This window comes from Mercenaria mercenaria, chromosome 9 (genome assembly GCF_021730395.1).
Source record: "Mercenaria mercenaria strain notata chromosome 9, MADL_Memer_1, whole genome shotgun sequence".
Taxonomy (NCBI): Eukaryota; Metazoa; Mollusca; class Bivalvia; order Venerida; family Veneridae; genus Mercenaria; species Mercenaria mercenaria.
In genome coordinates this window covers 70,986,265-71,130,443 of record NC_069369.1, presented here as the reverse complement: position 1 = coordinate 71,130,443, position 144,179 = coordinate 70,986,265, and the positions used below count along the sequence as shown (strand labels likewise).

The window sequence follows — 144,179 nt, the reverse complement described above, 5'->3', positions numbered from 1 at the left end:
CATGAAAAGTGTTTCACATGTCATTACATCTCGTAAACAGATTCAGTCAAAGCGTGTCAGTTCTGCCGTTAGATGCGGTCTGTCTTGAAACGATTGTCTTATAGATTTGACAGAAAACTCTGTTGTAAGGTTCATGTATATTGATAAATCAGATTGCACTCTCACATTTTTGCCAGTTATTATGTAGATAAATATATATGAAAGGGGATATTATGACCTTGGACAATGAATCTGCACGATGATACCGGGCATTTTTGTACTAGCTTGCAAACACTGTATATATCATTGCGCTTCCACAGAGTTGAAAGCGTTGTTACTTTTTTGATGAGTCGTCTTGTATCATGAAATATTAAACCGCTCCTGAAAGTAGTTCCTTATTTTGCTAATGACGAGATGTTTAAAACCTCGTCGTCGTCTAGTATCGGTTTGTAAAAATACGTGCTATTCTTATCACGCTTGGTGAATTAGATACAGCATTTCCATATACTCTGTTAGAAATTATTATTCAAACTTATAATATTTGAAACTTAAGTTGCTGACAAAAATGTTTTCCACCACTATGACACGATATAATTAAGTCCTTAGTGTTTAATAAAATCTGTAAAATGCAACGAAGTAAAGCAATAGAACACTCGGTTTAAATTGAGTCTGTTCATGAGAGGTAATGGAAAGTGCAATACCACCCGTACCCTCTAGCATCGGCTTAACAATATACAGTGGTAAATAAATTTGATATATGTTCTATATAAAATTAATCTTCTGAGAGCTGTAACACATAGCCAGATCCAATTTAAAAAAGAATTAATAGCTTTTATGTCCTTAAATGAGCTAAAAACACCAAGAAAAGTTGGGGTTATGTGTCGTCTAAGAGAGATTTTTTTGTTTGACAGGTCAACATTATGGAATATCTTCCAACCTTACAGCTGAAATGTGGGTACAAACACATGTGTAATAAGGTATGTTTAAATTTATATAAATGCAAACAATCTCCTTGAAAATGCTACCAAAATGTTAAGTCAAGCTCCACAATGAAATTAAAACTGGAACTGGATAACATAAAAAATTAAAAATGCCACTTTAACTTGGAAAATAATTGAGGATTTTCTATTTTCGCCATTATCTGACAAGCTCGGAAGTGCGGATTTTAAAATATATCTAATATTGATGCCTAGTAAGCTCATAATTTTAGTATTATTTGAAAGTGTATTGTCTACTAAAAAAATCTGAAAATATGAATTACATGATAAAATATGTTATAGCAGTTTTATATTTTACTTTATAGTTTTAAATTCTCATTATTACTCTGAAATAGCGTTATTTTCCTTAGAAAGAAGATCACGAAACATTGTCAGATTGTAGAGCTCCCTAAATGGTACAGACACAGCATATATTTGGTCTATGTTGACACTTTATCCTTCGAAAAATAATCGCCGCAAAACGCCGTTTAGTATTTTGTATGGATGGCAAAATACGGCCAGTGTTTACATATTTAATCGGCGGGTCTTTCCGATGACAGTTCGTAATAACTCGGAAGGACGCATATTAATTGAATGACGTCAGTTCGCACAAAATTCATGATGGAAGCTCTGCACATACTCAAAACACACTAAAAAAAAAAACAAAAAAAAAAACAAAAAAAAAACAACGAAAAACAGCTTACTCCGAGCGTTTCAATCAAGGAATATGAGAATAGATCCGAGCTTGATGTTGCGCACAGAAATTTACCAACAGAACCGGGACACAGACGATATTATCAGTGGTTATAATAGAAATACTCTAATAGTCAACGGCCGCGGTGGCCGAGAGAGCTAAGGTGCTGATTCAGAAAAGTCTGTTTTTGTCAGGGCCGCGAGTACGCTTCCTGCTGAGGATAATCTTTTTTTCTTTTCTTTTTTTTTTTGAATGATTTTTTATTCTTCAGATTATATCGTTAGAAGAATATGAAAATAACTCAAAAAAAAAAAGATTGTCTACAGTTGAAAGCGAACCCGTAGCCCTGACAAAATCAAAGATCTCTGAACCTATTTGCGGATCGGATACGTTAAATATATAATGACTGGACTCCATGCATGATCCTATAGGGCCAGATAATATAACAACACTGAATTCAAGTACGGGGAGGCTTTTTACGGCCACCAAATGGCACTGAAAGATTGCTGTTGTGACACTTAAATCTTACGAACGATATCAAATAACGGTGGAAAAGCTCACGCTTCGTTCGCGTTTACAGGTTCCAAACTATTTTTCCGGACCAGCCACGTCTTTCAACTCCTTGAGTTTCTCGTACGTAGTGCAGTAACAGCTTCGAAACTATACTTAACATTGTGATTCTAGCTAGAGGATTTGACATAACAGTTCATCGTATAGAAAACATGAAACAAACTATATACCTTACTTTCAAATGGGTATGTATAATTTACATACGAAATGATCCTCACTTTTCAAAAATGCTAGATATTGGTAACAACATGTTATATAAGCGATGCTATTTCATTGACGTGTTATCTAATAAAACTATCACATAAAGCCAGTATTTTTGTTTTGAATAACAAGGATATTATTACTAATTATTAGGAACTGACAGTTTTCCCATTTTGTGTAAAAAGGAGCACACCATCACTTGGAATTTAATCCTTAAATAGGATTACTTTATAAGGCATGTCACAAAATATTTGGCATAGATGGCCAATAAATGTGCCTTTTTATTATTCATACATCATAATACTTTTTGTATGATGACACGTGTTAAATTGCAGCACAAGAATAAATATGATGTCACAATAGATTGAATTATTACGCTTCTCCGTCACAACAGACTGAAAATATTTCCCTAATACAAGTTGCATGTTTTTGCCATATCGAAGAAGAAACCACAACGGAAATGTACTCGAGAGTCAATAACTGTATTGAACTATAAAACGGTAACACATATCACTTAACACTTTTTACAGTCAACGTAAACTATACATAAACGTGAAAATGCTGGAAACTGTGAAATACATCAAATTAATAAAAACTCCTTAGATACATCAAATTAATCGAAATTATTTTGCAGAATTGACAGTCTTCCTTATCGGGTATTAGGCGACCTAAATATGAATTTCTCATTATGCTTCGTTGAATTAGCCTAGCAAATGTCTCGTAAGACAATTTTCACAATTTTGTGTATCGTTTTCTTCTTGAGCATAGAAATGTTAACGTGGTCACGGTTAATGATCAAAATACAAATAGAAGTTTATCATTAATGGCGTAGTTATAGTTCTTCCTGATTTGCTTTTTTAAACTCTTGCATGCCCTGAAGTTTACTTTTAAAAAAAAATTTTTTACATGTACACCGTAAGTGTTTATGTATGATTTTTACACACTTATTAGGCCTTTCATTATAAAGTGGGCAATTTAAAGATATAAGAATTGCTGGATAAGCTTTAATATTTTACTGCTCAATAATTTCAAATGATTATCCAGAATAAATTTTGTAAATAAGGAGCATACCTGCACTTATATCATTCACATCTCCTATGACTTGACAGTACTACGAAACACATGTCAACTATTTATGCTTGCAAATGGTATATGTTTGTATTCAAAAAAACATGTCAGTCTATACTGTATACAATTATTTGTTAGACATCAATTGCACTTAGCGGTTGCGCCTTGAATACATTCATATAATATGGCATGTACTGCAAATGAATTCTGACATTACCGGCTTCAATGTTGAAAACTCCAGACTATTTTTGATTATTACTTAGAGAAATTTTCAGTGTATACCTTTTCAGCACAACAAACGACAATGTTATTTGAATTTGTAAATAATAAATGTCATTAGATTTAAGTTTTGTATTGTAAAACAAAACTACTAAAATATATATATACGCGGGGTGATGTATAAATTGGTTGGGCATAAATTATTTAGTTTTATTCCAATAAATATGAAACTGCATTATCAAAATGATAAATTTAATTGCAGATAAAATTTGGAACGAAATAGTATTCGGCCAACTATAGCAACAATTAACGGTATCCTTGGCAACGCAACAGGCCCTAGTTGTCGCACGCTAAAATGTGCATATTTTTCATCATTCATTCACCTTAAATAATGCCATTTTTACATATTTTTAACGGCGAAAATATGCGCAAATCCTACGCATTAAACGTCAACGACATGACGTAATTTCCGTAATATTCAACGTTGTTTACTACATCCGGTTTGAAAATAGCAACTTGTTTATTTGAACAGTCAAGGAAACCGTACCAGCGTCCTGACGTCAACTGGAGACATTGAATTAAGGAGCATCATTAGATTTTGTGTCGGAATAGGAACGACACCTGCTGAAAAGATTGGAATGATGAAAACATGCAATGATTTGAAGTAGTTTGGCCCGGTAGTCGTCTTCAAATGGCACAAAAGATTCAAGAACGGCAGGAAATCAATTGAAGACGAGCTAGGTATGTCGAAAGTCAGTGCGCGCTGGGCTCTGAAGTTGCTATCAGAAGAAGAAAAGCAGACGCGTTCAAGGTGTTCAGCTGTATTCTTGGAACGGTACGCGGCAGAAGGTGACGAATTCCTTGATAGAATAGTGACTACAGACGAAACTTGCCTGCATCACTATGATCTGGAAATGAAGGCCCTATCGTCGGTATAGAAAACTCTAAGAACACCGCCACCAAAGAAAGCTCGGGTGCAAAGAAGCTGCGGAAAAGAGATGTTCATCTTCTTCATGGATCGCTACGGGAAGATCCTTCAGCACAGAGTCAAAGAAGAACGGTGAATGCTGACTATCACGCAACGGTAAATATCTATGCAACCCACGTATGTAACTAATAAATTTATATATAAAATATAATGATATAAAATTAAAATGTTCATATATAGAAATATAGCATTTACTTAATCTTGCTTTTATTTGAAAATCACCGCCAGCATTGCTGACTGAAACACGTTGATTTTCAGGTATTAAAAAGGGATTACGTCAATGTTCTGAAGAGAAAACGGCCGGCTTTGGACCTGGATAGGGTAATCCTGCACCAGGATAATGCTCCTGTACATAGGGCCAACTCTACACAGTTAGAGATTACTTTACTGGGATTTGAACTCTTGGAACACCCTCCCTACAGCCCTGACTTAGCGCCCATGGATTTCAGAACGTTTCCCGAGATTAAGACTTCCCTCCGTGGACAACGCTTCCATGACGTTGCCGATTTGACATTGGCAACCAGTCGAAAAGTTTCACAACTTGACACAGACTGGTACCGGGAGACATTTACCAAGTGGATTGCGAGACATCAGAAATATGTAGCCTTGTGCGGTGACTACGTAGAGAAAGTGCGCCGTTCATTGGACCTGGATAACGTGTGACGTTATTTGACGTCGTTTACGTTTTTAGTGTGCGGCGAGTGACGCATAGTGTTTGTTTTGGGATCGATGTAACTATCAAACTTTTCAATGGATTCGTATAATATTTATTAGGGAGTATCGTAATTCTTTAAACATAATTGTGGTATACTTTTCAATTCTTTATTAGCAACAGAACACAATAAATTTATACGAACTTCGCGATCACCCCTCGTATATATCTATATATAGTTGTCTAAATTCCCATGCACAGATATACGAGATGAATCCAGCAAACTCTGGGACTAACGAACTCCCGCAGAAACTCTTACAGGTACAAGCAAGGTTGTAATTGACTTCTAAAGGGATACAATAGCTGAAACTAAACACAATTGGTTTTGTGAACGTTAAAACACACCACGTTCGTATACACTTGTGTAATTTTATCCTAAGCATAGAGACTACAGGTAGATATGAAATTAGGTCCCACGTAAAGATGTGTTTCTCTGAACATACCAGCCAAGCAGATTCTGCAAGAATTTTAAACTGCTTGCGGTGAGTCTTCATCCAAATCCAATGTTTATAGTTATTAAGGATATTTAATAAGGGGGAATCTTGAGTCCAAGATAAACCTCGTGAAGGGCTCCCAAAAACGTCAGTATCCTCTCATATCATTGCTGCTGTGGCAGCCATTGTAGCAGAAGACTTGAGATATACAGTTTCCGAAATAGCCACATTAGTGAACAGTCTTCCACTTTTTCTATTTAAACTTTTCAGAATTCCCCACGTATAGTGTTTGTGAACAGCAGGATAAATGGCTTTGCCAGAAATGAACGATCATATGAGAAAAAACGAAACGCTTTTTGTACTTTTTTCCAGTTCAGAATTAGCACTGGCACGATTTGGTCGTAAAATTTAATCATCTGAAATGTGTTGCAAAATAAGGAACAAAGGAAATATCAACAAAGCTTAAGCGCAAAGTAATTATGCTACGTATTTCGTAAAAGTTGCGGTATGTTCATGCGAATAATGGCATTTAAATAAAATGAAGTAAGCAGCGGTACTATAATTATTAAGCCATTCCCTCTGTCACTACTAGATTTTGGCTGAATCATTTGTAACATTTCCCTTTGCCACTAGTAATTCTGGCTGAAATCATTTCATATATATTTCCTTTTGTCATTGCTATGTACTGGCTAAGAGCTCTTTTTACATTTCTCTGAGATTCCGGACTGGCTAAATCCAATTGTTAATTTCTTTATTTACCTTCGTAAGTGTTATGTACTTGACACTGGCTCAGATCATCTGTTACAATACTCATTGTCGCTATCCAAACATGGCTACGAGCTACAAATTAATTCTATAACTTTTTGATTTGTGTTTACTTGATACTGGCTAAAACATTTTTTACCTTTCCTTTAGTCACAAATTTTGAGCCTTGAAAGATCTGTTTCATATATCATGTCAGAAGGCATCCACTGTGTTTCAAGCTTATCGAAATACTGATTTAATAAAGAGCAAAAACTGGACAAAAATGACTAAGAAATAGTCAGCTTTGCGGTAATAACGATTATATCTCTTTTTATCTGGTGCTATGTTTCTATATAAACAAACACTGTTACATATGGCAGCAATTAAAATTAAACCAGAGATTAATATTAACAAAAATCTAAATATTTTGAAATGGCTGAGATATGGAGATCAATCTTTTTGGATCTAGTTTGTCATGCAACATTACCATGAATTTCTGCCTAGCGTTAATTACAATTTCCGATCTGTTGTAACTCCATCCATTTTCCGCTTAAAGATTGCAAAATTTCAGCTGCACTTTTGCACGTTTCTGTGATTATCATATAAGTATAGACATTTGACTTTTCTTTGTCTGAGATGGACGACTACATGGTAATTGCTGAGTTCTGCCTGAAGATATAAGAAGAAGATACATATATTTGTTGAATTGATGCAGTTAACGATTTGTTCCAGTACGTATTTTATGCTGAATGTTGGAGTTGGAATATAAATGCATCAAGTTTATATTATCACGATTATCATATTTTTAATCTGAACTTACTTTTGTGGTTTCTTTTGTAGATTCTGGAAATAATTCAAACCGTTGATATAAGTTTTACTTCTCCCAATAACTGATTCGACTCAGTCTTCGGGTCCATCCATGCATCAATTGCAAACAAAACAACATGGTCTCAAACAATTTCGATGAAAACGGCTATTTTTTAAGTAAACAGTACTAGAGTCTTGATAATTGTGGTGATTTTTAAGCTGGCATATATATGAAATATTTATCCTTACCTCTCCGACAAATCACATAGACCACAATCTAGCAAGTCCAGAGTCCAGGCGCTTTCACTTTATTGAAGTTGAGAAAGAAGTTTTAAGGACACGTCACGGCTGAGATAGTTTAGCATTATTACAATACACAGTCGGTATTGAAATTGTGTTTCCAATACATGTGCTCATTAGATGAATCCTCAATATCTATGTGTATAAGGGATGTGTTTTGTAGGATTGCAACACTGTGAGTTGCTCTAATTACTGACAAATGACTGAAACAATAGGAATTCGTACGAGAGATGGATATACAAAACGACAGTGAGGTACGATATATTCTTTTATTGTTTTAATGTATGAGTTGTAAGCTACAATATAGAATACCCATTTTATTAAAATCAAACTGGAAGTTAGAAATAACAAAAAAAATAATAAATTAATTAGGTCATGAGTCATCATATACTTGTCAAAATTTGTCATTAGTTTTCACGAGCTGTCAAAATTATTTTTATCTCTCTTTTCTGCAAATGCATTGTTTTTGAAAGTATCTTGGTCGGATATTGTAGTGTGTAACGTACTTTACATTCCACATTAATATTTGTGCTTGAAATTGCTTTGTTGAGCTCACCGACGTCACATGTGAATTTCTACTATTTTAGTTTATTGTCTGTTATAAAGGTACCAAATCTCAATATTAAGATATAAGAATTGTTCCTTTCTGGTAGACAAAGGAAACTATCTGGTTGAATCATAATATAACGGTTTTTGGAAAGAACTGAATATTCTTTGTTTTTTTTTGTTATTCACCGGAAATTCAAAAAGTGACATATTACCTTAAGAAAAAGTGCATATGCCGTAAATATAATGTCAGTGTAATTGTAACAATTTTAATACCATTACATGATTTTCTTTTAAATCTATACAATATTATTTTCATAATGATTAATTATGTTAGATTTTAGAATTAGAAGTTGCTATGTTACGAATAATTCAATGATAGTGGTCTTATTAACTGATTAGAAACACGAATTAAAAATACTTGAAAATAAATAAAATCACGGAAAAAGACGAATAACAATCAAATAGTTGATACCAGTTTTCGTTTAGTTTTAACACAGAACACAGTCAAACTTGATCACGTTTTATTACTGACATACGATTTAAATCTAGAATGACTTACCCGCACAACACCGAGATGGTGAAAATATGTGATTAAAGTTAGTGACTTCTGTCATTTAAAATCCATTTAACGAGACTTGTTGTGTTGCAATCGAAGATTATTATTCCCATCAAACAATACAGACAGATTGAATAGATGACATTAAAGTGTTTACAACACGTGATAGAAATAACGCATCAAGCACGACTCGTGAAATTGGCTTCTTACTTTAGTAGACATTAATTTTGTCAATGATATAAAATTACTTTTGCATTGTGAACTAGACAATTGTGTTTGAACTACTTAGCAATGTTGAAACGTCGTCTGAGTAATTGTATTATGTTGCAACACCTATCAAACCTACACGGCACGGAGGGAAGAAGATTCCGGTTTTACTATTCCGTTTTGACATCAATTCAATGTTTGCAGGGAAAATATTGTAATCTTAACCCTTACCGTCCTGGACACGATTAGTTCTGCCTTTGTGACCAGTGTAGATCATGATCAGCCTGCACATCTGTGCAGTCTGATCATGATCTGCACTGTTCGCTATACAATCAATATCTTTTGGTAAGCACCCATTTTAACAGTTAATAGTACTGTCCAAATTGGAAGATGGACACGTTCATTTTATAGATTTAGCATGGTAAGGATTAATAGCATCGTTCAAATAAAATAGAGATAATACAGTGGAGTCATCTGTGTGAAGTCTTCCATTTTGAACATTATAGTACACAGTATTCCATCCCTTTTTTTTAAACAATTCAGGGTTAATATTTTATAACAATTCGCATTGCACTTTTACAATTGATAATTCTCAAAAATGGTATCACCACCGTTTTTATAAAGGCATTTGGTGTTGTTTTGTTCACGGATATTAGATGTTGCTATATTTTCATGAATTACACGTTGTCTCTCGCTTTTGAAATTTCGAATGCTTGGACATAATCCTTCGCACATGTAATGTATAAACTCATAGCCCTTTCACGCTACCACTGAATCAAGAATATGACTGAAATGCCTAGGTCAGCAGCTCTCAAACACGGAAATATCTAACACACACGGAATACACTGACACATTTAAACGACACCAAGACATCCAAAGTGGATATTCGAACGATTTAACGAGTTTTCAAAAATTTCCATAAACCCTTGTTCCATTACTTCCGTGAAAAGCTAAAAGACGTCTGACATCATTTTTTCGTTGTCAAAACATACGTATGCCTTACGAGATTGTATAAAAATGTGCCCGGTGTCCTTAGGCTATGCAGTTAACACAGTTTTCTATCTCCTTTCTAGGCGTAAATGGAGGCGATGCAACCAATTACTAAACTCGGGTAATTTTCACACTGGCCTATTTACAGAAATGCATAAGAATTTACAACAAATATCCTAAGTGATTTATTTAATGTCTTTCATTATAAAAACATGGAAGTAATGACCAGCTGATATATTATGTTATCTTCACGCCTGAATTTGTATTATGAAATCCATGAATATTTACAGCTCTGTGATAAGGAAGATTTACAACAGATATGGCACCCAAGTGATGCTTACCGTCTAGCAAATTTGATGTCTACTGCATACGAAGTACTTTTTTTACCGACCTTATGATATATTTATGTATTTCGTTTGCATTTGTTCCAATACAACCAGTTTAGTATTCGATGAAAGTGACTGATTTTAAAGCAGTTTAGGCAAGTAAATAGTATGGTAACCGCGACGTTTGTGACGAATATATTATTTCTAGCATGACAGTTGACAAATATCATAAACCAAACACGGCGTTGAATCTATGAATACTTATATAAATCACCGGTCCAATGTTTGTGCTATATGACCGCTCTGTTTGTTCAAAGCAAGTTTGCTGGGCTATAGTCAAAACTTGACTCGAAATCTGTAATAAATAATCTTTTTTGTCATGTAATGAAACAATTACTGACATGCTGAGGTCAATATTCAAATCAATTGCATGACTCGATTTCCGGTCATTAGTCAAAACTAGTCGCCCGATATGTAAAGTTTTGACTGCTGACCGGCAAACTATTCAAAACGTGTATAAAACAACGTATGTTCGATTTTATTTCTGTTTTAGTTGAGCAGTGTAAAGTGTTTTTATATTTGTGGTTTTTACCAATTTAATCTGAACTAGAGAATACTTGAATAATCCATTTGAATTGACGCAGAATATTTACTTAGGTTTTGAATTTTGTAAATTATTACAATTAAACTGTTGTCAGTGAGAAAATACTCATGAAATAGACGTAAGGAAAATATTTTTCTGCACGTTAGGATAATTTTTTTACTACAATGTAGACTTCAGAATATACTTGGAAAATTTAGCAAACTAAAAAGATAGAGTTTAATGCTCGATTTTTTTTTGCTACTGAGATTTTCAAAACCCTTATTGTCGGGTTTAATATAGAAAAAAGGACGAAGAATACTTACCAGCGATAAACAATGAATTGCAGAAATTTCATTAAAACCCAATGGGTTTGTTTTTACTTTTACCCGCAATTCTTAAAGTGGGAGAAAACCTGCCATGGGACCTCCCGCGAGGTAGCAAAATCCACACGGGAGAAAAAAAACTCTCATAAGAAGACCGACTTTGAAATCGTCCAAGGAATTCAAGTTTTGAGATAATGTAAAAGGAAATGGACAATTAGTTTTCTATGAGACCCGAACTATTGTTAGATGTCAAAACATCAAAGAAAAGTCAAAGACAAAAGCTAGCTGAGTTTGCAAAAATTCCTGATTTGCAAACTGAATCCGGAGACTGTTCACACTGATTCGAAATATATGGACACAGACAAGTTATCATAAGGGGCGTCTATGGCAAAATCACATCTTTGATAACATTTTTGCAGATAGAACTTTGTTCTACAATGTAGCTTTTAATGAAACTTCTCACAGTGGTAAATAAACATGTGTTCTAATATATTAGAAAATAAAATACGTAGGTCCTTTTGCTACGTATTGTGGTATTTGCTCATGCTTATAGAGATCCGCACATTACACGCTGATTTTCAGACATTATTTGGAATTAATAAACGTGTCAAAACATTTTTTGTCATCTTTTGTCTTAAGAAAGATAGTTACGTTGTCGTTTTAATAAAAAAATTCAGCATTAATTCATAAAACTATTTACATTTCTGTATACCGAATCTGGGCTTTATTCCACGTTATCCGGATAAATGACATGACACCATTTCTTCCGGTTTAGCAAACTTGCAGACCTACATAACATAAAGATATTATTTTGTCGAGTACATGTACTCTTTTTTGTCTTTGTCATCATATTTTGTCCTCAGAAAGACAGTTACGTTGTTCTTTTAATACATTGTCTCACGGGTTACAAAATGACGTAATTCATAAAACTCATTTCACTACAGTATGGCAGGGCTTTATTTTATGTTATCCGGATAAGTGAAGTTGTACTATTATTTCCGGCTTACGAGTATCAAACGTGCAGAAGTATCTTTATATATCATATCACGTGTACTCTTATTTTGTCTTATTTAATGTAATCAGAGGTTAGACAGTCATTATGCAGAAGTATCTTTATATATCATATCACGTGTACTCTTATTTTGTCTTATTTAATGTAATCAGAGGTTAGACAGTCATTATGCAATTTCATTTTTATATTTTCAAAATTGAGATCACAACAAACCAATCGATATCGTGCGTTAAACTCATGCATAAATTATAGAACATCAAACAACATTATCATAAAATGAATTGAAAAAATAATACGAAAATGACTCGGCCGTATCGCTATTTCAACGTTATGTACTGAAAATGAAATAAAAAATCAAATACAGAGGTATTGCTCTAAAGTGTATGGGAACTGTGGTGTAAATCTATTTTTGTTCATCAAGAAGTCCGGAGGCTTATCAAAAACAGAAAAAACAACTATCTAATAAATACCATTAGCTTTCGATTAAAACAACTTACGATTGTTTTCCCTTTTCATTAATTTACCATATAATCTCAAACTCTCTGTCATAACTTCGATCATTAAGAGGAGAACATACTAATTATCTGGCATTAAATGAAACAACAGCTTTTCTAATAGTAAATTTAACAAAGTCACCTGAACTGTGATCAGCTGTGTGAAGCGCTGCGGTTTCTGGTGGATAACAGCAGTAAAAGCAATGAAATATATAAGTAAAGAAGATGTCTATTTCTCCCACTTGAGATGAGAGATGTCCGTTGAACAGCATAACGCGGTGTCCATTTATCAGAAATTGTCCGTTTTGCAAGAGCTTGTTCAAGGGAGTTTACCTGTAGAAATCTTTATATTTTTATAAACTGATTAACCGCTATCACAAACTTCAGAAGGCTTTGGCTAGTAACTTGTGTCAGAGATCGTCCGAGCTTTTGCAGTAACATAGCAAAAACCTAAGAACGTTTCTTAAACGTGGTCTTACACAACCCGTATATTAAGGGGATGTAGCTTACAAACTAAAGAAAATCAAGCTTATTCAAATTGTATACTTATCGACTATGCTAGAACAATTATTAAAAGGGAAACAATAGAAAAATCTTGAAGCACATCGCATGTTATTGACTGATGCCTCTGCAGTCGATAAGCGTATCATTACCTTGTTGCTTTTGTCCTAAATCCTATAAAAACGAACGGACGGGTTGAATTTTGGTCTTCTGATTTACCTAGTCGAGCCCATAAGATTTGCTACTGGTGCACTGACATAAGACAAGTTATTGAGTACATCGAATTGAGACCTTGGCTTGGCCTTAATAGTTTTACTTTAAATATCCTATATGTAATCATATTTATTATGAATTTGAAAAAAGTCGATTCCTTCAAAGACAGATGATGCACGGCACACGATGCAAACGGACATCTCTATAATTTATTTTCTGACTGAAATAATAATTATCAGAAAAACAAGGAAGAATATCCAACAGGGAAAGCCACGTTCCAAAAACGCAGCCTTCCCAAATGCACACACGAACAACACTCGCACACCACACACACACACAAGACAAACACACAAGGACAAAACAAACAAATACAAGAACACAGTGGGGCACCGCCTTGGAAGGTCAGTGACAAAACCACCACTGGGGAGCTTAAACCGGCTTATGGTGCACCCAACCTCACTCTTACGCCCACCATGTTCCAAAGTCACAAGACAGTGTAAATAAAACATTATCCCCGCCAGGCGAAATCCTAACACACACAAAGGCAACAGAAGGCATGTAATGTAAAACACATAGATGCTCTTGTATATATATATATATATATAAATGCAATCCTTAAGAACCTAAAACGTATGTACTCAATGACTTTGCAGAAGACAGAGCAACAAGGGAAACACCCTTAATGGCTCGACGAAATAGGCCAGAAGACGGAAATCAAAATAGCTCAGTCCTGGTGAGATTTAAGAACTACTAATCATAGAGTCCTCCACCTGTTCCGTCAGACACAATCAAAGAGGAAAGCGTAGCGTCTAACTGTAAAAGGGCTGAACACCAAACATGCGGTGTGTCTCAAAACAGCTGGGTCATAACCTCATTTCATAAAAAGTTTAATGAATTTACTAAATACAATTGGAAAATTGCCATGACCCAAAATCTTACGAAGTTTGTAAACCACATCCCCATAAAAAGCGGGTTTTGATATACCTTCTCGCAGAAGTGTCTTTATATTGCTATTGTATTTCAAAATCAAATCCAAATTACGAATTATGTATAAAATTGTCGTAAACACTTGAATTCATTTCTGACACGCAATGTCATTTTGCAATATCCTACTGCGATTTCAGACGTCTAAATATCTTGTAAGCTAATTTAATGCATAATTTATTGATTTACATGATCCAACTTAACCATATTCAAAGTTATCACAAGAGAGAAGATACATTTCACAAAACATAGCAATTTCAAATGTAATTACGCATGTTGTATCGTGAATGTTATGTATGCTTTTTTTTTTCATTATCCTAGACAAATGTATGTTAAAATAATTTCGTTAGGTTTGATGCGTTTAATTACAGTTGAAGTGTTTGTCTGAAGTTTTCATGCCAGTTGAGATACAAGAGTGCGCCATATTGTGAGTAAAAAACAGCGCTTTGGTAAGCATCTTCAAATGTGATAACCACTACAGGCTTTTGCCGTCCTGTAAATTCCTTCAAACTGAATGATTAATCAGTTTTTCCGTATTTTTTTATTTAGTTTTCGTTTCTCCAATTTTCAAATTTAACCCTATGATCATAAGCTATAGTTTTGCAGGTAATTTTGAAATAAACGCTAAAAGAAACAAAAAAGAACAAAGATAAATATCCAAAAACACGGCTTCCCTAAACCGTAATTCATAGCACGCGGACGTGCATACAACGAAGCCATGTCATATTGACTGACCGGAAATTTAACTGTATGGTAATATCTTAGGCACGTAGACTATTTAAGTGGTATTTCTGCACAGAAGGCATCACAGAATAAACTGTGAACTCGGTATATTCGTAGATGTACATAAACAAGACCTATATTCACGGAGAAATCGTATACATAAGCATAATAGATATCAATTAACCAAGCTTCCACTTTAAGGTACTTCCGTAAATTGAAATTAGAAATTTATGTGAAAAATCAGAACCCTCAAAACAGCTTTCGAAATGCAAGGACATAAAACATATATGATAAAAGTTGAAAAGATATACCTGTAGGTAAATTTGCGAGCATGAAAGCTACGCTGAACCCTATCTCCACAGTGCTTTGTAAGAAAATGAGTGAACATTTTTGGTGCAAAAGTTTGGTATCGTATGCAACCTAAATTGCTATAAAATATTTATTTTCAAATCAAAAAAATGCCAAAATAGTGCACACGAGCGTTACTTTTTCAAGAAAATGTCGTTAAACATTCTAATGCGCAAAACACGTGCACAGTTTTTCTAAAATATTTCGCCGCCATGTTTAAATAAAATATATGATTGTTATTTTACCTCAGATTTCCTTACTGAAATATGTATGTCTCCTTATTCATGGTTAGAGATATCCATTTAGTATAGTTTTTCACTATCCGATGTCCTTAATCTGTTACCGATCCTTCACATTTAAAGAATAAACGCAATGTGTAATGATAGTTTTTCGCTTTACACACCTCTCTTGGACAAGAAAGCCGTTTCACTTAAAATTTGTAACCATCCGCTGGCAAAATATTAATGAAAGATCGGAACTTTTTCTAAAATAAAGATGAATTTCAATCATTTTCAAAAACTGGAAAATTTGCACATTGTGTTGAATTTATAAATAAAACAAAAATCCCAAAAATAAACCATTTTAGAACTTTTCCGGGAACTATACGTTTCAGCCGAACAACGCATTTCAAGATGACACAAAACTGATTTCTCTTCGTAAACAATGTCAAAGTTCACCTGAGGAACATTGCTGAAAAAGTAAAAGTGCTTAATTGTTTCAGTTTTACGTCCTGTGGAAAACAATCAACTTTCAACTTTAAATGCATATATGTTCTATAATTATTCCAATATAAAAAACCGTCCGATCTTTTCCGTGAGAAATAAAACGAAGCAAATTTAACTATTTGTTTACACTTCAACCATGTGAAATTAAAGGCATGTATTATCACGAGACTCCCGTGCATTTTGAATCTCGTGGTGAATAAACTGAATTTACTTTAAACTATGGTGCCTCAGTTGAGCCAGTTATCTGTTAATTTCAGAGACAGTCTTAGTACTGGAACGCTGCTTCTGCTGTCAACACCGCAGTAACCACTAATGTAAAGTCAGTGTCCATTTCTATGCCGGAATTTCAATACACAACTATTATCAGTTTAAATCTATGAAAGTGTGAAAAAATATCACTTTTTAACGAAGAACCAAGATACAGAATTTAAGAAAAGTTACTTTTGAGATATTGCTGATTTAATCATCAGGTTTTTGCATGAGAAGTTCAACTGATTGCATTTTGTAAAATGTTGCGTAGTTATCTACAATTCTATACAAGTTGTATTACCTCCTAACATATTTGGCTGTACATTTTTTCTGCGATTTATTGTCACTGTGTTTTGAAAAACATGCTGCATAAATTCTCATATTGTATAAAAAGTCGATAGATCAAAATTGGTTAGTTTACAACTCATGAAACGTCTAATAAGGAATCACTATGCACATCGAACTTATCCCGGACCAGTATGTGGAAATACTGTGACCAAATGTTTCAAGATTGTCTAAAAATATTTGCATATATCGTGATAAAGCAAATATTTCGATTGTTTTCTATAATTTATAAATATACAATCATGTATGTGTGAGAAAGTTAGGTTAAGTAATTTCGGTAGTTACCGCAGGAAGTACCGAAAATTCCATTTCCACCAAATTTTCCGCGAGATAAGCAGCGCGTAAGTACATAAATTCCACTATAATAAATTAAACCTTTCTTATACTTGCACAATCCTTGAAAAGAATTTTGGATCGTTGCCAAATCTTGTTCACATTAAGTCTGAGACTTCTCTTACAATTTTAGGCAGTTTGGTACACCATACGTAGAAAAAATCATTGTTTGCACATTGCACTACTTTTATGTATGCTGAATATAGCAATATGTACAGATTTATTTTCGTTTTAATACATGAGGTGGTCAGATTTGAAAACATATTTTGTACTAAGTTTAGTTCTATTCAGTAAGACAATTCTCCTATGCACTAATTGAAACTTTTGAACTAACTTATGTTATTCATGAATTTTTAATAAAGTATTTTGAAAGGAATTATAAATCTAACCAAAAATTTGGAAAAATACAGGTAAAATATCTTCTTTGTTTATTTCCAAATTTTAGTTTTACTTTTTATACAGCTACTTTTAGTTCAGGTCTTGCAAACTGAGCAGTTTTTGTACTCTGGAACAGCTGCATTTGAAAGCTTTAGTTCACTGTATTTTCACACCTCAAATGAAGGTCACCCTAAATTCAAGATGGCGGAAGTACCTTAAGTGTTCAAAAGTTACGGAGAAATACTGAAAGGGTAAGTCAGCTATGCAAATTAGGAAAGACTTAAGCAGAAGTTAGAATGTCAACAAAGACATTATGTGTTCATATCATACATACCCGGATATTGGACATATCACGCTGATTCCGAGATCGATTTTCGTCCCCCAGACTGGGAAAGGATTTTCTTTCATTTTAGCAATCTATAATTTGTTGTTGAATTTAGAAATATTTAAAAATATTTTGGCCACACTTTTGCAGCTCCATCTAAAATCCCATGGAAAATGAACAAGGTGTTTAGAGCTCTTGTGAGTGGAAATTTGCAGAAATCATCAATTATCTTGTTTTGAAGGATTTGTATTTGTGGGATTTTAAATCGATGGCTATTCAACCCTGTATTCCGTCAGCAATCCTGTAAATGTTTAGGCCTTTTAATGGCACAATTACGGATGAGTACAATGCAAAGGGTAGGAAATTCAGCTACCTGGAAAACTTGCAAGGTTTCAATCCTACAACGATGAGGCGCAAGATGTTCGAATTCAGCGGCCTCAACCATCCGACCATGGATGTCCGTAAATAATTTTGTTTATACACTATATCTTATACATTCATCCTTCATAATTTGGTAGTCCGAGAACGAACGACCATAATTAAGTCTCTGGGGAGTTTTCATACTTGCTGTACATGCACATGATAAATATACAGTTGTTTTCTAGTTATTATAAGCACCAAGTTCAGGGCTACATCTACAAGTGCGTAGGCTGTCTTCGTACACTAATTGTCCTGCCAAGTGACATATACTAGAAACATCTCCAATTGCAGTTGTTTTGCTGCTGATGCCGGTATTGGTATATTTTTATTGGTGGAGTCCTTTAGAAAATAAAATGTTTACCATTCCTGTCACTTTTTAGTTTAATGTATACAAAATTAATTTTATCTCGATTGTGATGAAAGCCTAAAAAAAACAAAGAGAAATATCAAACAGGGAATGCCACGCACCAAAAGCGCAGCCTCCTTAAAATGAACCCCCCAGCACGCAAACGCGTGCACCACACACACACACACGCGCACACACACACACTCAAAGCTTACACATCAGGACAAAACGAACAACACACACACACACACACACTCAAAGCCAACACATAAGGACAAGACGAACAATAAGCATACACACACGCGCGAACACAAAGTCAACACACAAGGACAAAACAAACAAACAAAGGAACACAGTGGGGCACCGCCTTGGAACGGTCAGTGGCAAAAACACCACTGGAGAGCTTAAACCGGTTTATGGAGCGCACGCAATCTCACTCTTACCCCCACCATGTTCCAAAGACATGGGACAGTGTAAATAAAAGTAATCCCCTCCAGGTGAATCTCTAACACACGTAATGGAAACAAAAAGGCATGGCATGTAAAACACAAAAATGCTCGTGTATAGATATATAAAAAGCAAACCTTAAGAACCAAAAACGTATGTACTCAATGCCTTTTCAGAAGACAGAGCAACAAGAGAAACACCCTTAAGGGCCCGACGAAACAGGCCAGAAGACAAATATCAAAACAGTTCAGTCCTGGTAGGACTCTTCCATCTTCCATCAGACGCAATCAAAGAGGGAAGCGTAGTGTCCAACTGTAAACGGGTTGAACACTAAACATGCGGTATGTCTCAAAACAGTTGGGTCGTAACCTCTTTTAATAAAACGTTTGATAATCTTTCCAAATACATTTGGAAAATTACCATGACCCAAGATCTTACGAAGTTTGTAAACCACATCCCCATAAAAAACGGGTTTAGAAATACCTTCTCGCAGAAGTGTCTTTAAATTACTATTGAATTTTAAAACTAAATCAGAATTACGATAATAAAATTTAGTAAAATATTTACGCAATTTGTAATAACGGTAGCCTTGCTGAAGAAGTTTACTTGTAATATATTGATTACGTTCATTGAAATGCTTGACATGACTACACGCTCTGGCAAACCGAATTAATTGAGAAATGTATACCCCATAAGATGTAGCCTGAGGTACATCCGCATCCAAATGGGGAAAATTTACAATACTAAAATTAAAATCATCCCTCTTGTCATAAATTTTGGTATGTATAATATTGTCATAAATAGAGAGATGTAAATCTAAAAATGAAGCATCAGTATCAGAATTGTTAGTTTTAATTAACTGAAGCTCCCTAGGATAAATAGTATCCACCAAATGACCAAAAAACGGATTATCCATTTTAAGAATATCATCCAGATAGCGTGATGTATTATTAAATGCAGTTATAATCTGCTTGCGTATCTGGAAAAAGGCTCAACATAAAGTCTCTTTCATAACAATATAAAAACAAATCTGCGACAAGGGGTGCACAATTTGTTCCCATGGGAATACCAACAACTTGTCTAAAAACTGCATTCCCAAACCTGATGTAAATGTTGTTCAATGAAAAGGAAAGGGCCTTACAAACTTCGTCACAGGTCCACATAGTATAATGTTTAATAATATTACTAGTAAAAAAAGCTTTATCAAAATTGCAAGCGATAAATGTAGCATTCTCTCTGGCAAAAGTCTTTTGAATTAGGGCAGTTAATTTGTCATGTATTAAGTTATGTGGTAAAGTGGTATACAAAGTAGAAAAAACGTATGTACTGACTGTAGATACCTTGTAATTATTAATTTTCAACTTATCCAGGATTTCGCCAGAATTTTTAATCGACCAAAATCAGTGTTTACCAGAGTTTTCGTATACTTTATCGCAGTATCTTTCCACGTGGGCTTTCACAGCAGTTAGACATGATGTTAATAGTTTTGAAATATTTGTAGTTGTACAAAAGCTTGAATTAGCGATAAAGCGAGCTTTATATGGTTGTTTATGCAATTTAGGAATCCAGTACATGGTCGGTAGTTTAATATGTTGATCGTCTATACGAACTTTTAAATTAGAAACTTCAGTGATGTGATCAGTAACCAATTTGTTTTCAACAGAAGGACTCAATGTATAAGTTTTAGTGCTATTTAGTTCGTTTTGTAAAACATTAATATAATGCAGGCGTCAAATGATGATAATATTGTTGGCCGCCTTGTCTGCCGGAACTAAGACATACTTAGAATGAAATTCTTGGATTTCCTTTTTCAAATGTCTTAAAGTAAACTTGGGTTTAGGTGGAAGTAGGTGTACATTAGTTTGATAAAATTTTATTCGAGAATCAACAATGTTAAAAACATTTCGTTTCCAAGACGTTAATGCATTGGGATCAGCGTTCTCACAACGACACCATTTAACACAGAAGGTTTCAATGGATTCTGCAATGTGACCACGACAAGCATTAAAATCAATAGTTGAAGAAATTCTATATTTAGGTCATTTAAAAAATAAATTACGAATACGTTTGTCTTTAATAATATCAAAATTACCAGTGATGACATGACCTGCATCTGAATAGCAAAATTTTGAGTTTTTACATTCGCAGTAAGGAGTATTTGTTTGAACATCTAAGTCGGAAACAATTTTATTTTAATTGAAAATAACATTTCTTACAGGTGTTTTAATCAAGGTTATTTGAACCACTCAAGAGTCCGTTTCCTGGAGAAGACTTGATTGTAACCCTAGTGGGGCTCCCACGACCCCAAGATTGAGCGGCCGACACCTTAACCACAAGATCACCACTCCCCTTTCACTTTTTGGTGTATGAAGTTGAAAAGTAAAACAAATAACGCCGGTGTAGATTGATTAAATTTGAGACAGTAAACAATTAGAAAAAAGACCAAGTTATTCTTACCGAAAGAAGTAGAATATTTGTATGAGCTGATATTTTGTTGATATATGACTTTTCTTCTAAAACGTAAACATTTTAAATGATCGTTTTATTATCCATATAACTATTAGAAGGTAACAAATCAAGCAAAACTATAATCAATTTTTTAAGAGAACCGTTGGAAACACAGAACGTAACAAAGTAAATTAGTATTAGACTGGGTTTGACTGAGTTCGTTCATTAAATATCGTGAAATATGCAAATCCTAGAACGGCCTATGAAATGTAAAGTACCTCTTATATACGAATAGTTTGCGCATGCGGTTTACTAATTGCAGGACTATGTGAGCGTAAAGCAATTCTGTCATGATTATGTACACAAAGGTTGAATCGAAGACAAGTTAACTGCATTTTAGGTATATTGTTTTCCATTAGCATGAAAACGATGCTCTTCACAACTTTGAATGAGCTAAGGTAATTTCTTTGTACATTGACCGAATAATTTTATAAGAAAAAGGAAACTTGTCCATTAAAAGTCCCGCTCTTCAAGTATATGACGTCTTTGCCTGACGTCTACGCTAATTGTTTTCGTTTCGATTTATGTATATAAATGGTTCTACGGATATCATACTTTAAAACACTTGATAGTGACAACGAATTCCATAGTAAGTCACGGTTCATTGGCATAATCTTCTTTGAGCATTAACTTCAGCTCTATATTAGAAACGAACACAACCTATAACTGTCCCTTTCTACGACTTGTGTGTCTTAGTATGACGTCTTCACTTTATTTGCAATTATGTATCAGTTTGGTTGGTTTAAACATCGTCCATGTCAGTAATCATTAAGAGATCCAAGGACTTTTGAAATTTGTATTATGTTTTTAAATATGCCAAATTCTTATAGTTTTGTTTTCTTAATCGACCTTTTGAAAGTAGGCAGTTGATATATTTCTTCGCTTTTCATGTTGTCAGGTTGTAGAACATCTGAATATCTCATTTTAAATTCAACGATATTAAATTTGATTTCAAAGTGCTATCAAGGTCAAACGATCTTGAACCAAGCGTCAGATCAGGACGTCTTTACCAACTGATTAATGTTTTTATTTCAGTTACAAATGGTGTCTTGAAAAGAAAGTGTATAAGCAAATGCACATATGGCTATAATACCAAAGTGGACATCCTTTCAAGTATCGATATTGTTAGTCAAATAGACTTTGTCTGAATAAAGAATAAAATCTGTGTTTTCCTAGGAAAGAGCAAGCACGTGATAAAAAGAAACTTTAATTTGTGTCTTTCTACATAGAATTTATTACACTTGAATACAAATGACACTAGGTTTGCCACAGCCTCATATTTTATTTGATAGATAACAGTAGTGAATATTAGGATGGTTTTGAAACATCTGACCACACTTGACCTATAACCCCTTGGTTCGGACTGACCAATACCGGCCAATTTAAAATCCACAGGTTTTGACAACTCATTGTGAAAACCTTCGGTTTGATGAACGTAAGTCCCTGGGAGCTTTTAGCTTCCATAAAGTACTGAGAAAATACATATTTAACTTTCAAAATATCTTAAAAAAGCCTTAATAAAAACTTAAAAAACGTTATACCCGGACCGAAAAACAATTTATAAAATAGTTTTAGCCTCCGGTTTAAAGCCGATATTGACTTTACAGTGTAAACAGATATTGGGTTTCCATTATAGTATTTCGCAATATTGCATCAGCCGGTTACGACTAGTTTTATCAATACACTATAACATTGTTTACTGTTTTAAGTATTAAACGGAAAAAGTGGAATTTAAACAACTGAAATGTAAGTTTTATTTTATTATCTTTTTATTTTTTTAACACGCTTATGTGTGTGTTCGGGTTTAACGTCTTTTTCAATAATTTTCCAGTCATATAAACGACGGTGTCTGCTTGTAGCAGTGAGCACAATACCCAACTTTATTTTGCTGCCTCACTGGAATATCACGCCGTAGACACGTGGCATGATACCCCACCAGTCCCAGCACTATCCCCATAATGCTGAGCGCCAAGTGAGGAAGCTGCTTGTGCCATTTTTAACGTCTTTGGTATGACTCGGCCGGGGATTGAACCCACGACCTCCCGCACTTGAAGCGGACGCTCACCACTAGGCTACCGAGGCGGTTTTTTTAACAAGCTTAAGAAAATAATTATATGTTTAACTCTTTACCAGTTTTTTACTATTTACTATTTATACGTTGTAGAATAAGTATGTTGATATGGGTTTTTTAATGTTATTTTGTTTATTTTATAGGTATTCAAGAATTCTACAAAGATATTATTAGCCAGACGAATTACAACGTGAAAAATCCAAGACTTTATAAAGACAACGAACGTTTAACACAAAATATATCATCGGAAGACTTCAAGAAAAGAATGTTAACCGTAGCCTGGTTGAATATCATAATACTTTCACGTTGTGAGAATCACTCAACCGTAGGAGTATGCCATACTCATACGCATGATTGAATATCATAATACTTTCATGTTGTGAGAATTACTCAACCATAGAATTATACCATAATCATACGCATGGCTTAATGTTATGATATTTTGATGTTGTTGAAATCACTCAACCGTAGGAGTATGCCATACTCATACGCATGGTTGAATATACGCTTTTGGGAGTAGTATGGAATATAACGTTTATGGGTGCATTTTTGATAGTAGCAAAGAATATTGTGTTTTTGATACATTTTATCCCTTTTTATTTAAATAATTTATCATTGTTTGTTCATTATGTTTTACATTGTTTACTCTCAGTGTTTTATACAATAAATCATAAATGTTTATACCATTTTGTAACATTTTAATGAAAAATAAACAATAATAACCACAAAATGTGTTTGTTTTGTCTTGATATTGTATGTTATTATACTTAACCCCAGGTATATATATCAATCACTGTCCTTTGGTTCATCCGATATATAGAATTTGATGTAACTATCCGCCAAAAGCGAAAATGTTACTTCTGTAGATGCTGAATCGTCATAAGGATGAATGTCAATCACTGTCCCTCGTTTTAGATAAATTTTAATTTTTTTCTTATACATAGATATTAACTGATCAGTGTCAAAGTCCTCAGCTGTTATATTTACATTATCAAATACATCAAATAGACGAAGAATTGTATGATATTCAACATTCCACCACCTAAATATAAAATGTGATATTGGGCTTTTAATCGGTTTATTTGGTTCACCTAGGGGCCTGGTCCCCGTTAATAAAATCTTAATATCTATTATATACATTCCGGATTTTTTAACTTTAAACACACCACTCAAAAGCACATCTTGTGCAATTAATTTATATTCTTGGTTTGTGTTTATAAAATCTTTATAATCTACAATAATTCCAGGTTTTAATTTAAATGCATTTAAATAGTTCAGACCGGTCATATTTTCATATGTTGAATATATCCAAGCACCACGACGGTTAAAATACTTTTTCATTTTTACGTAATCATAAAGAGTGTTATTATAGTATTCAAAGAGAAACACTTCATGTCCCACTTCCTCTAGCCTTTCTTCTATTTTCCTGTCTTTTTTTTTAAGTTGAAGAATTATTTCAGCTAAATCATCAAGTCGTTTTGTTGTGGCAACTTCAGAAGCAGATAGATTGTCAACAGTATTCTTTGTTCTAGCTAATTGTGTTTCTTGTTTTAAGAAAACATTTTTTACTTTTGTAATTTCTTGAGTATTAGTGGTAATTTCTCCGACATTAGCGGTTATTGCTTTAGTATTAGCAGTAATTACTTGGGTATTAGCAGTGATTGATTCTCCTTGTTTAGCTGATATTTCAATTACAGAGTCCAAATCATTTATTATTATTTTAATTTTATCATTAAATTTATCATTAAATTTATCATTAAATTCATTAATATCTTTTTGTAATAAACCTTTAAGTTTACTTAACTCTTCGTACTTTATATTGTGACTTGCATCAACATTATTAATCATGTTTACAAGTTGTTTTCTCAAATTTTCTAGCTGATTATTAACTGTGTTAATTGCTTCAGTATTAGCAGTAATTAACTCTCCTTGTTTAACTGATTTTTCAACTACAAAGTCCAGTTCATTTTTATGTTCTTCAACTTTAGCATTCAATTCATTAATATCTTCTTGTAATTTTTTTGTAATATTACTTAAGTCTGCATACTTTAAATTATGACGGTTGTCAACAATACTAATCCAATTTCGAATTTGTTTTTTAAAGTCATCTATTTTAGAATTGAGCTCTTTTTTAAAATCCTCTAATGCTGTATCATGATAATCACCTCTTTGTGAAGCTGCCTTTTCCAGTTCAGATTTATATTCTGCAAGTTTATTTGAAAATAATTCTAATAAATCTTTATGCTTATTTTCAGTTTCAGTATTTAGTTTATTTATTTCTGTTCTGATTTCTAACTGATACATATTTTGTAACTTTTTCTCAATTTCAATAATCTTGTCTTTTAGTTCTTCATGTTTAATCATACTATCTTTTAATTCTTGAATTTGGGTGAATAAAATGTTTAAATTAACTCGAAATACTTCTTTTATGTTATCATCTGTTAAATCAGATTTCTCTTCAAGTTCTTTAATAGAATCAACCATAGCTTTCATTTCTTCTTCAATTTTACCTTGTAATTCAACTATTAATAATGAATTCTTTTTAAAATCTTTTGTTAATTCTTCAATATTCTTTACTTCTTCTTCTAATGTCTGTTTTATAGATTTGATGTCTTCAAGATTATAGTCATCTATTACACTTTGAACTTTTTTAAACATAAATCGTCTTGAAACTACATCGGTGGATTTATCTGGATTTCCTAGGTTGATTACTTTATTACCTCCCATATCTAATGCTCTGTTCATTGTGTTATCAAGTTCCTTATTTCTATGAAGATATGATTTCATGTCCTTTCTAAGCTTTTTGTATTGTTTTTTAGTAGCATAATCACTTAAATCAATATCAAATTTAACTTTACTTATACTGTCAAGTTCACTTATTTGTTTTACATCATTAAAAACTCCCATTATATATTACCAGTAAAGTTTTTTCTTAAAAACTTCCTTGGTTTGTCAATATATAAGAAATCATATTTTTGATTTATTGCATTAGCAAATGAATCACGATCTATATTTTGTTCATTACAAATCATATTATTTTCTTGTTTACCTGGACTTTCAAATAAAATATAATGTGAACAGTTAATTCGAATATCTTTTTGTGTTTTATAGTAAGACTGACTTAAATAAATAACACAACAGTTTTTGTGTCGTCCTTGAATAAAGTATTTTGTTATTTCATTTTGAACTTTTTTATCTTCACATACAAAATCATCAAATATTACTACTTTTTGTTTTTCTGATTCAAGATTCTCACAAGGTTCAATTTGGTTGGGATCAGCTGAATATTCAAGTATTTCATTTGGATCTACTTTAATTTTTTTTTGCAACTTGGTTTAAGTTGTTAATTAAATCTTGATATTTAGATTGTTCTAGGTTTTTAGCATACAAGTATAATTTATCATAATATATAAGAGGTTTTCGAAGTATATGCATTAATGTATTTGTTTTTCCAGATCCAGAAGATCCACATATTAACCTTCTAAAACATAAATCTGGCATAAAAGGATATTGCTTAAATTGTTTAAAGTTATTGGATTAATCACTTTTTGTATCATAATTTGGAATTTCCATTTATATAATATTACATTATTTTACATTATTTTACATTATCTTACATTATTATATAAATGCAATCAAAACTTAATGAAATAATAATAAGAAAAAAATTAGTCGGGCAAAAGATGAGAGATCTTAGAGAAGAAATAATGAGAGAAAAAAATAAGAAAAGCTACAAATCGGGATATGTACACTGAAATTTATAAGCCAATTACTGAAAAAATAGAAAGTCAGAAAGAACAATTATCAAGTCAGTTAAAAGCATTACCTGGAATAAAACAACAATTAGCATTACTAGGTGATGAAATGAAAGACATACAAACATATCAGGGTTTACCACAGCTATTCCAAGAACCAATACGATTATTACCGCCGAAAGATCATATGGGTTTGGATGATGAAGATGATGAGTTTGAAGACACTAGAGAATTTCCTGAAGAATCAGAAAAAGAATTTGAGGCAAATTTAGATGTAAATATTGATAAAGATGTATTATCAGATTGGAATTTACCTGTATTATCAGAGTTAGTAATAAACAAAGATAAAGATGATTGGATAAAAACAAGAAAAGAGGTTACCGAAAAATTAAAGAAATGTACTCGTAGAATAAATGAACACAGTAAAAAAAATCCAGATGAAAAAATTGAATTTTCAGATGCAGAACCTATGACTGTAGGTGAGTATGTTTCAGAGTTAAAATTAGACAAAAAAAATCTTAAAATATATGGTGAACGTTTATCAAAAATGATTAATGACTCAGAGATATTTGGAAAAGGAATAAGATATCATAAGCCATATAAAGTTTCACCAAATGGACAATATGGTAATTTAATTATTAACTTAAATAAACTTTATGGTCAAAACAAATTAATTGCTAAGGATAGAATAACTGGAAAAGAAGTCATTAACACTAAAGTAGATGATGATTTAATTGATTTGATTAATAAAAGATATAACAATAATAAAAAGCATTCAATTCATTCAGGAAAAATATTCAAAGAATTAACAGAAAAATCAGGATTACCTATCAATAAAAGATCTATGAAATTTAAAAAAGTAATTAGAGGACAAGGTTATGACGTTTGTCCATGTAATCCAAAAGAATTGGTTAATGACTTGGAGTTAATTTGTGGTTCAATTGATGCTGGAAATAATAATGAAAAACTAAAAAATTAAGGTATTAGAATGATTGATGAACTATTAAAAATGAATTCACTTTTACCAGAACAACATGAAAAGTTATATAAAAATTATTTTCTTGAATTTAGATTTTAATTAAAGTTTTAAAACTTAATTTTTTAATTATATATAAATGGAACAAAAAATAGTATTAAGTTCTGAAACAGTTAAAGATAATAAAAATAAACCGAGTGATTTTACAATCAGATTTAGTCGTTCTTTAATTTTAGATAAAAAATAAACTTATGTTGTTGGTTTGGATAGTATTAACACTATGACCTACTCTTGGCATAATATTAGTGATGAATATGACAATAAAAGAATTCGTTATCATAATGGTAAGGATTGTAAAGATATTATATTTACAAATGGTTCTTACAGTTACACAGATATTAATAATTATATTAGGGAAACATTAATAAGTAACGGTGATTATGAATTTGATAAATCAGAAATTGCTCCAATAAGTTTGGAATTTGATTTAAGTAGTTTTAAGATTTTGATTTCAATTACAGATAATTTTAAGTTGGATTTGGAAACATCAAATTTTCATACATTGCTTGGATTTGAGAAAAAAAAATTGGAAAATACTGAATGGGGAACTACAACACCAAATATAACTAACTCTGTGGATACAATTTACATTCATTGTGATCTTATTGATAATTCACTTGTTGATGGTAATTTCAGTGATATTATCTATGCTTTAAGTACTGCAGATTTAACAAGAGCTTATCCGTTTACAAAAGAACCACAAAGAGTTGGATATTCTGAAATTAATAAATATATTATAAATTCAATTAGAATATATATTACAGATGTATTCGGTAGAATAATTAATTTTAATGAGGTTGAAACAAGTTTTACACTAATTTTAAAAGAAATTAATTAAAACTAAAGTTTTAAAACTTTAATTAAAACTTTTATTAAATTTTAGTTTTATATAATGTACAAGAAAGTTTATGACAAAAATAAAGGAATATTTATTTATGTTGATGCTCACACGGGAAAAGAAATCATACATGGAATACCTGTGGTCTCCGAGGACGCGGTCCTTGGAACAGGTATCTTTGACACTTTAACGAAATTGTTTTCAAGCGGAGTTGCATCTTCAATTAGCACAGCTGGAAAAAAAGCTTTGGAAACAGCAGGAAAAGCAGCACTTGAAAGTGGAACAAAAAAGGTTGGAACAGAAGTTGGAAATTTAGCTGCAGCAAAGCTTATTGGAAGCTTCACTGGAGATACTAATAAAATTGTTGAAAAATTTAAAAAGAAACCTGCTCCGGCAGTTGGTAATTTAATTGCCAAGGAATTACAAGAAAAGAATAATAGTAAAAATAATAATAAAAATAATAATGATAATGAGGAGGATATTCATATGAGAATAAATAGAATATTGTCAGGATCTGGAACTTCAGCTCAACAAAAACGTATTAACAGATTAATTTATAAAAAATAAAAAATAAAATAAAAACTAAAATAAAAACTAAAGTTTTAACTTTAATAAAAAAATAAAATAATATATAATATATACATGTTTAGAACAAAACAATATTGTGAAAGATATGAATTAACTCCTATTCAATTAGATACAGCTTTAATATCTGTCCTGGGAAATAATGTTAAACAACAAAAAAACGGTTATCACTTTACAATTAATGATAGAAGTTCATATTTTGATTGGTTTAATGCTTATTTTGAAGTAAGTTTTAAAGTAAATAAGCTTGCTAATGGTAATAATTATGCTGATGGAGATCAAATTGCTTTAATTAATAATGCAGCTTCATTAATTGATCAGTTAGTGGTTAAACAAAATGGAAAAATTGTTTATGATTGTAATAATTTATATAAGGTAGTAAATGTAAAGAGTTTGGTTGAACTATCTGAAGATTATGCAAAATCAACTGGAACAAATGAATTTATCTCTTTAGATACTACTGCTGTTGCTGAAAGTAGGGATGGCCAAGCTGGATATAATAGTGGTTTCGCTATTAGAAAGAAATTAATCCAAGGTGGTGCTGAGGTAAACACTAAAATTCCATTAAATAATTATTCATTTTTCAGGGTTTAGAAACTAATATTTTACCTCCAAGTCAAATTCAAATAACACTGCAGCTGACAGATGATGATGAATTAATTTTTAGAGCTAATGCTGCTGATCCAGGTAGGGTGATTGTAACAAAATTAATTCTATGGGTTCCACGTTTGATTTTTAATGAATTTGGGTTTGATCTAATTACTACTGAAAGATTTAAAAAAGCAAGATGGTCATACCTTCGGGAAATGATGATGCAATCAAGTGACACACAGCAGATTAATACAACTTTTAGAATAACAGCTGGTGTAACAAAACCACAACATGTATTTGTTTATTTACAACGACCTGATAAAAGTAATGCACAAATACATAACCCACATTTATTAGATACATTTAAAGTTAATGCAGCAGATGATGATTATAATTGTATTTGAGTTCTTGTCGTCTTGAGTTGGTAATGGATGTGTTTTTTATCCAGAAACAGAATATACAAGTATATCAAGAATATATGATGATGTTATTAATTATTATTATAAAAAATAATATAAGACTACCGGAAGTCTGCTAAATAGATCAAACTTTAATAGTTTATTTGGATTTGTTCATTTTAACTTAGAATATAAAAAGGAAGTAACTACAGAAGATCCTAAGCAGATTACATTAACAATTAAGTTAACTGCACTTCCCACTGCAAGATATCGTATTTACGCAATTTTATTATATGAGGAAACAGTTGAAATAAATACTATTGGAAATGAACTTGTTATTGTTTAAATAAAATAAATATAAATTATATATAATGACATCAAATTATATTGAATATAAAATTAACCTTACAGATGGACAAAAGAAAAAATTAGCACAAGCTTATAATAATAAAATTCCACATACTTTTAGATTAAAACATGAACAATTACGTGGAAACTTCCCTTTACTTTTAACAAAAACACAATTAATCATATTAAAAAAAGCTGTTGCAAATAATAAGGATTAGAAAATTACAATTTCAAAAAAACAAATGTCCAGTCAAGGTCAAAATGGTGGATTTTTAGGAACTTTGGCTGGTTTGTTAGGAAAAACAATTCTTCCAATGGCAGCAAAAATAGCTCCAAAAATATTAGCCCCTCTAGGCATTGGTGCTTTGTCTGGGCTAGCCAGTACTGGTGTTAGTAAAATACTTGGAAATGGTATGATCGGACCCAATGGGTCCTCTCTTCTCCCAGGGGGAAGAATTTCAGTAGCTAATGATAAGAGAAATATGATATCACCGTATCTTACACCTAATCAAAAAAAAGCAACTAGTAGGATCTGGAGTGATTAAATTAACACAAAAACAAAAACAAGACGGTGGGTTTTTAGGTATGTTGGCTGCTAGTCTAGGGATACCTTTGATTACATCTTTGTTAAGTGGGAAAGGATTACATATTGATTCACAACGGAGACCTTACAGACGAATTCCTATAGTAAAAAAAAAAAAATAAAATTTATAAACAAACCTATTTCTAACTTTGAAATTGAACAATGGGTAAAACAATTAAAAATTTTAAGGGTGTGTTTAGTAGAAATAATTTACTAAAATTAAAAGAAAAGGTTGAATGTGGAATTATAAATTTGGACGACTCTGTTGGTCCTGGAACACATTGGGTTTGTTACTTTAATACTTTGTATTTCGATCCGTTTGGACTTCCTCCACCAAAAGAAGTAATTAAGTATATACCAAATGTAAAATACAACAATGTTCAATATCAAGACAAAACAAGTATGCTTTGCGGATATTATTGTTTATTTTTCATTAAAATGTTACAAGATAAAGTACCGTTGTATGATTTATTGTATAAAATACTAAAAATTCATAATCAAAGAGTAAATGAACAAACTATTATAAATTATTTTAATAAAAAAGGACATTTATTTAACTGGAATAATTAATATAATGGGAATATTTAATAATATAAATGAAAAAGTAAATAAAATAGAAAGACAATTAATAAAAAATCCTCCATTGTTTTTAACATGTTATACCCAAGATACCGATGGTGGATTATTTCAATGGCAAACTGTAAATGCTAGTCCTGGTTTAGTTCAAAATGGTAATAATGTAACAATTAAACAAAATTGCATCTTAATTATTCTTGTTGATGCAATTAAATTAGATAAAGGAGAAGCTAAATTACAACTAAAAAATAAAGAAAATGTAATTCTTCAAAGTTATCATGTAAAAAATAATAGAAAAAATGAATCTATTTCTATTAATTATGCAAATGAATTTAAAATAAATGATGTTATTTATATTAATTCTTTAAACGTTATGAATATTCAGTTAACAATTTATGGTTCTATAATTTAAGTTTTAATTTAAGAGTTAATTAATTTAAGAATAAGCTAATGTATCAATACCATTATCAAGAATATATCTTTTATCGTCATAACATGATAAAGATGTTTTATTTATAACATAACTGGAAAGATTGTGTTTATCAGAACGAATAACTTTAAAGGTGTGATTACTTTGGGTTGAATTAAACAAAGTATCTTTATAATTTTTATGAACTATTGTTTTCTTAACAACAAGTTTTTTAATTCCTTTACATTTTTTAACATTAACTTCGTTTTCTAATAAATATGAATACATTTTACTTCTTAATCCGACAAATTCAACAATGGGAATGCCGGCAGCTTCATCTTTAAATTTTCCAATTACTTTTTTATTATTATCAAAATAAAATTTTGAGTTGTTATCGTAATCACTATTATCAAATAAATCTTTGTCCTTATAAAAATCCTCATATGCATCTTTGGTTTTTATTTCATAACATAATGAATCAGTGTCAGTGAATAGTAATTTACAATTACCCTCATACTTTTCCTTAATGTAATTTTAATGTAATTAAATATTTTGATAAATCTAGAATGCACATTCCAACATAACAAGGTCTGTTTAATAACAAACTTTCTTTTATTCTATGAATACCAAAAAGGTTAGAGTTAAACATCGTTGAACTAACAAATGAAGGTTTGGCTATGTATTTTAATAAAATATTTTCATCATGAGTTAATTTAATATTAACCCTCTTGCGTAAATTCTCCATCGTCTTACCGAATACAGAATTGTTCATTAACTTAAAAAAGTCCTTTTCAAATGAAATTTTTGCTTTAGATCTTTTTTGAGTATTAAAATCAATATATTTTTTTAACCAAGGAGATGAATCAAAAGTTAATATTTTATGTATTTTTGTTACTTTTAACCCTAATTGTGTATATAGTTCAAGATTTTTAAAATGAACTACATAATTTTGTTTTTTCATTAAAGTTGGAACTAATTTTTTTACATTACTTTTTCCTATTTCAAATTCTGTTTTAATATTTTTACTATAATCAGAAAGCTATTGATCTGGTAATTTAATTTTTTCAGGAGCTAAAGGATAATCGTTGTGGGTTTTATGTAATTCTTTTGGATATTCAAGATCACATTCAACTATAAAGTTAGTTTTACCTTTTGCAATTAATTTCTTAAATTGTTTTTCGGATATAAATTTAAAGTTTCCAGAGGGTAAAGGTTGACACATAGCCCAACCGTAAAGGTTATTGGCGTCGAGGTACATAATGTATTTGCTTTCTTCTTTTGAATTATAATCTTTCATATATTTATTGTTTGCTTTACTGTATCTGTTTGAAATATAACTTATTCCTCCTCTCAGTCCCTTTTCAATAAAAAGATACATATCAATATCAGTTATTAAATCTAATTTAATTCCAGTCATTTTTAACATTATATCCCAAGCTAAACCAGGACTACTAAAATAATGACAAGGATCTAATTTGTAGTACTCCAAACATAGTTTTCTAAAATTTTCGAATACATCAGCTAAAAGTAATACGTCAGTTTTTAAATATAGATCATGATATTCTCCCATTGTTTTAATTTTAAATTTATTCCAAACATTTTTAGCATGTTCATATTCGTTGTCAGATATATGTGTTTCATTTAAAATTGAATAAAACTCTTCTTTAGAAGGTAATTCTGTTTCTTTAAATTTTTTAAATGAATCCATGTAATCATATGGATAAACACCTTTTGTCTTTAATAATTCTAGTGTAACCGAAGGTTCCAGCTTCGCAACATTTTCACAGTTAAATTCAGTTGATGTGTATTTAAATTCTGGAATATTTTTTACTAGGTTATCCAATGATTGAGACATAAATTGGAATGAATCAATAAAGACCAAGTCGGAAATCATAAATGCCATATATCTTTCCATATTGTTAGGAATAACATTAATTTCTTTTTTAAATTTCCCTATTTGTTGCATAATAAAATGACCGTCATAACCTCTTAAATTATGAAAAATAATTTTATGTGTTAGTTTAAAATTAATATTACATTCTGAGTGAGCACTTCCTCTGAATTTTCCTGTTATATGACAATGATCACGTACTGGCACTTCACCTTCTATATATTCTTTTTCACAGATATGACAAAACTTTTGTTTTTTAAATTCACTTTCATCTTTTTTAGACATTCTCAAATCTTTGTTAAAATGCTCTTTAAATATTTCTTTACAATATTCCTCTTCCTCAAGCATTTTTTCAATAAACTTATAAACTGCATTAGGACCTCTATAAATCTGGGTTGGTTTAGTATATTAATCGTCATAACAACAAACAACTTTATAGCCGTAACCACAATCTATTTGATTTTGATATGGTTCAGTAAATGAAGATTCAGTTGATCAATATCCGTTCTGTTTCTTTTTTGAAGTCTTTTAAAACATATTTCTGGGTCGGTTTTAACATAAACAAATCCATCAATTGCATTTTTTCCGTATGGTTTTATAATATGATCAGTTAAGAAAAGATTGTATACTGCCCACTCGGGGTCATTTATAACACCATTGTCGTGATGTTGTTTTGTAAAAACGTTACTGTTAGTTAAATAACAACGTTCAAGGACAGAAACACCATCAAACTGTTTAGCAGAAGATAACATTTTTATATGACTGTTTAAAGTTGTTAGCTGAAAAGGAAATAAATATTTGGAAGGTTCTTGAGCAGCAAGTTCAAAAAGGTTATATGAATTATAACTTGCGAAGCTGGAACCTTCGGTTGCACGTGGATCCATAACATTTTGCCATTCGTGAATTGGTTCTGGAATTATATTAAAATTAGGATTATATTCTTTAATAATATCTAAAAACGTACTTTTTCCTGATGCAATATTACCTTCAACTGATATAATTTTTCTCATTTATATAAAATACTTATAGAAAAAATCTTTAATAAATCTTTAATAAATCTTTAATAATCTTTAATAACCTTTAATACAACTCTTCTTCTTTTTTACTTTTATATCCGTTAAGTTTAAATTCCTTCATATGCATTTCAAGAGGTGTTGAATAATTTTTTTCTTTCTGCATTTCTAATAGTATTGTAAAAATATCCTGAATAACTTTATTTGGATCTTCTTTATTTACTTTTCCAATCCGTGCTTTTGTTATAAGTTGTTTTATTTTGTGATGATGTGTTTTTAAAATAAATTTCTTGTCGTCAAGTTTTAGTCTGTTAGTAAATATGGTAATTACTGATGGAACAGCACCAGCAACTGCTACAAATACAGGAATAGCTGGAACAAGTGCTAATGCAGCTGAACAACCAAAGATACCTGCTGTAATATATAACCCAGTACTTACTCTCCCACAAAATTTATAACTTTTTCTGTAAGCAGCAGCTAGTTTAGTTAAGTAAATAATTAATTGATCTATTGTTTCTATTCCATTATTATTAGAAATTAGATTTTTATTGCTCATTTATATAATTAAACTTTTTTATTTTCTAAATTAAATTTCTTTCAATTCACTAAATGGTACCCAACTATTAAATTTTTCATTGTAACCTTTCCATTTTACTAAAGCTTGTTTTTTCTTATAGTCTCGTCTAATAACTTTTTCTATTCTAAAAACTTCTTGTGTAGTAGGTAAAAGTTCTTGTTCATAAAATGAACCTTGAATTATTTCATCATTTAAATCTTTAATAGTGTATGTTTTGGGATTTGTATTATTAATTTTATAAATTATAAATATTTCCTCTGTCCAATTTGGTGTATATCCTTTTTCAAAATGTCTTTTAAGTTTGCTTAAGCGAACTCGATCACCAATTTTAAATTTTGCTTTGCTCTTTGGTGTCTTTAAATTACCATATAAGTTAAAATAAACAGTACCTTTATTTAAGTTTTTACTAGCTTCGGTTGGTGTCATTTTTATACTAGAATGTTTTGTTTTGTTATATTTATCAACCATATCCTGCAAATTATCTAAATAAGTATAAGTATTATTTGTTGTAAAATATTTCCACATTATTCTTTTTAAAGTTCTATTAAATCTTTCAATTACTACAGCTTTGCCTTCATTAAATGTATGATACATATTAATCTTATTTTTATTCAAAAATGATTCAAACTTTTTATTATAAAATTCTTTTCCTTCATCTACCCATAAATTTACTGGTAATCGTCCTTCTAAAATTATTTTTTCAAATGCTTCAGTAACAGATTCTCCAGTTTTATTCTTTAATGGAATAACCCAAGCATATTTACTAAATATATCAATAACGGTTAACAAGTACTTTACTCCTTTATTATATTTTGAAAAAGCTTGCATGTCAACTAAATCAGCTGACCAAGTATCATCAATATCATTAACTATCACTCTTCGTTTCCTAAATTTTCTTTCAATTGGTTTGTGTAATTCTTCTGCTAATTCATCGCTCCATGTGATTCCGGGGGTAGTAAAAGCTTGCTCTACCCCCTTTTCCCGTTTTTTGATTTTTGTCCGAGACCAAGTGTGTATTTCGTTTTGATGGCTGGTTTTACAACTAAATGTTTTGCAATCTTTTCTCCAAATGTTTTTGATTTAGTTTTATTTAAATTGGAAAGCATTTGCTTATCACATGTTCCCTTTTTTACACCACTGTCATAGCAAAAATCATGGTCCATACATACTGCATCCAGTTCATTGACAGGGGGTCCATTATCTAGGGGATTTCCTGGCCCACAATAATTATATCCTGGAAGTGTTAAACCTTTCTTAGGTAATAAAGGTAACATTGCTTTGTGAATATCTAAATTACCCCCTGTACTTTTAACAAACTTTGATTTTATTTTTCCACAAGATGAACAAGTAGCCCTTATCATTTTTCTCCCGTTTTTTGTTATAACATAATGGGGGTTTATATTATCAGTAAATCTTCTTTCTTTCAAACAATATATTTTATTTTGTAAACTCATCTATATCATATGTATTTAAAATTTCTTAGTTGGTTTAAAACCTGTGGATTTTAAATTGTCCGGCATTGACCAGTCCTGACCAAGGGTCAAAAGGTCAAGTGGGGTCAGATGTTTCAAAACCATCCTAATATTCACTACTGATAACGGCAACATGGCATCTCCTTAAAAAATGCCATAGCATCAATAATGAGAACAAAACTCACAAAAAAATCACATTATTTCTTGTTTAATTTAATCTAAACATGTATTATATCAAATCGTATTACATTAAGTATTTAGATAAAAGGCAATTACAATCATATTCAATAACGACACAAAAATAGAAACTTCAGTTTCGTTGCATGTTTGTTATTTCATGTCTGATAAGCAGCTTTTCACTAAAAAAGCAACTTCTTTAACATTAAAAGATAAGAATTGATGAATGTTATTTCTCAAAATGCTGTGCAACTTGATCCGCGTCGTAAAATAGGCAGTCCATATATGTGCAATGTGATTCATATCATTTACAGGCAGACTATCCACATGCATTGTCATCTGAGCACATATGTAGTTTCATTTAAACGGTATATTGATAAAGCCGGTTTTCCGAATTTACCTGCATTTGAATTACAAAGATCAAGTTTTTACAAGAGAAGGTATATCTGGTTGTCGCACGTGTAAGTTCCTTAGTCAAAAATTGTTGGAAAGATTGAAAATTGTTCCTTAATAAAATCACAATTTCATTTCATATAGCGATAAGCTCCTTCCTTGCCTTCCAACAAAAATCAAGTATGAGAAGAAATACAAATTTCCCATGGAAATATGTAATTAAAGTAACCTTACTGCGCCATCTCCGAGAACAACAAAACATGTTTTATTATACTACATTTTTGTAAAATTTGAAACTTATTACACACCAAACGAGTAACCTGTAGCTCTTTGACCCCACTGTTGATATTAAATTACGCGCTTTTAATGCACTTAAGACATTCCCTTCTATTTCAGGAGATATGTTCGTGTGATAATGATTGTTATGTATTAAGGTTTTGTAGTTTAATTCTGTAAAGTCAAACTCAATATTCCTGAAAGTAAAATAAACCTAAAGCATAAAGCAATAAGGCACCGCAACTTAAAGGTATATTAGACCAAAATTTCGCATCTGAAAACATGAATAATTACTACATACAGTTTGTGTAAAAATAAAATTAACAAGTTTATGTGTATTAACATTACTAGGAGGTTTAAAATAGTACATAATGTATACATGTAGAGACCGTACCAGAGCTCTTCTTCAAAGTATAGTGGTTTTTACAAGAGCACCGGTTACGATTAAAAATGTAAACAATGGACTCTGTCTATGAATCATTGGAATGAATGAATGACAGTCGGTCTTTAGTCATAGTACTGATTGACAGTGAATGCTAATGACTTAATGTGTTGCAGTAAGGTATTTAGTTTGTAACTGTAATTTCCTATCAATTGAAACCCTCTCGAAACTTGTAAAATGATTACTAAATTTGGACAAAGCTCACTGTCTTTGCCGTTCGCCAGCTGCTAAAAGGGCAAATATAAAAGATTTAGTGTAAGTTATATTTCACTGGTACTACCAGTTAGTAAGTTCATACTCTAAGAAACACGTCAGAACAATTTAGGCAGTTTTGACCGATTAAAATGTTGGCATAATTAGATTATATTTTTCCTTTACACGAAAATTGCCGGTAGATAACAAAGCGTATACGCCGATAATCCGGAGTACACCGAACATGTATTGTCACAAAATTGTTCCAGTTCACGTAATGTAGTCGGGAAGAGTATAGGGGTGGACTTAAACTGTCTAACTATAGCTACTGCTGTTATAGGGAAGTGGTAAAGTGTCTGCCTTAGTTGTAAGAGGTCACAAGTTCGAGTCCCGGTCAGAGCTTAAATGTTTGCATTCTGCTCCAGCATGTTTTTGCTTTTATCAGACTTTTCTAGATGTTCTATATTTTTAGCAAACAGTGTCATGGATCATTATTTAGTAATCCAGATCACAGCTGAATGTTAAATCATATGCACCCAAACAGAAAATATTCAAATATATGTCCCTTTGATGTTTCTGCTCTCCATGTTCAAGAAGAGTTACATTTCCTTGATCACAAAATTTTCTTTTATATGAAAATATTAAATGCTCATAACTCTACGCTTCTGGTTAAAATATTGTCAATATATCTATTTTTGAGAAATATATGGACATTTGCCTTCATTTTAAAGCTTTTTAACTTCATACCTACGAATTGAAAAAATAGGTACATTATTTCCAACATGTGCATATACATGTATAGCTAAACACAGTATAAATGTGTACAGCCGCTAAAACCTGGAAGTTTATTAACAGTCGACTGTTATTGCATTACATATAATAATGAATGTAGCTCTACACACAGAGTTTATTTATATATTTAGTTAAGTTAAATAAATTTGATGAGGATTTTACACATTTGAAGTAAATATCAAAAGACGGAACATTTGATTGATGGCCTTTCGATATCTTCAAATTACGCTTTAACTACGTTTTATCGTTCATTCACGCTTGTATCTTGTGTGCATAGTTTTGGATTCGTTATTTCTTAAATATTTCATGCAAATCACAATGATTAATCGTGAAAAGCGGATTTTCAATATACTAATTTACTTCGACATCATATGATAACTAAATCACTGAAAATACTTACTCTCTTTTCGTTTACTTAATGCATGTGCTACATGCAAGAGTAGATTTAGTCATAATTAAGGCTATCCAACGCGCTCTTTGTGTTTTCATAAAAAGTCTTTCAAATAATCATCGAGATTACACTTTTGTATAGACATTCAACCATCTGATACTGTGTAAAAATTGTCGGTTTTTATGCAGGATTTTATGGCATTTTACTAGTCTCAAAGACTATTATTAAAGGAACAAATCTGGTCGTCATTGTGAGCTAGACTACTTTTTTAGATGTTTATAATTACCTTTCTGTACGGTAGAACATAAATGAAAACTTGTTTCAATAAAAAAATGTCAAAAGGCGTTTCAATATATCAAAAATTACTTATTTTGTAATTATTATCTTGTTTGGGCCGTACAACAGTTACCCGTACTTGGACAAGGAGTTAATATATTTACCCGTCCCCAAGATTATAGTCAATTGAAAGTATTCGTACAACTGGGTGCTAGGAGGCGTCAGGGATGTAGCACATTTCTTTACCTCTAATTAACAGTCTCAATCAAACTTATTTAATTTGCTTGTTTGCATTCTATACTTCCAAATGAGACTCTATAGATTTTAAGAACTATCAAGGCAACAGTCTTTATGTTGCGTGTGGCAGCCGTAAAATTCTCATCACGATGTTATATGCTCTAGTGTTTAGAGACCATGGATTCGATTCGACGTATCTGTGTGATAGAGTTCCTCTGAAGCAGGTGCTAGAAGTCAATGAGTGTTGCACCTTCTACTATCTAATGAACAGACTCTGTATAATATAGAGTATGTTATATTTTTGCTTTATTATGACATTCTAATTATTCTTTGCTTCCGAAGGAATTAACGTTTTTATATACAACATGGCTCATACATCAGCCTACAGTATCAAAACACATAATGTTAAAGCTTCTATACCGATGTCAAAATTGGCCAGTCTTTTATAATTCATTTATACTAAGTACATTATCTCCAACATGTGCATATATTTTTAGATCCAGCTCGGCAATGGAGAATGTCACAGACAATTATTGAGTTTGACTAGATGATAGGATTTAATTTCCGTATACCGGCTTCATGTCTAATTAACGTTGGCTTTATAGAAAGTAGATATTTGTAAATCAAATGTTTATCAGGTTTACATATTAACTATTCTTCTCATTCCTTCGACTATATGAGTTGTAGATACTGAGTAATACGAGGAGTGTTTTCCAAATGACATCTTTTCTCCAAGATATTAATTAAAAGTTGATAATTTTTTTGTCTAGTTAACTTTAAAATATTCCCCTTTACTCAGAACACATCGTTTCAATCATTTAATCTAATTTTTGAAACAGTTTTCATACTCATTTCGGGTACACCCATAAGGAACTGGTGAACTGCAGACCGCAATGCATTTCTGGACCTATATCTCTACCAGATAGGTGTTTTGTTTTTACTATCGGAAAGAGGGAAAAATCGCACGGGGCCATGTCTGGGCTTTAGGAAGTGTGCGCCAATACATTGACCTTTTTAGACTTAAAATGTACTACAGTTGAAGATTTGTGTGCTGGAGCATTGTCATGTAACAAATGGACATGCTGGAGACCGGCTTTTGGATCTACTTTTCTTATTTTTGATTGCAAGTTTCATGACTGGCCCACAATTTCTGAAGAAAATGGCGTATAACACCTTCTTTGCTGCCCGTGTTCGTTTAGCAATACTTGGTCTTTTGGCATGTTTCAGAGCCCATATCGTGTTATCAACTTTCCGCTTAGGCTTATAAAAATGGACCCATGTATCACCACCAGTTATGAGACTATCAAACACCTTTTTGTGATACTTTGGGTATGTTTTTGACACTCAATTCCAACTTAACCTCTGATTTCAGCAACATTTTCTATTTGTTTTCTAACCATTTTCAACGCAGGTTCTATGAATACACCTGAAAGCTATCGAAATTGCAAATGAACCGGTTTGTGGATTTCAATCATATTTATACACAATGTATAGTGATGAGCAGTCATCCGTTTCGTATTGGTTTTATACATATACAGTGCGTTTGCAAAAGTTTTCGAACACTCCTCGTATATCAGTTTGATTTATTTTCATTTACAAAATTTATACTTAAATGTGCAAAACATCTTTCTTTTACTGTAATACCTACATTTTGGATTGTTAAATCAAGGAAATTATTTACAATTTATTATTTACCACTCATGTGTTTTCAGCGCAAGCTCTCACACGTGCCGTTGACTTCTTGTTTGGTAGAAGTGTCAAAGATAAATCCTATGAATATTTATAGCATTGGTTGTTTATATAATCATTTTAACACACATGTGGCAATAATAGGCTTTTAAGTCCACTAGTTCATGATGGAATCAAGCTTATTGTATTATAAAGTCAGATCGTTCTATTGGACAGAGGTATTGGATTTTCTGTTGAAGTTGTGTAGCGTCCTCAGATGTAATGAAATTTAATTCGTGGTTCGACTGAAAAGGCTTTGCCTTTACATCATACAGTGGCTGAATTTGATTTAGTATATTTCCTTTGCATAGTAACGTTTGTTTTATTGATTCTAGAATATGGAAAAAATACAAAAAAATGTATCAGTTATGCCGCTGTCAAAAGATGTTATTTTACGGCGGAAAATCAGCTATGTTAGAAAACTTGATCTGTGTATGAAGAAATATATTAGGGAGACATGGTTGAAGAAGACTCCAGATGCATTGCTGGCAAAGGGGTAATTGCTGTGTAGAACCTTTTGTTTGCAATCTGGATAGCTTCCATACGTGAAGAAACATACACCATAATTATGCTTCGAAGTCGAAGACCTTAACTTCTCGGCCAAATTGGACAATCTATGTCAGTGTCTGAAGTAAAAACAAATGACACTTTAAAAGTGGCCCGATTCAATGTTTAGTTTTATGTGTAACTCAAAGCCTTTTTTAGACACTTGTAATGAAACCCTTTTTATAAAGATTTACTGTGCATTTTAAACGCCCTATAAACTGTTGCAGTCCCTATTGAAACGATTGACGATGTGGATCCATACATTATTCATGGCATGCTTAAAAGCTTCTTCAAACGTTTGTCCTCGTCTTTCATTAAGTGGGACTTAGAATCCAAATTGACTAGAGGTAATAACAACAGCAGGTGCTAGCACCCAGACAGCATTATAAATGTGTTAAAAGATCTTTAAGAAACATAAAAAAACAACCAAGTAAATTACAGCAGACTTAATGTTGTTTTTATTTCTGTTTGTTTGGGATCTTGGAATCAATTCAATTTTCAGTTACAGTAGACTTTCTTGATATAGGTCGAGTGAGAGGCGTTGCACTTTTCATTTCCTCCAATGAACATATTCAATATAACCGAGTCAGCTATTGATTTGCTTGGTTGCATTCTTTGATTCCAAATCGTCTTCAAAAAGCTATAATCCACCAACTAAAAGCCTTAAATTCTTTCATTTTTTGTACACATTTGTCCTTAATCTTTATTAAACTTTTGGACCAGAATGTAGGATTTAATTTCCGTATATTGGTTTCCTGTCTTATTAACTTCGGATTTGCGGTGATTAGTATTCGGTACAATAGTTCATTTTATCGGGTTTACGATTTTTCTCAGCTTCCTTAATGCCTTGAACATCTTTAGACATTCTGCGTTTTTCTCGTTTAGAATGTCCAGTGTATGTGGCCAGTATTTTGCATTTGATCAATAAGCAATCATTTTAGTTTCAGTACAAGAGCTACATTTGCGGTTGAATGTTAATGTTAAATTAGACTTGAAAGTGGGGAATATTAATGGTAACTGAGGCATTGGTTCAATAATTTATCCGTTTGATTAGACATTCGATCGTTAGCGCAGAGTTCACGACGTCGTCTGTAGACACGACTAAGACCGTCGGCGTTCCACAAGTTGAAACGTGACTCATCACTAAACACTTGTTCTGCCAACGCTTTTGATTGTAGGCCCAAATTAGTCGTTGGTGCCGGTGAGTTAGCGTACAAGCCGATTTCTCACTGTATGCCGACGTATATCCCGTCCACGGTTACCTACCACTAAACGTGACGTTGATTCAGCCGTCATAAATCTTTCACGCAAATGGCACTGACGTATGTAATTGTCCTGACGAACTGATGTTATACGTGGTCTATCCGAACGAGGCCTATCGACAAGCGTTCCCGCGTCTCTGACGCGTCGAACGAGAGACGTTAAAATGTCTAGCAACTTGTTCTTGGGTTCGCCAGGCTCGAGCATGGTCAAATCTTGGGTCCTGTCTTCACAATTTAGCCTCGGCATTATCAAAAACTGATTAATAGTCAGAAAATCTCTGGAAATATGGTCGTTTGTTGACTAACACATATACCGGTGTAAAATTCGCTCAATAAAATCACTTTGTTAATACATACCAGCTGTACGAAAAAATCATGAGCAGATACATGAATTTAACAACTGTTTGAATAAAATCGTACGAGTTTCGGTTGGTTATGTTTGTCGGTCAGAGTACATGCACATTTCTGACATTCTCAACAAATTTAAACTATGTAACGAAAGTAACGCTAACTTTCGTTGAGGCGTTTCTTTATCTCGTCAGTATATGTAAAAAGAATTTACTTTTGTTTAGTTTTTTTCTAAATTGAATACAACTAATGAATTCCGTAACCCGCGGTTCTAGTAGACCACTGTTGAAAACCTGACATTTTACAGTATTTTTACCTCTTAGTTCTAGGCATGTCTGAAACACATATGCAATATTCTTTAAATGATCACGTGTTTAAGTTATGTTTATGATTTGTCTAATTTGACACATGTAAGTGATAAGGATATTGCACAAGCATTGAAATTGAATGTAATATTTTCATTCTAACTGCCTACTATAATGTCAGTTTTTTTATATGTTTGAACAACGTTTTACAGTGATCCCTATCTACTACTAAGGGAGGATTTTGTTTGACAATACAATTTCCATATGCAAGTAAAATCATGGTACTTATCCAAATTGCATTAAAGATCAATTTATCCTTATATTCCAATATAATCAAGCATGTAGTTATTTCTGCAGTGTATAAACTATAGACTAATCAAACATGTAGTTATTTCTGTAGTGTATAAACTATAGACTAATCTAAGTTCAATTCTTTTAACTACAATACTGGAATATTGCTTTGAAAAGATATCAGAATTTCAGATAAAACATGCTATTCGCAAATATTTAAATTCATTATATATTTTAAATTTCAAAAAAGAATAATAAATTGTAGTTAAAGCTAATTTTTCTCACGGTGAAAATCAAAATTGAGTTGACACGACCACTGGCGACAGACTAGAAAGAAAATGCCACAGTACATATTAAACCCTACCACTAGGAACACTATAAGAACCATGGTCGTGAACGGGAAAATATACTAAGCAATTTCAATTGCGCACTTCTCACTTGAAGCACGCATTTCGGCAAATGAGGTTTATTATACATATTGAACAAGCGGTAATTTGTCTACCATCAGTAACACTGTTTCAATTTTTCGTATCGCAGAGACACACCACTCTGAAGACGTGGATGAAACATCATAATATTATTGGAAGGAACCATTACAAATCTCATCTTAAAGTTTCGTCCATTCATCTAAAATATATGTTTAAGGGGTGCGAGGGATATTACCATTTTTATTACAAATGCGCAGCGACTCAGTCAAAGCGATTCATTTTACTATTTTGTCTGTTCCTTTCTATGCTTCAAGGGCATCTTCAATAGATGTTTCAAACTTATTTTGATATCTTTGAAGAACAAGTATTTGAATGAAAGTTATTTAAAAAACTCGAATGACGCCGTTGTTAATAGAAGAAACAGAATGCGTTTATTTTTACCCCGATTGGGAAAGGTTTGTTTTGTACTTGTTTTTCTTCTTTTTTTTTTTGAAAAGAGTGATTGATTTACATCTATAATATTCTAGAGTAATGCGTGCCCTACAACACAAACACTAACGTTTCGCGAATTCTTAACATCGTATATAAGGCTGCTTGCCATATAAAACAATTGCGAAATGAGTCCACAGCATAGCAATTTGTTTATGATCATTGATATTTTAGTAGAATTGCAAGCACGCTAGAATAAACACTACAACACAAACACTTACGATTCTTAACATCGTGTTTAAGGCTGCAAACCATACAAAAAAATTGCATGATGAGTCTACAGTACACTAAAATGATTAGAATCATTGCTATTTTAGTAGAATTGCCAGCACGCCAGAATAAACAACAATATTATTCAGTTCTAGTAGGACATGCATTGCATTCTAGTTAATATTTTCAAAATAATCGTGATTTTAAATACCACTAATAAGAAACTGACCTTTTGGTTGCGATTTCAAAGATACCTCACAATAAGCTAGCACTGGTCTGATATATGTAAATTCAAGATGAAACAAGTTGTAAAACATCTGTATATCTTGACTACCTAAAATGGCAGATATCAATTGAAATCATAATTGCATAAGTATATCTTTAGTTGAGATAAAGTATGTAATACATATAACCTTTAGACTGCTAAATTTCTAAAATGGACTTGCCCATCATTCAATTGGGGCAGTACCATTTAATATTCCAGGGGATGTTGCTTGAAATTTTACTGACTGAATAGCGAACAGTGCAGGCCATGTGCAGGCTGATCTTGGTCTGCGTTAGTCGCAAAGGCAGAACTACTTGCCGCCAACAGGCTAAAGGATAAATACCTATTCTGATAAGACTTCTAGGTACTGCGCAAAACAGCTAGTTTTCCGCCAATGCGAAGGATCTTAAAGGTAAATCAAGTAACGATAAATACCTTAATGTATTGGACCCATAATAGAGTATCTTCTTTTTGAAGAGTATTCAGTTCCTACCATAAACCTACTTTGACTGCAATTTTCAGGGGGGCGTAGGTTCAAACCCCACTGGGACCAAATTTTTTTCCCCATGTTTTCCTTTTTTTCTAGTAAGATTTTACTTCTTTCAAGGCTAATTATGGATGAATTGTACAAAAGTGGAAAATTTTCATTTTATAAGCGATTTTTTGCTGTTCAATGTGAATTTACCTTTGAATCAGGAGGGGTAGAGTTAGACATCTTTAAAAATACTGAGTTACGTGCGGTAAAAGTTCTCTACTTTGCCTTCATTCTTTAGATTACATATTGTGGAAGAAATGCAGGAAGGTTTTACTATTGCCCCAAGGTTATTTTTGAACGAAGTGAGCAAAACTCAAAATAGACCCACCGGATTCGACCTTAATTCTTCAATGTTGGAGTTAGAATTCTGTCTCATTAAATCTGTTTACTTGAGGCACCCTAGACAAAAATAATTTTTAAAGTTTTATTTTGTGTTTTATATTTGTTTAACAATAGTTTGATGTTTCTTTTATCAAAATTAATGTTGTAATGAATTCTCTGCGAACGTTTTAGATAGTGGCCATCACATTGAATTTTGTCTCTTCCTGAGCGTGAGGAAATACTATAAATTATACAAAATTTACAAAAAACGGCACGGTAAAAGTTGTTTAAAATTTGCAACACCGTGTGAAACATGGTCAACTTTAAGAAAATACCAAGCAAATGCCATTTTTAAAACATTACTATTAGGGGTCCAATACCTTAATAATTAACATAGACAGTCCCATCTTTGACATATATTCATCTTTACTTTCCTCGCTAAGTGAGATATAGTTGTAAATGTTGATTTTGTCCAATAATATTATCACATAAGTTTGTTCTTGTAGAATTAGTATCACAGAAGTAATTAAGTTGTCAAAACATGATGATAGATTTTAGTTAAAATATTTTCAGTGCAATGGGACAAACCATTACTAAGCGGCATCTGGGTCAAGTTTGAAGTTCATTCTGTTGAGTTACCCTAATTAACTGAACGAGTTTGAAAGAATGTGAAGATGTTGACATTCTTAATATGCCCAAAACAATCGAAGTCCACGTCTGTTCGTACATGAATGGGATCTTTTAGAGATCTTTACTGACATTTGCTGGTAGATTATAATTACATTTAAGTCGGAGAGCTTTTAAACGAAAAGAGCTGACAGTGCATTTAGCATTCATTTACAGTATTTCCCTGCACAAGTGATATCTACAAGTCAATTTCAATTTAACTGACAGTTCGCAGACGACATTTGATGAACGTTTACAGACAACAATACATATCTGAAATTAGTGGTAATATTCGCCAGACCAAATGAAAGATGCGTTGACACATTTCAAATCAACTTTGTCAGCAGATCAAGCCTAAAAAGCCTTATTAAAAGCTGGAAGTTCTAGTTTTGAAAAAACTCCTTTCGATTTGCTGAGAGAATTTGGCATGGTGCAATTTCTGCCAAACTTTTCACAACATCATATTAACAAGTTTGAGTGTTCAGGTTCAACCATGTCTAATTAGTAATTCATACCTAAAAGTATATGCTTTATACAGTTACTAAATGTATAAATGGTACCATAAAATACAAAATAGTTATAAGAGGTTTGCTCTGTACAGCATTTTTGATTGACTGCATTATATAATATTAACTTGGAGAGATGGCACTATAGAAAGTACTAATTAAACTTGTATCATTTACAACCAGTACAACTTGGGACTTCTTTCATCGATACTGGAAAGATATAACAGACAGATTACACTATACATTGATGGCTTGCCGGTCATTTGTCAAAACTATTAACCGAGGGGTATCCTTTATTATATAACATCTGAAATAAAAGTCAAAGGAATTTGTCTCTCATGTTTCTACTTTAGCCAACTCGTGTTGAATTATATATCGATCAATAGGACTTTGGACTTTGACATTTCATGTACGAAGTGAATTTGGTTTAGTTTAGTCCCTTCCTGAGTGGTAGTGAAAAGTATAGCGACCCTTGGCTAACGCAGAACTCAAAATAAATTAAACGGTCGTCAGATTGCATTTAAGATATGCTGTTATCATGTTAGACTGTTGTACAAGTTTTTGGCTTACATATAGTCTCATTATTCTAACATGGCTCAATTGCATTGTCAGTTAAGCAAGGCAGAAGGATAAACAACAGCAGACGCGCGGACCGGTAAGAGGGCATTATTATAACGTCAATTATAACGTCGAATATCCACATGACGTGCGGTTCATTACTACTCACACATTTTTATCAAAATATTTCAATGAAGACTGAAGACAATCAAGGTCTTTTTGTGATTTCTCGTCTAATTTACCACGGTTCAACGTTCAGATTAGATATTTAACCACTCGGGCTAACGCTGTCATGGTTCAATTCCTGTGCATCTCGACTCGTAAAGTCCCATTATTTCTCTGAAATAGCATTATTTCCCTTACAAAGAAGACCACTAAAAATATGGTCAGATTGTAGAGCTCACTAAATGGTACAGAAACAGCATATATTTGGTCTATGTTGACACTTTATCCTTCGAACAATAATCGCCACAAAACGCGCGCCGTTTAGTAATTTGTATGGATGACAAATAGTACTGCTACTGTGTACATATTTAATCGGCGGGTCTTTCCGACGACAGTTCGTAATAACTCGGAAGGACGCATAATTGAATGAAGTCGTTTGCACAAAAATTCAAGATGGACGCACAGAATTTTACCAACAGAGCCGAGGACACAGACGATATCATCAGTGGTTATAATAAAAAATACTCACTCTAAATGTCAACTGCCGCGGGGGCCGAGAGAGCTAAGACGCTCGCTGGTTCAGAAAACTTTGTTTTTTGTCAGGGCCGCTGGTTCGCTTCCTGCTGAGGACACTCTCTTTTCTTCCTTTTTTTTTTGATTGATTTTTATTCTTCAGATGATTATATCGTTGAAAGAATATAAAAATAATTCAAAATTTTAAAAAAAAAGATTGTCTACAGCTGGGAGCGAACCCGTAGCCTTACTCATTTGGCTTATCGGGATGACTTATTTTATGATCTGATATTTTATAGTTGTCATCCCGTATCTGCATTTTACTGTTAGGAAAACAAAGACTTAAAAAATCCAAAAAAGTCATAATATACTGGTCAGACTTACTTGCTTTAATAAATTAAACATTAATATTGATGTAGAAACTTCATATGGGTTAAATTTAATCCATAATTTTAAATAAGAGGCTAAATCTTCGAAAATATGATGTGGCAGGTGCGAGGAGATATCTACCCTGACACCGGTTTCAAAAAGATTAATGCAGAGTGCCGATATGACACTAAATTACAGAAATAAAACACACAATATTCATTCATAAAATGTCAGCGAGGCAAGTTTATGCTTAAATGTCAACATAAATTCATTATCAGATATGCAATCATTACAAATACTTTGTACATGTACCAGAAAACGTTCCCAACGGAATTTAATTGGGGATTTCCTAACAGAAATATGCAGAATAAGTTTGGACGTGACGGAGACGGCGACAGTCAAAAGTTATCACGCTGTCCCGAAACGTCCTATTATTTGGACTAGCGAACCCGCGGCCCTGACAAAAACTGAGTTTTCTGAACCAGCGCCTTAGCTCTCTCGGCCACCGCGGCAGTCGACTTTTAGAGCGAGTATTTTTATTGTAACCACTGATGATATCGTCTGTATATTTGTTTACAAAATTGGATCGGGAACCAAATGTTTGCTTTGTCCGGTAAGTCAAACCCTTTTGTGGCATGTTGTTAACCATCATGATGCAAGAATGGTAAATAGCATTATATCTTAGTTACTATTAGTTTTTCGTAAAAACACAACAAATTCGCAATAAACTTACTGAAGACATTTTCTTCTGTTTACGAGTGTTTACTATCAAAAATTTTGGGTACGCACTTTCATGTTCGCGTCACGGAGGCAATCGGTACTTAACGGAAATCGGCTCGGCGAAAATAAAAATAAACACAAGTTGTTGCGCAGATGAACAGGACTTCTAAACCTATCATGTACACACGACCGGACATTAATTTTATGCACTAAAAATCTCTGATTTTTTGTTAAAAACAACCTTAAATCTACTCTTCATTATTTTCGTAAAAATAAAAATCACAATATATATCAAAACGAATATAATAAGGCAGAGACCTGCTAGTCATACCAGTCAAATAATATCACCCTTCCACTTCTAATGTTGAAATAAATGTAAATGGAAAATTTTTCTATTTGCTTTTATAACGGAAACTTGTAACTAGTAAAATGTACAGAACAAATAACGGCAAACTAAAGAGTCATTTTATCTTCAATACCGATTTTTAAAAATTTAATTATTCGTTTACAAATAAAAGTTAGAAAAGGGGACATCTTTTATAATTATTTTATTTTAATCAAATTGAATGGCTGAATCTCTAAAATGTGTTTATGATGATTTTTCTGTTTAATTGTTATAAGGAGGCAATGCAATAAATGGTAAAAAGCATGCAACTTCCAATACAAAAATGGCATGTCATACATACATTTATTTTATATGAAAGAAGAAAATGATTCATCTTGACTGTCAAAAACTAAAAGGTAGCTAAACATTAGATTACGATTCTCATCTTAATTACAATTAACTTGGCATCGACAAAACATTTTGAAAGGGAAAAACCCAAGACACATTAAATTAATACGTGCGCAAATGTTTTTTATTAGTACATGCGCACGTACTAATATGTGCGCTGATTTTTTTTATATTTATACGTGTACATGTATCAGTTATTATTGCGTACGTCTTAGTATGAAAACATCTATATCGCACAGTGCCACAGTAGTAAGTCATATTTGGTAACGAAATATTACAGTAACTGCAATATTTCACGTACTAGCTTGTCTTTATGACTTTTTGTATCAGTAATAAGATCTCTGCGCTTTAAGGGAAATAGAAAATATAGACAATATATTTTCCTTGTATATTTTGTATTATTTTGGGAAATTATACTATTGATAAGACAAGCAAGAGTATGTGCGACCAATATCAATGATAGACGCCGGGAGAAATAAAATTATTGCTGTAAAAATGTCTTGCGATTCTTTGCTAAAGTTCTGCTGTAAATCATTTCAGAAAGCAGTGGGAGTTTCCACAATGAGATAAATTACGTTATTCCCTGCAATAATGCAAATGCATTGCCTTTGTGCGATTTTACAAAACAAAGTATATATCGATTGATGCACATTCAGTATGTATATATAGTACTAGAGTAGTAGAGATCAATCAGTTACACAAATAATAAAATCATTTTTAAACCAAAGTACTTCGATTCATATGAGGAAAAACCAAAACAAATCAAACCGTTTGGATAAAATCTTCTATGAATGAAACAAACTTTGAATTCGATGGTATTAAAGAAAATTCTATTCCAAATACACCACCATGGACCCTTAATTCCCCTACAGTTCTTTTTGATATGAAAACTGCCTTTAGAAAGTCTGAAACAAACCCTGAAATATTCAAGTCCAAATATAATGAAATCAAGTCAACTTACAAGGACTATTTTGCAATTTACACAGACGGCTCGAAAGATGAATTAAAGGTTGGGTGTGCTGCTGTCAGCCACCTTCATCAATCAAAATTACGTTTGCCAAATAATGCAACAATATTTTCAGCCGAGGCAAAATCATTGATTTACCTCTAAATTTTATATAAAAATATAGTGAAGAAAAAATTATTATCTTGTCTTACTCGCTTTCTGTTTTACAGTCAATTCATAACCGAAATATGGAAAATCCTTTCACTCAAAATATTCTTCTCAGAGTTCATGAACTATCTTTAAAAAGGTATATTATATTTTGTTGGATTCCTAGTCATGTTGGATTAATGGAAATGAGGATGCTGATACTGCAGCAATGAAATCCCTTTCATTATCACAATCTAACTTGAAATTACCACATACCGATTTTAGACCAAATATAAGCAAATACATTTTAGCTAAATGGCAATCGTCATGGAACAATGCTTCGATCAATAAATTTCATGATATTAAACCTACTCTAGGGGGATGGCACCAAGGGAACAGATCTCTTCGCAAGGAGGAAGTTGTTCTTTCTCGTTATCGAAGAGGTCATACCCGTTTGACTCATTCTTATCTTTTGAATAAAGAAGATCAACTCGAATGTGTACCATGTCAATCACCGCTAACTATTGAACATGTTTAATCGACTATGTGGACTTTGCTCCACAGCTCAGTACATACTATGATGTTCAATCTTTGAAAGAGTTTTTTGAAAAAGTTTCAGTCGGTAATATTTTATCCTTTTTAAAGCAGATAGGGATTTATCAAAAAATCTGAACATTTCATATTTTTATTCACATCTTTTGCAATATTATTATGTTTGCAGCTGATATTTTTAACACATACGTATATACATTTTACATAAATGATTTTAGATATGCTTTACATTTTTACATAAATGATTTTAGATATGCTTTACAATTGGCGTTTTAAATATAACTTCTTCTCGGCGATATATGAGCTTTTTGTCTCATCCAACCCATCACTCACTTTTAAGGATGATTTCAACAAAGAGATTGTAAAAATACACCTATTCAGCACAGTATTGTTCATTTTCCTTCGTTTTGTTTATAGCTTAAATCACAAAATATTGACGTCATCACATATAATGAAATTATCATCGGATTTAACTTAAAACTGATTTGGCGAGCCACTCAATAAAACATGTTAAGTGGTGCACTGTCCAATTGAATAAAAACATATACAAAGGACACATAGGTAAACAAGTCCAGTTGTGTCGGACAAGTGACAGATGTAATAAAATTACGTGTTTTTCATCTTGAAATGATGCCTACAGAGAATATGTAACTAATATGTAAATCTAGAGGTTTTTGTGCTTATGTCAGACAAAATCTTCCTCAGAATATAATGTTTCAATCAAAATGTTTCACACTTACCAATCTTGTCTGACTATTGAATAATAAAATAGCGACAATAACGTAAATACCGTTTTGCACTGAAAATGTCAGCTAATTTATGGGAAACGGAAGATGTTGCGAAACGACTACATTCTGTATTTAATTACAAGCTTCTGAAGGACTGAGCTTCCAACTAACATACACCATAGTTTGAAATTACAACCAGTAATAACTAGACCATATTCCCAGTTAGAATAATTGAACTTTGATTAAAAAGTTAAAAAGTATCACAGCAATGATGTAATTCGCGGTACAGCTATAATTGTTGTTTTGTGCATTTAACGTTTGTATTCTAAAATAACATTATGTTTTGTTGGAAAAGTTTAAATCAACTTTTCAACTATATTACAAAATTGGTAAGTCACGTAATTCATGAACGGCGTTGTAAGACTCACTCAATATCCGAAAATAGAAGAAACTTTGCTCCTCCTAATGCGTGAACAGCCTTTTTACACAATTGTTCATTAGTAGGTGCGGGGGGGGGGGGGGCGGTAGGGGGGAGCAATAAGGTCTACCATGCATCCCACCCCTAGACTTTTTTTTCATAGGTACCAGATTGTTCGGCAGGACCAACTCTTTCAAAATAAAAAATGTTCCCATGAAAAAAGCTCTTTTGAACTATATATGATTTCACAGTTTCCATGGCAACCGTTCATTTTTGGAAAGGACAACCATATAGATGATAAACAGTCATAATTTGGTCAGTTTTGGTGATAAAACAATAAAAATGGTATCAAAATGGAGCTAAGACATTGGCCTTAAAATATCAATATTTTTATGTTAATTAACTCATTTGCATATTCATGAATATTAATAAGACTGTTACAAAATGACAAAATTTTATTAGAAAATAATATTTTCTAAGTTTTAAATCAATTTAAATGTACCAAACAGTTTTGATGTTCTGAAAGTCTCTCAGTGTTTTCTTAAATAGTATTTTGTTACACTGAAGTTAAATGTTTTACTCCAAAATAGGTATGTTTAGCTAATTTGCATAAAATTAACCACTACCACAACCAACGTCTCAGGGAACAAGATACCACTAAAATTTAATAAATGATATAATTAATTGTTATCAATAAAATAACAATTATGTGAGCTATATTGTTTGGAAATGCAGTTTAAAAACCTTTTTGAAGGCGGAATCAGTATGTAACTTTTCAATAACCATGTTTTATTACATACCTAAAATTATTTTCAATTGGGTTTAAATGGACCGTGATCGTGCAATATTTTTCCATATCATGACGTGGAACGCTTTCATATCAGACGTGGAATATTTTCTTAACGTTGTAATGGAAAGAATCAAGTGACGTCCATGGCGTCCACGCGCACGTTGCGACAAGTTGACGTCATTTTTGCGGAAAATATCTATGCGCGTCAGTTTGATTTGTTTATTACATTTTCTGAGAAATTCTTTTCGTATTTTTTTTTGTCTTTCGTTACAGAACGATAATTTAGACATAAAATAGTTATTTCGTTGTAGGTATGTAACAAAAAGGTAATCAACTTTGTATGTGGATATATGCACTCTGTTCTTTCGCGGATAATATTGCGCTCCGAAAGTCGCGCAATATTACCGCTGCAGATCTCGTGGATATATCCACATACAAAATAAATAACCTATAATTATTACATCAATTATTAAAAAAATATAGATCAGACAGTTTTGATCTGGTCTTAATGTCCCTCAGCGTTTTCTAGAATAGTATTCTGTTACTCTGAAGGTAAATATTTTTTTCTACATGAGGTATTTTAGCTAATTTGCATAAATTAATCTATGCTAAAACAGACATCTCTGGAAACAAGATATAACTAAAACTGAACAACATGATGAAATAAACTGTAATCAATAAACTTGTGTTATTTGAGCTATATCATACGAAAATATAGTGTAAATACTTTTTTGAAGGAGGAATCTGTTTGTTACATACTTTACACATGTTACGATACCATTCCAGTAATAATGTTTTATTTTATCATTATTATCAGAAAACAGTAGAGGAATATTTAGTTATCAAGTTATTAAATACTCTTACAAAATAGTATAGTTCCATACTTCTCAAGCAATGAGATTTTTTCCATAACCGCGCTTTAAAATACGTTCTGTATTTACAAATATGTAGGAATAAATTTGAATCATTGCCCTCACATCACTAACACTAGCTTAAACAGTGTTCTGTAATAGTAAAATTGTATGGATTAGTTCAAATCTGAATCTAAAATTAGATGAAATGTCTGAAAAATATGAACTGCACACAATCTGAGGCAGCAGTGTTAGAAGAAAATCACATTCTGCACGTCTTGATTAAGATGTGACTTACGATATTTTCACTTTAATGTTACCTAATAAAGCACATTTGCTCTCTTGTTGGTTAGCTGTTATGAATAATATGTTGCTTTATAACATATTATTTATAAAATAGAAAGCTACGGACAAAAGAAGATCATAGGCTCTCAAAAATCACTTAATTTTTATGAATGACATTTGGTTACACTTTGATTCTGAAGCAATTTGTATCATGCTCTCGAGTTTCTTGCTACAGTTTGACCTTTTGACTAAGACAGGTCATGCCTTTGTCATAACCTTTGGTACGTAACTTAATTGATAATCAAACTTTATTTGTTATCATTGATGCATAGCTTCTCTGAGTAGTGTTTCTCTTAATGTTCCGGTATATCCAGGAATATTCCATCACATAATACAATTTAGTCCTTGTCTGTACAATTTAAAATATTAAATAATATTTTGTACATTCTGTCATTCTATTCTTGTAAATGTTTCAAAATGACAACAATAGTTTTCTTTATTTCATATCTATAAAGTTTTATATATTTCTTATATCTTGATTTGGTATTACTAAAACAGTTTTGTCAACCTGGTAAAAGTTTTAAATCTAAAGTGTTTACTTAAATACCTGTATATTTTCTTTTGTTTGTTAGTTCTAATTTAGCAACGTTTTGCAACAGAAATTCAGTCAGGTAATGTTGAGCAGTTAACCTAACAAGTGTCCCTGGATTCTGTACCGGAAATACTCAGTTCTATACAGGCAAGTGCTAAGTTCTCTGTATTATACAGGTGTATAAGTCTATTGACTTCAGACACAATATCTTTATTGAATCGTCATGGAGAGCAAAGGCCTCATCCAGATGTCTGATTCAAGACCCTATGATTCGTCCTATCGACCTAGGGTTGGTGGTTTTGTATATGTTCTTATAATGCTACTACTTTTCTAAATCTTGATTTTTACTCACAAGACGACTGCACATGTCAGCTGTATGATCATAATATTATGAACGCACTGGTGGATATTTTTGTATGTTTAATTGAAATTCCATCTAAAATTATAGAGTTATGGATGTTGTTATAAACAGTCTCCGGATTTAGTTTGCAAATCCGGAATTTTCGCAAACTCAGCTACCTTTTATCTTTGACTTTTATGTGATCTTTTGATACCTAACAATAGTTCGGGTCTCATAGAGAAATAATTGGCCATTTCCTTTCAAATATCTCACACAACGAACTCTTGGGACGGCTTCAAAGTTGGTCCTCCCATGGGAGTATTTTTTTCTCCCGCGGGTTTTCGCTATCCCATGGGAGGTCCAATCGGAGGTTTTCTACCACTTTAAGAATTGCTGGAGAAATACCCCATTGGGTTTTAACAAAATTTCTGAAATTCATTATTTATCGCTGGTAAGTATTTCTTAGTCTTTACTGTCGTGTTGTTTCTATATTAGACCTGAAAATAAGCGTTCTGAAAATCTTCCACTGGAGGTTTCCTCCCACATGTGATACTGGCGAACTCCAGCGGGAGAGTTCACCTGCGGGAGAATTTCTCCTGTTTTGAAAATGGGGTTATTCTCCTGTTTTGAAAATGGGGTTATTCCCCCATTTATTCTTACTTTCATATATAGAATCTGTTCTTGGTAGTTTACGCAACAGTTTGTAATTACAACTGATTTTCTTAAAATAATAATAACAACAACAACAACAAGTTAATAGTAATAATAATAATAATCATAATAAATAAATAATAATAACAACAACAACAATGATAATAATAATAATAACAAGAACTCTAAATGCTTATTTTCGTGTAAAGTTATTTATGCTTATAAGAGATCTCACCACAATTAAATGTATGCTAGTTATCTTCTATTAGAGGTAATAAATATGGTAACACGCACCGAAATAGCCTGCGGGCGGGTTTTACAGCTTCTGCAGGAATTCACCCGTGACGTTTTTCTCTTGTATGGTCAAAATTAAGATTTGCATTAGTGGTTCTTTATGTCAGATTGTTTCTACGCTTTTGCTGAATAATTTGTGTAGCCGCATCGTTTTATCTAACTGAATTTAGCGGATTTTTTTTTTGGCAGTCAGCTCTTAATTTTCAGTCTGCTTTTCAAGTTTAAATCTTGTTTCATTCAGGCCTGCTGTTGTTTTTCTTTGCTTTTCCTTTTTTAAAATAGATTAGCTTTGATTTCTATTTTTATATTTTAATTTTTCATTTTTACATCAGTATATTGTACTGTTAATGAAAAATACTTTTATTAGCTTTACAAGTTCATTTCCAAAGAAACCTTAATTAAACAGATCTAACATTAACAATTGTGTAAAACTAATACTGTACCATAAACATTAATCATTAAATGATTTCCAATGAGCAGATAAGTTAGGTTTACGGTATTATTATTCTTCGCTGACTTAATTTTGATTTCGTACAAATGTGCAGCTGATAAATTAGCTTATTGTGCTTTTTTTTCACCATGTTATAAATATTCGCAATTACATGATATTGCACTTTTAAACGATAACAAAATTTAAAAGAGGCAATGTCCTTGGCACATCCTTGAAATTTAATCAATATAAAAATCAGCAAGTGACAAAAGTACTGTTACTGAATATATGAAAGATCAATGTTTTCGGAAAATAGTTTTTCTTTGATATTTTTTTACTTCGGTGACCTTACAAGCTATAAGATAAAAACAGTGAAATAAATATAAATGTCTATTTTTCAAAATTTATTTGTCCGTTTCCGTTTCTAGGTCTACGAGAGGTATATGTCGCAATTAAACTGATTGCTAGTTTTCTTTGTATTATTTTCGGTTTAATCCCGTTTTTCAACATTATTTGATATAAGTAACGACAGGCATAATATTGTCAATAGGTCAGTGCTCATCAGAGATGGTGCACTGTGATACATTTACGGCATCCTTTTAATCACAACAGGAAGCAAACGGCTAACCCATTGATCGAATTACTGACTCCAAATCCACACCTGCCTTATCGGAGCGGCTAAATATGAGAGGGGTGAGCAGGTACATCTACGAAGATACAAATCACACATTTATCAGTAAATCGCATTTATACGGAATTCCGTTAGGGTCATCGCCTTTGAATGTGTTCATCTGAAACGTGATACTCGATAGTACGATGATGAAAACGCGAAATAACGAAACTACGATAATGAAAACTCGACAACACGATGTTAAATACGCGATAATATGATAACGAAAACGCGATAATACGATAGTACGATGGTGATAATGTGATATACTGTCGTGTCGCGTTTTTACCATTGCACTGTCGCGTTTCCGTTATCATAGTATCGTTATTTCGCTATTCATTTTATATTGGCAACTACATAGACATTTACATGTCTAAAATAACAGAAGAAAACCTTCTTGAAACTTACCACTAACAGTTTAAATGAATCAGTATATTTTAAATATCTTTTTAAAAAGCAATGGTGGTGGTAACGTATTTAAGTGTGTTACGGAAAAAAATCCACACTGTTTGACAAATAAAGAAGCATATTGTATTATTACAGTACACAATAAGTAATATTAATTATGTTTCTGGAATATCTTCTAAATAATTGATGCAATACAACAACATTGTTGAAATGGGAACGTAATATGTGTAATGTATGTTACATTTTTATTTTTTCTTCAATAAAGTATTAACGCTATGTCTGCAAATATTATAGACCAGATAAAATTTGTTATTTCATTGATAACAATTAATTATATCATTTTATTCAGTTTAATTGGTCTCATAATTTTATTCGTTGTTTGTGACACTGGTTCATTTTATGCAAATTAGATGAGCACATCCAGTTTTGAGTATAAAAAAGACGATAACAGTAACAAAATAATATATTAAAACACACCGAGAGACTTTAAGGCCAGATCAAAGCTGTTTGGTACATCTAAATTGATTTGAAACTTAGAAAATGTTATTTTTTAACAAAATTGTATCATTTTGTAAAATTCTCATTAATATTCATGAATATGCAAATGAGTTAATTAACATAAAATGCTGCTGTTTAAAGAACAAAGTCTTAGCTCAATTTTGACACCATTTTTATTGTTTTATCACCTAAACAGACCAAGATATGACTGTTCATCATCTATATGGTTGTCCTTTTCAAAACTGAACGGTTGCCATGGAAACAGTGAAATCATATGTAGTTCAAAAGAGTTTTTTTCATGGGAACATTTTTTATTTTGGAAGAGTTGGTCCTGCCAAACAATTTGGTACCTATGAAAAAAAGTCTGGGGGGGGGGGGGGGGGGGAGGGATGCATGGTAGACCTTATTGGCCCCCGTACTATAGACATTAGATGTAAGCATCATTGTACACATATTAAGGATATACATTTTGACTGAATACCATACTGTACAGAACAATATTACCAAAAATATCAAGGGCACGTTGGAAGCTTCGATAAACATATTGTCCCGGCTGTTGTCGTCCATTAACGTCATTTTGCAAGGGATGATCTTCTACCACATGAGTTTGGCGATGACTTCTTTTACTATATGAAAAATCTGCCATAAAGACCCTGCTAAGCTAGGAACCATATGCCAATAAAGCCAATTTAGTAATGACGTCATCTACTGAAGTTTATGCCAGTCACCGCTTGCCAATATAGCCGGAATTTGGTGCCGATGTCATCTACTGGATGATGGAGAAACGAAAACCATGCCAAGCTAGGCATCGTGTCCAATACAGCCGAACTTGCGATAATGTCATATATTAGATTGACGACTCCACGGCAACCCTGCAAAGCCAGGCTTCATATGCCAGAGCCGCGCAGTTTTGTCAGTTAGAGCTTGTCACAACCATTGCATTTATAATGTCAAAAAACATCCATACTATCAAGACGGTACCGTAGCCGTTTACGATAGCCTAGAATATATAGCAAAATTTTTCTAAAAAATCTACAATATTCCAAACCAGATAAAAACTGCTGGTTTCAATTAATTTGAAGGCGCCATTATTTGAATTTCAAGGAATATTATAGGCACATATTGTAATGTATACTTTTAGGTCAACTAAATAAAATGTTTAGATAATTGTCTCGAAAACTGATGTTTTCACGATTTGATATGTATTGGCATTTTGGTTTATTTAGGATCTGTTATTGTTATTTGTGCATTTTAATATATATTAGGTTCAATATAGAAATGTAATAGAACTATCGTTACCTCATGTCAATTCAGTTGTTTAATTTAGATATATCCTTACCCAGAAACATTGACATATGCACATCCCAATCCTATATGTATCTGTAAATAAGTATCCTTGCACTGAATCAGTGGCATGTGTAAGATAGGTATAATAGCTCTGTAACAGAGGCATGTACACTCCAATCCCATATCTACTGATAAATAGGCGTCCTGACCCTTGCATATAATTGCAAAAACTATTCTATGCATAAACTCATCCTTACTTTAGCAGCGTATAAATTGCTAATCAGACGTATAACAGACCGTTACTCATTAAGCAAAATATCAGATTGTGACATGAATATACTTCCTCGTATTTGTACTTTTTGTCCACAAAATATAATATATACAAAATATAATTTTCAAACTTAAGCTAGTTCCTGAATGAAATCATAAATTCCTTTGCATACTACGCTCCATTCCACGACAGCCCGCCCGCTTAGCTCAGTAGGGAGAGCGTTGGACTACGGATCGCGGGGTCGCCAGTTCGATCCCCGGGCAGGGCGTATGCTCTCCGTGACGATTTGATAAAAGACATTGTGTCTGACATCATTCGTCCTCCACCTGATAATTAATTTTGGGAAGTTGGCATTACTTGCGGAGAACAGGTTTGTACTGTTACAGAATCCAGGAACACTAGTTAGGTTAACTGCCCGCCGATATATGACTGAAATACTGTTGAAAAACGGCGTTAAACCCAAAACAAACAAACATTCCACGACAAGTCTATATGTGTCTAGAAAATGTAGAAGTACCCATAGCAATCTCCCACAAACAAAGTACATATTTTATTCCGGCATCGCTAATTGAACAGGTATTAACCACTGAACTGAAGTGGTTCCGGTCACCTTCTTTTGGTATTGTATTACTTATACATTAGTGTGCAAGGAAAAAGTTTCACTTTCGTTTATAAACGGCGAAAGCAATTCCTTTTACAAATTCCTTTTACATTACAAGATATGTTCGTGTATTAATGACTACAGTGTATTAAATTTCTTGTTTTAATTGCACAAACTCTAACGCAGAAACTTGAGAGTATTGGTAATAGTGAAAGAAAGCAGTAAAATGAATAAGGCATGAAAAAGTAAAGGAATGCTTTTAAAAGCGTTTGTCTTCTTTATTCTTTTATTTAATCTTGGTCGTATAAATTGAAGTTCATGCATACCACTTTTATTTGTGATGTATTCTAAATAGAGCGTATCATACGTCGGCTTAGAATGATATTCAAATAAATTAAAATAATGTTTATTTTACGTGTTAAATGTGTTGCAGTTGATGTGGTAATTATTATTATATAGGGATATTACCTAAAATTTCAAATTATGAAAAACAATAAAAAAATTAACGTTGATTGCTTATATATATAATCTTAAACCGAATATAATATTTATGTCTTGATCTAATCATTTTCAAGCATGTTATTGATGATTTACTTAAACTTCTTATTTAATTTCCATGTATTCGCTCTGGTAGATAGTCCTAACTGTCTAGCCTTTGATAAATATTTATTCCCCAATTATAACTGGATTATTGCAGAAAGAACTTATGTCAATGCAAAATAATTGTCAAATACATGCATATTGTGTGATATCACAAAATGTTTTAAGACTGATAAAATAAATTCAGATCCATTATTTAAGCTGAAATTTAGAAATAATTTTATTTATACAATATCAGACATTATATATAAAAACAAGAAAAAACTCTTCAATATTTTACATGAAAATGGACATTTAATTTAAATGACCTATTTTTTACTAAGTTTTTCATTACACAGTTACTGCATTCTGCCTTTTAATTTTCGTCATACAGGTGTAAAGGTAAATGCAAGGTAGGATTATAATTTGGGTAATTGACTGATCTCTAGTACTATGTCTAGGTAATATCTTATTCACAGTACAATATATGCGCCTTCTACCTACCCTAGGCCATGTAATTAAGGTGACTACGTACTTTTCATATTCTGTTATGCGTGTTTTGCCTCTAAGTATGGAAACAATCATACGTTATAATTACAGAAACCTTTAATTTGTTAGTGATCAGTGATTTAAAAAGGAAAGATCAGGGGCCGTATTCATAAAGCATCTTAAGTATAAGTATAAGAAATTGATTATTTACTTAAGTATTATTTAGGTTAGAAATTTATTTTACTGAAGTATATTTGTTATTCATAAAACAATTTAATAAGTAATTCTTGTTTTTTATCGTGGACGAACACATTAAAAAAACAACATTAATTTCAGACAGATTCAACATGCAGAATTATGTTTAAAGTGCTTTTATCTGAAAACAACACTTTAATCGTACTCACCACGCTATTTTATTTTCTGACTTAAGTCATTTCTTACGTATCTTAAGTTTTAGCTGTTTTATGACTAGAACTTACGTTTTTACTTAGACTTAAGTTGAAATCACCACAAACTTAAGTAAAATCTTAAATTATCATAAATGTTCCCGAAATGTATAGTTAAAATAGTGAGGCCTATTTCGCGCCACGAAATTGAATTTCAGCGTCAATGCATTACAAATAACTTAACAAATGTATTTGCCAAAATATACCATATTAATAAATATACATGTACTTGCGATTTTCATTTTGTTCGTGATTTAAATTATGGGAATAAACCGGCTAAATAACAAATAGCTTAATTATTCCCGGTCATAGGCATTAAAACCGGACAAAAACAGAAAACGACTGGAATTTAGATCTCATAATTACATTGATCTCTTGCACGAAATGAAACGAAGTCAAATTCCCAAATAACGTGATTACTATGCGTTACGGGTCTAGACATAAACTAATTTCCTCCAGTCGTCCGAAGGAACACTTTAAAAATCTAGTGCTCCTTGCTCTACACTATTGGCTTTGTTGGTATGTTTTCATTGCTTTTAAGTCACTCTTACAAAGTTCATGTCATACAGATGTAATTGTGGAAAAAACTTCTAGATATTTCAGCCAGAAATAATCATTCTAGATAACATCGACCTTCCGAAAGCTAGATTTAGGTTAGTGATTTATAGTCTGCAACTGTAAGCATTTAGCCACGGAGGACTAAATTTAATGACAACACGGATTTGGTATCTTACGGATTTACAATATTGTATCCCATAAAGTATGGTATCATTCTGTATCTTGAACATCGTTACAAATTTAAAATGCAGTATAAAAACATGTACTCTATCTCACTTTGTCGCAACTACCTGCGCCTTTGGTTAACCGTGAGTAACAGCGTAACGTCGTTGACCCGGAAAACCTAGAATAATGTCTGGTAGCTGTAATGCTGGTTGTTTTATGCTTGCAGAACTGCTTTAATCCCAACCATGGTCCAAAGTAACGACATTCAGTGTCGCGTTATAAACATTAACATCCATAAAAAAACTTAGCTTTTAAATATACTTAAGGTGTAAATTAAGAATAATAATTATTATTGTTCGAGAACAAAGCGGTAAAACCATTTATTCGGATCTTGCAAAGCGTCCAGTGAACTAAACTCTAGGAAATGTGACCTTGGTAAGAATATACTAGTGTACTTAAAATAGGATATCTAACGGGCTATTATGCTTTCGGTCCCTCTCACCTTTCTCAGAATGGTTAATCCTAATACAGTAGTAACTGCTTAATATTCTAGCGGAAGTTAAAAACAATATGATAAAATCTCACCGATCATTTCAATCGATACTCAAAAGCAATACCCACCAGGAACCAGACGGTAAACACCACAGTAATACCCCAGTCACACATACGGCGCGGATAGCTACGTCTAGCTACGGACAGAAACGTATTAATCCGTATCGATCCGTATCTGAGCCGTACCTCAAGAGTAGTCATGCGTATTGATCCGTACCAAAACGTGGTCAAAACGTATTCAAAACTTATTCCAAACTTGCAAGTTTCTCCAACTTTTGAACATGCACAAAAGTTTGAGCGAACCGTAGCCATTCGAGCGTGACTTTAGTCCAACTTGGCTGAAACTTATTCATCCGTAGTTAAACGTACTTAAACGTAGTTATCCGTGCTGTTACGTACCTCGCCGTAGCTGAACGTAGTTATCCGAGGCTGCTCGTACTTAAGCATAGTTCAACGTAGTTTACCGCAGACCCGTCCGTCCGCTGGGCAAGTTGCAAGGCGCAGTAAAACGTAATTCAACGTAGTATCTCGTACATATACGTACTTATTCGCGTCCTGTATTGTTTTGTTTGTTTCCTGTTTCTCACCATTATTTCCCGTACTAAGACGTACTGCTCTGTAGTTATACATCCACAGACTAATCCTATCCGCACCGTACCTCAACGCACGGACATATCCGTATGTGTGACTGTAGCTTAAATGAGTTATATGACAACTTTTTCGTCCATTACAGATTCCAGCAAAACTGCACAGCGACCGAGGCTAAAACTTCGAATCAAAGGAAATACAGAACTTATATGGCATGGTTGTCATGGCAAAAATGCAGACGACAGTTTACCACGCTATGTGTAACGGTAAATTAGAGAGGTTCAAGCAGACACTTTTGAAGAACATGATTGGCACACTTGAAGATTGGAAACTGGAAGGCACACGTGTCTACACTGACACATGCATATTAAGCCACATTAAATGAAAATACTCGATGTTCAACTTTCTGCTAAATGTTTGTTTAACTATGTCTTGCGGTAGATGCCTTTCTTGGACTGCCCTCGTTTAAAGATGGAGAAAGGCTCACTTCCTCCAAGAAAAATATCCTGTCTAAGATCTGCGTATGATATTGCCAACAAATTAAACCACGAAGAAATGTCAACGCTATAAAGAAATTTATGACAGACGGGTACGACATGCTGCTGTTGAACATGGTGACTGTCCTCGTATGCAACATTGGATTGAAAGGGCTTAAGATATTAGCAGACACTTTGGAAATAAAAGTGAATACATCATTCTCAGATAATTAAATAAAGACGTATCAGTGTTTAAGGTCCAGGAGGGCAATAAGGCAAAGTCAATGATTAGAAATATGAAAATATTAAATGCTCATAACTTCGTATTTTAGGTTGAAATATTCTAAATATATAATATACATTTGTATATTTGTTTGATAAATATTCAGACATTTGCCTGTATTCTACATTTTTTTAACTTCATACAGGTACTATCTCAGCGACCCGGTATTACGTTAGGAATTTGGTGCGAAAACAACATGAACACACCTAGAACTCCGAACGTTCCGAAAATTAGGTACACCCTGGATTCCAGCTTCATCGTATCAATAAAAAACAACAAAAAAAAAAACGGAGACCAAATATTACGTTTTGCAATGTAACCAACAGAAATCGGGCTTACAAAGCATAAATTTACCCCCATGTTTAGCTGCCATAAGTATAGTAACGCAAATATGTCTTTGACACGAAAAGAAACGTCATAAGATCAAAGCACTGAAGGTACTGATCGGGAGTCTAAGGTAGTGCATACTGCGCTTGAACTCGATTGAGTCACACATGCAACAGAAACTTTCTAATTTAGGACACAAGTGATTTTACTTTGTTGATAAACATAAGTAACATTACTAATGTGTGATCATGAGCCAATACGAAGTGCAGAACTGAGTTAACTCGGGCTCTTTTCGTTTCGTTTCGCGTTTATCGTTTTCTTTTAGACTAACACTCTACACTGGTTACCTGTGAAAAAGTAGGCCCCACACAATCCAGAGAACGCAAGACAATTTGTTGAAACAACCAAAATTATAAATCCTTCATGGATAAGTGATAATGGTACGACCAGTAAGATATACGAGGGGACTATGAAACCAGGGTAATCCGTTTTTTACGGACAGGTTTGCTGGTAGGCAATACACAGTTATTGCGTTGGTAGCTCTTTGCATATTCAGGTACCCATTTCTGCACAACAGTTTTGTGCATATGCTGTGTACATGTCCACATCTTACCTGATATCAAGAAGGTCATGATGACCCTATATCGCTCATCTGTTAAACTTGGCCTTGGAATCGTTAAGATAAACATTCTGACAAAGTTTCATGAATATAGGGTCAAAAGTGTGGCCTCTACAGTGTTAACAAGCTTTACCTTTGATTTGAGCGGATGACCTAGTTCTTGACTCCACATAACCCAGTTTCGAACTTGGCCTAGGAATCAGCTAGATAAACATACTGACCAAGTTTCATGAAGATAGGGTCATAAATGTTGCCTCAAGAGTGTCTTTTCCTTTGATTTGACCTGTGACCTAGTTTTTGACCCCACATGACCCAGTTTTGAACTTGGTCTAAAGATCATCAAGATAAACATTCTGTGTTTGTATCAAATCAAAGCATAAATGAAACCTCTTTATGACTGAAAGGGCAAAAATAGAAAATTTAGAACTCTAGAACTATGATGGAATCTAGCCGGTTTGCAAAAGGAACCGAGATCTTATTGTGACTGAAGTTGTGTGTAAGTGTGGTTAAAATCAAATGTAAAATGTCACTTCTATCGTGTTCACAAGGTAAAAATTAACAAATTTTGGCTCTTTCAAACAAGGGCCGTAACTCCGAGCCTATGACTGGATTTGACGGATTCATCATGGAATCAAAGATCTATTGTTGTTAAAGATATTTTGCAAGTTTGTATGAAATCAAACCATAAATAAAGTCTCTATATGGCTGCAGAAGCCAAAATAGCAAATTCTGGCCCTTTAAGAACTCTGGAACCCGTGATAAGATCTGGCCAGTTTTCAAAAGGAACCAAGATATTATGCCAATACAAGTTGTGGGCAAGTTTGATTAAAATTGATTGCAAAATGTGGTTTCTATCGTGTTCACAAGAAATTGTGGACGGACGGAAAGACGAAGGGCGATCACAAAGGCTCACCTTGTCACTACGTGACATGTGAGCTAAAAAGAACGAACCGGGCCGCTTTCTAGCTTTTTAAAAATCTAACCTTGTATGTTTATGTAGATATGTAGATGACATAACAAAAGTTTCATTTGAAGGCGCATGGGAGATAACTAATATAACTCTTGTTTAGTACAAGTGATAAGACCTACGATAGTAATGTTACGGCTTACGAACTGAATACTGACTATTACCGACTACTATCTACGTGACAAGAAACATTTATACAGTCTGTTCCTAAATGCATAAATATGTAATTAATGGAATAACAGACATATTTCATGTAAATGATAATAATTTCGTAATATGACATGTATTTCGTCAAAAAATGGAATAATGGGCTGATTGGGTATAGAAACCAAGAAAGAAATTTACATGGAAACCAGACGTGAATTTATCAATGACAATTTAAAATTGGATAATATTACACATCTGAAAACACCTTGTGTCTCTAGTGGTCAGTGGCATTTAGATTATGTCGAAAGACCTTTTATCAGACCTATTTAGTTACACTCAGTATGTCATTTAGAATAGATTAACATTCAATTTACTTTTGCCTGCGTTATTTGGTATCAGTTATGACGGATCGACTGATGACAGACCAGCTAATATTCACGTATTAGTTTGAATTTTAAGGCTAATTATTAGCTGCATTAATAAGGAAGAAAACTGAATACCGTGCAGTTCATATGAAAGGTTGATGAACATAAAATACGTACAACTAATGTGACTACAGGTTTGGATCACCCCTAAAATATACTTGCTTATATTCATTGGAAACAAAACTGATCTTTGCGTTTAGCAGTTTTCTCGCATCCTGATAGATATCCGTATTACAATGTACTGAGTATTAAGTAATTCAAACAATTTCTTATATGTTTATCGGCAATCCATTATCGGCATTATGCCAAAGCGGATGTTTTTCTGTCTTACAGTTCATTCTGTCTATTGAATTGGTTTAATTTTATACTGATTTATTTTAGGTCGATTGTGGAGCTTTATAATTTACATTGCCACCATCGACTTCTCATTCCTGATGCAACCAACCGCCACGGGATATGAAAGAAGATAAGCCAGTTTCCCTTATAATGCTGAGCGCCTTGCATGAGAGCTACTCCTACCATTTTTCAAATCTTTGGTATGACGCGATGGCGGGGATCGAACTCGAAGAGGGCCCTCTACTACTAGACTATCGAGGTAGTAAATTTGTTATATTGATACAGATATACCTTTTAGATGTTTAAATCAGTAAATGATCTGAAAGTTGAAATGTGGAAATGAAATTCATTTTATGAATTTATGGCAACAGGTAAGTGAATTTATTGTGCCCCCCCACCCCATGAGTGGTGGGGGCATATAGATTTGGTCTTGTCCGTGCGTGCGTGCGTCCGTGTGTCCGTGCGTCCGTCCGAAGTTCGTGACGCGCCTAGCTCAAAAAGTATTTGATATAAATTGATAAAACCTTGCATGAGTCTTTATCATGATATGAACTTGCGCATCTCCTATTTTTCCCTATATCCAGAGTTATGGCCCCTGAAATAGTCAAAAATGCACATTTTCACCTTGTGACGCGCCTAACTCAAAAAGTATTACATATAAATTGATTAAACCTTGCATGAGTCTTTATCATGATATAAACTTGTGCAGCTCCCATTTTATGTCTGCCTCCGCCCCCTATTTTCAGAGTTATGGCCCCTGAAATAGTCAAAAATGCACATTTTCACCTTGTGATGCACCTAGCGCAAAAAATTATAATATATAAATGGATGAAAAATTGCATGAGTCTTTATCATGATATAAACTTGCACACCTCTTATTTTTTTGGCTGGCTCCTTTCCCTATTTGTAAAGTTATTGCCCCTGAAATAGTAAAAAAAATGCACATTTTCACATAATTATGTGCCTAGCTCAAGAAGAATTTAATGTAAATTCATGAAACCTTGCTTGAGCCTTTACCATAATGTTACCTTGCACACTTGGCATTCTTCTTGAGAATCTTAGCGCTTATTACAGAGCTATGGCCCTTGAAATAGCCAAAATAGTGGATTTTTTATTTGTGATGCTCATAGCTCAAAAAGTAGAGAAATGAATCCTTTTCATAAAATGTTTGTTAAGGCTATACCCCATTAAGACTGCAAACATTTGAATTATTTCCCCTTATTTGTGGCAAATGTACTAGTGGAAAGGGGGGGGGGGTGGGGGATGGGGGGGGGGGGGGCGGGGGCACACCCTGTGTCCTACAGACACATTCTAGTTATAAAGGCAACGTTACATTCTTTCTAAAGTTGAAATATGTTATTAAAACATCTGACGCGTTAAATAATTCCGAAAAATCTTTTAAAATTAGCTTAAAATCCGCGGATCTCTTTAATCATGAGCAAATATCTCTAAAACAAGCTCACGGATCTAAGTATTTCATTTCACCATATTAATATTATCAAAATTGTGATTTAAGAAATAATAAGTTCCCAATCGTGGTTTATCGTAGAATAACCCGTGTTTTGAGTTCTTATGCGTAAAAATATATCACGAAGGCCGTAGGTTATTTGCTGGTCGTGTTAGAATTTCCCATAGACTCCCATTATGAAAACTTTTGTGAGGTTAAAAGTTTTCATATCCGTACAGCAAACAAATATCGAGCACGCGAATCTATCTTTTTTATTTGCCGAATTTTCTAAGTGTATTCTGAAGTTTTGAAAATCGGGGTTTAATCAAATTCTACACTGAACGTGCAGAACGACAGAAACAGAGTACAATGTGATTCTCTGAAAAAAAAAACTCAAGTCAGTTCCAAATTGAAAAAGTAGTAAGAGAACAATCCCTGAAAGAATACTGCATAGCAACAATTTCAGCTATTGGAATCAACTGATCAACTGAGCCAAACACAAACTGCAACTGAATTGTAAAAAATATATATCCATAGGAGTGCTCCAAATGTCCATAAACAAAAACACAACATTTAATATGATGAAAACAATATCAAAACGTACACAACTATACAGACAAACATGAAAATGTCTTGTTTATTATCTTTGTTTATCAAACACTTAAGTTTCTAACCGTCGGGAATTACTTTAACTCATCACCAATCCTTTTTATGACAACTGTCTCAAAAACGTGTGTATGCAAATTTTGTGCAAACACGTTTATAAGGTCCTTCAAGTCTCTAAAATCCTGAAAGTATTAAAAGCAAAGCAGAAGGCTTCAAGAATTTCCAATAAAAGCTGGCGCCTGTAGCAAAGCATTGATAAAGAGGTTAGCGGTGAGACACATAGACAGCTTACTTAACAGGGGATTTCTGGGATACTTGTAAGTAATATTTATATGTTATATTAGAAATATTTATCAATTCTTTGTAGTGAGTATTATTTGTGTATTTATCATTAATTTATCTGACATGTAATATTGGAGAAAACTTTGTTAAAAATAGTCATTGAAATATTATATAGTATTAATAATATTGTCTTAATATGGTAATTATTGTATGTTATGTTTTATCATTAACAATTATCTTACCAAACGTTCACTGGAAGTTAAACAGTCTTGTTTCTTATGACACTAAAAGTTTTAATAATTCACAATAATGATAAAAAGAATATTACATTTGTGACTTTCCACATTGAATTAGTTTAATCAACTCGTTTAATAAATTCAGTATGACAAGACACCCATGTAATATCCTCTATGTTCGTCAAATGTTATTCTATGATTTCTTACTTATAACATAAGCGTATTTTCACATAAAAATTCTTTTTAAATGACATTTTACAGTAACTCAAATTCGAAAAATTGAATATAGCATTGATTTTCTCATTTTTTTTGTTTGAAATGTATCGTACTTTGACAAACCAAGATACATTTCTTTTAATAAAAATAGCGTCTTGTTGATCGTTCATGATATTTTTATAAAATAGTTAACAACTCATGTAAATGCTTTCACCAACAAAACACATCAGCAGATTAAACTTTGAAGTATTTATTTTCCAACTATCATTTTGTCAATGATAATTCTTACTGATCCATCGATTGAAACAAACCAACTATGTTCCGGTTTTAAAAGCGATATTGAAGTAGATGGTTTTAAAGGTAGTTAATTAGACTTTGGTCAATGGATGGATTTGCTCAAAACTTAACTGGCTGATTATTTACGCATATTTGTATTCAGCGAGTTCTTAAAAATGTTAGATTTTCACTGGAAGCATTTTTAATAAAAAAAATTTGATTTTCCTATCCTTGTTGCCCAACCAAGATAGCTAAAGGAATGCTATGAATATGAGCACTATTAAAACTGTACAATATTTGCATTGATAAGTACAATTCTGCCAAAATTTATTAAAAATGCAAGTTAACAAAGTTATTATACCTCCCTTTGTCTATCTTGGTTGAAAATAAATGAATTTCAAAGCTTCACACTGTATAAATCTTGCCTTTTGTTTCAGGTACTTGAAATACCCCAGTACTTATCAAAAACAAATGTAAAACTAGAAATTATATTGCAATTAAAAAGAAATAATCCACTTTTCAAATTCTTTTATATAAAAGGGAGGTAATTACAACATTTCAGTTAAAGTAATAAAATTTTCATTTCAAAAAGGGATCTAACTTTATGTACTTGGTCTTTTGTTCCTTGAATAAATCTTTAACAGACTATATGAAATCTGAAAATATCATAACATGTTGCTCAAATGGAATTGACCATCTTTAAGAATGATAGCGGAGACGACAAATTACGTTAATCATTACTGTTGTAGTTTGCAATTGAAAGTGATACGTTTGATAAGCTAAAATAAATGCAGATCTTTTCCTGGAATGATACTCATGAAATCGTTGTACTTTTAACGCTGGGAATTTTGAAATTAACTTTCGAGAATGGCAAACGACTTATATGAATATATAATATAGAAATATTAGATAGATAAGCCCTCAAATAATACCCAAGAAGTGCACTAACGAATTTTTGAATTTACTCAGTTATTTAAAACATGTGTCTGAAAATGAAGTATTTTATTGGCAGAACTCATAAAGAAGGGTAAAAACTGCTTCATTGAATAGTTGTGTGAATGAATTTGGACACATAAAATCAAGTCATTTATTCCACGCCTCAGTTGCCAAAAGATGTTTCAATAAAGCGATAATTTATAAAGCAACTCATTTAATATGATTCATTTTCAATATTTGTAAGTCTACATTATTATTTACTTCAAATATAATTAAGGTATGACCCACCTAATAGTGAATATTTCAAATGTTCAAAATAATGTTACAGCAATAAACTGCATCCAGTTGGAGACTTGTATGCAAAATTTAAACAACTTTTACCGTGCCGTTTTTTATAAATTTTGTATAATTCAATATATTTCCTCAAGCTCCAGTAGAGACAAATTTCAAAGTGATGGCCACTGTTCAAACCGTTTGCAGAGAAGTCATTATACCATCAATTTTGATAAAAGAAACTTCAAACTATTGGTAAACAATTATAAAACACAAAATAAAACCGTGAATAACATTTTTTTCTAGGGTGCCTCAAGTAAAATGATTTAATGAGACAAAATTCTAACTCAAACATTGAAAATTTAAGGTCGAGTCCTGTGGGACTGTTTTAAATTTTGCTCACTTTATTCAAAAATAACCTTGGGGCAAAAGTAAAACTTACCTACATTTCTTCCACAATATGTAATTTAAAGAGTAAAGGCAAAATAGAGAACTTTTACCGAATGTAACTCAGTATTTTAAAGATGTCTAACTCTGCCCCCTTCTGTTTTAGAAGTAAATTCACTTTGAACAGCAAGAAATCACTCATCAAATGAAAAATTTTCACTATTGAACATAAAACCAATAATAAGTCTTGAATAAAGTAAAAACTTACTAAAAAAAAAAGAAAAATAAGGAAAAAAATTTGGTCCCAGTGGGGCTTGAACCTATACCCCCTGAAAAATTTAAGTCAAAGTAGGTTTATTGTAGGAATTGAATACTCTTCAAAAGGAGGTACACTATTACACGGGTCATACCTTGATACAGATACTTCGAAGACGTATCAGGCTTTTCCTCCTTGTGAAAATGTTATCAAAAATAATGGTGATAGCTCGTCAACAAGCTTGTCTGTAATTAACTAACCTAAAGTAATAGTGTTTCCTTTGAAACGAGTCGATACAGCAGTGTTGTAAACGTTTTTTAATTAAAAGACCAAAAAGAGCATGTACTGATATACCGACGTGGAAGTTTTGACTGATTGCAACATTACATAAAAGTTGCAGACATTCCAATTTATTATCTTGTAGTTTGCGAATAAAAGACATGTTCGTCTTAGACATTGTTTAGATATTCGCAAGTGTGAGAAAGGGAATTTGTATTTAAATACATTTAGAAATTCCCCGAAGACTAAGCAGATAATGGTACGCATATGAAACTATTTCTCTCAATAAAAACAGTCCACACATGAACTGTTATTGTAGTGTTTTACGTTAAGACGAAGAATTAACTTTCTGAATCATTTAATACATTTGAACTTTGATTCATTAATTTCTTTCTTCATAAAATGCTGTAGCTATAAAGATTTAAATGGCTTAAGACACCAGCCTCTTTAAGATCTGGTCCTTTCTAAAAAGTATAGTGTTATATGTGTCGCTTTTAGTATGATATTAATTTATGCGTGTAACATTGCAATACATCTGATCTCTTTGACTTTCTTAATTCTTAGGTATGAGTCCCTTGTTAAAGAATGTGAAACTCTCGAAACACAACACAAGTTTATATGTAAATGCTGAAATATACCAGTTTAAATGTTTGTCTAGAAAAATATGACCATACTTATTGATTGACGTGAAAGTTTTGACTGATTACATCACTATATAAAAATGCCTGACATTTCCAATTTATTATCTTGTAGTTTTATGAATACAAGACAGGTTCGTCTTAGATATTGTTTAGATATTCGTAAGTATGAGAAAAAATCGACCTAATCATCCGGACATATCAGTTACCAGCTGATTGAGGAATTTAGAAGATTTAGAATCTCGAAGATTAAGCAGATAATGATCTATTACATGTTTTTTTCGGTGGATTATCGAAATATTAGTAGTCACACATATCTGGTATATTCACAGTGAAAAATATCAAATATATTTTTCATTGGTAAAAAACTATGAAATGGATAAATTTAGTCAAAACATGAGGTAAAAAAATATATTTATTTTGCATGTAAAATCAAAGTATCGTTCACTCATGAACACAATATTTTACATTTTTACTCGTGAAAATATTGCATCTTGGTGTTCACTCGTGAAAGATATTTCAATCTTACACTGAAATAAACAAATATCCTCTTTATATCTATGAAAATATTTCTTTTGTTAACAACAGTCACACACGAATTATTATTGTGGTGTTTTCTGTTTAGGCGAAACATTAACCTTCTTAAACATTTTGTAAATATGCACTTTGATTCATTTTTTTTCTGCATAAAACCCTCAAGTTCGTATGTTCTAAATGTAAATCTTATTTCTTAGAATTTCTTAATTTTTAATTATGACTTTTTTAGTAAAAATACTAAACTCTCGGAAACGAATTGTATGTAAGTTTGGAAATATACATCTACAAAAGATTTGATTATACGGATGCTTAAAATGCTTTCGTCAATAGCATCTACACTTTCTATTAACTATAACTTTAAACCAATTTCCAACAGAACTGAATAGTTTAGTTATTATCATGCAAATCTCTCTACACCAACAAGTTTTGACTATCCCATATTTGCATTTAATTACAATACGAACTAGATTTTATGGTAATATCAATATCGTATATAATAATGGTTGTATTAAAAATTATCACAGACCCCCCTTTATGAATAATACGTTGACAAGCCTTGTAAACATATCAACATTATTACCTTAACCCTTTTATTTCTAGAAATTGTGACTACTTTCTCGACATTTTCTTTATTCATGTGTGTATTACATTCATAATTCACATCCACTGCAATAACTTTTCATTGATACAATATCATCAGGAAACAATGTAATTTATATACCAGACAAAGTATAAGATGATATGATTTCGTACAGAAAAGAGGTAAGGGAATATAGGAACTCTTAGATGCGTTTATGACATGAAAGATATATTCATGTAAACTTATATCAGACGTAGAGTAAATTGTAAACGTAAATTGGTAAAATGTAACAAATGTTTGCTACAAATTCATTTCGGATGTTTGTTCTTCTTGTCTATGAAAAAACTGTTCTGCAAGACCTGTTTAGGTATCAAGAATTAAATTGTGTTACTTTTAGCTATTGGCAGTTGGCTTCCCTCCCATTTGTAGTTCGCTGTCTTGAATGTGCACTGTCGGAAGGATTAATGATAAAATGATGCGTAAAACTATCTTAAAGACACTGATTCTGGTATGCCAGGTATGTGGCCTATGGGAATGATAAGGTCTGCGTATTGGTGGTAATGGCCAATACACAAGACTGGACCATTGATAGACTTGCTTCTGTTTATCATAATAAGCTACTGTATAGCTACTGTGCAGTACATAAATTACAGGTGATATTTCTCACCTTCATAGCAAATCAGTTCTCACCTTTATAACGAGTTTAGAAAGCTTGATTGAATTAGGGCTAAATAAACAAAGTGATAAGACACAACAGTGTTTTCTTTTTTCATATTTTTAATAATCAAGTTGTTTAACAATTACATTTCATCATTGCTGTTTTTCTTTGTTTTTTTTTTTAGTCAAAAATATAAAAAATGCATTCAGGCACATAGCTTTTTGGAATAATAAATTATGTGTATTTTGAACAATGATATCTCTTTATTGCTGGATTTTATTATACATAAAAGAATGATCATTATTTAGACAACACAAGGGGAATTATGCATTTCTAATATATAAAATCCTTCTGTCCATATTCCATTTTATCTATTAAAAATGCAACTGAATATTCAATTTCTAATAAAATCCAGCAATTATCTTTTTTTTCTGGTTTTATTTTGTTACTTTTAACAAAAAGATCATAATCATTGAATAAACAAACTTTTAATTTCTTTTATTAAGTTTTAAGTAATTATTTAATGGTTAAGGAGTGAGAATTGCTTTGCTATAAGAGTTATTATTTAATCGGCCTGGACATTACTCAACATCAATTAAAATAATTTTGTGTACATTCTAAACAAAAACAGCATTTCAATCAATAAAATGCAAAAAAACAGGAAATAACCAATTTATCTGTAGGCAATAAAATTTATGATTCTCTGACAATAATTAGGCTACATGTCAAGTCTACAGGGGTTTTATGGACCCTTATCAGACTGGACCAGACAGGATCTTGTATATTGGGGATTAAAAAGTCTGGTATTTGGGGGGGGGGGGGGGTCACTTACATAGGAAATTTTCTTTGTCTTTAATTACTTATTTCGATTAAGTATGATTAAATATGTGTTTGGGTATTGGTTTGCCACACGGGGAAAGTTGCTACATTTTATGACTCAATTTGAGTCGTTAGGAAAACAATATTCTAAGTCACTACGTGATGCTGGTTACATTTTCGAATTCAATAAGAACTGAAGTTGGTGTGGTGTGAGATTGGTTTATGTCATAACGAAGGAAATGCACGAAAATGTCGTTTCACACCTTTATGAAATCAGCCTATTATCTATCTTGGTCTCTGCATACATAGTGCATAAAAAGTTCGGTCTTTTCGTCACGAACTTCTGCTGATTTAATGTACACTGAATTTCGTAAATGTCAGGTCGAATACGCAAAACGGGATAGCTATAGACAGTGTTACCAGTACTTACTGAATGATGAATGAGATTGTATATTTACAACTACCTCCTCTCCTAAATAAATAAAACATATAAAATAGACTTGAAAGAAATGTTTTATTTTCTAAACCTATTTTAATAATTTATTTACTAAAACACTATGTGGATAGAGATCTCAGTTTGAACACAAAATATGTGGTTTAATGCATGACTTATTTAGTTTTTAAGTAAGTAATAAGAAAGTGTCTGTTCTTGTGAAGTTTGGGGCAAAAGTAAATAGGACCCGAGTTGTAAAAACATGTAACAGTTGTCGTAATGTTGACATGAGTTCCTAGTTACAGAAACAATGTCGAGACTAAATTGCTTATTTGTCGTCAGTAAAACATCATGAAAAGCAGCAGCAGAATGTAAATAACTATTTTGTCTAGCCAAAAATAAAAGAAACAACTAAAATATTTCATACATCACAAGGGAATACTGATTAATATGTTATTCATTGCCTGTACCGGATTTCTTTATGGCAGATGTTTCTATTTTTGAACAGTTGTAAGAAATCAGGAATATTAATGCCGCCAAGTTGACAGAATTTCCCCTCAACGATTCTGTTCCGACGACCTCAAATTTAATAAAAATAAAGGTGCACTGTATGTGTATCTAAGCAGACAGTGTCTAATGAAAACAACTTCAACCATTGCCTTACCCTTGCATGATTGTAAAAGAGGGCTTATAGGGTCTGGATTCTTGGGTTTGCTGTACATTTGCGATTCCAGTATGTACAAATGCTTGACTCCAAACCTGGTAGTTTTATTTCGATGTAAATGAAAATTTATACAAAAATGTTAACGTCTGCTTTGGCGCCATATAACATGGACTGTGTTCGTGTGCCATTAAATCCAAATCAAAACAATGTGTTCTGCTACTGCAGGTAGATGCTGGATGTATTTGCACTAGTGCCATGTTCTATAACTGCAGGCAGATGCTAGGTGTCTTTGTACCAGTGTCGTGTTCTATAACTTCAGGCAGATGCTAGATGTCTTTGCACTAGTGCCATGTTCTATAACTGCAGACAGGCACTAGATGTCTTTGTACCAGTGCCATGTTCTATAACTTCTGGCAGATGCTAGATGTCTTTGCACTAGTGCCATGTTCTATAATTGCAGGCAGATTCTAGATGTTTTTGCACTTGCGCCATGTTCTATAACTGAAGACAGGCGCTAGATGTCTTTGCACTAGCGCCATGTTCTATAAATGCAGACGGGTGAAAGATGTTTTAGAACCTGTGACGTATATTCTATAACTGCAGGAAGATGCTAGATGGCTTCGAACTTGTGACGTATTCTTTAATTGCAGGTAGATGCTAGATGTCTTTGCACTAGTGCCGAATTCCATAACTTCATGCAGATGCTAGATATCTTTGCACTAGTACCATGTTCTATAAATGCAGGCAGATGCCAGATGTCTTCGAAATTGTGACATATTCTATAACTGCATGTAGATGACACAGATGTCTTTGCATTAGTGTCATGTTCTATAACTATAGTCCGATGCTAGATGTCTATGCACTAGTGCCATGTTCTATAACTGCAGGTAGACGCTAGATGTCTTTGCACTAGTGTCATGTTCTATAACTATAGGCCGATGCTAGATATCTTTGCAGTGCTTTGTTCTATAAATGCAGGCAGATAAAAAATGTCATCAAACCTGTGACGTGTTCTATAACTGCAGGCAGTTGCTAGATGTCTATGCACTAGTGCCATGTTCTATAAATGCAGGCAGATGCTAGATATTTTGTGACGTATTCTACAACTGCAGGCAGATGCTAGATGTCTTCGCACTAGCGCCGTGTTTTTGTTATGAATAGTCGCACAATAATAACAAAAATGTATTTTTCTATGAATCATCAGCCGTAGACGGATATTTATTTATCGCCTTGGGTAACAATAATGATAACTAGAGTTATTTAAGGTGGCGTTACAACCAACACAGTACGTAATAACTAAGTCACAACTTTCAACGGCCGCCATGTTGAATATCTTTTTCACTGTTTCAGTTTACTTTGCTTTTCTGCTTACTTCTGTCTCAGGAAAAAATACAGTAAAAAATTCATACTTTTTGATATAATTCATTGCCTTACTTTATGTTTCGTTTTATTTGAATCGGTATATTGCCTTGTGGCGTTCATTAGATTGCACACCCTACGTATCTTATAGTCTGGACTCCTTCAATAAAGTGATTGCTTTTAATAGCTTCAATCTGCCTGCTGAAGGCGTCCTTTCAATATTTATCTATAAAGCACACTACGAAAACTAGTTTTAAAAAAAAATCATTGATTCTCCTCATTTTGCGTTGAACGTTTGCAGGACATCAGCTAACTAGAACGTTCTCTCTTATTAAAAGCAGCAGTGTAGTTAAATGTACAATCACAAAAGGTGACTGAAAGGTATTCAATGCACTTACACAAAAAGCTTTGCGAAAACCCGCTGATAAACATAAGTTAAATGCATCACCAATGGCTTACAAGAACATTTTGTGACAGCTTGTATTCTTTTGGCATGTAACTCCATATGGTATCCAGAACATCGATTGCCCCGGATCATTTTGCTTAACAATTTAATACAAGGTATTTTGAACTAATTAGATGGGTTTTGTTGCGTCCGAAATAAAGCCATATTGTTTTATATTTACTGGATATACACGTTACACTTTTTTTTCAAAAACTTGATTTCTTTTCAAACTTCTGTGATACACATTTTCATATATATTTCTATGATGAGCCTTTTCAGACAAAAGGAACTATCAAACTTTGTAGATCCTGTGTTTATAGTTTAAACCGTTTATCGTTAAGTATATAAAGACATTGGATTTATTTAAATATATATATGAAGTAAAGACGTATCAATCCTATATTAAAGTAAAGGGAAGTACTACAGGTCTGTTGAAATCGTAATCACCATCCATTTTTTTTTCGGCGACGCCGTCTGAATTCGTTTTCGTTACCTATGCCACGTGACTTCAGTTTGCAAATCAAACTACTTGATAACGCATTATAGATAATTTATCAAAATGGAAGATTCATGCAACACTCTGCCTGATTGGACGAGAGTGTCAATTTCTTTCACTCTGTTGATTGTGCTACGCTGAGTGAAATGTAGACAAAGCAACTTTGGCTCAGTATATTTAGCAAGAATATTGATATATCTCAAAATGAGAAGTAAGTTTAATAAATATGATAAAAACATGTTCAAATACCAACATATATCAAGTTAAAGAAAGAGCTGAATACGGTCTGCGTATCACATGAATAAGGGTGTGATAAGAGTCTTTTATGTAGAGAAGTGCTTTTTAAAAGATTTTCCTTGTTACAATTGTCGTCTGTATATGAAAAGGTTTCTTGCTTTTGTGACTTATTCAGATTGAATATTAAAATGAGTACTTGTTTGCTTTAATATATTTGTTATAAATTATTTAACTGATTTATTATATATGAATATTTTTCTTTAGTATGGTATGCAAATATTGAACTCAGTTGAAATCTGTTTTATTCTATATATGCTATATAATGACTGAATCTCATTACACTAAAATGGAGGTACACTGCATACAGTTTATCTATTTGATATGAGTACGGTCAAACTTTGCTTATGAAACAGAAATATTGAAATATGTTTTGCTTGACTTTCACTTTTTTATAGGTGTGACGTCATTGTCCAAAGATTCATGAATAGCGAATATGCATTTGTTAAAGCGGGATCATTTGGCCTATTTTAGAAATAAATAAAAATAATAAATAAAAAAATCCTTTAATTGATTTTTTCTTATGTATTCTAATCAAACATGATTTGTAGCATCTTTATTAGGCCCGCAGCTAACTTTGTTCAGCTGGGACATTTAACCCCTTTTAGGGGCTGCTAGAGCTAAAACTAGAAATGCCTTTATACAGCGTCTCATGAACAGCTTGGTGGATCTTTGTCATACTTGGTCTGGAGCATCATTATAAGGTCCTCTTCCAAATTTATTTATATAGGAAATTGGGCCCTATTAGGGACCACTATAGCTAAAAGTAGATATGCCTTTCTTCGCATTAACCACTAAAATGTAATGGATTTTTATCAAACTCGATGTGTAACAATATCGTAAGGTCTCCTGCTATTTTGTTACAAATGGGGATAGGGACCAATTTAGCTAAAAATATAAACACGTTTAATGACCTCTTCTCATGAACCGCTTCATGAATCTTCATCAAACTACTGCTGTAATTATTCGTCTAAGGATAAACGAAACAAAATTGCAACCCTACGAAACCTTTGCGAAAAATTAAAAGAGAACCATTTAAATTGTTAAAGTGCGGTGTTTAGTTTTGCAATTTGAAAAATGTTAGATGAAAGATGAATGTTAGATGAAAAATTCATAAACTTCTTTCCTTATTACAATTCGCCGACCATCATTTTTAAAGATATTTCTTGTTACATTTGTGTATATCCCTTAAATTTCCATTCACAATGGTATACGCATGACTGCAAGTTCTGATTTAGGTTCACACTGGCATGCTGGATATTATTACATGCTGTTAATAGGACATATTTAAACAGCAATTCTGGCTTAAATATGAATTTTGTTTTTTGTTGGCTGCACCGATACTACTATAGGTCAAACCACAGACACTTGGGGATCAGAACCTGTCCCCCTCCCAATCCGCCCCTGCCAACCTTTCACTTTTTAAATCAAACTGAGCACATGTCTCGATCATACAACAACTTCTGTTACCATTTCAATATGTTTAAAAAATCTCCCATATGCTATCAATGCTCAGAAAAACTTACTCCGAGCGTTTTCAACACAAACTAGCTTGTCCAAGGAATAGAATAGATCCCAGCTTGATGTCAAATTTACTACACAGAGCAGGGACACAGACAATACCGTTAGTGGTTAAAATAAAAATACTCGCCCATGGCGTCAAATGCCGCGGTGCCCGAAAGAGTACAGACGCTGGCTCTGTGAACTTCCTTTTGGGCAGGGCCGCGGGTTCGCTCCGCGCTATGGGCGATCTTTTTTTTGCCTTTTTTAGGTATTTTTTTTATATCTTGAGAATATATTGTTTAAAAAGAAAATGAAAATATTATATTAGAAAAAGGAAAAAAGAATGCCCGAAGCGCGGAGCGAACCCGTGGCCCTGCCCTAAAAAGTTCTTTCAAACCCAGCGTCTGTACCATCTTGACCATCGCCGCTGTTGACTTTCTAAGCAAGTATTTTTATTTTAACCGCTAGCGATATCGTTTGTGTCCCGGCTCTGCGTAGTAAATTTGACTGCGCAACATCAAGCTGGGATCTATTCTCCTATTCCTTGGACAAGAAAATCGTGTTTACATTGCGAAGTAAGTTGTCTTTAGTTTTTTTGAGCATTGATAGAGTATGGGAATTTTTCAAACATGTTGAAATGGTAACAGAAGTCGTTCGATCATCAAGACATGCGCTCAGTTTGTTTTAAAAAACAAAAATGTATTGACTGAAGGTTGTCAGGGGCGGCATGGGAGGGGGAGGGGTGCTGACTCCCAAGTATCTGTGGGTCAAACAGCTTTGATGGTGGCGGAATAACCCAGATGCCCCTACGTGCATTATTTCAGGGGCGGGCACCTGGATAGAACCATCGACATTCCGAAAGCCAGTTGGATGGCTTCCTCACATGAAAAATTCAACGCCCAGAGTGAGGCTCGAACCCACATCGTCGAGGACCTAACGGCTTTAAACACTTAACTACTAGGAGGCCATTTAAATACGAGCTTATTCTCAAACAACACAAATCAACGACCAGCGCAGGCTAAGTTGCGATAGCATCTTATGTTTTAAAAGGTTGAAAAAACAAGGCAAGACGATCAGAATAAATTTCCAAGTCCTTCAAATAGCCAAAGATTTCTAAAGATAGTTTAAAAGTGATGTCAAAGTTATTTTATTGAATTCGTAAGTCAATTTGAGAGAACTGTGATAGAAATCTTGCTTCAGGTATGTATTTAACAGATACTTTGTATACATCAATAATGCAACGGTGCATTATATCACAGACAAAAGTCGATTCTTACATCGAGAAAAAAAAACGAAGCCAACCCTCTTATTATTACTCAATATGGAGAGCGCAGATCTTTTGAGCTCTTTCTCCGGGTGTGGCGATGTTCTCATTAATGATTTGATTAAAAGCTATATCTGAAACCATTCTTCCTCTACATCTGATTCATGCTGAGAAATTAGCTGTTACCTGTGGAGTGGATATCTGGTTAGTCCTGGTATAGAATCCAAGAACACTGGTTGGTGAACTGCCCACCGTTGCATGAATGAAATACTTTGAAAACGACGCGCTAAATGTAACACAAGAAAAAAATGAAGACTGCTTTCAATATCACCGTTTGATTAGTTTTAAATCTTTATGTGTTCTGGTATGGATTATCTTTGTATCATTGACATACATGTATCTGTCAGCCTGGTTTTGTAAAGAAGTAACTTTAACACTCTGATAATAAAACAGATATAGAATTTAAACATGATTATAACTATTTTGAACACAAGTCTCCCAATCATGAACAGGTGTTATAGTAGTTGCTAAACTGTGAAACCATTTCTTTGATGTATCATCCAAAAACAGATAATACATTTAGTCAATTCGACTCACTTTTTAAGTACTCCCGCTATTAAAAGCCTTTCGCAATTTCGATACCGTTTACGACTTTTCTCTAATGAATACGTTCTTAGATCGTTGCAAGAGGGCTTCATAACAACTTAAAAGACTTCTGGAAGTGCCTTTTAAGGATTTTCAATCTCCAGTTCACTTTTATTAGTGTGAAAGGTTCAATCGTTTTTGTCCATTAGAATGAAAGGCTCTATTAAATCCGATATTACATTTTATATCTTCAAGAATGTTGCTGGATAAGTAGGCTTTGCTTTGATAAACCACAAGGCTTTATTTTTATGGAAGAATTTTTAAGTATTGTTTGGCTACAAAGAGATATGTTATGGCCTTGAGTCGATATGATTAAAATGCGTTCTGAACGTTAGCCCGTTATGGCAAACAAATTGTGCCAATTTATTCGATCAAATCTTTCAAAGAAAGAAGTAAGAACGATACTTAACGGACTTGAAGTACTGCTAAGTTGATATCTGATCTCACCGAAAAAACATTGACCTTAAAGCGACATGACTGCAAGTCATCTAATGGTAAATGGCAAAATCCGTTAAGGGTTTAAAACTGAAAAATATGCCTAGGCGACCTTTGATCCAACCGATTGGCCTAAAATAGGGCTGTCATCGATAGAAACGATATCGATGTATCAACGATATTTTTTGTCGATCGATTATCGATTCCCATTTTCAAAAATCGATATTTTACAGAGAGAAAAAACTATCCAGATAAACACTCAGACCCTCAAAAACTATTAAGTTCACAAAGTTGTAAATTTGGATAAATGCAAAAGAGAAGTGAAGGCAAAATAAAAATGAAAGATTTTATTAATTTTTATTTATTTCTTTTATTTCATAAATACAAATACAACACAATCAAACAGTAATATGAGAAGTAGGCAATAAAACTAAAAATAGCACTTACAGGAAGGTATATAGTATGCTTACGAACAAATACATTGTTAATCTAACTTAATAATCGATATATCGTCGATATTTGTCTTCTGATATATCGGTATCGTCGATATGCCTAAGACCCAATCAGTGACAGCCCTAGCCTAAAACCAGTATGACTGACAAAGGCGTTCTGCACATTGTCTCTTACGACACACATTTTTGCAAAGTTCTATGAAAATTCTGCTACAGAGTAAAAGATGGGCATAAAGTACTGTCTATTTGGCCTTTGATCTCTTAATATGAAATTAGCCTTGAATCGAATTGACAAAAAATTACGTTCTGCATGCCGTGACATTATTTCAAATATTTACGTCAAAATATTTTAAAATCCGTCGAAAGGATAAAATGACACAGACCGTACAAAAACTACTTCTAGATCTAAATCTCTTGATTTCACTGAAATACTTCCGAGATATTTCCGACATTAATGAAAGTTGCGTTAGATCTACACGTCCATGTCAGGGGGATAATCTGATGCAGAATGATCACGAATTTGTGACGTACAGACGGATCACCGGACCAAACCAGTAGATCTCCCTACACTTACCTAAAGATACAGGTTCCGTAAAGATTTTATAAGATCACCTAACGTAACATCCACCACATAGACCGCCTGAATTCTAACCACGGTATACTGACATGAACCGGTCTGATTAATGACTACCAACTATACTTAACTTTAAAAAAAAATCTCGATGCAATTCTGAAATACTCACTGTAAACAGGGTCAAACTTGAAATAAACTGGCATAGGCCCGCATCAAATACTAGTACTAAATTACATGTACTTAACATCGTGGTTTTGCTCTTTCGTAGAAACGATGTTTTAACCATTCGACTTGTGTTATTTTAAATTCTTCTGGTGTTTTTAGAAAATACCAAAGGACACACAACTTGATAAACTCAACACTTTTTAGTAACACATGCATAAGACAGCCAGTAAATCTACAACACATATGTATGTAGGTAGTTGTTGTTTTTACTAAACAAAAGAGCAATGATAGCACAAGAATGCTCACCAGAGTTTCATGGATTGCTTGAACAATTTTGGAAGTTTGTAACGCATGTAAAATTATTTTGACGACGATGGGCACATGGCGATCACCGTAGCTCAACTTGAGCACTTAATGCTCAGGTATGCTGAAAACGTGCACCTATTTAAATCATGAAATACTACCACTTACAGAGAAGATTAAAAATTTTATGCAGTTTCAATTAAAAATATTGTGATACAAAAAGTGTAACAGTTTGATTCGAAAGTCTTAATTATATAAAAGATAAAAAATGGTCAATAAAATTTGACGATTAGTAGTCAAGGATACAATTAGACTTTCGCTAAGAAGCTGACATAAGCACAGTTGATTAAAAATTGAAGTATCAAGTTTGGCGATGCGAGATCCTGCGGTTAAAGTATATATTATAACTTTAGCTCTGGGGATCTCTGCATGCAGAGAAGGAAACAAACAATAGTTCTGCTATGATGCTACAGGGCATCTAGGAGAACATTTATCAAGAGTTGGGAAATTCCAATTTGCCTTCAAGTATTTTTCAATTTACTTGACGGCAAACCAGCTGAACTATTATGAAAATGACTGTCATTTCACATATTCAAAAACAGTAATAACTGTACATCAATGTCATTGAAAAGCCTAAAATAGAAATATGACAAACCACAGCCCGTCAACACGACATAAACGAAAATGTTGCAGGCTCGATTTGATAGAGCTTGTTCATGGACGGTCGTGGGAATGCAAAAGTTAAAGAGGGGATCTGAGGTTATGGAGCCTGCGTATCACAGAAACTGCCAAAAGACAAAATTAAAAAGCAGACACCCTATCAAAGGGGTGATTAAACAATACCCAAAGCTATTAAAGCGGGAGTATTGGAACCACCCAAGCCGAAATGTTTAAGCTGAAAAATTAAACAATACACTAACACAACATAAATGTCGTGCGGAACGATCTGAAGATATCAAAATAGAACAGCTCTGATTGAAGGTACGGAGAGACTTTTTACGACCACCACACGCACAAACAAGGCTGCTGTGATAATAAAATGGGAAAAAGGGAAAGCCACAGGTCGCTCACCACGACATAAACGAAAACGTTGCATGCTCGGTTTTATTGAGCATGTTCATGGACGGTAGTGGGAATGCAAGGTACCGTCCACGCCCTCTAGCACCGGTTGAGCAGAACGCAACATTTACCCATGTTATAATTACTAGAATATAATTTAGAAACACCCGCAAATGTATTGATACGACGGTGCACATGGAACCTTCAATGATACACATGAAAAGCGGCGTATGATCCCCAGATAAAATACATGTAATGGTTTGGCCCTAAACGAGAAAACAATGGGCAGAATTAAACAAACTGGAATTTAGAGAGGGGAACTGAGGTTATGGAGCCTTCATATCACAGAAACTGCCAGAAGACAAAATTAAAAAGCAGGCACCCTATCCAAGGGGTGATTAAACAATACCCAAAGCTATTAAAGCGGGAGTATTGGAATCACCCAATCAGAAACAATTATCAGTACACTAACACAACACTAGATGCCCACGGGCAACATGTCGAACCCGCCCTTTACCCCTAACTGTGGCATTGACCTTTGAGATAGGAAACTGGGGTTTGCGCATGACGCTCCGTCTCATTGATAAATATAAACAAGATTCCTGAATGCATGTCAAAGTTATGGGACGGACAATATCTGACCTGACATTTGACCTCCAACTGTGACCTTGACATTTGAGATAGGAACCTGGAATTTGCGCATGACACTCACAGAGGATAATCGAAATATAACAGCTTAGCCGAGTTCAAATTCCACAACACTTTGTTTTGAGTTGAGCGTCGTATTTAACACCTCGAAGTTATATAATGGTCGGAAACTAACCTAATCAGTTTTTCTCGAGTTTTGTACCAGTTTTTTGTTGGGTTTAACGTCGCACCGACACAATTACAGGTCATATGGCTACTTTCCAGCTTTGATGGTGGAGGAAGACCCCAGGTGCCCCTCCGTGCATTATTTCATCACGTGCGGGCACCTGGTAGAACCACCGACCTTCCGTAAGCCAGCTGGATGGCTTCCTCACATGAAGAATTCAACGCCCCGAGTGAGGCTCGAACCCACATCGGTGAGAGGCAAGTGATTTCAAGTCAGCGGCCACGGAGCCCCCTTTGTACCAGTACTAACATTCCATTGCAACTACTGTGTAATGCTAACCTCTCCACATATGGAGGACAAATGATTCTACGCAAAATGTTTACTATCAATCTACTCATACTTCGTCTCTAATATGCCAGTAAAATATAGGAATAACCTTTCACTATTCTGATTTAAAATTGGGGTTATTCACAACAACCATTTAAAGCAGTTTCTTTTAAATTCGAAAGACCAAAGAGTGATATCCGTACAGTCTTGACTGACATTCAAAAAAGAAAATTCTTCCTAAATAAAAGGTCGCTAATTCTGCATTCTGTCCAGGTCGGTTCTTCCCTTGGAAATTATTCATAACAGCTTAAGGATAGTGGTACCTACATATACATTTTTTCTATATCTGGAGGGCTTCTGATATCTTAATTGACTAACAAAGGAAAAAAGTGGTCATATGCTCTTATTTGAAGCTGTCAGCTAACTTAACCGTTTACTGTTTACAAAACTTACATTCATACAGGTATACTGAATGCGTTTTTTTTGTAAATTAAAAAAATTAAACGTATTACACAGTGATACCAATACAGAAACTATAATAAATAAGAAAATATTATGCTGCAACAACACATAAATAAATCAGCAAATACTTTTCAGACTTTTTGTTATAATAAGTAAAAGGTATCGAATTCATTGTCATGTTTTCGAAGTATGACTGAAAAACATACTACGAAACAGAAGAGATTTGCATAGCAAAATTCAGTAACAATTTATTAAGCATCAATACATATGATAACAACATTAAGTATGCAGTGTTTTTCCCCACTGATTTGGGAATGGGACCGGGGCCTTCACAATTTGGAAATATGCGTCGTAAAACAGCTAAATTGGGAATTGTTAATAGTCATATTTTTTTTTAAATGTTACAATTATTGGTTGAAAAAGTAAGAATGCTTTTTTTTATTTTTACCTTTGGGAATTTTAACTCTGAAATTAGAAAAAGACATACTTTTTGCCATTGGTATTGGGGCCCAAACTGGCCTGAAAAAAAAGCACTGGTAGGACCTGTTAAAGCTAAACTAAGTTTAACAAGAGCACCGTCTACGGGTGACATCGCTCGTCTGCAAGTGCTGGACAGTATGTAAGAAAGGAGCTATAGTTCAGAATTTCTAAGTATAAAAAGGGTCATAACATACAAAATGCATATTATAGTTATGGTTCTTGACCTATCATCTAATGATGATAAACAAGTGTGCAAAGTTTCAAAGCTCTAGCCCTTACAGATTTTGAGAAAAGGTGGACCTAAACAAAAAAATACCAACGCCGACGCCGACGATCAAGCGACGACAATACTTTGTATATTTTTCAAAAATCACACGAGCTAGAAAGGCCCTAAAGGGACTATCCCACATATTTTAGGCAAAAAAATCTCTCAAAAATCAATGAAAATGAGTACTCTGAAAGTGACTAGTGGTACAAACTTATTAACGTAAGATTTTTGCAAGATATTCTTATAAATACTAGTAACTAAAATCATTGTGCAGAAGGTAGTAAACCGTTGCAACGCTTTTGAAATAATGCAGAGAAATTTACATTCTTCTTTCAATTTTACAAATATCTAACTTATTTTCACCCACTTGATCATTTTTCATTGTCACATATACATTCTATGCCAAACTTGGTGGAAATGAACATGGTGAAAAATATCACCAAACTGTGGGCAAGTAGCTTAATTTTAACATTGCATTAAGTAGCGGGTGAAACACAATATAGGGAGCATTTAGAATATCGCATTGTTATACATGGTTTTCAAAAATTTCCTAACCCTTTATTGCAATTTAACATTTACACTTCATAACACTAAATACGAAGAAGTTCTGTGCCAAATTTTATTGATCAAGCTCAAATAGTTTTCAAGCAGTGGCAAAAAACGCATCTAGAAAAAGTCATTTTTGAAGCGTTATGTTGTTGCACTTAGAATTTTCCATATTTTCCAAATAAAATAATGGTATGATATTATATATTTCCATGTAAATGTGTGTTATCAGCATAAAGACAATTTTTTAAGGATTATTATGGTGTTTGATTTATCATGATCAGATGAAAATTGTTGAAGCTGTCGAGAAAAATGTGAAATGGGTAAGATGTTATGCAGTTTTTCACTGAAATTCCTCCTTTTGTTATAATGATTAATTGCAATGTTAACATTATTTTTTTTTTAATATTTTGGTCCAGAATCATTTCTCTGTTGTAACAGTACTTAAAGAAAAAAAATCAAAATCATGTATTTCTGAAATTTATTTGTATGAATTTTTAAAATTGAAAATCAGGTTTTTATGAAATGATGTAGAGTCCGTAACCAATTGTATTTTATAGATTTGTAAGATATTATGAGAGTCTTTATTGATTTTTTCTTATCAAATTTAACTGTTGACATTAAATTTTTATGCTATTTCCTTTATTGTTAACTACATTTTTGCTGTAGCACCACTAATATGGTTACGGACACTACAAAAACCCTGTAGTGTCCGTAACCTGTCTTCCAATGGTGTAAATAAACATTTTTTAAAATTTTATTTATAGCTATTCTTATGAAAGTATTTGTTTGTTTGTTTTGGATTAAACGCCGTTTTTCAACAGTATTTCAGTCATGTAACGGCGGGCAGTTAACCTAACCAGTGTTCCTGGATTCTGTACCAGTACAAACCTGTTCTCTGCAAGTAACTGCCAACTTCCCCACATGAATTATCAGAGGTGGAGGACTAATGATTTCAGACACAATGTCGTTTATCAAATAGTCACGGAGAACATGCGCCCTGCCCGAGGATCGAACTCGCGACCCCGCGATCCGTAGACCAACGCTCTTACCTACTGAGCTAAGCGGGCGGGCTCCTCTTATGAAAGTAATAAATGATTTTACAAGTTAATTAATCAACTTTATTTTTCATCAACTTGTTGATGTTGCAACCACATTGGAAAACCCTTATTGAGGCATTTCTATATACAGCATCATTTTCTGTTGCTGCAGCATGAAATTGAAAGATGTCATAGCAAACATTGAAGCGATGAGAGATAAAGGATCACTACTTTTTTCAATTTAAAAGGTTCACTGATGACAAGTTTAATAAAGTCTATTAATAATTTCACTATAAAAGGTAAATTTTGTCTACTTAGTAATGCTACTTGAAACTGTAGTGTCCGTAACCAGAGCTGAAAAAATTAAAACTTGCATCTTTTTACAGAAAAATGAAAAATTATCATTTCAAAGTTTATTAATATTGAGAAAAAAAAACAAATATATGTATTTGTTGACAAATATTTTCAGATATAAAAATATAGATACAGTTCAAAAGTGCTAAAAATCATGTTTATCATCTAAATTGCACTGATTTATATTAAAAATGTAAAGATGTGATAATGATAATTAACAGTTATTCACTTAGACAAATTTCTTCAGGAGCATCATTGTTAAGATAATTCAAATTCATGTAGCTTACAATGTTTCTTTTTAAAATGTTTCAGAGGGGCGGTGTTATCTGGTTACGGACACTACAGAAATTAAAACAATGCAAAAAAAACATCCAGTATTACTGAAATTTCTGTTTGGATTATTATACATATTACAGTTCAAGTGAATAAATCTTTACAAGTATTTATGATTAAAAGTAAAATCTAAAAACTTGCAAATGAAAGAAAAATCTCTTCAAGAAGTACTAAGTACAGACCATGTGATGACAGGTACATGTATATTCATTTAGATGAGATTTTATATTTATGTGATGGGCATATAGTGTTGCTGCTCTTTGTATGTACGCCCGTCAGTTCGTTCAAAATCTTGTGTGTCCAACTCCTCCCACCATTAGATTGTTCTGCTTCAAACTTTCATAGATGAACAACCTTGATGTGTAGATAGCCATAAAAGAAGGAATTTCTCAGCGACTTATTTTAACCACAGTTATGATACTATGATATTTTTATATAGAAATATATCTAGAAAAATCTTTTGTGTCCAACTCCTCTCACACTATTAGCCTGATTCAAACTTTTCACAGACGAACAAGCTCAAGATGTGTATATTACATTAAAGCGATGAATTTTTTTTGTGACTATTTTACTACAGTTATGGCCCTTTGATAGTTTCTGTTTAATCATAAGGAATAAAGAGAAACATTTTTATGTGTCCAACTCCTCCAACACTAGAAGCCTGATTTGTTTCAGACTTTCACGGATGAACAAGCTTGATCAGATGACCGTAAAGGGAGAAATTCTTTCCATGACTGTTTTTACTTTAGTTATGGCCCTTTGATAATTTTTGCTATATGGAATATAGTATGATAGGGGAAAATCCTGTCAACGATTCCCAAACTATTAGCCTGATTTGCTTCAAACTTTAACAGATGAACAAGCTTTATGTGCAGATGAAGGGAAGGAATCTTCTCCGAGTATATTTTTACTGGCGGCAGTTATGATCATTTTTGCTTTATAGAGAATGGGCAATGGCATGTGTATGTGTGCACATCTGTGTCGTATGGTTATAATATCTAAATTTATATTGCAATTTAATTGCTTTATAATAAAGTAGAAGTATGTCTGATTTCATTGTGCATTTGTGATTAAGATAGAGTTTTGATCTGATGAGGCAGCTGCAGTGCTGAAACTTTAAAGGCACAAAAATGCTGAATAGGTTAGAAGAGGTTAAATGGCAAGAAAGGCAGAAACTCAATCCAGGCCGATGTGAAAATTAAAAGAAAAATGAGAGAGAAAGAAAGAAAGATTGTAGAAAGAGACAGCGACAAGAAGTAGAGAAGAGTAACTCAAAACTAGATTAGTTAAGAAAGCAGAACTAATATCAAAATCACATGACGAAGGAAAAAAAGAGTAGAAAGAAATTTATGTGTCCGCACAAACAGGATCTGTCATAGGAGATAAGAGACAATGTTGTTGCATTTATAGATGAATCTACTATGACTGATAATAGGGCTACATTTTCAACACCAAGAAAATCTGAAAAAAAAAAGTTACAAAAAGATTATTGATATGTGTACTTTTGTTAGATAATTCATATTGTAGTGTCCATAACCATGAATTTAATTTCTTTTTTCTGGTTAGTGACATTCTTGAGAAAATAAGTGTAAGTGTTGTGTGATATGAATACAAAGTATTGATAATAATGTATCACTTAGAGAACCTAATATTGCTTGTTAAGTTACAAGATTTCATGAAAACACGAAGTTTTCAGATTTTGTTTTTCTGTTTTCTTTTTCATTGGTTTTAATTTGGCAAGTTGTATATTTCTGTTTGAAGAATATCAAATTTAAATACACTTTCCATTCAGATATCATTTTAACATTATACCAAATAATTCATGAGTGGATTTAATGTTTTCGACATAATCTAATGCAAAACCATTCTTGAGGCTTTATTGTAGTGTCCGTAACCAATTACTTGTATCTATCAATATTTAGGATTTTTTTGAAAATTAATCACTTTCCCTTTAATCTAAGTCATTTTGTTTCAACAAAGACAGAATCTGTGTTGATTTTTCATTAAGTTTACATCATTAAAACTGAAATTGAAGATGTCAGATGATTTGAAATATACATGTTTTTAGCAACAAGGTAATATCCAACAATATGTTTCTTTTTTTCAGTATCTATACCTTTCTCAGTCCTATTTTTGCCTTGCATTATGTATTTCCATGTGTTTGTCCCACTTGTAGTGTCCGTAACCAGCAAAGATATGCATTTTATCAGCCTTTAAAAATTACATTTCCGATGCAAATACCAGCAAACCACTTAAGTTGCTTATACTTCAAGCACTCTACTTTGTAGACAAATACTTTTTTTGCCAAAATTAAGAACTTATTTTTTCACCTCCAAGTGCAACACTACTGTTCCCTATATTGTGTTTCACCCGTAGACAAGCTTAAGAGTGTAACAATTTTTTCTGCATAATCATTATTATAATACTGTACTGTAACATTGTTACTACACAAATGTCTTTAGAAACAAGCTGGAAGGGCGTACAGTTATATACTGAAGATAGTTGAAAATGTTTTTATAATTCTGTGTCTACAAGAGAAGCAAAATTTAATATAACTGGGTAATGTATATATAGGTATTTGAAATTGACATAAAGAGCTGCATTAAATATCAAAAAATCATGTAATGTAATGTAAATTCATCTCTGAAAAACAAAAGGAAAACTTCTTTAGATATTAGGACATATAATATCAGTTAACAACATTGTAAATGTATCTAAAATATACGAGTTTGACGAGATATACATATATAAGAAATAACATACACTCTTTAAGTATATTGTTCAACTCATAACTAAATCACAGCTTGGAAACTGACAAAAATAATATATAATGGCACTTATATAAAAACAAAATGTTTCAAAGAAACACATTAATAGGCTATAGATATAATAAAATATCTGTAAACAGTTAATAAGGTTTCTGAAATTCATGTACACGAAGTAAAAACTTTTTACGGATATTGCTCTTTATCAGACAACGGCTGATTTCAGTTAGCATATTTACCAAATGCATGGATACATCTAACATCAAGATATTCAGCTTGCTTCTGTGAGATTCAATACAGGGGGTTTATAGACACATTTGTTCATATGGTTCTTGCGGCTAACATTATGGGTAAAGCACTGCCCACACCAGTCACATTTGAATGGCTTCTCACCTGTGTGTTGTCTCATGTGAGCCAAACAATTGGTCTTCTGAACGAATTCTTTATCACAATAATCACATTTAAATCGCATCTTGTTCAAATGAATATCCCTATGTCGAGCATATGCAATATCAGTGCGGAACCTTTTATTGCATATTTCACATTGATACGGCAACTCTCCTGTGTGCCTTCTCATATGAACTTTCAACTGCTTACCTGTAAAAAATTTATCGCCACAAACATCACAAATGAATCTCCTGTTGCCCTGATGTGAAATAATGTGTTCAGTCATACTACACTTGTAATAAGTTTTGTAAGGACATACAGAGCACTGATACTGTTTTCTTTGATCATCATGTTTTGTTAAATGGTACCTCAAACCAGCTTTAGTCTTTGAAAAGTAACCACAAGTTTCACAGATGTATTTATTACCTGTTTCGTCATGTGGCGTATGCATTTGTTCAATATGAGCTTTTAGTCTAAATCTATATGCAAATGTTTTCTTACATATATTACAGTCAAATCCACGCATATCTTCATGGTGTTTCTCAATTTTGTGAGCCTTCAATGTAAATTTCTGAGATAATTCCACATTGCAAATATCACATTTAAACTTTTTCTTTAAATGAATGGAAGACATGTGGAGTGCTAAGCCAGCAGCAGTAGAAAATATTTTGCCACAAAGATCACAGGCAGTATGAGAATCAGTGTTCTTTGATTGGTGGAACTTCTTTAAAACCTGCACGATTTCAGGATGCTCTGATTCCATATGCGTTGTTTTTGTAGTGCTAGTCAGAAATTCTTCTTCACAATAAGGGCAAGAAAATTTCTTGTCAGTTTCACTGTGGTCATTTTTAATATGCTTCAGTAATTCCTTTTTAGACCTGAAGTTAAAACTACAGTATTTACATGGGTAATCACATATACCTTTACCACTTTCTTTGGAATGCACACTTTCAATATGCCTTTTCAAATCACCTGAAGAACTAACCTGCTTCTCACAAATTTGGCACTTAATATAGAAATTTTCATCCATTACACTATCTACATTATCTCTGACTCTTTCTTCCATTTCTTTTGATTCTTCTGCAGCAACTTCAATAAGTCTTGCCCTATTTTGTCCCGTCTGTCTTCTTAATAATGAATTATACCCAGATACATATCTTTTGCCATCAGTGGAACTTTTGTAACAACCATCATTAGCACCATCTCCAAGGTGCGCTCTTTGGTCTTCAACAACTTCATCAATGCTTTCTATTTTGTTTGCATTATTCCTTTCAATCTTTATCCTTTGTTCTTCTCTTGACTCGGTATTCTCATTTTCAATTCCAATTTCTTCACAAGATACACTAGAAACAGAAATATCTTCAGTGTAAGCTGATGTATCATCTTGCAAGCAACCAAGTCCTATCTCCAATTTCACATGATTAGCTTTATTCTTTAATTCATTATTCTCACTTTTTTCTAAACTGTTGAAACCTCCTGATACATAATATTTGTTACTGTCAGTATTTGATTGAGGGAGTAAAATATCATTTATGTCATTACCATTTAAATCTGTCTGTGAACCTGTACTTGTGCGCTGGACAATACCACTGTCAAAATCGGTCTGACTTCCAATACATGAGCAGCCATATTTTGGAAAAGCTGTCGAGAAGAAATGGTTATAATGATAGGAGCCTCCACTAGTGTGACTCTGCATATGTGTATGCAAGACACATATTGTTTCAAATATAGTGTTACAACCACCACATCTATAAACATTCAGGTGCGTATCCCGAATGCCACTTATACAATTTAACAAATTTTCACTGCCATCTCTTTGTTTGCAAATGTGTGCCATTATGCAGCTTTCTTTCTCTTTTGATCATAAACTTGTTCCTGATGTTTTTATCATATAGTTGGTAATATTACACAAACTATTTCATCTTATCCTGTCTTGTCTAAACTGCTGAATATAGTTCTGGTTTAACTCCCGCCTCAGTCATTTTCATGTCTACTGATTCTGTTTTATTCATGTGCAATCGCATGTTTTCTTCTAATATTTTTCAAATGTGATACCCCAGTGAATTTGTCTAAACTGCATTCATGGACATGTCTGAAAGAAGCAAAAAAAATACAAATTTCAGTACAAAATCAAACATATTAGAAAATCTAAAAGATTTGATCTACTGGTAATGACCTAGATTTTGATCTTATTTAACTCATTTTCATCTAGACATATTTCATGGAGACAAACGTGCTGAAGTAGAAAATGTGGCCTCTAGCATGTCTTTATAATTTGACATTGTCACCTAGTTTAAGACTTCAGGTAACCCAGTTCTGACTTTCACCTTGAAAATTGCACTTTTAGTGCAAAAAGGGAAATAATTCTGTTAAAATAATTAAGAATTATTGGACCTGTTATATACTTGCCTTATGATTCTTACAATCGGTTTTGAAGTTCAATGTAACATCTACATTGGTTTCAGAGTTTTTTTTTTAAAGAAATCAACAATTTTGTTACACTTTCCAAGAAATAAAGGGGAATTATTCTGTCTAAATAAAATGCAGAGTTATGGAACTTAACCTGTAAACTAACAATATTTGTAAATCCTATTTTTGGTTATTTTTACCGGGGTACAAACAACTTCGCCCTAAAAACCTCTTTTCAGTTTTAGACTGGTTTCGCTTTATTCCGTCAATGTTTACCAGACGCATGGTTAAAAATAGAATTTAGCAATATAATTACTTAAATTACAATAACATTGCAAATTGTAATTAATTACATTCAATTACACTACCAAATGTGGAAACAACCTAACATTCTTCTTACATGAACACTGGCAAAGTCTTTACTTTGTACTACATATACATGATAATACATGTAAACATAAACTGATTTCAGTTATTTCAAAATTGAATTTACGCCAGTTCATATCATGATAAAGACTCATGCAAGGTTTCATCAATCTAAATCAAATACTTTTTGAGCTGGGAGCGTCGGATGGACGGACAAGACCAAATCTATATGCCCCCACCACTCATTAGGGAGGGGTGGGGGCACAATAATTCAAATGTTTGCAGTCTTAAGCAGGTAATATAGCCTAAACTAACATTTTATGAAAAGGATTCCATATTCTAGGCCATATAGTTTTTGAGCTATGAGCATCACAAACAAAAAATCCACTATTTTGGCTATTTCAAGGGCCGTAACTGTAACAAACACTAAAATTCTCAAGAAAAATGCCATGTGTGCAAGGTCACATTATGATAAAGACTCAAGCAAGGTTTCATGAATTTACATCAAATACTTTTGAGCTAGACACATTATTAGGTGAAAATGTGCATTTTTGACTATTTCAGGTGCCATAACTTTAAAAATAGGGGGTGGAGCCTGCCAAAAAATAAGAGGTGCGCAAGTTTATATCATGATAAAGTCTCATGCAAGTTTTCATCCATTTTTATCATATACTTCTTGAGCAAGATGCATCACAAGGTGAAAATGTGCACTTTTAACTATTTCAGGGGCAATAGCTCTGGAAATAGGGGGCGGAGGCAGACAAAGAATAGGAGGTGTGCAAGTTCATATTATGATAAAGACTCATGCAAGGTTTCATCTATTTATATGAAATATTTTTGAGTCAGACGCGTCACAAGGTGCAAATGTGCATTTTTAACTATTTCATGGGTCATAACTCTGAAAATAGGGGGCGGACCCAGATGAAAAATAGGAGGTGCACAAGTACATATCATGATAAAGACTCATGCAAGGTTTAATCAATTCTTATTGAATACTTTTTGAGCTAGGCGCGTCACAAGGTGAAAATGTGCATTTTTGACTATTTCAAGGGCCATAACTCTGAAAATAGGGGGAGGAGCCAGATAAAAAATAGGAGGTGCGCAAGTTCATATCATGATTAAGACTCATGCAAGGTTTCATGAATCTATATCAAATACTTTCTGAGCTAGGTGTGTCACAGGGTGAAAATGTGCATTTTTGACTATTCCAGGGGCCATAACTCTGGAAATAGGGGGCAGAGCCAGACGAAAAATAGGAGGTACGCCAGTTCATATCATGATAAAGACTCATGCAAGGTTTCATCAATCTAAATCAAATACTTTTTGAGCTGGGAGCGTCGGATGGACGGACAAGACCAAATCTATATGCCCCCACCACTCATGAGGGAGGGGTGGGGGCACAAAAAATGATTAACCTATATGCTAAGCTTTTCAATTTTTGCTTCAATAACAATCGAAATAATAATGATGCAAATAATTTCATATCAGATTTGATCATTTTCTTCAAAAACATAGTGACAAAAATTATCAAAGTTTACCAGTTGGTTCTAATAAAACAATTAAATCAGAACAAAGGAGCTATATCCAAGGGATTAACACTAACCATAATATTCTATTGATACTTTTCACAGCTATAATATGCAAACTAGCATGTTAAAGGGAAGTGTCACTGGTAATACACTTATTACTTATTCAACAAACTGAATTAAAGCATGTGCCATGTAAGACCAAATTAAAAATATGTTTGTTTGCTGTCTCCCTACCTACCCGCTTAAAATGCTGTGCCCGAAAAGATTTTATTGGACAATGCTGGCCAAAATAGTTTTTTAAGTTGTGATATGACAAGTGCCGCATATATTTTAAGTAAGCAAAATAATAAGAAAGTTTAAATTGTATTATTTAAATTTCATCCTTTTATATAACATAATTATACAGATTTGACATATTTTACAGAAGAAATATTCTGTAAGAAATGATCATTATATCTACTGGTAAAAGTATAATCCCCACACCAAAGAAAAAAACGATTACCTACCTACCTACCCAACTTTAAAAAGTAGGGTCGGAAGACAGCAAACAAAGACTTTTTTAAATGTGGCCTAATGGGAAAGTATTTGAAATGTATAATTGTCAATTACATCCCAAAACTGCACTGAAATTAATTAAATTACAACTACATGTAATTGACAAATGACCCAATTACAAATTACATTTAATTACTAAGGAAATGTAATTTAATTGCAATTAATTACAATTACAATTTTAATTACCTCAGGTCTGTAGCTTACTTAGAAAGAAACTGTAATAATAATGCCTTACAAAGGGAAGATTTCCTAAGAAAAGGGGCTAAATGATAGAAAATGGGGCTCAGAATACTTTTGGGGGTAGGTATGATTCTGAAAATGGCAATTTTCAGACAAAAAATGTTGAAAAACATGCTCCGGTACAAATAACAGGAGTATATAGGTGACGAATTGGGTTGTGCAGTCTGGCATATATCGCCGGCAAACAGATGTCAAATTTATGCTCTTGGGACTGTTTTTCATCTAAGAATGAACATAATGATTGTATGAAAATCATTTATGTGTAGAGATGGATAGAAGCAAGAATCGTGCTATTTATGAATTGTGGACTTTGATTCAAGATATAATCGGCTGTGCATCAAAGTGGCCTCGCATAATAAGACGTTTGTTTTGGACGCAAAATATAAAACATTTTGACAGAATAATTGTAGTAACATTTGTTTACTTCAATGGACTTAATCCGGACACTTTCTTTAGAATGGCAAGGCTGTTAGGTCTTGGTTGTGATGAAAGTGCGTATAGACATTTTGCTGCTCTATTTCTTTGCGTCGGGGAATTATAATTTATATGCGTTTAATGTTACCAATAACAGATATGAATATTTGGGCAAGAGAATCCGACAATATACCCCGATACAAAAGACCAGATTATAATAGGCGACAAATTAGGTCAGTTAGATGCTTCAACTTCTCCTAGCAATTAACTCAATAACTGCTAGATTATGTAAACATATTAACCTAACACGTCTTCCACTAACAGAATAAAGCTAAAAAATTGTAAGTGCATGCTACAATTATGCTTGAGTCTGTAAACACATTAAGGCCAAAAATAAAGTCTCGTTTCTGGTCACCCGACTGACTGTAATTTTTCACCCCCGACCATATTTTTTTCGGCCTAAAGTGATCAATCTACGAAAAAACGTGGGGCCGCAGATTTTGACACGCGAAAATTGGGAAAAACTCATATCTGACCCACACAAAAAATGCCCCGTGTGTCGGCTTGAACCACAAAAATTTTCTTTCATGCACCTCAAGTTTGAAAGTTCTGCCCCTTGTTAATCAAAATCCTGGTGATTTTCAATATTGTTTGCCGAGTATGGTAGTAGGCGGAACGTCGTATATTAATTAGCTACCGACTGATGTCAATCACGGCACACGTTGACTGACATGTGGTCATCTCGCAGTTTGTATTTAGTACAATAACGTCCGTCATTATCAAAGATGTTGATTGATCAATGTGTAAATCTTTTCGAAAACAATACCAAACTGTCAGATATTGGTGATCTTTTTACAACATTTTGTACGACAGTTCAGACCTTCCATGGAATCAGTTTTCATCCACAGCACCCCAGCAATTCATTTATTGAAATCGGCCTTATTTGAAATAAATTTTGAAGTAATTTATATTAAGATCAAGAAATAATATATGATTGATGCATAAAATCATGTTGAAGGAGGTTTAGGCCTGTACCTGTTAAGTTTATTGACCTTTTACACGCCGGTTGAAAATTAAAAAAATTGCGAAGGCTTACAACAGCATGACATGTGCTTAAATTGGACGAACTGTTATTTTAAATAAAGTTGCGACAGTCTATATTAAAATAGATTTTAATGATTTTGGTATCATTTTTGAGCTAAAACACTGCATTAATTAAATATGTACTTCATTATACTTTCAAAAAGACGGATTTCCTACAGAATTGGCTGAACTTTTGGCAATCGTGTTTGTGCGTGTGTGTTCGGGTTTAACGTCTTTTTCAACAATTTTACAGTCATATAAACGATGGTGTCTACTTGTAGCAGTGAGCACAATGCCAAACTTTATAGTGGTGCCTCACTGGAATATCACGCCGTAGACACGTGACATGATACCTCACCCAGTCACATTATACTGACACCGGGCTGACCAGTCCTAGCACTACCCTCTTAATGCTAAGCGCCAAGCAAGGAAGCTACTAGTACCATTTTTATGTCTTTGGTATGACGCGGCCAGGGATCGAACCCATGACCTCCTGCACTCGAAGCGGACACTCTACCACTAGGCTAGTCGTAACTGGATCATTTTTTGAACTATGAGCTAATCAAAACCACAGGCGTAAAGGCATACAGTCTGGTGTTTTCTTATTCATGCTGTTTTTATATTGTTAAGGGATAAAAAATCAGTGTGACAAGTGAGGAAAGTTATATATATTTATTGTTTATACAGTATTTCTGAATCAGAAACTCCATAGCAAGTGACATGTACAAGTGGTTTACAAAAAAAAAAAAAAAATTCCTACCTAGCAGGGATATAAATTAACACTCGCCCAGTGCGACCAGATTTGATGCTGGTCGAGTCAATTTTCCAAAATAGTCGCCCAGCCGGCGAATGGCTTTGGATTCACCTATTAATGTCAATATTCTGGGTTTTTCCGAGATTGTCTTATTAATATGCACTACGTCACTTAAATCGACCAATCAAAATTACCGATATATACTACGACCAATCGGAATAGGCAGATCATTTACTCCGACACTAACAATGGCTGTGCCCATAGAAATACAGCACTAGAAAGTAGAGGTTTATTGAAGGTTGTTAAAGAGCTTAGAACGGCCAGTCGTGGGGACAAAAGGAAATATTATCAGGTTTATTTAAAGACCTAAAGGCCAATGAGGACTTTTAATGAAAAATGGGCTGTTAACAGACCGCGGCTGCATAGAACACCGACCGCAACATGGTGTGTACTTTTGTACAAGTAATAATTTCATAATTGTGAGTGACCTGTAACACGACAATGTAACAAAATACTACAATTCAGGTGTCCATAAGCGTGCAGCCTCTATCAAAATGCCCATAAACAACCCATATCCTCTAGTGCTGCAAAAATCATTCAAACTTTAAGTGCGTCTGTGTTTGAGAGTCTGTGTCCGAATGTGTGAGTTTGATGAGTGTTCTGTAATTATATTTAAGAAATTGATGTATTTTGGCAGGAAGCAAATTACAAGACTTATCATTAATTATGTCGATCTAAACTGCTGTTAGTATATTTTCCCGCTAATAATAGCTGGGCCCCTAACTTTTAGGCTGGGCCCCTAGAATTTGCCTGTAATGAGCCCAGTTGGCTAACAGGGTCTGAGTGTTAATTTATATCCCTGCCTAGGCTAAAATTAAAAACATATTTGTTTGCTGTCTCCCTACCTACCCACTTAAAATGCTGTGCCCCAAAAGTTTTTATTGGACAATGCTGGTCAAATTTTTTTTAAGTTGCGATATGCCAAGTGCCACAGATATTTCAAGTAAGCAAAATAATAAGTAATAAAGTTCATTCTTTTATACAACATATACAGATATGTCTTATTTTTACAGAAGAAATATTCTGTAAGAAACGATGATATATCTACTGATAAAAGTATAGTCCCCCCCACCAAAACAAAAAAAATTGCCTACCTACCTACCCACCTTTAAAAAGAAGGGTTGGGTGACGGCAAACAAAGACTTTTTTAAATGTGGCCCTACCGACCCATATTTTTTTAAACCCGTGACCAGAATCAAGACGTTTTTTGCCTAAGGCAGCAATGAAAGTAATGGCTTGTCCTTTTTACACCAGGTGAGAAACGAATTTGTAGTAACAAGCATCTAAAAAAAACCCCTGATATTGGATGTATTACTTGTTTTATATGACAGATCATTATGACAATGTGGGTATGATGTTCAATCTTTAACTCTTGTCTTAATGCCGTCCTTTTGGACGGTCTTGAAACCAAAATGAGTCCATATTTTTTATTCAAATGTTACCGGTCATGATTTTAATAAGAGTGATACCATGAATTTTACTTCCCTTGAATTGGAGAAAGGGAATACGCTGTGCTGACTGCCGTACCATAGGTGTTTTATCGTTAATCATACACAACAAATTCAATACCGTCCAACTGTATATCATTACACCCTTACTTTCTGGGCCTCTTAATAGTCCTTAAGAAATGAAATAATATTCTAAAAATAGTGAAGATGTTTTCGATTTTTTTTTAAATAATATGTCATTAAAATTTTTTTTTTTTTTTTTTTTTTTTTTTTTTTTTTTTTTTTTTTTTTTTTTTTCTGCGCATGCGTCGAGAACAGTTCACAACTTTTTCGTAAACTATACACAAAATAATAATTTACTTAAAACTTTCTTACAATACCCTTAATTTGTATAACTGGTGGTGGTAAGATACTTATTAGCTAACCAGCTGTGTAGATAATTCTTATTATCTTCCCAGCTTATTGGATGTTTTTGACTCGTACTGCAACTATACAATTTTCGGATAATTACACAATTCGGACAAAGAGTTACTGGTTGGTCTAGAATCATACTAATCCAGCAAGGATGGAACTAAGGCTGACATTGTTATGTCTTTTCATCTTTATAGTTGCACATCATATTTTTCCCTGCTCAGCAAATCAGAGTAATTTACTGTGCGACCATTTCCCTCCAAAATCCAGTATTGTTGGTATCTCAGTTGCCAACGTCCTCAAAACAGTAATACCATCTAGAAAGCACAAAGAGAAACCCAGTGCTAGTAAGACATCCTTATTATTTCTTTTTTGTCTTCTGGCATGTCAGACCCCAGACATTAAACCCAAACCCAGGCCCGCCAGGCGCTTCCTGTCCTACCCAGTACCCGTGCGGGATATGTTCCCAAAATGTGTCCTGGTCACAAAAAGGCATCCTGTGTGACAACTGCGAAACTTGGTTTCACACAGACGGCGAAGGCATTGGCAGTCATACTTACGACAAACTCTCAGACTCAAAGTTCAGCTGGTACTGTCAACAGTGCGGCTCTCTAAACCACTCAAGTTCACTGACTGAATCCCTAGATACTCTCAGTGACACTTCTTACTATTCCCCTCTAAGTCACGACCACAGTAAAGTAAGTTTCAGCTTAAATAGCTCTTCTTTCCTCCATGAGCCTCCAGAAACCCCAAAGGCCTCATCTACCCCAATCCCTAAAAAGAAAAAGGTTACTCCCAAACCTAAACTAAAAACATCTGAACGTCTCACAGTCCTTAACATTAATTGTCGTTCTGTCAAAAACAAAATCCCTGAATTACACCTAGTTATTGACCAAATTAAACCAGATGTTATTTGCCTTACAGAAACATGGCTTAAGCCAGACATCAGTTCTTCCCGAAATATTTCCTGATAATCTTAATTATAAGGTATATAGGGATGACAGGAGTGAAGGTCAAGGTGGAGGAGTGATGATAGCTATATCTAACTCACTGATCAGCCAAGAACAACCAGACCTCAAGACTTCATGTAACATAACCTGGGCCAAAATTACCATCACTGGCCTTAAAGATATCTTTGTCGGAGCCTACTATAAACCCAAGAATTAGATGCCGACTCCCTATCCCAACTCTGGTTATCCCTTAGTAAAATACCCAAGGGCAGTATAGTATGGCTACTTGGAGACTTCAATCTCCCCGACATTGACTGGTCAAAAGAGTCCCCTAAACAAACTTGTAAAAACAGATCCTTTTATGAAGAATTTATTGAAAGATATTCCCATTATAATCTTGAACAAATAGTTAAGATCCCAACTAGGTTATCCAACACCTTGATCTCTTCTTTACAAACCATCCATCCCATGTTCACTTGGTTAATCCCTACCGAGTCTAGCCACCTCGGATCATGATATTATATTTCATGAATTGAATCTTAATAGGGGCCGCCCAACCCAACCTAGACGCCCTATAAAACTCTACACGAAGGCTAATTGGGAAGGGCTAAAATCTGACATGAAGGCTTTTGGTGCTAGCTTTCTCACCGAACACCATTCAGACCCTGAAGTAGCGTGGAATTCATTCAAGGACTGCCTTAATGAATCCCAGTCAAAACACATTCCATCTAAAATGTCTAAACCCCCTGCCGACTTGCCATGGTTAACCCGAGAATTATCAGGCTTATACATAAGCGTGATAAACTGTACCAGAAACTACACAAATCTCCCTCCTCAGCCCGCCAACAAAGATTCAAATCCCTTAAGTCTTCTATCCAGAAGCAAATAAGAGCCCAATACTGGTCATATATGGAAAGTGTCATATTTGACCATGACTCACAACCTGGTAAAAACAAAAAGTTTTACAGCTTCATCAAGCACAACAAAAAAGAAAATGTCGGCATTGCCCCCCTTAAATCAGATGGTCTTACCTACACAGACCCCATCCAAAGGCTACTATCTTAAACAAACAATTTGAATCTGTCTTTTTTCCCTCCCCAGCCCCTTAGTCTGAAGCATATATGTTCCAACGTCCTCTCATCCCCAGTCTCCATGTTGAATAAGATCCAGGTCACCACTGAAGGTGTGGAAAAACTGCTCTATGGCCTATCCCACATAAAGCCTCAGGACCTGATGAATTATCCCCACGCATCCTAAAAGAACTCCACCATGAAATTGCTCCTGTACTTGCCCATATATACAGGTTATCTCTCGAATCTGGCCTAGTACCCAGTGATTGGAAAAAAGCCACCGTAGCCCCCGTATTTAAAAAAGGTCCCAAGTCTAAACCTAGTAACTATCGCCCAATTTCCCTAACTTGCATTGCTTCCAAACTCCTTGAACACATTGTTGTTTCCAATCTTATGACCTATTTTGCAAGCATAAGCTACTTAGCCAGTTCCAGCACGGCTTTAGATCAGGTCACAGTTGTGAGACTCAGCTCATTAATTTCACTCAGGAACTTTACAATAACACTGAACAGGGTCAACAAACAGATGTTATTGTCATGGACTTCTCCAAGGCGTTTGACAAGGTCGATCACATTAGACTAATTTATAAACTACAAAGCCTTGGTGTCAACCCAAATTACCAAATGGGTCAAATCTTTCCTGTCCAACCGCTCCCCGAAAGTCGCTGTTGATGGTCATTTTTCCAGTGAACTTCCTGTACATGTCTGGAGTTCCCCAGGGGTCTGTTCTTGGGCCATGTCTCTTCCTGGTATATATCAATGACTTACCAGATTCCGTCAAATGTAAGCAAGAATGTTTGCAGATGACACCATAATATACCTTACCATCAACTCCATTTCAGATAGTATATCTCTGCAACAAGACCTGATTAGCTTAGAAACCTGGGAGAAGACATGGTCCATGGAGTTCAACCCGGACAAGTGTGAAGTCCTTAGAATTTTTAGAAAGAAAAATCCTGTAGTCTACCCCTACAAACTTCACAACATAGAGTTAAAAACTTGTGAGGCAGCTAAATACTTAGGCATAACCATTTCCAAAGATCTAAACTGGTCCAAACACATTGACAGTATCACTTCCAAAGCAACTTCCACTCTTCGCTTCATACAACGAAATGTCAAAACTGATAATAAAAAGGTCAAAATTGCTGCTATAACACCTATGTCCGCCTCAACTTGAATACTGTTCAAGCGTCTGGCATCCTTGGCAAAAAACCCTCACTAGCAAAGTCGAAAATGTCCAAAGGTCAGCTGCTAGGTACGTCATGTATGACTACAGTTACACCAGTAGTGTTACACAAATGCTGAAAACCTTAGAATGGAATACACTCCAATATAGAAGGTTACACAATTCATTAGTAATGTTTTATAAAATAAGGACCCAGACAGTTGCAGTCGACCAATCTCATCTTATTCCAACTAGAAACCTAAATTACTTAATCCCCATGTCTCACACTCAGTACTTTTCTAACTCCTACTTCCCTAGGACCATCCGACTCTGGAACTCCCTACCAACTCATGTTAAATCTAGCCCCAGTCTCAGTATCTTTAGAGACAGGCTGGCGGTGGTCAGTATGTAATTCTGTTGCCTCTGTCCCATTTTAACTGTAGCATACTGTCTTTTTTAGCTTTTATTCTTTTAACATTGTAACATATCAGTTCTTTAACAACTGTTTCTCTGACAGCGCCGCCCAGTGATAGTCGGAAATCGACGGTTGGGTGAAAGATGTAGATGTAGATAACTTTTCTATATGACCCGTCATAATGACTCTGACTTCACTGTCAAAAACAGGTAATTTATACTTTTCGTGCAATCGCTTAAAAGAATATTTAATGGATATGTTTAACCATACCATTCTATGATAAGTGTTTTCTATCACAAATTCTTAGAAAATAAAGTTTTGTCAGGAACTTACCAGTTACAATTGTACAAATGGCGTAAAACATTCAAAGGGGAGTAACTTTGCTATTGTACGCGCATACAATAAAACCCGTCCACCGCAATTCCGTGCACGACAAAACACGTACGTACATCAACAAGACCCAAAATTTGCTATCAAATCAAATACGAAAAAACTGAATAGGCCTGATTTTTTTTATACTTTTACCGATATATTTAGAGTTTGTAATTTTCAAGTTCATCACCCTATCAAATTTATAACAAAAGTATAAAATACATATTTATTTATACTTGTAAATATTATTATTTTTCCTTTCTTACACTGTATCTTTTATTAGATTAGCATGGACCCCATTGGAAATAAGCTTTTAGCTTAATGGGTTATCCATAGATCTTTAGCTTTCTCTAAAGTATAACACCTGGCTTAGAATTTTCTGTTTTATTAAAAGTATGCATCTTACCCTAGTCTTAAATATAGATTTGTTTTTATAACTATGTAAAGAAATTGTTTTTTATATGCTGTGATATTTATATTTATTGCCATGTGTTGTATTTTATGCTATTGATCTTAAATGTCAATAAAAAAAATTATTTGTTTATTTTGATAGTGTCGCCGACCTTGCCAGCCGGTAGACTGAGTAATGACAACTCAAGTCTGGGGTTCTTATGATATGTATTTGACGACAGATACGATCCTGCAACTGTATATATATAAATGTATATAGACATGCAATAGATAGGAAAATATTTTAGCATAAAATGGCTATGACTTTTGTTTACACTTTTGAATATGGCGGTGTGGTTGTGATTGGTTATCGATTCATGCAAATGAATGTTACGTAGAAGATTAATCGAACATAAATATGAGATTAAAGGTCTAAAGGTAGTAAATTCTACATGATACGACTAATTTGGACTACTGACTACAACTACTATAATAACTAACTGAACTGTATAAGGTGTTTTCGACTGGGTATAAAGACTAAAATCTTTCTATTTAACACTAGCTAAACAAACCAAATTCTTATAAAAAATGGTTATATAAACAAAGGTGTTAAATACAACACACTCTATGACAATAGCTCTTTGTTTATAACAATCTGACATTAAGTATTTATGAATGAAATTCTATCACAGTTCAAGATCCCGCTCCTCCAACCAAAATAACTAACAATGGAATAGGTGTTCCATGCATGTGTGCTTTACCCCCGGCACACTGATGAACCAGGGGAGTAACTGGAAGTATATACAGAGCGTATGAATTCGATATCTTCTTGTTATTGTATATGCGAAAATAAAGTTTATTTTATCTTGCATCTTGGAGCCTCCGTGGCCCTGTGGTTAAAGTCGCTGACTTCAAATCACTTGCCCCTTACCGATGTGGGTTCGAGCCTCCCTCGGGGCGTTGAATTCTTCATGTGAGGAAGAAAAAAAGATTACAAGTCACCTTGACCTCGACATGGCAAAGAAGTACTAAACAATAGACATGTTTTGTTTTTTTACATAATTGAATAAAATACACGGTATACATTGTTTATTGTAGTAAGAGAAAACCAGATCCGATTTTTTATTTTCACCTGGACAATTCCTTATTTACAACAATACACAGGTGTCATTCCCCCGTTAGTTGTGATTTCCCGAGAAATTTTGAAATCCTTCAATCCTTCAAGCACATTTGTACATTTAAAACCAATTTTGGCATAACTTTGATTTTCAAAAGTTCAAACGTGATTGAAATAAACATTCTAAATACGAGATCGCTTTAAGCTAGGCATCAACTCCCTGCTGCGAATGATTTACAAGCCTGACTTACCAATTTTCACTTTCTAGAAAATACAAGTTAAAATTTCAGTTAGATGTATCTTTTATTATCAAGACGATTTATCTGAAAACTCAAAACCAGGGATGATAGTTTTTTTTAACCTGCTGCGATGGATTTCTCCCATCTTTTACTTCACTTGTTTCGAGATAAATATTTTTGTGTCCCTTTTTCGAAACTGAAGTGTCATTTGAATGCAAATTCATTGGAAAAGTAGCTCAGTTTTGCCAAACATAGAGATGCGAAAAAACTGTTATTCAGCTGGTGATTTGTTGTGTTACAGCATTTGAAACTTAAACAGCCACGTGATTTTATTCTGTACTTTTTGTTTTTTAGATCACACATTACGCCAGCTTGTTATCTAAAGTTCAATGTTAAAATATGGAAATGCAATATTTGAATATACGAATACGTGAAAACTAGATCACCAAAGCAAAAGAGATATATCGTGAGATGCTGCATTTCAATACAAATTTAACGGTAGGCCTACCCATATTTCAGTTTTGCCAAAAATGCAGATTAGACATTTTTTCACTACGCAAACTGGGGGACAATTTGTTCTTGTCAACGTTGTGTCTGTCTTAAGAAAATTCTTACACGTACAGTGGCAATTTTGGGTCTGCCAAAATCATGTTTGATAAAAAAAGAACAGCTACCCGAATCTTTTTTCAAACAGGGACCAAGAAGTGTGTCTTTCGGAGATATGTCCACGAGCGGTGTTTCTACAAGTAAAATGGTGTGATTTTGTGATTCATGAGAAAATTAGGACGGATGTATTTCATTCTCGAAACAACAACTTAACTTAGGCTGTTTCTGGGGTTCAACTTTGAGAAAAATTGTTTGTAGAAAACAAGAACAAAATTTAATTATTGTATACACATTTTCCATAAAAATGTTTTCGTCAATTCAGTTTTTATGAAAATATTGAAAATATTTCAATAACACATATATCGCAGTCCAAATTTACCCTGGCTGATAGGTGTGGTTCTGCTTATATGAGTTCGACACTCGGGTCATGGGATACGGAGTCTGGAAATACAAAAATATGCACCGCTCTGAATATTTATTTGACAACGACAAAAACTGTGGCCTGCGCCATCAAGTTCTCATTCCAAGTGAAAATGCATAGAAATTACAGAAACCGATGAATGGTAAAATGTAGATGAATGATTTTAAGCATCAATAGCAATCTTCTAAATTACCGGGAAATACACATATATACGACGCTATGAAAATTTTAATTGTCAACGACAAAACCTGTACCCTGCGCAATCAGTTTCTCATTCCAAGTGCGCATGCGTTGTGCAAATTAGCCTAGAAGAGAGGCCCGTCCATGTAGTTAGTATTTATAGCAAGTGAATTATGAATAAGTAATATGACTGTTGGATATGGTTTATGTCAGGTGTATTAATGCTTAAACATGACTTAGTACAATAACTAGACTACGGAAGACGATAACGGACTAAATACAATAATACGATTACGGAAGACACTAAGGGACATACATAGCATACAAACATAAAGAAAATGTATTCTTGGCCCTGTGACACATAGATATCCAATGGAACCCAAAGAATCATGATAATATTTTGTCTATATAGTTTATACTTGTGACCAAACATTTTTTGGTTGGATCGTTTTATCGAAAACGGTTCTGCCATTTGATACCCTTAGAGGTTGTGTAGACCAAGTTATATTCGAATAATTTAAGTTGTTATTTTCTTTATTAGGATTTTATAGCCACTACAAAAGATTTTGAAAACCATTTCCAGAAAATAAAATAGTTCTAAATTGACGACAAGCCAATACTTCACGAACACATATATGTTCGTCAAAGTTGTTTCATTCAAAGTACCAGCTCAGTTATTGCTATATGTTACATGAAGTCATTACATGTAATTTTAATATATGTAATACGTGTAATATGCCGGAAAACAAGGTCTAGTTTAATGTTTACGTTATTACATCATATTAGCATACACTGGTAAAGAGATATACGAGAGAACATATGAGAAAAATATGCTGCAGATGTTTTGTATCAGAACTAATGTAGTTCGTTCCATCTTAGGGAGCAAAAGTTACCCATTTTGGAATTTATGCACCTAAGAAAATTATAAATGGCAAAACCCTCATCATTGTGAGTCTGAAACCTTACCTTGGATGTAGAATCCTTTCATACGGGAAACAATCCATTTGGCTCACGGATGGTCAGTGGTTCTACCCATATGCTCGCCCATGCCAGAAACAATGCCTGGAGAGGGGCACCTGGGGTCTTCATCCACCAGCAAAAGCTAGAAAAGTCACCTTATATTAGTGACAAAAATAATAAATGGACAAATTGTCAAAATATTTCGAGGGAACGATAAAATTAGAAAGAAGAAAACAGTACTGCAAATGGTATTACTACAGTACATACTACATCGAGGGTTCAACGCAATAAGGGCGTATCTACATATGATCATTATATGTAGATACACCCTTATTGCGTTGAACCCTCGACATAGTCTTCAGTTGGTGTCAACAGCTAACTAGGATGTGTGTGGATTTCTTTAAATACCCAACATGTAAATAATAAAAATGATTATATATATATATTTTTTTATTATGCTACGTTGGCAAGACGTCCATGTAGCGTTTAGATGATTACTAGATTTTAGATTGCTTTGGATGTTTTATTAGTTTTGGAAAGGCAATGTTTGTCTAGCAAATTTGTTTTGTTTTTTTGCAACCATGTTTTATTTCTTAAGGTTTTGTTAAAATGATGCAAATTTAGTAATAAACTTGCAAATATTTCCATCCCGTGTTTTTCAAAGCAAGATAATAGATATAAAACGGCAATTTCGATCAGTTTTACCGGCATAAGGCATGATTATATCCATGAGGTTTTGTTTACGTGTAACTTTCCTACAAAGTTCAGTGTCTGCATCCGTGCCAAAGTGCCAGGCTCATTTACAGCAGACAAATACACCTTCTACCAAGAAAGCAGTTTGACATTTCAAAAAGAATATTCCATAATATGCTGAACAGACTTCTGGATAGCGAGATTTAACGCTGTAATAATTTAAGTACTTGACGCGTAAAACAAGTTGTGTACTTGACACGTAAAACAAGTTATACACTTGGCACACAAAACAAGTATATACATGTACTAGTACTTGACATGCAAAACAAGTTTTATACTTGATTCGCAAAAGAAGTATATACTTGACACATAAAACAAGTTATACACTTGACACGCAAACAAGTTATATACTTGACACGCAAAACAAACTATATATTTGACACGAAAAACAAGTATATATGACACGTAAAACAAGTTATATAATTGACACACAAAACAAGTATACTTGACACGCTAAACAGTTATTTACTTGTCACTCAAAACCATCAGAGAAAGTTAGGAATTACGAAAGTCCTTTGTATCACAAAATGTCAGGCCAAGTTTTAATTTGATAATAAAGCTCCAGCGCATTGTTAGGCAAGATTTATTATTTGAAATTAAAGCTCCCGCAATGAGTTACTGGATATAGAAAAGGAACTGCATTAAAGTATCTTGAAAAAAAAATCCCGTAATGTGATTAAATGGATGCAGCATTTTATGCCAGACTTTTAAGGCTGTGTTTTTGGAACGTGGTTTTCCCTGGTTGTACTTCAAAGTAGCAATAATGTGCACGATGTGCATAAATGACATAAAAATGTTTATATCAAGATTTTATCGAATGAGCAAACACTGATATCAATTCTCGAGAAAACAGTTAATTCAGAAAAAATGTATAGAAGAACAACGTTTTAATGTATTTAAACACGACGAAGAGGTTGTACGCCTGTGGGATAATTTCACAAGAGCATAACCTACACTGCGTTTAACCGATCCGGACTGTTTACATACGTTATATGCAAACATATTTCTGCTATGTATAATATCGTTTCTAATATGTATTTTATTTAAAATGTGAATGAGCTAATGAAGTATTATTTTTGGCACTTACACGGTCTTAATAATAATAAAACATGATGTTCAATGGAAATATTTAAAAGTGCATAGACGTCCAGTAAATGATTTTGCGCGCCATATGTTACACCTTTTTATTCTGTTATATCTGTTTATTATGTTTGTTTTATTAGATAGCAGAACAATTTTGTATCATTCTTACACCTTTTTATTCTGTTATATCTGTTTGTTATGTTTGTTTTATTAAATAGCAGAACAATTTTGTATCATTCTTACACCTTTTTATTCTGTTATATCTGTTTGTTGTGTTTGTTTTATTAAATAGCAGAACAATTTTGTATCATTCTTACACCTTTTTATTCTGTTATATCTGTTTGTTTTATTAAATAGCAGAACAATTTTGTATCATTCTTACACCTTTTTATTCTGTTATATCTGTTTGTTGTGTTTGTTTTATTAAATAGCCAATTAGTATACCATAACAAATCCAGGTGCCTGTCCTAGCCTGAGATAATATCAGATCTTCTTCCAACATTTAAGCTCGCAAATAACCGTGTCGATGTGAAAACACACATAATATACAATGAAATGAAAAAGTCAGCACTGACACGTGTACATACATGTTATGTTATGATATACAATTATGAAAGATGAGATTCATGTCCATTGTCATCCATACTTCTCTAAATAAACCTTGAAAAATTGAAGTCCTAGAAAGCTTGTAAAATGACATAAAAGTCCTAGTTATTATTTGATGAAAGAAAATTCGAAGCCAAGAGATATTTGAGGCAACATTGAATTTGCTTCGAGTTAATTAAAACTCAATTTCTTTTAATACTGTTGTTTCTTTTAACTAATCTTTTTCTAAAAAAGGAAATTTATCGTCCTGAATTACGCTTCCCTCTCTCAGCAAATAACATGTTTTCTGCAACGATAATGACACTTCGTTAGTAGTAAGGATTCAGGAAATTGGCATTGTTGAATTGGAAAAAATGAAGGAGCTAGTTGTAATGCTAAGTTGTCACTTATGATTATTTTGAATGTTTGACGCAATATTAAACATTTTTCAAGGATGGCAATATTTCCAAAGGGAATTATTAGTACACAGAGCAAAGACTGTCACTTTAAAAATGTTATTTTTTTTAAACTATGGTACAAGAGATTTTATAATTATTATAGCATACAACTACTGTTATTAACGTTTTCACGTTGTTTTTAATGGATAAAGGCGCTGTTAAAACACCTCTTTGTATAGTTCAACGGCGACAAGTTAGCACATATCAGCCATGCAACGCATAATTAAAACTAGTTTTAACGTAAATGAAGTCTTATTGATAAAATGTAATTTGAGTCGCGTCATGAGAAAATCGACATAGTGGCTTTGCGACCAGCATGGATCCAGACCAGCCTGCGCATCCGCGCAGTCTGGTCAGGATCCATGCTGTTCGTTAACAGTATCTCTAATACCAACAGGCTTTAAAAGCGAACAGCATGGAGCCTGACCAGACTGCGCGGATACGCAGGCTGGTCTGGATCCATGCTGGTCGCAAAGCCACTATGTTGGTTTTCCCATGGCGCGGCTCATTTAGTCCTTTTCACGTTTTATTCTTTAACGTTAACGTATGTTTGTGTCCCATAATAGCATGTAAAGAATCCCTCGGGATACGTTGGCATGCTCGCCGTAGTAACCAGTCAGGAATATATTATATTATAAAAAAAAACTTACGTTATCCGTACAAAAAGAATATTTTAGACTATTGAAAGCTCACATTATGATATCTTATGTAAGATCCTTAAAATCTTAGACAACACGTTTTAAAGGTGCTTTCCACAATCTAATTAAATTTCGTTATAGAAAAAAATAATTGTACCTGTACGTGGTCAAATAATTCTGGTTTCAATAGTGAAACATTGATAATTGTTAAATTCGGCGTACTTTCAAAGATTTCAGTGGTAAACTACTAACTGTCGTCGGCGACACTTAGCAGTTATAAAAATAGCAAAGCAATTACTAGCTGTGGCTTTTATTTATAGATTTGAAAGGTTACTGGAATAAACCACTTCAGTAATGGGGTACCCTAACTTTTTATAACTTATTTTTATAATAAATATTTAAATGACTGCCTCTCTTGATAATAAGACGACGTGGTGCAGTGGTAAGCGTGACGGCTCTAGAATCTAACTTTTGTGAGTTCGAATTCCAACATAGATAAATATGTTTTTTTCATTTGATATTTTTTCATTTTATATTTTGCTAACATACACTTTAAAATGATGATGGTGTTAAATATGTATTTGAATTGCATTACTAGTATCAATTTGCTATTTTTGCATATAACATAGGTTCAAATATCTTCTTGATTGTGAATTATTCAACATGGTGTGTACTTGCACGGGAGTGCACGAACTTCACGAGGAAAACATTGTTTTATCGTTTGCATATTACACACTCTGTCACATTGAGAAAAATAGCCATACTCAGTTTGGCACGGAAAATGGCACTAAACTCTCTCTACAAACGAACGATAAATAAAATTAGGAGAGTATATCTTATTCCTAATGGCACACTTCAGTTCCTCGCGTGGCTTTGGAGATTCCGATTTATCAGTGTTCTTCAAATATATTTCAAACCCTTATTTAATAAATGGAACAGTCTGGAAAATCCAAATCTAAAAATAAAAGCGACAGCTAGTACTTTTAATTTCACGTTCTAAAAATAGGTTTCGGTACACCCAGGAAAATAAGCGATTACAAAGTAACAAAATGGAATTTAAATAAAATAATTGCTATTTGCATAGTCTGAAACCATAAAGAAAATATAGACAAATGATAAGATTGCTTGCGATTCCATGGAAAGTAGCTTTAAACCACAGCACACCATTATTCACACAAAAAGCGACCATATTTTCCTTTTAGCTTCAGCACCAGTTGTTTCTCTAGAATAACTTCATGTTAATCTTCGGCGTCAAGAAACTCCTACGTTTTGGTACTCTTTTTATTGACCTCATTTGATCAATCAAAACGTTTTTCCGCGTGATCTGAAAAGCAGCCAATTTGTTATTATCTTTAGAAAATGAAATATACTATTTTGCTTAAACATCCCCAGCTTTTATTATATTTGACTGGGTTATCATAGTAGGTTGTCCCCCTTGAAAATTATCCGATAATCAATATTGGTTTCCCTATTGATATTACTTTGAGCAATAGATTATATAGGAAATTTATTTTTAATGATTAATTTCAAATATGTCTTTTGGTTTGTGAATATTTTACCAGATATGACAGTAAACTTCAATTTCTTCTCTTCAATTTAATGTGAAAATATTTATTCTAACTGAACATCTTTTTGCTTCCAATTTTGTTTTAAAAGTATCACCGTCGCTTATATTGAACATATAGTGAAAAACAGTAAACTTTTCATTTTCTTTTACTTTAGAGGCAAATAAATTATATTTTCCAAAGCATGACAATTTATTATCACATATGTAGGTATTCTTGACTTCATAAACAATACAATAATATCATTTTAAGTGTAATAGGGTAAAGGCTTCTTGATTCCATTTTACTTCAAAGTGTATCAAGAAATAAAAAACTTGTGGATTTCTTAAAAGTTCTGATGTATCTTAAACCGTGTTAATTTACGGAACTGCATATACCAACAACTGACGTACGATTCAGTATAGTCTTTTGAAATAATAACGTTCATAATTGTCTAATTAGTCAAAAAAAATAATAAAAAATGAAAAGAACTGAATAGAACAGAGCTTTGATTTTTCACCAAACTGTTTATGAGAACAATACGAATCAACATAAATTACATAATTTCCGAATGAAATCTTAATATCTTTGGAATATTGAAACATTCGACGACGGGAGAAAAACTACTTCAAAGAATAATTGTTCAATGAAATAGTGTAATTTGCAAGTTAGGCACTCAATGAAAGCTGGTGAGAGGGGCAAGAGAATGTGTACATTTATTTAAACAAAAGACACATCATGGTTTCCACGATGTGCAAAGAAAGGGTGAAATTAACAGTCGCGCAATATCATGTCTATTTTAGAAATGAAATCCAAGCTTGAAAAAAGAATGGCATGCTTTCCATGAGTTTGCACGGTAGGATTATCTCTTTAGTACGACCTACATTTTTTGTCACGGTTTCGTTCGTGGAAAGCATGAAAAACGGCCACCTTTACAGCAATCTGACTAAAGTACATATCCTATTACGCTACGCATAGGATCTGAGAACGACCTATTCATTGCCTCGTTCTGACGACCCTTTCGCTAGCCAATCAGAGCCTAACTTACAACATCTTGCAAATCTACCTGTAGCCTTGACTTTTGATATTTATAATTCTTATGTCATAATGTATCAGATAGCCGGTTAGCTCAGTTGGTAGGCCACTTGCTTTGTAAGCGAGGGGTCCCGGGTTCGAGCCCTGGAATGACTGCACATTTTTTTTACTCTTTGAAGTCGTCTGATTGGATAAAATAAAAATAGCAATACTGGAAATCCAAAATATACAGAAGACGAATGTGAATGGGTCGTTCTCAGATCTTCGTTTAGAAGATCAAATACTTTAGTCAGATTGCCTTTACAGCTAAAGACTTTAGTTTACACGATAAATTTGATTTCATGATTGAATTGTATAATATGTACAAACACATATCTGAATGGCATATTTGATTTATGTATAATCAAGTAACTTAGACACTATTAATAAGCAGACAGGATGAATCAGAGCTAATTGTTAAAAAAAAATGAGTTAGGATCTCTATGGTACACATACACCAATGCTGATCAGCAAAAATCAGAAACTTGATTCATAATTCAATAGATTCTTTTTTTCTTTGATTTCTATGAAAAACCTTGGACCAAGACCAGTTGATAAAACATGTGTGTGCGTGTTTTAGTAACATGTATGTTTTTTTTAAATTTTGTTAAATTGCTCTGGGTTTTCTTTGCCACTGCCTGTCACATACAGTATTGCTTAGTTTATTACTTTATTTTATCATGTTTTAAAGAGTAAACTTCTAGGCATGAAAGATAAACAAAAGTACCGTTATATGGACAAGAACAATCAGTCAAAATGGGAATACATGTATCTTCACACAAGTTTCGTTTTTCTCGAGGAAAACTATTATGAATACATGTTTGTGGGAAAGCTCGTTTATGAAATAATTTTCGGATTTCAATGTCTGGCGGGATTCAAAGTTTCAAAAGAAAAGAAATTTATTTAAATGTTTTCATTTTCTGTTACATGACAACACGAAATTCGCAATATCATAAGCTAACATAATCGTTTTTTTTACAGAAACGTTTTATATTTTTACATGAATAATACTTCTATATGAATCTATAAAACAACATGATTTATATAAAAAAAACTCGCTACATGTTTTGTTGCTCTCTATGGAGTAACATGCGAGCTTAATTTCCGTGTATTACCTTAAGCAAAATATTAGATCAATGCAAAATCCATGACAAAGAATTATTGACTTAGATCATGAATGACACGACTTTAGCTAATGTAAGGGAGGCAATCCAATTTGAAGAGAATTGCTTAAACACAGTCAATAATTAAGGGAGAGAATTCTTGCAAATTCTCGTTAAAAGCTGACCATGCTGTGCACCAAGTTTCCGTGCGTATTAGCATGTAAGCATAGTCTAAGATTTAAGATTGGTCTTTAGCGTCACGTACCGTCTTATAAAGAGCTATAATGATATAAAATGCTGGACGAAAATGTCTTAATACAAATATTTTCACTTGGAAGTTGACGATAGACCAGGCTTATCTATCTAACTGTAAGTCGATGAAAGATATATTTCACTGATTTCATCTTTCTTGACCCTTAGACGCACGAAATACCATTTTCCTGAGTCCGCGTTATCATATTTCATTTAAATAATAGTTTCATTGTTCTCTTTGCATATTTTAATAGGTGCATTTAAAATTTCCTTCTGTTTACGAAAATGAAAATTTTGAAACATTTCTGAGAATAAACCGGTAATTGGCAAAATCAACTAAACGATAGTTGATGCCTTGCAAATTGACAGACTGTTATTAGATTTTGCAAAGAATTCCTTGTTTTGTTTGGTAATTTCAGTGTTTGAAACGCACTTAATATTTTCCTGTATTTTCCAATTATTTGTTTTTAATATTAACTGATCTTGACGTCAAGTGCAACTCAGTTAAATATTGCATCTTAATTATCCTGGTTTCTAAAGTAAATGGGCATGCAAACAGCATAACTGGGTAATTTACAGCTTATTCTAATATGACTAACATTGCGTTAATCATCACAGCGATGTTATGTTGACGTCACGTTAACGTGATATTTAGCCCCATGTACGCATAAAGAGATAGCGCTTTCAAATTTCATGAAATTGTTTACTTAATAACATGTTTAAAACGAAATGTCACATTGCACAAATGTGTTGAATAATTTATACACATACTGAGTTAGTATAGTTATTCGCTTGCTGAATAATTCGCAATAATTTTCGCCCGAACTGAACTCTGCCGCAAGACGTATTACCATTTCCGGCCCTGACGTGTATAAACAAAAACCTACTATTGGCGCCATGCTTGCGCGAAGAAACAGTTCCATCATATTTGATACAACTTTTAGAATAAAGAACATATTAGAATCGAAATAATTTATAGCAAAACAGTGCTTTATCACTATTTATACACTCGGGCGGTTATACGTCGTCCGAAATAATTTCACTCGGGCTGCGCCCTCGTGAAATTATTACGCCCGACGTATAACCGCCCATCGTGTATAAATAGTGATAAAGCATTGTTTTGCTGTAAATTATTTCTTAAATAGTCACACAATAAGGAATTCATGAAAACTTTCAAGGTAATTGGAAATGTCCTTAAGTGTCGACCTAAAAGATTTGATGAAATAAACGAAAAACCCATATAGGACTATAAAATAGATTTCTATAAATGCATTCATATGAAATCAAAAGAGCAGACGCCAATCAATCAGGTTTCAGATATAACGCTTCGCATAGCACGTGAACAAGCAAAATAGTAGTATATTCTGTTCATGACAGGTGAGCCGATGTAAAAGAAGGACTTGGTGGTATTCATACACACTGAAAACATTGTTTGCCCCTCTAAAGACTACGCCAAGTGCTAGAAATGTCTTGCTATATTAGGCTGATAATTAAAGACACATCTGACAGTTTCCTATATGTACATAGGCAAAAGTTTTCCTAAGGACAGAATTTCACTGACTGAGAATCAAGTTTAAAACGGAAATATGTATTAAAAATCATAGGTACCAGTGCTTGATCTTGAATGATCTGCCCTAGAAAATAGATTTTTCAGTATTTTCAAACTTTCAAGGGCAGACAATTCATGACCAAGGCTGGGTACCTACGATTTGCTTTATTTTATATTTCTGTTTTTGATTTGATTCTCTGTTAGTAAACACAGTTTAAAGAAGAAATTCTATCCGTAAGAAAGATTTGCCCCATGTCAATATAGACACTGTGGCAATTGTCCTTGACTATGAACATGACAAAATGATACCTCTAAGTCCTGGTATTTCCCATGGACCGAATTTCTTTAAACTTTATATACTGAATGCAAATGATGACTAAAACAGAAATATAAATTAAAATACACAGTTTCCATGCCCTAATCTTGAATTATCTGCCCTTGAAAATTGGATTATTTAGTATTTTCTGATTTCCAAGGGCAGATAATTCAAGATCAAGCATCGGTACCTATGATTTTTGATACATATTTCCGTTTTAAACTTGATTCTCAGTCAGTATACAAAGTTTAAAGAAATTTTGTCCGTAGGAAAATTTTTGTCTGTATACATATAGGAAACTGTCAGATGTGTCTTTAATTGCATTAAATAAGCAACACAATTAATTTATTTGCTAAGAATAGAAACACCTTTGTTAACCTTTATTGTTTTAAAAATAAATTTATCAAATTTCCTAACACCCACTTGATATTTTGGACACACACTTTCATAATATTGATTATACATTTCTTTCATAACATTTTGTACGTTTAGACAAACATCTTGCTAATAAAATAACATTCAGTAAGATAGAACGGTGCTATCAGTTAAAGTATTTTACGATTTCAACCCAATTTAAGAAAATGAAAAATACAAATAAATGTCTGGAGTTTGCAAATGGGAGAATGGGAGAGTCTAATAATCAGACATCAGACAGTAAAGTTATGACAAGACAAATCAAAGGCCTGAATGGCCTGAGTCGGCTAATGATTGATGTACTGACAGTATAGTCTACCAGTTTCAGTTTGTTTTTAGTTTTTTTCTTAAAATTTCATAACACAGCTCGATATTTACCCAAAATATTATATCCGGATACGATTACACTTTTCTCCAGTTTGAACAATATATTTTACAAATTGTGATGATACGAAGACATTTAGCAGCAATTGGCAGTATCTGACATTGAAGTTTACGGTTAAATTACCTCTTATTTAAATCTTTTCATAAAAAAGTTGTTTCGTTTCGCCAAACATAGACGATCTACTTTCGATTTCAAAAACTACAAGAAAATACAATTTAATGTTTCGCCGATTTGTTTATTTCTCGAAAAATAAGAATTAAAACCATTTTTAATATCAGTAGTAACTAAACAAACCAGTAAGAGCTTCTTCTTCCGATAATTTATCCGTTTACTGACTGCAAAATTCAACCCACGCAAAGTTTATAGAAGTTCATACGATGCGTGTTTACGTTCAATGTGGGAGAATTAAGGCTGATCGGCTATGTTACCTAACTCATCCAGACGATTCAGATTTTGTTTTTAAAAAAGCATTGTGTGCGTTTCTGTAATTTTATATACGTTTTTATACGCTTAGAAATTATTAGACATGCGTATTTGCATTATTTCTATACGTAATTTACGCTAATACGCATCTTATCTGGAGCCCTGCTGGAACTATTTTTGTCTTTCGCTGGATGTTACCCAAGCTTTGTAAGCCTGCGCAATTCTTAAAATGCACATTTATGCTTAATGAGTTACATTCGAGAATTGCACAATTACAAGTCATAAATATGACAGATTACATCGTATATTGGTCATAGCAAAGGGAATTGACACAACTTAACTTCATTCATGCAGTGAACTGTTTGAAATTTGAGAAATCTAATGGAACTACATCCCTTCACATGTTATTCGGTCCATTTAGAGAATCGTTGGATAGCAAGGACTCGTCAAATGGCTTTCAGCCTTTAGCCGACTCAAAAATCTTTATCCTGTCAGGTCTTGAAATCAAATTTGAACAAATTATAATGCTTAAATTGTTAATGCTTAACCATGCATTAGAAAAAATCAATATCTATACCTCAAATATTCTTACCTGCTCGATGGGGAAAAACAATACTTATCTGTATTTTTGCGAGTCTTTAAAAATGCATAGAAGTGGTGTAAAATAAATGCTTGCATAACTCGATTTTGTAGAAATTTTAATACATTCTCCAAATAGCATTTGTTAGTACTTGAAAAACAATGCCAAATTATCGTGGGAGCGTTCAAAATTTCGGCTAATGTCTTTCTATTTCTAACAAAATTACTTAAAGAGTTCATTGTGTGTGTAGTATAAGAGTGCTTCGATATCAGTACTGGTATTCCCAAAGTTCCGGTGGTGTAGACAAAAACGATGCTTCTGGTTTTAAAACGCGAGGCAGCTAAAAAAAAATTTCGTATAATGACAACAATATGCCAATCTCTTGTCACATGTGAGTAGATAATGAGGTTGTGGCTTTGTTTTCTTGGTTTACTTGTCTTTAATCATGTTCGGCTTTCTTAAGAGAATGGAAGTAAAATGCAAGGATGTGACTCCAAGGAATAACGGAAAACGAGTACAAGTATTTTTGTTACTTATTTTAATAGTGTACTAGAACTGTACTTTTATGGCCGGTGTAATGAAGTATTTCGACCCCCATAGAATAACGACCCCCCGGTCATTATTCTATAGAAAATGTGACTCCTTTCCTGTAAAATATTGACTCCCCTTATAAAAAAACTGACTCCCTTTGAAAACTCTATAGAATAACGACTCCCCGGTCATTATTCTATAGAAAAACTGACCCCTCCAAGTAAAATACTGACTCCCTAAAGATGACTTCCTTCGAATCTCATAGAATAACGACCCCGGTTATTATTCTATAGAAAAAGTGACTCCTTCCATGCAAAATACTCACTGCCGAAATTACTACATTCGAACTCTCATACAATATCGATTCCCGGACATTATTCTATTTAAAAAAATTACTCTTTCCGTGTAAAACACCGGCTCCTAAAAAGACTTTCAACGATAATATCTATTAAAAAGTGATCCCCACCAAACCTAACGGACAATTTTACTAGATCTACAACTCTAATACCCTCCATTGCCAATAGTTAACATTTTGATTGTACTACTACTACTGGTGCCGCTACTTCTATTGCTATTACTACATGTACTTCTTCTTCTTCTACTACTACTACTACTACAACTGCTACTACTGATACTACTATACCTGCTTCCATTAATACGTCTTGTACATCTACCTTTTCTTCTCCTGCTGCTGTTGTTGCTGTCACTTATTCCTCTGCTGCTGCTGCTGCTGCTGCTGCTACTGCAACTGCCACAACTACTGCCACTACTACTACTACTACTACTACTACTACTACTACTTTCTATTGTTGCCGCTACCGTACTTTACTGCCACTGCTAAGTATTGCAACTTCTATTAATACTAAGTTCTATGCTAGCAATTTCTTGTGCAGTTTTATTCTGAAGAATTACTTCATACTGAAGTTTGCAGGAATTATTGACACTGGTGTGTTTTGTGAACGTATTGTGAATTGTTATTTTCCTGAAAAAAATGTTTACACCAAGATACAGCGTCTAGAAATAGAATCCCTTTTCCCGTCGCGGAATGCTCTGATTTCTGTGTCAAGTGATGGTATCTGGGGCTAATGGTCAAACGGAAGGACGGACGGACGGAGAAGGGCAAATCTATATGCCCCCCTCCGCCGATTAGGGGCATAAAATGCAGCAATTAGGCCTTAGATACATGAGTTATCACTAAATTTGACCAAATGACCGGGGGTCGTTTTTTTTATGGGAGTCAATATTCTTCGTGAGGTTCAGTTTACTTCTCGTGGGAGAGTCATAGTACTATGATCTGGAGGTCATAATACTATGACCGGGGGGTCACTTTTTCTATAGAATAATGACCGGGGGGTCATTATTCTATGGGGGTCGAAATACTTCATCACACCGGCATTTTAAACGGATTACTGCTTTATTGGTTTTTCATCTTTTTGAACAGTCGTCGTTTTTATTGACAATATCTTTCATGTTCATTTAGATACAGCGGGTTGACAAATAGGATCTATGTGGAACACAAGAAACTGATTAAAGAAAATCTACCCGTAGTAGCTTAGTCACGTCTAAAGAGTATTTTTGTCCTTAAAAAAGCAATCAGTAAACATGACATGAGGATATATTTGGGTTGATTAATATATTCCTTCTTCTTTGTAGCAACTGGTCTCATGGAAAATCTAGCTTATGTTGACAGTTTACAAGTTAAAGTTTATTTGCAAATACGATTTGTTTTGAAAAACGGAGAGTTATTGAGATAAAACCATTCTATATGTCTCAAGTCATGTCTAAGCGACAATATATTTATGTCAATTTAAACAAACATGCCGACAGCGAGTGTGCTTAAGATATACTTTTATTCATATATGACGGGTTTTTATCTGGTTATTAGTATGGAAATTGCTTTTTTGCATATAATCTTGATAAAGCCAACAGGATTTGCGCGAATCAAAAGGACTAGACTGTATTAAAGCTATAGAGATTGTGTTGTTTTTAGACCCGTATAGTGATAAAGCTAACAATTACCTTGAAGTTTTCAAGGAAGGACAAACCAGGAACATTAAGAATGAAAGCTTTATAGATGTTATTTAGAATTGGTTATTTTTGCCGTGAAATAAAATATTTTCGAGCTGTTTCTTTGTACTTTATGCTCATATTGAGAACTTTTCTTGTTTTATCATTACATCAAATAACAAACTGTGTTTATTATAATTCTTCAATTCAATTAATTATACTAAGAGGCGTATTTGTAGAGAAGTACTCGTTTCAAATAAATAAATTGCATCACATATGTTAACACAGTAGGAGATTTGTACTCTAAATAACATTTCTGAGGTTCGGGTCACTCCGACTGGACAAGACTAATGAGCCCAAAGTTTCAGTAAACATTTTCTTTCTCGGGTTTACATGAACAGATAGAATGAAGATAAACGAGTTGCTATTAATTCGAAAGAACTTACTGAAAAATATCGCATTGAAAAAGCAAAACTCCCACACAATAAGTAACATCATAGGTATTTTTTTATACCTTTTCGGCGTGTCTGGCCCATTATTCAGAAGTTACCACACGTCTTTGTTGTGCTTTCTTGCAATAACGGCACACGCTCATTGTGAAACTTTATGTGCAATAATGACAGGAAGAAAGAAAAGCAGATTATCAAAATTTTACATTTCCGTCGTTTCTATATAGCTGTTTCAATTAATCATATTTTCCAAAAGTAATAAGTATGATAAAGTGAGGGTTTTAGCCATAATGCTATCACTATCTGAGAATTTATCTGGGAGCGTTTATGCTACTATTGATAGTAACGCATATAACAAATACCACTAGCAGATAAAACCTTGCCCGCATGGAGGTACTTTGTCTGTGAATGATTTGATCAGTTCAGAACGATGTTCACGCATGCTGTAGTTCACCCAGATGGTGTGTTGAAAATTCCTCTTCACCTCACACAAAACAATGTTCAATTGGCTTGCATTATGACTTTTAGCTGGTGACGAAATGTTTTCGACACTTATAAGCTATAGCACGATATTACCACACTTCAATAAACACTTAGAATATGTGTCAGTTAGAGCTAGGTATGCTAGGTACGCTGATTAAGGACCACTCGAAGTATTAGAATATTTCATCTGATTATTTTTACCTTTTTGTGACTTTTGTTACGAGGTTGACATGATTTGCTGTTGGGACTTTTGGTTACAAGGATAACATTATTTGTTTTTGTGACATTTGGTAATGATGGTAGTATTCTGTGTGTGACTTTTGTTTACATGGTTAAATTACTTTACCAATATATTGTAGCAGTTGAACTTCTTGTTTATTTCAATTAAATAGTCTTGTTACAATCTTGAAAAATTAAAGTGTATTTAATACTTTAGTTTCAACTTGCCAGTGCAAAAAAAGCTCAGAAAACGTTCACTGTCAGAAACAATTCAGAAACAAGAATAATGCATTGAGGAAATGAACGACGATATATCATGCAAATCATTTGCGCTGACGTTTGGTTAATGCTTTAACCAAGTGATTCATGTTGTTTTGCCTTCTTGACTGCATGAGATCGTTCGCGAGTTTCAATCACTTGTTAAATCGCCCTTTGTAAGTGAGATAGCAAGCAAACTGATTGAACATTCAACATGACGTCATTCCTTTAACAACACAAAATGCTTTGATTTTAGTTGTGTGCTTAAAATAAAATCTTGTTCTTTTGAACGTTCTTTCACACCTAAAAAAGAAGGGTTTTTAAATTTAATAAATACAATTGTTTCATTTGTGTCAATGGGAGTTAACTATTTAAATGCCATCCTGATTACGCAAGGAGTATTTTCAATCCGCCTGCATAAAAAAGTAAATGTATCTTACATATTCACTTCCCGGCCAATCAAATGCAACAATGACTTGTTATTTAACTATAGACAAAATCTGATACGACGAAAGCATCAGCAGTTAGTGGAAGAGGACGGTTTCTTATTTTTGGCCTGGTTAATGTTCTGAATAAAAAGAGAAGGTTTTATAGACACTTGTATTATAAAACAGTGTTATCTGGTTATTCATGATGATTATACTTGTAAGGATTCCCTAAATAATTATTAATGAATGCCTGATTAAAATATCCGAACTTATGACGACCGATACTAAAATACTTACCAAAGGTACCAAAGGCGGTCAAAACTTGAACAGTAATCAATCCAGGTATTTGCGAAAAGAGAAAACGAGTATGACTACCATTTCTTTCGTCTTGTCATATATAGTCAAATGTACAGTCATTTCAGGTGATATGGGACAGGATTTAGTAAAAATGACATGTGATGTGTGCAAAACATTTTTTTTTTCAGTTTAGTTCTTTCCTGACAAATTTCAAAACTAGATTTTTATGTTTTTTCTTGAATTGATGTCAACGCTTTTTTGCTGAATTTTCAATTTTACTAGCTCTTTCCGCCGTAACGCCCTAATAGACCACATGCTGCATTGGAATGAATCAAGCATGTTTAAGTGTTTTTGCACGGTAATTTAACATCTCAAAATCATCTAAAGGGTAATTATAGATTAAAATGAATTAAGGAAATTGCAATACATTTATTGTAAATTGCTCTTCATATTTTTTATGATTATTTTTTCTAATTTGCGTTTCCTGCTGATTTTTGTTTTGTAATTAGCCAATGTCAAACGTTATTTCGTGTACAAACGTTATTTTGAACATTGAAGAATGACAGTCCAAAGCAGTTAAGACAGAAATTCAATCCTATTTCTTTCGCAATTTATCGTTTGAAGAGGTTTTTCATTGAACGATGAAATCAAGAAGCATTGGATGCGATGTTTTTTTAAGACCAAATAACTTTTAAATTAGTTTTTAGCAATTAAGCTAAAACGTTTTTACATATTTAAAAGCTGCAATTTAATATTATTTGCATTAAAACAATTTTGCTGCTACAATCACAGCAAAACGTTATGCTTATTACATAATAACATGTAACAAGATATGGCGTCTCGAAAAAGCAATTACACAAGACAAAATAGGTCGGAGTAAGAAGACTTTCGAAGTCGCAGATATTCAAACGCATCGTTCAAGATCCGCACCCATAACCCATCTTAAAAGTGCCAACATGTAACTTAGAAATCACAAGTTTTCTCATCCTGAACTAAGCAATTTGAAGTCTTCAGTATTAGAGATAGTTGAATCCGGTATACTTTCCAAAGCTTATTCCAAATCGTTCTTTTTTGGTGATTTTGTAGTCTTTCATCAAAGGTTAGGACAGATGATAACGATTTTAAATGCTTACAATCTTTGTTTACTATTTATAACGTAAACGAATGTGAATGTTATTAACGACAATTTTAGTAGGGTAACACTGTGAAGTCAAAATGCTCTGTAAATTATGTTGTAAAATTAGACGCTCGAGAACAGTTTTCGGCCAATGAATAAACCTGATATAAATAGATTAAGACCGCACAATTATAAATACAAATGCCATTTGTAGAATAAAGTCAGTGCGATGTTGTACGTCTTCAGTTATCATTCATGATTAGAAATCTTGGATATATTTGGTTTCAAATAATTCGCATTGTGGATGAAAACCATATCGTTTAAGTTCTAAATATAATGTATTTTCTACATTCTGTGCTCTTAAGACAACGGAAGAGAGTAAATAATAATGAAAAGCTTAGAGCCGAAAGACGGAATAAAGTAAATTTCGTGGTATTGGACAAAGTAGCTATAAAGAAGGTTTGAAATTTTGTTGTGTAGAATATAATAGGGTTATTATAATAGTAGCGCGATCTGGGATGCTGTATTCGGCACGTGCGGATTTTGCCAGATCGCGGATCTCACGAGGCGCGCAAGCCCCGATTGTGATCCGTCCTTGCAAAATCCACGAGAGCCGAATACAAAATCCAAGATCTAGCTACTATTGTAATGACATTTTTATTATATACCTCCAACTTTTTGTTTGTTGTTTTGTTATCGAACGAAATCTTCACTGTTTGTCGATGTTAAGGTAAAATGAGTGAAGTTTTTGTGTGCGCTGTGTCAGGTCATGCATATTAAATGAATGTAGTCCGGCAACATGCGATACAAAAGGTACAATACGGAATTTTTTTCTGCCTGCTCATATTTACTTGTGAAATACAAGCAGTGTTTTTGGCAGAATTTATATAGGTATATAATAAAACGTTATGTTTAATTTTGGGATAGGAATATTGGAATTTGTGAAGATTCGCTTAAACGCGAATATGCTGGAGTATATATACGTTTTGAAATATTGACTATTAAATAAATAATTACATATATATCCTGAAAGGCTTTATGACCTGTGGTTTTCCACCTTATTATTTTATGACTTTGGACTTTTGATATGTTTTATTACACGGAAGGTCCTAGACAAAAGAAATAAAATATATTCAAGACATTTGATTGGTGGATTGTACGTAAGAATGGATAGATGATTTTTAAAATCCTTTTATTTCTACGTTCATAGTTTCAATAATTTGTCACCTTATTCACCATGTTTTTTTTCTCAAATCTTAAAACAAAAACAATACACAGTAGTAGAGATGATGTATAATTTTATTTCTGGGTGTTTTACCGCTGGCCGAACAATAGTTCGTATATCATGTTTCGACTTTTCCCCATATTTCTACTGACCAGAATTTTCTTTATCATTTTTTATATTTAAAAACTATATCATAATGTTCTCTTGTAGTTAAACATGCTAAGTTTCCGAGTTAAAACATAATATCTTTTTTTTTACAAAATAACTAAAATGCAGATGCACGCGGGAGCTGTGAAGGATAAAATTTTGTGGTCGCATTTTAAACATCTGATGCAACATTTTTTGATAGGTTCTAAATATTGTAGACCTTTCGACCATTGAAATATGAAGTAAAACGGCAGAGTGGCAGTTTTTTGAAATAGTGAAAGATTTTTGTGTTACTTAAAAATAGAAAAAAAAAAAATCAAATAAAAATAACTGTTGCTTGAAATGGCTTAAGATGGAGAAAACCCTCAGTCATGAAAATAGTTTAGATGAATTAATTAATTTTTAAGATATTAATCTTTGTTTTTAGTATTTTTATTCCTGTATTTTTCAGATTTGCTTATTGAGCTGCGAAATAAATTTCGGGTCAAGTTCACTTATAGCAAACAGGAGCATCTGACGAAATTCATTGCCTAAAAGAAACAGCTGTTTGAAAACGTTTGATTGTCCCTCAAATTAATGCCACTGATTGTGTCGTCGTGTTGCGCAGATTTCCAGAGCGATTCGTCCAAGGCGAGAACAGAGTGAATATTACCGCAGCTGCATACATCAGGCGTGTTCATTCATTTCATTTGACTGCAATTAAGGCATAACTTTGTGAAGTGGTGAAACGCTCTTTTAAATGTTTATTCACGTGACGTTTTATGGTACAGTAAAGGACAACAAAACGTACTATCTTCTTTGAAGATTTGATCATTTGCACTTTTTTAATATTGAGCGAATAAGGGACTTTGCAGTGAAATCTGTGCTAAAATGTAAGTCAGATTTCACTTTATATTGGTTGAAACATCTTTATTTCCATTTAAACTGACTTCATATCTCCGAAATGCCGACCCCACAAACAATACCAGACTTTAATAATATTGACGAGATGTTTGCAGTGTTAGAATCTGATCCAGACAAAATTTTAAAGGCATTTATCAATGGTTCAAATGGAACAGATATAGATATTGAGGAGAAAATCATCGGACGCAGTCTTGCTCTGGTTATAGCATATGGCATACTTGCAGCAGTGGCACTGTTTGGCAATATACTTGTCTGTCATGTAATATTCAGTCGAAAGCGCATGCGCACTGTAACTAATATCTTCATTGCAAATTTAGCAGTATCAGATATACTTCTCATAACCCTTAATGTCCCTTTTAATATTGCCAAAGATTTGACGAAAGAGTGGTTGTTCGGTGATGCTATGTGCCGCATAATGAATATGTCGCTAATAACGTCCGTCTATGCTTCCACATTGACACTAACAGTTATTGCATTAGACAGGCATCGTGTATTGCTGTATCCGTTACGTCCACGGATCATGAAGTCTGGGGGTATGGTTGTGGTTGCGCTAATATGGATTATTTCAGTCATATTTTCACTTCCGTTCGGAATCTACAGTAAACCAAGGGAAATCGACGTGCTCATAACCAAATTCGTAAGATGTACTTCTAATTATCCTAGTCCAAAATTTGAACAGTGTCTGACGGTTGTTACCATAATACTACAATATTTTATACCCCTTGCAGTGATTGCTGTGACATACGGACGAATCGTTCGCCGAATATGGGAAAGGACGGATCTTGGTGCGGTAACAGCATATCAGCATGCCTGCAGATCGAAACACAAGAAGAAGAGCATTAAAATGTTAATGATCGTAGTTATTGTATTTGCAATATGCTGGATGCCATTGAACTTGTATCATTTCCTTACTGACATTCATCCAGATACAAAAATATTTCATTATAATGCCAACGCATTCTTCGTTTGTCACTGGATTGCTCTTAGTAGTACGTGTTATAATCCTTTCATCTACTGCTGGCTCAACGAAGCATTTCGAGCTGAGATTCGTGCCGTTTTCAGATGTTGCTGCCCGGTAGATATTAATATATATCCACGTGACAACAAAATGGACTCTGTCAGCCAATCAGATTCAATGTCACTTCAAATCAAACCAAAATCTTTATTTACATCGAAACGGAATAATACAATGACTGAGCATCTCCATTCGTCATCTCTGCATACCCAGAACCAAAGTGCATGTGACTGCCGGAGCAATTATGTTAAGTCACCAACATGGCGTGATAGTAATCCGGCAACAGAGAGCGTGGACCTGCTGGAGCATGAACGACATCGGACAACCTGTAAACACTATCAACATTAGATCTAATAAATCATCAGCCTTTGCAGACAGGAAGTTATATGTAAAAGTTGTGTATATATTATATGCGTATACTTATATTTATGAAGTGCTTTGTATTCAACATATGTAAATTAAATAATGCATGGAATGGGTTTAAAATGAAAAAAGTAAAGTTAATGTGAATGTGCGTTATGTTTGCCGCCATATTTAACAAGGCAAGGTTATTTTACAAATTAATGCTATACAATATTTTGTACCCCTCGCAATGAATACTGTGACATACGGACGAATCGGTCGCCGAATATGGGAAAGGACGGATCTTGGTGCGGGTTTAAGATGAGAAAAAAAGTTAAATGCATTTATTTTAACAGAAAAGATATTTAATGTTTTGAAGTGTTATTAAATATGTATGATAGCCAGATGTCCTCGGTAGCAAATATAATTAGGCTGACTTTTGTTGTGCTTCTTAATAAATGTAAATAAAGATAACTGAAGGTTGCTGCAAGAGATGATTTCATCTGATTGTAACAAATACTTAAATATTCGAACTTGCGTTCTAGACAGTCGTTTGCATATAAGTGTGAGTGAAAGCATTATTGTAATGTGTACTAGGTACATGGTGCGCCCTTTTATTCATTACATTTGATATAATACAACATGTCTTTTAAACCGATCTCTAATTAACACAAACGCGGATCACGTATATATGCTATGCTGGGCATAAAATAGGATTTAAATGTAATATTGTGTTGCTTGTCGTGACTTGCCATGCCTTGACATAATTTGTTTACAAATTGTGCACCTAGCTATGACTAGTATCTAATTCACAGTTTGTGCAGAATATTAAAGATGCGTTTACGACGGTGATTTTGTTCATGTCATATCAGGATCAAAGTAATTGTCAAATATTGCTTTTGAAAAAAGGTATTCAACGTGTATATAGTTTAAGGTATTGCTGATATACATTGTATTTGTATTGTTGATTGATTTAGGGTTGAATATCACATCGACACAATTCATGTGATATTTATATCACCTAAATTGTGGCGATGTGAAGAATTTCAAGCTTTTAGTGGAAACGGAAGACCTCGGGTGCTCCTCAGGGATTGGCACTCGGATAAGACTACCATCATTCGGAATGTCTGCTGAACGGTTTCAGTCATACGCCGTTTTCGAGGTTTCGAATCTACATTTGTGAGGGGCAAATAGCCTTTACGACTCGGCCACAGAGGTCGATGCTGTTTTTCTTTTTGTCTTTTTATTGCTGATACGTGTATATATTTGATATTGTCCACATATTGATGTAAGGTTGTTTAAAGTGTGAACATGCAAAATAAATCTTTATAATTATGATAAAACCTTCGTTTTGCCAGTTGTTAAAAAACAATACAGTATTGTAAATTTTAATTACTTATATTCAACATTTCCGGGTGAATGCTGATATTTTACATTTGACTGAAATAAAAATAATTTGTTATGGTCATAGTTATTAGTCGATCTGTCATACAATTTTGCGATGGCTGAAATTTTCAATTAAAATCTTAAGTTTATGTTGAGTACAAATAACTCTTTCTGTTTCTAATGAGTACCTTAACAAAGTGGGTTAAATCAATCATTCTAATATGATTAGCAATGCATCAATCATAACAACGATATTATCTTGACGTCACGCCGACGTGGTATTTAGCGCCATGTACGCATCTAGAAATAGCGCTTTCAAATTTGATCAAATATTTTACTTAAGGATGTACGAGTGTTGTTTTTTTTCAGAATATCCGCCATTTTGAAAAATGTTTCTTCGAATATTGCTTTCTAACAAAAGTTTTGCCAATTAACCAAATAGATTCTGCTTTTTGCGAAATAATTTTTTCACCCTTATTTTTGACTGGCATTTGCCTAAAATTGACGAAAGATTTACAATGGGGTAGGGGTAGTTAATTTCAAATATCTATTAAAGTAGATCAGGTTTGGTTTTGATATTTTTCTGACTGATACTTATAATGATAAGCTATAATTGAAATAAGAGTTTTCAAGATAGCACTTTATATTATCTAGAAAATATGAATTAAAACAAAAAGAACAAAAAAATCAAAATTCACCAGTTTTTAACAATTTTGTTTCTTAATAAATCTCTTAGATGCACGGTGACCCTAACCTTTTTTCTTTCCATTTAGAAGCATTTTGTTATGTCATTCAAGCTGAAAACTATTTTGAAAATTTTATCATCAGAATTCTTTGTAGATCTAAATACGTTTTTTCCATTGAAAATAAAGTAGGTCGGGTAATTATAGCAACATGTAAAAATGAAAGAGATTTGTTAGTGAAATTTATGCTTATACAATACTGACATCACCTTGTATTCATATTCACATGTGAGATCTGAAATCCCTATAACATTAAGTGGGATATTATATGTTTTATAAAGTACCACCATTTTTCAAATTTTACAAAATTTCAGAAATGCTTTAACATTGGGTGAAGGAAATGCCCTATAAAATAAAAACGAGTTCGGTTACCTGTGTTTTTTCTTCTCTTGTTTGTCTTGAAAACTAATGTTCTTCAAGCTCAAAGAGTATAAAAAATTATTGACGTTAGAAAAAATTCGTTCCTACATCCTTAATAGCATGTTTAAAATAAAATCTCACATTGCACAACTGTTTTGATAAATGTACACACATACTGAGCTTGTTATTCGCTTTGCAGAACGATTCGCCCAAATTGAACTCTTCCGCAAGACGTATTACCAATTTATAAACAAAGGAACGTGGCGACTTACCTTTTGGCGCCATGTATGCGAAAAGAAACAGTTCTTTCATATTTTATCTAGATGGTACAATTAGATACATATTAGAATCGAAATTATTTGTAGCAAAACCGTATTTGAACACTACTTATACACACGGGAGGTTATACGTCGTTCGAAATAATTTCAAACTAATTTTCGATTTTCAGAAGATAGGTAACGACTTTAGGAACAACATATGACGGTAATATATAATACTGTGTAAATAAACTGTCAATATACCTAAAAATAGCAGAGTACCCTTTTTGTTACGTACACATCGCCCCTTTTTTTCAGAATATTTGTGAACAAACATCAACCAACTTGTTTCGTATAATTACATTTTTATACGCTCATGACTGAGAACTTAATATGACCGTGTCGATTAGTTTGTTCATATCAGAAAACAGTGATACGAGAAATTAAAAACCAGGCATGATCATTATTTCCAAATAAGGAAACCATTGCTGCAAAAACAACCAATTATGTCTGTCGACAACAATTTCATAAACATGGAGCCGCTAAATTACTTTTAAATTACGATCACAGACAGATAAAATATTTTAGATGTGGTTATATAAAGACAACGGAGGTTTTTGTGGACCTAATAAAATCTTTGGAAACACAGAACGCAACCAAGTACCATATTCGCAGACTCGGTTTGATTGAATCTGTTCATATGTAAAACAGACCAATTGCGCATCTTTATTGGACAGTAGAAAAAGTTTATAATGAACAACATCGGGTTTCTAATGTCTCAAAAGCAGTTAGTGTTAGTGATCAGATATTAAAATCTTATAAGAAGTGTGAGGAAGCCTTTGTGAAAACATATTGAAATCCACAAATCTGTATTTTATTCATAACTGAATTTAACATTTCAACATGTAGCATGCTGTTTTTATAAAGGCATGGTGAGTCTACATAAGCACATGATCAAAACCAGTTTTGTTCCGTTGCAGACTAACACAATACATTACATATTTACACGCAAAGCTGTATCTTAATGAAAGTAATGTAAAACTAGCGAGACTTGAAACACAATCGACAAAAAGCTGGAAAAGTAACTGTAAACAAGAACAAGTATTTAGAATATGCTGAATTAAAAAAAAACTTATTGATATTTGTTTTTCATTTGTCTATAATACCACTATTTAGTTATTTGTTTTGTTTTATATATTTTTTTCCTGTTTTAAACAAAAACTAATTTGTTGCTCTTTAAGTACTTAAATGTTGAAAGGGTCCGTTTTTATAGCATTTGGCCAAACTATACGTAATAAATTTTAAGAATTATATATATATGTATAATATGTATTATATGTATAAAACAAACGAGGAAGTCTGTTATATTATATAAATTTTGATTTTTCTATAAGGTTAGGGATTTTTTTCTCTGGAGGACATATCACATATGTTAGTACAGATTGCCAGTGACAAATTTCAAAGCTACTTTCCATTGTTTTTATTGCCAATTGTTAGTGCTTCACATTTAGCCATATCATTATTGTCACGTTATATGTTATATATATTTATTTATTGTTCGTTTGATGCTTTTGTATATAAACAAACTCGATATCACAAGACATGCCCAAATATTTTTATTGGCCTGTTCTTGCTTTAATATCAATGAACGTGCACAAGATAATATGTTATTAGAGACAGAAGACTATTTGATAAAGGAATGGCATCCTGATATTTATGGTTTGGTTTGCTTTGTTCTCAATAATGATACAAATTATTAAAAGATTTTTAATAAATTATATATTATTCTTTAAAAACATGAGCAATACAGCCGAACAACGAGTTTAAAAAAAGATCTGTATTTGATTATAACCATAAATCTTTTGTGATCTAGATATATACTGACCAATTGTCTCTGTGATTGTATTGATGATGTGCATTATGTCATAGTGATTGAAGAAAATATAAAGTCTATATGTCTATTTGTTCTTTTCTTTTTTTTTCATATTAAAATAATAATTAAGACTGAAGTAGAAATCTGTAAATTCATAAATCTGAATTTTGAAGACAGTCCTTGTAGCCGGTACTTGCAATAGTTATACATACATGTATTTACTTCCTACTATATACTTTACTGAAAGGGGTCGAGTGGTTGTGGTCGCTGACTGTGAATCTCTTGTCCCTCATACCTATAGAGTCGAAACTTCGCTTGGTCTGTATTTTTTTTTCATTTTTCATGTTTAGAAACCATCCATCTCGCTTGCGGAAGGTCAGTAGTTCTACCCAGGTTTCTGTCCTTGTCTAAAGGGCATCTGGTTTCTTCTTCGACCGTCAAAAACTCGAACATCTCTCTTTGACCTATAATTGTGTCGGTGTTCCGTTAAAGAAAAATACTTTACTTCAATCGCTCGCAGAGTGTTGTATATTTTTATAACAGTGATACTTTGCAGTCGTTAATGTTGTTAATGTTGATTTCTAGTGTTAAAGCGTTCTCCGTCTTTGTCTTAATCAACAAGATAAAAATAGAAAAAGTGGGAATTCCACAGGCCGCTCACGACAAAATGAAAATATCGCAGGCTCGATTTAACTTGTTCATGGACGGTAGTGGACATGCATGCTACCGTTTAAGTCCTCTAGCCACAAGTTGAGCGAAACACATCATTTACACACGTTACAAGTACCAGAAACAATTTAGAGACATCCCCAGATGTGTTCATTAGGCGGTGCACATGGAACCTTCAATGATAAAAATGTCGAACATATACATTAGGGCAGAAGGTAGTCATGAAGAAGTGAAAGAAAAATAAAAATTGTAAAAATATCAGTTTTCTGAGCTCGTAGTTTATTTCTAAGACAGACTGCTTGAAAACGTCCTAAATAGGCACTGCAGCAGTGTGTGACGAAAAAGAAAAATCGGAATAATCTGTCCAAGCATGAAAATTGCTGAAGCGGTATGGGAGGCGTATAATCATACATAGTCTTATGGGAAGTTATGACGCGACTAAATTTGTATCTTACGAAGCATTACAATTTCAATGGTAAGCAAGGGACCTGACTTCATTACAGAAAACTTGAAACTTTTAGACTTTATTTTTAGATGGAAATACATCCTCTCAATATCACATATGGACCATCATTCAATGTTGGCAGTGCCACTACTTATTCAAAGGGGTATTCACTGAAAATTTACTGACTGAATAGCGAACAGTGCAGACCATGATCAGCCTGCACAGACGTGCAGGATGATCTTTGTCTGCACTGGTCGCAAAGGCATAATCACTTGCAGGCAGCAGGCTTAATGTTAAACTTCGGAAGGCCAAGTGTTTATAAATATTCTATATTAAAAGAAATTAGTTTCTGATGATCTAATAAAAAACATTATACAGATGTAAACTTGGAAATAATTCTCATTTCCATGAAAAGACAAAATGTATGCAAGATTTCTAAGTTATAACAACAAATCTATTCAAAAAGTAAGATGTATATTTTCATCACAATAAACAAACTATATATTTACTGTTCAACGTCGATTTAGGAAAACAAGAGATCGGGTATCCATATACACCCACACGGCGCAGCCAGGATGACAAGAGATAGAAACGGCATCTAGAAAGCTTGACATGTCAAGTACAAGAATCTGTACTGGCAATTAAAAGTACTGGAAACCAGTGGAAGACAGAATTTATAACATATCAAAAATAAAAATAAAAACAAAAAGAGCCAAAAACAAACAAAAGCAAAAGAAAGATATGAGAGTATGAGATTTATTTGCTTTTGAACCTTATAATGAGAAGTACCTCAAAAACCTGATTTAAACTGTAGCTGTCATTTATCATTTTCAAAAACATGGTAAAATTAAAAGATCTGTAATGATTTTGTGCAACATTTTCTGGTTGATTTCGGATAACACAAAAATTATTTTTAGTGAGTATGTACATCTTGATTTTAGGTATATATACCGCCATACAGACAGCGGACTGAGAATGACCTTAGCAGTATATTTTATGTGTTGCTAATGGATTTTGTTCCGTGGAAAGTATGCATAATGTGACAGGTACAGACATATATCTTTCATGATACTGACAGTGAGTATGTTATACACGATTGGCTCTGTTTTCGGCTTTATCAAAGAGACACATGGGTATCTGCGTCTTGATATTATACAAATCTACAAGTAAGGTTGTTCTACATGCTCAAGAAACATTGTTTGCATTTATAACAATCGTGATAACAGTACGTCATTTATCTGGAGAGCTTTCGCAAATCAGGAACCGGCATACGGAAACAAAGATCATGCCCGGAACAAAGAGCAAATAATATGCTTATTAATAAAAGTAGCAGAAGTGATATCCTTCTTAAATTTAAAATTATTCCAATATGCATGCCGTGTTTTAACAAAAGTGGACTTTGGGGATCTCGAAAGGTTGAAAAAGTCACGTTCTCCTCAGTATATGTAATTGACAATATAATAGAAACTACGTTTATTTATAATTGTGAAAGTATCGTTAAAATATAGTGTCAGTAAGTCTTAGAAAAATCAAACACACGATCCTGTCTTTCTAACTGGCTTAATTGCGTAAGTATATCCTTTCTAGCAAATTCTATAATGCTGATATTTCTATCATAACATATGGGACTATCATAAAATGTTAGAAATTGCGATATTCCATGCGCAAGAAAATTCACATTTTTAAACGAGATCTAAATCTTATTTATCTAAGATTATGTCAATTTTAGCAGACAATAAAATGACCTTGATCTGCAACGATGCTTTCAGCTCTCGTGGATATTGCCAGTCTGAGGCCGCATCACTTTCTGCACAAAATCTCGTGAAATCAAGCAGGCCTAGCAAAATCTACTCGAGCCGATAACAAAAATATATATCAAGTTACCGTCAAAATAACCCTATTAATAATATCCCTTTTATCTTTTTTTCGCCCTAAGTTTACAAGGTCCAGGTTCGAAAATATTCTACGTGGAATGCTATGAACTAATTTTTGTCTTATAATACCAATGGGAAAGACCGTGACTTTGGTTTACTAAAATCTTAAATTGATTTAATAATTATCATAAAATAATTCAATTTTAAAACAGAAACAGAAATATTGGATATCTCTAAATATGATTATCATTAAGTTCCATTTGATCATATTTTCATATCATTAGTTCCATTTAACATTATCTTAAATTCAACTTTTGTAGCGGATAAAAGAAGTAAAAGAAATACTTTCAAATAATCGAAATATAATATATCTCAATCTTTTGTTATATCTTTAACTTCATTTTATGATAAAATTATAAAGTTAATAATATCATAAAATGATTGTATGTACTATGCATAAATAACCTTCTTATATCCATGAATTATTGATATCAGGAAATGAATTAGAAATATCATCAAATGAATTTAAGTTGGTATTGACTATTCGGGATAACTAGTTTAGGTACAATATGTGCTACATCATATAGCTTCAGCTAAACAGTATCTTTATTATGCGAAACATTATTGAGCATTATATCAAACTTTTGTGTCCGTCGTGTATGATGCATAAGTTTACAATTTACATTTGTTTTGCATGTTATGCAAGTTTGAAATACCAAACATATCATTTTATTAGCATCGTAAAAGTTTACTTTGATTTTTAAAATTATTGATATGTTCGGGTAAATCAAAACTAACAATAATAAAATGTGGATGGAGGAAAATAATATTTTTTAACATATATCAGAAAGCTAACGCCAGGTATAATTAATTGGAAAAAGAAAACAAATATAATAAAACATGTTTACAATTTTATGCTGTTAATGATCTAAGATAGATATTTGTTTTGGTAAGTTTAAGACAAAAGCTATCATGTTTCAAAAAAGCCAAGAATTTAGTCACTTATATATCTAATCTACTATTAACAGCAAGTACTTAACAAAGCGCAAAGAAACAAACTTCCACGACTTGAAGACAAAATCACTATCATCCTGGACCATTAGAAATGGGGCTTAGAAATTTGGGTCTATTTAAAACTTAAAAATCCATTTCATCCACTTTTATTGCAATTTTACATTTCAGGCATTTTTTCCTTTTTCTTTTCACCTTTTTGGTTACCAAAGAAATCATAATTGCAGAGAACATGAAACGAAATTTCGAGTGATATCTTCTTCTGGTTCTTACCCCTGATTTTTCAATGTTTATTGCCTAGTTTTGTTGTTGATTTGAGATCTTACGTATGATGCTTTATATAATATAATACTTATTTTATTCCTTATTATGTATTTAGATGAATTAATTCCGGTTTGAATATAAAATTATACTTAAAACTATACTGTTTTTAAAGCACGTCATTTTGCCCCTCGAATGCTTATTATTCAAATGAAAGTAACGCAATAACACGCAATGATAGCATTGACATTCCGAAATTAAACCACATAGATTTTCTATTTGTTAGTGATCAACGACGCAATAATTTAGAAGAAATAGGAAATGGAATAGATGCGTAAACCGGATCAAATGAAGTAGTATAGTGAATACGTAATCACTCTCGATGCTAGTAAGACAGAAGCCAATGAGAAAATCAAATCCTTACTTCTGGACAAACAGAATTATTGCCTATAGCAGACTGTATTATCAGTTACAGATTCTATATACTTGTTACACATGTTATAAAACAGTAATAGTGCTGAAAATTGGATAGAGTCAATAAAGAAATATGACTGTTAACCAGACAGGGCATTATACAATTAAGTTTCAATATGGAGAACACATTTTGTGTATTACTTATATAAGCTGCTTTAACATTCCGACAAAAAGATGTTTTTCTTGTTACTTATTGACGTCATAAAACTGATTGAAACCGATTTTTCTGTCTTAACGACAATTCACGCGAAGATATATCAATAGACAGCATTCATCAAATTTTATAAATGAAATGAACCAAACACTAATTACTAGTTAGGATTAATACACGCATTTTATTTCTGTATAATCCTGATACAGGTTTCTTTCCAGTTAAGGTAGTTCTGCATGTTCGGATCAAGATTTTGTCTACAATGCAGAATTTCATTAAACCCTGATTTTTTAATACCTCAGAATATACGTAGAAAATTTAGCAAATAAAAAGGGTCGTGTGCTTGATTTTTTTGCTAGACAGATTTCAAACAATTGGACCTCACGCAAGTTTTCATAATGGGAGTCTATAGGAAAATCACAATTTTCATAACATTTTCGCGAATAGAATTTTTTCTACAATGTAGATTTTAATGACACGTCTTGCAGTTGTAAATAAACATATGACCTATAATATGGTGAAATAAAATGTATAGGTCCATGTGCTTGCCCATGATTAACGTGATCCACACATTTCAAGCTGGTTTTAAGCCATCATTTTGAATTATTTAACGTGTCACATGTTTTAATATCATATTTTAACTTTAGAAAGGTAGTAACGTTGCCATTGTAATAAATTTACTCACGGGTTGCTATCGATTCATAAAACAATTTTCATTTCCATACGCCGAATCCAGGATTTATTCTACGTTATCCGGATAAATGACCTTACGCCATCACTTCCGGTTTATCAAACGTGCAGAACTACCTTAAAGCGGGTTTATAGAAGACGCATTATTAACTCAAATTACATACAGGCCACATGTTCCTGCATTTCTGTCACCAGCCTTATTTTTTTTTTTCAAATAAACCTAACAAAATGCAACATAATTAAACTGAATAAAATCTAATCTTAAACGCCATTGTAACTAGGTTATACCACTCTGACTCCATTTTGTTACATCAAAGACATCTAAACTGCTTAACTTGTACCTATCGCAAATCAAAATCAAATTTTAGCAATCATGTCTGCGAAAAATA

At 33.2% G+C, this 144,179-nt stretch overlaps 3 protein-coding genes and 1 long non-coding RNA gene across 4 annotated transcripts; 3 read left to right on the top strand and 1 right to left on the bottom strand.

Annotated features, from left to right (window-relative positions):
- Nucleotides 1–4,451: 4,451 nt before the first annotated feature.
- LOC128559328 (histone-lysine N-methyltransferase SETMAR-like) lies at nt 4,452–5,359 on the top strand. Its single transcript, XM_053550643.1, has 2 exons — nt 4,452–4,640; nt 4,955–5,359. The coding sequence occupies exons 1-2, from the start codon at nt 4,452–4,454 to the stop codon at nt 5,357–5,359; spliced, it is 594 nt and encodes a 197-aa protein (XP_053406618.1).
- A 17,589-nt stretch (nt 5,360–22,948) lies between these two features.
- Nucleotides 22,949–24,581, top strand: LOC123559544 (uncharacterized). The gene is made up of 2 exons (XR_006687950.2): nt 22,949–23,325; nt 23,794–24,581. It is a non-coding gene; the product is annotated as an uncharacterized LOC123559544 (long non-coding RNA).
- Nucleotides 24,582–71,858: 47,277 nt separating this feature from the next.
- Nucleotides 71,859–138,253, top strand: LOC128559575 (G-protein coupled receptor 83-like). Its single transcript, XM_053551668.1, has 2 exons — nt 71,859–71,942; nt 131,788–138,253. Exon 2 carries the CDS (start codon nt 132,280–132,282, stop codon nt 133,600–133,602), a length of 1,323 nt encoding a protein of 440 aa, XP_053407643.1. The 5' UTR covers nt 71,859–71,942; nt 131,788–132,279; the 3' UTR covers nt 133,603–138,253.
- LOC128559574 (zinc finger protein 836-like) lies at nt 89,921–109,094 on the bottom strand. Its single transcript, XM_053551667.1, has 2 exons — nt 109,067–109,094; nt 89,921–97,957 (listed from the first exon to the last, which is right to left on the bottom strand). The coding sequence occupies exon 2, from the start codon at nt 97,700–97,702 to the stop codon at nt 95,750–95,752; it is 1,953 nt and encodes a 650-aa protein (XP_053407642.1). The 5' UTR covers nt 97,703–97,957; nt 109,067–109,094; the 3' UTR covers nt 89,921–95,749.
- Nucleotides 138,254–144,179: the final 5,926 nt, after the last annotated feature.

Bases quoted from the DNA above. Each gene is read 5' to 3' on its own strand.
- LOC128559328 (XM_053550643.1), top strand. From the start codon at position 4,452: ATGTCGAAAGTCAGTGCGCGCTGGGCTCTGAAGTTGCTATCAGAAGAA. The intron at 4,641-4,954 runs GTATAGAAAACT...GTTGATTTTCAG, and splicing joins AAATGAAGGCCCTATCGTCG to GTATTAAAAAGGGATTACGT.
- LOC128559575 (XM_053551668.1), top strand. From the start codon at position 132,280: ATGCCGACCCCACAAACAATACCAGACTTTAATAATATTGACGAGATG.
- LOC128559574 (XM_053551667.1), bottom strand. From the start codon at position 97,702: ATGGCACACATTTGCAAACAAAGAGATGGCAGTGAAAATTTGTTAAAT.